This window comes from Grampus griseus, assembly GCF_964374135.1.
Source record: "Grampus griseus genome assembly, chromosome: 6".
In the NCBI taxonomy this organism is placed as follows: domain Eukaryota; kingdom Metazoa; phylum Chordata; class Mammalia; order Artiodactyla; family Delphinidae; genus Grampus; species Grampus griseus.
The window spans coordinates 44486821-44598273 of NC_139000.1; the positions used below are offsets into that span (position 1 = coordinate 44486821).

Sequence of the window (111453 nt, forward strand, 5' to 3'; positions counted from 1 at the left end):
TTCACCCCCCTGGTGAAGACGGAAATAGGCGGAAATCTGATATGCTTTCCGTTTAAAAAAAAAAAGAAAAGAAGAGAAAAAAAAACAAACACTTACTAAACGTGTACATAAATGTTTATGGCTTTTCAAAATTGCCAAAAACTGGAAACAACCCAAATGTTCAGCAACAAACTGTTACATTCATGAAGTGGAATATTGCCTAGCAATTTTTAAAAAAGGAACTGTTGATACATGCAACAGATTTGGATAATCTCAAAGGCATTATGCTGAGTGAAAGAAGTTTGTCTCAAAAGATTATATATACTGTATGACTCCATTTACATGACATCCTGGAAAAGACAAAACAGGGATGGAGACCAGATCAGGAATTGACAGTAGATGGAGTGATTGGGGTGGAGTAGGGGGGAAGGGTGTGACTAAAAAGAGATAGCACATAAAGTTATCTGGGGTGATGGAACTGTTCTGTATCCTGATTATGGTGGTTATACAAATATATACACGTGTTGAAATTCATAGAACTCTACATAGAAAAGGGGAAAAAATCAATTTTACAGTATAACTTTTTTTTTAAAGCACACTTACTCTATGCCAGGCGCTATGTTATCTGAGGCAAAAACAATGAGCTCAATGAGATAAGGAGTGAATATAAACACAAAGTAACTATGGCACAAAAATATTTGATATATGATAACTGAAAAGTAAAAACAGCAAATGTTACAGGAAATTAAAGGAGAAAGAGATAATTTCCAGCTTAACTGAACAGAAAATGCTTCAGAGCAGAGGTTGCCTTGGATTTCAGTTTCAAGAGCAAGAGAGGACAGAGGATCATTCCCTATGGAAAATAGTCAATTAAATAATTATGTCAATAGTGTGCAGGAAGGAACGGAACAGAAAGTGCCTGAGTGCAGAAAGTGAGTCTGGTTAGATGGCAAGGAATTTGGGGAGAGCCTGAGCTGGGAAAGTGCCTGAGTGCAGAAAGTATGCCTGGTTAGATGGTAAGGCATTTGGGGAGGGCCTGAGCTGGGGTGCTGGCCATATAGCACAGCAAGCCTTTCTAGGCAGCTAGACCCACACCTGCAAGGTACCCTGGAGACCATGTATAAGGTTCGCCTGGTCCACATCTTAATTTTATTCCCACCAGTTGAGTTTTTTGCCTCATTTACAAATGTGGGGCACATCTTCATCTTCCTTGCTGCAACTTTGGCTCTTCCTAATTATACTGTCTCTTAACTGCAGTTTGTCCTCAAATCCCCAAGGACATCCCTTTCCAGCTTATTTTATTTACCAGCAACCTCTACTCAGATGCTACCCCCAAAACAGGGTCACAAACTCCTCCTTGAGAATCCAGGCAGTAGTAGTGGAAATGGAAAGGAAAGCACAGATTGAGAGACATCATTTTGGAGTTAGGATTGACAAGGGTTGTAAATTGGATGTAAGGGATAAAGGAACAGGGAAGAAAGAACAAATACAGGTTTTAAAGTTCTAAAAGGAGGAAATGTAGATAGTGATAATTTTATTATTATCCAACAATTGCATTTAAATATTAGTTTGCTTTAATCAATATTTTAAAATGAAACCAATTTTTCTTCATTAAAAAAATACATGCAGGGCAATAAAAACATGTTCGAGAACAGGCCATTCCGACTTCAAATTAAAACCTTAAAAGTATTTTAAGCAACAGCATGATGTAATCCAATTTTTTAAAAAATCAAATAATAGACAATTCCTCAGATCACAATTAAAAACTCCTTACTGGTGTGGAGATGAGAGAATTTTCATGGATTTTATAAAATACAGAACAAGAAAATAGTATATAATCAAAGTATTCTTTAAAAATAAGTATTGGTGACTTTTCTCACAATAAAGAAATTATGTTGAAAGAGAAATAAAAATGACATATAGAGAATAAAGTTTGTTACAAAACTTGCAGTAAAAAGGAAAATTTGATAGTACTGGATGTATATTGTTACGGTTTTAGTACTAAACCACAATTGTATGCAGCAGAAGGGATCCACAAACTAATTTGAACACAATGAGATTTTTCCTATTGGTATGAATTTATGTGAAATCATTACTAACACAACAATAAAAAATACAGGCAGGCCATTAAAATAAGCAAGGCACATCAGTGAAAACTGAGGAAGTGAAACTGGCCTTTTATTCTTACTCACTTGAAGTCATTACAAAGTTTACTGGGCTCTTGGTTCAAAGGAAACATAATAGACACAAATATTTACCTTTTTACCATGGTTTCATTCTTAGGATTCCTAGGTGGGTCTAATGACAATGCTGTTAGACAAGTACTAAGTAAAACCATTCAACATATTTAGTTATTCTTCAGCTTAAAAAGGAATTCCTTAAATGCAGAAGTGTTATCAATATTTGCTGAATATTCAGCAATATTCATTGCTGATAGATGAAACAGAGAGAAAACACAATGAACACTGATATTCTGTGATTGGACATACTCTATGGAATTGAGTCATCTTATTGTAGTAACTCAATAAGTAAAATTAGGACACAAGAGTTTCAACTCCTTTTCATCTAGGATAGGTAATAGGGGCCAGCCACAAAACACAGATGATAAATTCAATCCTTTCAGATTTCACTTTGGCTAGCATTTCCATTTCTTCTCATACTAACCTTTTATCAGGAGATAAAATTTTAAAAAAAATTGATTCAATTAGGCCCTTCCCATTCCCCCCGTGTGTGGCTAAAATGTAGTTAGAGAAAAAGAAAAGAGGACGGCAAGTCAGAGCTGAAGATAAAGAACATGGAAAATCGTCTAGAGGAAAAAAACGCCTGAAGTAGGAAAACAGTCTCTCACACAGCAACATGATTTAGAAAGAAACACCCATGGCAGCTATTTCGAATCCTCTGCATCTGACTCCTCCTTGGTGATCAGCTCTGCCATTAATTTACTGTTTCTAATTAAGACGTCACTTCTGGGCCTCAAGCTCCAGCTTTTAAAAAGTGGAGAGGGGCCAGAAATTAGAACGAATAAATAACATCTGAGGAATGTTCAAGGATGCAATTTAAGAACAATTCTCGTACAAAAAGTTTTCTTGCTGAAATTTCCCAGTGGGGAATAAATGCTAAATAATCAGATGTAGTGGTAGTAACTGAATTCACGTAACAGTACAGAAGAAACCATTACTAACTAAAAATGAAAAATGGAGAGAGAAGGCAGAGTTTCCATTTTGAAGAGGGAGAAGAAAGGCATTCACAAATTTGATACAGTATCTGTAAGTAGTGACCAAGTGGTTAAAAACGTGGAAATCGACACAAGAGGGAGGAGATATGGGAATATATGTATATGTATAGCTGATTGACTTCGTTATACAGCAGAAACTAACACACCATTGTAAAGCAATTATATACTCCAATAAAGATGTTAAAAAAAAAACAAAACGTGGAAATCACATGACTCATAGAAAAGCAGTATCCCCAGCACTGATGAATGCAGACCTAAAGATAAGCAAAAACCTCCCACTACACCACAGCACACTCATACTCAGCTGGGTTGAAGACCTCCAAGTGCCCTTTCATCCTGAGATCCACCATCTGAACCCCATTTCTGAGATTAAGTGCAGGGGTTCTTCATGTGTCCTGCTGCAGATCAGGGGGTATCACATGATGGAAAACTGACACAGCAACCACAGTGACTTATGCTGTAATCTGAGATTCTCAAAAATCAGATCCTTGATCGAGGTCCTCTAAAAAATTGCAGCAATGACACTTGGCATTCATACAAGGAGCCAATGTCACCTGATCCTCATTACATGGGCATCAAGGGGCCTGGCTAGTGTCACAGCGCTCAGAAATGACAGGGCAAGGGCTACAGGCCAGGTTTCCCTGAGTCCTGGTGTCATGGTGACAAATCCTCTCTACCTGAGAGCTTTTCGGAGCTGTGGACTTCCCTGCAGCTATTTCTAGTTTCAGTCAATGACTGGCTTTGGCTGATTCTCCACACCACCCAGTACCCAAACAGGCCTCACTTCTACATCTGAAACTTCCTCTTGGAATAAGAAGGCATTTTCCTGGTGGCCCCAACAGTTCCCCTCCTGGAGGGGCAAATGATGAAATACCCAATTTAGTTCTTATACTATCGCCTTCTTGTTCAAAGTTAGTGAGGATTCTATGATACTTTACTTCCAGGTGTCTTAGATTCTCTACTGTATGTCATTGACACTGGGAGACCAAATTCTTGAAGCTTAGACCTGACGGGGGAAACATACAAAGCTGAAAAGCTTATCCATTTAAATAGACACATTGTTCCCATTTTGAAGGCGTATGTAAGAGCAAGATGCTAACACCAAATTAGAAATCATCCAATTCCAATTAGAAATCACCACATACCAAACATTGGACCTATGGTCTTTCTAAGCCCATCAAACCACTCCAAAGCAACAATATAAAGCTGAAGCGGTGGTAGAGACATTCTCCTCACTTGACGTTTGAATTATTTTAATAATAACAACAGTAATAACCAGGTCTTTTCAAGTTACACATCTCTTCCTGTAACTCACAGAAAGTATATTTATCTTGAAAAATGCTACTATCACAAGTAAACACATCTAAATGACTGTAAGGAAATATCATTGTCCTCCACCCATTTTAAAAGCATTTTAGGGAATCCCACTCTTCACAATAATGGTGCCTTTGAAAAACATTGTTAATACATTCTTCATCTGTACACATCTATTTGTTTTTCATGAAAACTTCCTCATCCAAGCTTATGAGTATAGCCAACATTTATTTAGCCGTTACTCTGCCAGGTACTCTCCTAAGTCATTTACATAGATCATTTTATTTAATCCTCTTAACTTTAAGCAGTAGGTACTATTACATCCCCCATTTTACAGTTAAGGAGTCTGAGTGTTTTAGGTAACCTGTCCAGGTCACTCAGCAACAGGCAACAGAACCAGACTTGAATCCAGAGAATTCTACTCCAAAGGCCATACGCTTCGCCACTTCTTGAAGCATTCTTATGATTTCATATCAGAACTATGGGTAATTTAGGAAAGGTCACCATTCCTCCTTTGCTGTTTAGCCTCTTTCCTCCTTGTCTCTTCTTCCATCTTCCTTCCTGCTTCCTCTCAGTCTCTCTAACTCGCACCTTTAGATTCCTCAGTTTTCTTTTCCAGCCACAGCCAGGAACCTGGCCTCACTCCAGCTCCTAGCTGGCAACAGTGCAAGTTTAGGTGGGAGCCTGTTGGGAACGATGAGCAGATGGCCATTGGCAGAAGACACAGCGGAACTGCCTCGGAAGCGTGAGGTTACCTGCATGTCCATGATGACCTCCCACGCTTGGGTAAGAAACATTCTCCGACCCTTCCCAGGGACGCATTTATTTTCATGGTGAGGTGGAAATATGTGAGGAGCCCTCAGACTCTCAGGGAAATGTTGAATTTAGCAATGCAAACTCAGAGCAAGATGAACAGCTGCTATTCTAGACTTTCCTTCTTTCATACTCTGTCTGCTATGCATTGAGTTGGAAATTTTGGAAACTTAGGGGTACGACCTGCTTCATTAAATCATATTTCTTCAGGGTTACTGGGAACCAAAAAGTTTTGCCAAAATTTTTCTGGGGAAAAAAAAAGGAGATCCTTTATTAAAAAAAAAAATGTTTTTTTAGAGGGTTGGTTTAAATAACATTCAATTACATTAGCTCAATTTATTAGATACTACATCCAAAGCTTGAGTTGGAAAAGGAGCTGGTCTCTGTCTACATATTTTTCTGGCAGCATGTGAATGGCGTCACCTGTCAGTTGCAGTAGGCAGCAGATGCATGAGCTCAGGAGTCGGCCAGACCTGCGTTTCCACCTTCCAGCAGTGTAACCTTGAGCCACTTACTTAACTTCTTCAAACCTCAGCTTCTCTGTAAAAAGGTAGGGGCGTTAATGTTCGCCGCCCCAGGGTTGCTGTAAGGATCAAGTGACATCAAGTCTATGAAAGTACCTAGCACAGAACTAGCAGAGTAGGCATTTAATAAATGGTTGTTTTATTTAATTTTATGTCATTTTACGGGAGAAGATGTACAGACTTGTTATTAAGAAATAAGGAGACAGAAACCGTAAATTTGTGGTCTGTAATTTTTCCTTCATTTAAGAAAACTGTTCACCAAAGCTATATTTTCAGTTAAAAAGAGAGAGCAAAATCTTTTGCAATACCTCTCCCACCAAAACCTCAACTTTTAGTAATCAGACACTTCGAAGTTTGACTGCACAATGTATGGCTATCTGTGTATTACTGCTACACACATATTTACAACATAAAATTCACGAGAACAAACACAAAAAAGTCAACAGGGAAATGCTGATGGTCAGATGTAAATGTTAGGCTCTTGTGGCCTATCAGAAATCATCATTTACAAAGAAAAGATGAAAAATACGTGATTCACAAAAGAAAAAATATCAGTAAATCAGAAATTCTACACAATAAAGAACAGTTATGAGGAAAGTTTATATGGAAACATTATGTTTTCAACTCTGCCTAAAATTATCTCAGATTTCAGTTTTAGCATTATTTCCAGTTTGATTTTTAAGATAAAAAAAATACGGTCACCACTGCTTTGCTCAACATTTCCCTTTGGGTAACAACATACCCAATTCTATTTTAAAAAGCAGCCAATGGGGGTGCTCACTGAAAAAACAGAAACTGACAACTGTAATGCATGCCAATCTAGCAACAAATAATTTGCAAGACACCAGTCCCAGAAAGAAACTAAAATGGGAAACTATGATTAAAAACTGTTCTTTGCATGAGGTTACTGGGCCTATAGCTGGACAAGTCTCTCACTGCCCAAGGGGCTGAAAGGCATTTTCTATGTAAAGGATGCAGTGTCTGGGAAGGAGTTCAGGCCACAGTGACTGTCAGAAAGCTCGGGTTACAGCAAAACCTTCAAAGTCATTTCTAGAATATAATCAAAGCTCTCCTCTGCACAGAGTCAGAGTGGTGGCAAGTTCCTGGAACTGAATTTTTTTGCTGAGTTCAGCATTAAACAATCTCTGCAAAAGCTCAGATAAGCTAGACTGAATAAACAAGCAGCAAAGTAAATTTTCCCATGGAGTTTCAACCACAGCCAAATGCATTGTGCTGTTTCAACCAAAAAAACTGTGCATATACCTAAGTCTACCCTCCACTGCCAAAAAAACTATACATAGTTGGCCAACTTTCTAGAATTCTCTTAGTTTTGATAATGTTAAAAGCAATGACAGTGAGGCTTCTTTTCCTCAAATACATTATAAGTCTACAACAAGCACGTAGTATTTTCATAAAAATTATCTATATTCCTACAAACTGTGTTCTCTCTACTGATGTTAAAAAAAATTGAGTGGGGCTTCCCTGGTGGCGCAGTGGTTGAGAGTCCGCCTGCCGATGCAGGGAACACGGGTTCGTGCCCCGGTCCGGGAAGATCCCACATGCCGCAGAGCGGCTGGGCCCGTGAGCCATGGCCGCTGAGCCTGCACGTCCGGAGCCTGTGCTCCGCAACGGGAGAGGCCGCAACAGTGAGAGGCCCACGTAATTGAAAAAAAAAAAAAATTGAGTGTTTAGTTGGCATCTATCCTGATTACCCCCGGTCCAAAGTATACAAGAGTAAAAAGTGAGAGATTTCCAAAAGCTTTTTGTTAAGGCACAAGCCCTATTTTAAAAAACAAATCCTTAAAAGGTTCTGTGGGAACAGAATTTCAATGAGAATTTCATATATTCAAGTTTATGCTTATGAAGCAATAAAAATGTTTAATTAAAATTTACACATTTGTTTTGAAAATAAAATACTAATTTTAGATTTTGTGCTTATCTTTCGCTGTTACTACTTGTACAGATGTCCTTCTACTAAAATGTATTTGGGGTATTTGATAGACCTCTACCAGGCTTCTCAGGGTATCCTTTCTCAAAGCACCCACAGAGAGAAAAGCCAAAGTCACAGACAGAGGAAACTCCTCTAAAGGCAGTTATTCATTTCCTGAGCTAACCCACTTCCTTCTTCAGACATTTTCTTCTCTTCATCAATGTGTGTTTTTGAAATTAGCATCAAAGGCTTCTTGCAAAATATACTTCTGGGTCTGGGGCCTGGAATCCGGGCAAATGCCAATGGCTGTGTCATTTCTAATATCATCACTGCAGTGATACAAGATTAGAATCTCAAATGAAGTGTCACTTCAGTAGTACAGAAGGCTCCCTGCAATGTTAAACTGATGTTTTAGCAAAAGAATCCAGATCATTACGAGGTAGAGCCATGTTTAGAGAAAATAATTGTCACCAAAGTGAAAAACTGAACGCTACTCCACTATGAAAAATTATAGCAGCTTCCATAATAAGGAAATCAATTTTTTAATCTTTTAAACCTTAAGCAAACTTTAATGAGTTGCTGGGTTTCTTCATATTAAGGCCAACATTGGAGAGAAAATTGAAAGTCTCATAATTATTAAAGTTTATATATTTTATTAGAAATGTGTCTCCTCAATGACTGTTGTCTTCACTTTAATCAAAGCAGATATAGAAGGCTGAACAGAAGTTTGGCTACTATGCCAACTGGATCCCCCAAGACACTGAGAATCTCCCGACCTCCACACGATTTCCATCCCAGACCCCCTAAAGAAGGGGAGGGGCTTAGGGAGCCCTACTTTGTCATGTACCATCAACAAAATACACTGTATCCAGAAAAAAAAAAAAAAAGAAAGAAAGAAAATTTGGCTACTATGATTCTTCTGTGCTAATAATACAAAATGTTATTTAAAAAATCAAATCAGTCTTTACCTAAATATAAATATAAAAAGGTTTATTTATTTACCAGCAAAGAGTGATACCACAAAACAAAGGAAATAAAGTCTCTTAAAATGTTTATTTTTGTCAGAATAGCTGACGATTTTCTATTAAGTCTTTCAGTTTATTATTATAATAAGCATTCCCCCCTTGAAAAATCCATTCAAAATATCTCAATCCTTGAGGTAAAGAACTTTAAAAAAAAAAATCCCGATTTTTTTTAAAGAAAAAATTTCTTAAAATTCTTTTAAGCTTGATAAATAGAAATAATCTCTTCTTGTTCTACTCTGGTGAACAAAAATGTACTTTATACAGCAAAATATCCAGTCACTTATTGGCAAACTGAAGGTGAGACCTATTCATTTACATGTTTTATTCAAACAGTGCAATACTGCCACGTTCATATAGACTTTTTTTTTCTTTTCTTACAGTTACCAACACTCTTCTGGCAAAGACAAGGTTTTGAAATGGCAAAAGCAACACAAGTTTTAGATCTCAAAGCTCTGGAAAGGAATTAATCTGAGTCTTCATCATCAAGATAGTCCTCGGCATTGCTTAATGTTCGGACTGCATCTAAAAGGAATGGGGGAAAAGCAAAACAGAGAAATTACAAATGGCTCAGATTTTGTTTTCATTTTCAAAGCTCCTGACAATTCAAAACACTGTAATCTTCCCTCAGACCTACGGGTTGTATTTTCTCCAAGGATATTTTTCTACTTTTGCTTTCCAGTCTAACTGATTAGTTTCTGTTGCCACAGAGGCTGACAAATACATATGTCTGCATGTTACCTAGACATGCAGAAAAGTAAAGCACATGGTGCTGAGGTACCATTAGTCTATCTTAAACAAAATACGACAGCCACATGCACCATGACCAATGTGGAACACACCAGAAGCCCGTCCACCCTGACAACTGTGCATCCAACCTCCTTTCCCAATGACAAGTGCACAGGTGGCTTCAGTCAGTCGACAACCTGTGGCCTTACCTGAGGGCAAGGTCACTGGGTAGAAAGATAACTAATGAGGGGGGGAAAAGGAAAAGAAAAAGAAAGAGAATGAAAACACAAAAGCTTCAGTTTCATTTTAGAAAACATTGATAAAGTATACTCAGAAGCAAAAGAAACTGAATTGAAAAATAAAAGTTTTAAAATAGAAAGAGCTGAACCCCATCAAATGTTAAGTCAACCTTAAACAGAGTTCAAAAGGAAGACATCTGATCTTTAACTGTTCACCTGTCCAGTCAAATTCAAACTGTCTCATCAAATTCCTATAGCAACAGGTTACACGAGGTATAGTTTTAAGGGGAAAACTGAAATGCAGTATAAGCACATTGTTAGAGCTCAATAAATGTATGTTATATATAGCACCCAGAACATGGTCTCTAAATACTATAAGCCCATGCTCATTGGAGATATGACTGATTCCAAGTCTGGGGAAGAAACTGTAAAAGAGAGACCTGAAACCTCTTGTTATGCCATAAAACAAGGATCCTAGCAAAGACAGCATCATTTTAAAAGGGTTCAGGATCCAACCAGAAGAGGCCTCCACTAGCCAAAGATAGGCTACCAGTAAGGAAACTATGCTGGATTAAAACACAGCAAATATTTCAACACACACCAAAGAGAATTCATTGGCCCCCTTCGAAAAATAACAGGGAACCAGCAGGTTATTTTGAAAACTCTTAAAAGGTAAATAAAAATCAAGGCTTTATTCTGCCCCTGATATACAAACTACTGCTCGAGTAACCAAAGAGTTGATAAGGGGAAATTTTTCTTTATAGAATGTTCCAACTAATAACCAAGAAAGGAGTGACAAAATTAGAATATCACCATTTTGCAACCATTAGTGAAATAATGAATCTAGACAATGATCATCTATGGATGCTAACATTGCAGGACAAGTGACAAACAGATACTATGCGCCTCTGATAGAAGAACACAATTTTCTTTATGAAGTATTCTTCCCTCTATCCCTAAAATAGATAGATAGATACATAGGTAGATAGATAGATCGATAGATGATAGATAGAATCCAAATCTAATCAAACCTCTAGATGTAACACCAATTGACAAAAATACAGAGGACAGAGGAGCATGACAACACCATGGGAATGCATGCATGCAATGTCTACACTGGGAAATTCAGGGAAATTGGTCCAGTTTCTTTAACAAATAAACTGCAAGGCTAAACAAAGAGGAAAAGGAGAGGGAAAGGAAACATTAATTGAAAAACAAAGAAACAAGAGACATAGCTATCAGTTTGGACCCTACTTAAAAAAACATAAATAAATAAGCAAAGAATAAAAAACATGTAAGAGAAAATGGTAAATTTAGACCATCACAAGACGTTTGATGATACTGTAGTTTTTTTTAAGTCTTCATAGGTTTAGAAAAATGATTAATGAAAAAAAAAGGAAGGGGCAGGGGAGAGGGCAGGGATATAGAAACCGATTTATCTTATACAAGAGAGAAAGAAAGGTAAAAGAACAAGTGGCTTTACGCAGAACAGAGGTGGCCTTCAACGACTTCAGCTTCCAAACTATTAGAAGTCTCCGGGTTGACTGTACTCTTCTCCATTCTCCTTAAGAGGAGTTCTGGAGACCTGGGAGGAAGGTATTTTGTTCTGTTCCATACACACCCACAAACTTCAGGACTGGCCATGAACTTGGTAAAAGTAGCCTTTTAAGCTAAAGACAAAAAGACAAATAGCAAAGCTCTTCCCCTTTCTACTTTGCTACTACAAACCTGTGTTTTTCAATATTGGAGATATTCCTTGTCCTTCAATGGTTACTTTGGCACTTTGCTTTAAGCAAGAGGAAGATGACTGGCCACGGTGCAAATTCTGACCAAATAAAGTGAGAGCCAGGCAAATAAACTTCTCCTTCCTTCCTTCTGTGGACTGCTCTGAAGCACAGTTTCTCTGGAAACTTCTCATATGGCCAAGTGCTGATAATGAGCGGTATCTTCATAGCCCGTCTTGGGGCATGACTATCATGGTAATGTATCCCCTAGCAGTGCTTCTCAGCCTCCCCTACCTCACTTCCATATTTTTTCTCATTCTCACTGCCCTGGATTTACATGTTCCAAAGCACCAGAACTTAGATAGACAAACAAACAAATAAATAAACAAACGGTGGAGGGATAAACACAATAACATGTAAAATCTCATAGACGTGTTACGTGAAAGAAGTTAGACACCAAAAAGCACACACTGTTTGATTCCATTTATATCAAGTTTGAAAACAGGCAAAACTAATCTATGGTGAGAGAAGGAGAGGATTCTGAGGGAGGCTTCTGTTGTGTGGGAAATGTCCTCTATCATCTGGGTTATGGTTAATAAGTTTAAGCACAGTGGGAATCCCCTGGCGGTCTAGTGGTTAGGACCCTGCACTTCCACTGCAGGGGGCCCAGGTTCAATCCCTGGTTGGGGAACTAAGATCCTGCATGCCGTGTGGCACGGCCGGAAAAAAAGGTTAATTTCATTGTGGATTAAATCAGGTTAATGAATTTAAAAAAAAGTGTAAGCACAGTAAAAAAAAAAATCATCAAGATGTACACTTAAGATTTATGTACTTTACTTAATGTAAATTATACCCTAGTTTTTAAAAATTGGAAAAAGAACTGAAAGGTTCAATCCTCAAGTATGCCTTGACCCCACCCTATATCCTAAAGTTACCCTTCATGGTAACTGTAACATGTAAATTATTTTGTCCTTATAAGAAATTCAAGATGTGTTTTTTTTTGTTTTTTTTGTTGTTGTTGTTTGTTTGTTTGTTTTTTTGCTGTACGCGGGCCTCTCACCGTTGTGGCCTCTCCGGCTGCGGAGCACAGGCTCCGGACGCGCAGGCTCAGCGGCCATGGCTCACGGGCCCAGCCGCTCCGCGGCATGTGGGATCTTCCCGGACCGGGGCACGAACCCACGTCCCCTGCATCAGCAGGCGGACCCTCAACCACTGCGCCACCAGGGAAGCCCTCAAGATGTGCTTTTAAAAGTGGACCACGATGTCAGAATATACCTCCTCTGGCTTAGAGCTCATGCTGGCAATTTGCTATATGGCCAAATATTCAAACTCTCATTCCAACGAGGATCAAAATACAAATTAAAATTTTTTAAACTGGATAATTGGGCAAATGAAGAAAAAGAAAACAGAGAAAAAGGTAACATGAAAAATGAAATACGAAGATGCATTTCTTGGCTCTGTGTGCCAGGCCCCAAGATTAATTACCTCATTACTGAAATCAGTAGAGCACAAATTTAGGAAGGTAAACTAAAGAAACTTGGAGTAAACAGAGAAACAGAACACCAACGTCCCTGCCCTTTTCTACAAAGACTACAGAAAAATGAGGAGAAAAAGAGAAAAGTTTGCCACCTGCCTCTTCCAGCTCCAGTTGTTCATGTGGAGGCTTCTGGGTGTAGCTCTCTGGGGTCTGAGCAGGTGTGATATTTTCATTGTCTGTCACCATCAAACTCATAGTGTGCATGAGACCCTGATAACCGTTAGCTCATAAGAAACCTTACTCCTCAGTCAGGATGTTTTGGAGGTGCCCATATAGCGGCAGGAAGTCAGTGGCAGAGAAAGGAAATTAGGTCATAGTCCTTCTTCCTGACCCAACCAAGGCAGCAGGGCGTGAGAGGTCCACCTCAAGTAAAAGTGTTTCAACCACATGGCTGCAAATACGGCTTCTCAGTCAAAATGTAGCTAGGGAGCACCACTCAGCTGGTAAACACTTTCTCACTCATTTGGTAGACCCTATACACATCTATGCATGAGTAATTACTTTAAAGAAAGACTTGCTCTGCCAGCAAACATTCATGGCTTAAATAAGAAGTCCCTAACTGCTTAATAGTTTACATTATACCTGAACTGAGGTTAAATAAGAATCTGGAACAAACACTTATCTGAAATAAGGGACAAACGGAACAATGGATTTGTGAGAATTATGATGGGAATTTGATGATAGGTAAGGAAGATGATTCTGGGAAGTTCCCTTGGTAAGCCACAAAGAGAGGGGGGCTGTTTGCTTTCTTTAATTGACTAAAGCAGGAAACCAGGGGACTGATATACTTTGCTGCTTATGCTAGAAATGGAATATGGGACAGCATAATATTGACTCTTCTCATAAATCAAGGGATACCTGAGGGAGAAATAAGTTTTCCAAGGGTTCAAACATTAATGGGAATTTGATTCAAATGATAGAAACAGAAATGAGCATCTCATTACCCAAGTTGGAGAACTCTGAAAATAATAATACCCTAAGGATAAAATGAAAACACATGCACTTAGCCTCTATAATGGAAATTTCTAAAAAGGTGTCTTGGTGATTCTCCACCAACATGAACCAGTCTAAACTTCAGACTCTAAAGCGATACTAAAAGAGTCCAGAATGATGAGTAGCAATGCAAAGACTTGCAAAAGGTGAATCCTCCATTATACTAGTTCCTTTCTAGAAAACGGCAGTAAAAATGTATCCATTACAGGCTTATACTTCAAAGTGGAATTAAAGTGCCAAACAGGAGATAATTAAGTAGAATAAGGCTTGAGAAGTGAGAAAAAAGAGATCAAATGTTCCCTCCAACCAAGCATCTTCCACCTTTCTTTTTTTCTACCTCTCTGGGTTTCTCATGGGCCAGGAGACTGATGATAAATCAAAGAGGGACAGAGGAGAGGTGGCAGAGGAGAGGTGGCAGAGTTCACACCCCGCCACTCCCAGTACTCCTTTCTGGAATCACCATGTTAGAATGAATCTAGGGGAGCACATTCAGCAGGCTATATACTGAGAAGTCTAATCAACAGCCAATCTCTGAATAGTAATCACGAACAGTGCAAATGTGTTTAACACCTCTATTTCCTTTAACACCTTTTCAAAACCACCACACAAACTCTTCATTTTTATAGAATTGCATGTGAACTTTTCAAACCTCTTCTCCTACATCAATAGATATTATCTTTAAGAATATACACTCTATCTTCAGACTTCCCTGGTGGCGCAGTGGTTAAGAATCCACCTGCCAATGCAGGGGACACGGGTTCGATCCCCGGTCTGGGAAGATCCCACATGCCGCGGAGCGACGAAGCCCGTGCGCCACAACTACTGAGCCTGCGCTCTACAGCCCGCGAGCCACCAGCTACTGAGCCTGTGTACCACAACTACTGAAGCCCACGCATCTAGAGCCCGTGCTCCACAACAAGAGAAGCCACCGCAATGAGAAGCCCGTGCACCGCAACGAAGAGCAGCCCCCACTCGCCGCAACTAGAGAAAGCTTGTGCGCAGCAACAAAGACCCAACACAGCCAAAAATAAATTAATTTTTAAAAAAAGAATATACACTCTTATCTTTAAAAAACCACGCATAGAACTGTGAAGAGATACCGATACATTTACAAAGTCTAGAATAATTTTGATTACAAAATTTTGATTACAAATAATTTTGATACCCTCATTTAAAATAGAAACAAAATATAATCATAAAGCTCTTGAATGCATAATTAAAAAATATTTAGTGATAACCAGTCATAAAAACAAATCTGAAATGAGAATATGGAAACAATGGTTCTCTGATAAGGACTGTAATGGAAAGCAAAGTAATTAGAACTTGATTGCAAGGAATAAAAGAAACATACTAATCATAGCAAAAAATCGATGTCTCTTCAAATTTGTTTGCATAAAGGTATTCTTCCATGTTGAAGTTCTGATTCAGACCAAGGATGTAAAATCTAACTTCAGAATCACCTGAAGAATTTACCAAGAAAAAATCTTCCCTAATATTAAATCGATAACTCTTAGTCATGATGGCATCAGGAGGAAGAAGGATTAAAATCAAGTACCTGTTCCCTGTTTCTTTTTCAGGAGAGACGCACAGGCAGCATTAGTAGCCATGTCCAGGGCCAGCTTCTTCTCATTGTTTCTTAAGTCTGTTCTAGCACCTTCCCCAACACAAGAAAGTAAATTAGGTGTTTTGAAGACTCTATAGTAGCAGCCAAACCTTTTTTTTTTTTTTTAGTTTCTTTTTTCTCTTTTTCTTTTCTTTCTTCCAGTTATATTGAGATATAATTGACACACAACACTGTATAAGTTTAAGGTGTACAGATAATGATTTGACTTACGAACATCATGAAATGATTATCACAGTAAGTTTAGTAAACATCCATCATCCCATATAGATACAAAATTAAAAGAATATAAAATTTTTTTTTCCTTGTAATGAGAACTCTTAGGATTTACTCTCTTAACAACTTTCTTATATAACAAACAGTAGTGTTAATTATATAGCAGCCAATCCTCTTTCCATCAAAACTAATCACTTTTGGCAGAACTAACTAGAGAACCATTCTGGCCCCGAACTAGGCTCTTTCCAAACAGTAAAACTTTCTCAAAACAGTAATAACATATTTGGCAGCTTTAATCAGGGAGCTTATTGCTGCACCTGTAATAATTATACACAATTAAAATATAGCCTTCCTTTCGAGTCCCTATAGAATTGCATGTGAACTTTTCAGTGAGGAGTTGACTGTCCCTGTGGACAGTAAATCAGTTAGACTCAACGTGCCTTGGCACGCGTTTTTGGAGATTAAATTCAATACACCCTTTGCCTCTTCTTTTCAAGAAGGTCTTTAGAAAAGACCATGTAAGTTGAGCTTGAGGAGATTAATATTTATCTTAAGTATACTCTCATGCTTATTAGCAGAATTAGTAACACTAAAATCTAGAGGCAATCCATTGTTCCCACAGCCCATCTTCTACTCCCTTTTTTCCTTGTCTTTATTATGTGATAAATTACATCAGAATTCATAAATCTTTCTCATTGTCAAAGATTCAAAAATACAGATGTATGCTGAACAAAAGCTTATGTCTCATTTCAGCCTGCAACTAACCCCTTCCTTCCCCATCTTCTACCTTCCCCAGAGGTGACCATTCCCAACAAGTGGGCATCAGTTCCCATCTCCCTTATGTGCAAGAATGCATTCACAGACATATGTGGACATATACACAAAATCATACTCCATGTATTAGTCTGTAATTTGATTTTTTTTTTGCCAATGATATTTTCCTTTTTTTTAGTTGATGTACAATATTTATAAGTTTCAGGTATATAACATAGGGGTTCACAATTTTTAAAGGTTATATTTCATTTATAATTGTCACAAAATATTGGCTATATTCCCTGTGTTGTACCATGTATCCTTGTAGCTTATTTATTTTATACACAGTAGTTTGTACCTCTTAATCCCCTACCCCTATCTTACCCCTTTCCCTCCCTCTCCTCCCTGGTAACCACCAGTTTTGATTTTTTTAACTTAATAATATATTATCGTATTCATTCCTTAGTAGTACACATACGTATAACCCAATCTATTTAAATATTTATAATTATTCCATTTTGTGGGTATTCCAAAATTTATTTAACCACTCCTCTATTGAGGGGTGTTTAGGCTTTTCCTAATTTTCATTATCACAAACAATGCTGCCGTGAACCTCCTTGAACAACATCTTTGTTTATATGCATTTCTGAAGGATGGTTTCCTAGAAGTGGTGCTGAAATGTAAGGATATGTATGTTTTCATTCTGCTAGCTACTGTTAGACTGCCTGCCAAGAAGGCTTACCAATTTACACTCTCTGCCACAGTGTTTGAGAGTGCCATTTTCTCTACAACCACATCCTCGTCAGTAAACAAAATATAAATGTCCTAAAACTCAAAGGCACAAAAATACTGTCAAGAAAAGAATAGTATGTTTAATTAGGAATACGGTGACCATGTGTGAAAATCTCTCATGAACAGATTTAGATATCCACAGCTGGGGTTATAGGGAAAACCTCATTCTCTCGCTGTACTACAGGTCAAACATCCTGCAGGTTCATAGTTCTGTGACTGATCATACCTTACTTTACACTTGAGAACTCACATACATGATTTCTGTCAGGATGGGAAATGTTCAGAGACAGGATGCTAGAGAAGAAACTCAACCATTTCCTGTGTCCCTCTCAACCAGCGCTGCCCAGAAGAAAATTATGTGAGCCATAGACGTAATTTAAATTTTTCTAGTGGCTACGTTTTCAAAATGTGAAATTCATTTTAAGAATATATTTCATTTCACCCAGTATATCCAAAGTGTTATCACTTCATCATGTAACCAATATGAAAATTACTGTGCTACTTCACTCTTTTTGTTTCTACTAAGTATTCAAAATCTGGTATTCATCTTACACTTACAGCACATCTCAATTCAGACTAGCCTCCTTTCAAGGGCTCAGTAGCACGTGTGGTTAGTGGCTGCCATAGCAGACAGTGCAGATGTTGGCATACCTCTGGGGGGCACTACAGTGGTCCTCAAGGTGTCTGATCTTTTGCACCTGGAGTTTACATCATCAACATCCTTTAAATCAAAAACATTTCCTCTCATATAACCCACAACATTGCTCCAAGGATCCCTAATGATACTGCATCCATGTGACATGTAGGCTGGGGATTCAAGCATCCTATATTACAGCCTTCTAGACCAGGGTGCAGTACGGGGTGATATCCCTGGCCTTCTATAAGGGTTAACTAATATTTGTGGGACAAACAGATGAATGGATGGTAAGTCCATAATTTCACTGGTGCTTCTGACTTGTGTAAAAACAGGGAATCAACGTATCTTCTTGTTTTCTGTACATCTAGCATCTGCTCAGCTCAAAGCAGGACATCGCAGCCACAGCATTCCTTCTTATCTATCAAGCTTTCCTGTGAGAACAGGGGCCTCAGCAACTTCATCCATACAGCTTTCTTAGAGAGCTCTCCTCTGTATGTGTGCATGCACATGTGTGCGCATGCGCACACACACACACACACACACACACACACACACACACACACACACACACACCTTCTTTCTGAGGCCCTTTAATCCTGCAGAAATGTACAATAAATTCTTACTGAGGGTAATATATGTGATTTTAAAGCTTACCAAGCTTTTGAGTTAAAATTAAAAGCTTACACAAATCACCTCAATTTTATCTTATGATAACAACTCCGTGATGCAGACAGAGTAGAGACCACAATTCCAGTTTTAAAATAAGAATCCTATTGTTTTCCCTACTATTTCAAGTGGTAAAAGTGGACGTAGCCTATTTTTCAGGGTAAGCAAAGACCAGAAAAACTAAGCACACTTTACCTTTTGCCAGAAGCAACTGGACAATATCTGCATAACCCTTCCAGGCAGCAGCATGCAAAGCTGTGTCTCCCAACTTGTTCTATGGTGATATAACAAGAGAAAGCAGCATTTTAAAAAGAGAGTGTGGATTGAAACCGTGCATGAATTTAGGTTTACTCTAACCTAAGTAAATCTAAAATGAGAACGAAGTTATAAAATCATATAAAATTCCAAAGAGGGAAAGGAGACTCAAAAGATGAGAGGTGAGTCATTTGGGGAAAGGGAATGGGATGGAAGAGGAGAAGTGGAAGTGCACAAGTGGAAGTGCAGATGCCTGCAGAGGGAGACGCCAGGAGGAAACAAGCAGATTTGTCTCCGCAGAAACCAGCATGAATTAGGAACTGGAGATGCCTGGAGACACGAGAGCAGGAATGAGGCATGGGAGTGAAACCAAGAGTACTGGGTGAAAGTGTTTCTCCGGAGTAATTAGAACCCCAGAACCCCAGATCACCTTCCTTTCTCCCTGCTGCCAGATGACCCAGTACACATGGTAGAATTACCCTGTTGAGAAATTAACCAGATAGCTTCCAAGCTCATGGAACTTGCAGGCACAAGAGAAGGTGGCAATTAGGCTAGGAACTAAAAGCAGGGGGCTAGCTGAAAAACCTGCAAACTGAGCAGTAAGACCCCTCTCCCAGCTGCCTTTACCTACCCCAGTGCCCCAGTGTGTACAGTCTAGCATCTACGCCCAGGGAGGAGGCTGGAGAATACTTTTCTGGGAGAGCTGAACAGTCCCAATGCAGGGGAGGAAGGGAATATTTTAACTGGCATCTGGGTATAAGCCAGCAGAACATCCAGGACCTCACCACTTCACCCTACGGAGGAAACCACCAGTCAATAAGCCCCACAAGCACACAGTGCTTTCAGTCACACTCAAACATGAATGGACAGACAAAGGTACTGTATATTTGAGGACAGCCTCCAATATCCAAAGAAAGATCAAAACAAAGCTAATGGATCTCAGAGGAAAAAGACACAGTGTAGTGAATAGCAGAAAATGTTTTAAAATATGTATATAATTAATATATCAGAGATATAATATGACATTATGTTAGGAAATGACAAAAAGATGCTATGTAAAAGTAAAAATAAGAGTAAAAGGAGGAGCTTGTGGTAGAAAGAATTCTAAGACAGCCCTCAAGCTCCCTGCCCCCTGGGATACACCTCCCTGTATAATTTCCTCCCCTTGAGAGTGAGTGAGACCGGTGAATATAACAGGATATCATGCCCATATTTTCTAATCAGTTGATGTTTACCCTGGGTGGACCTGACCTAGTCAGGTGGGCCCTTATAAGGAAAGGCATAGCACCAGCAACACAATCTCCTGCTGGCCTTGAGGAAGAAAGCAAACAGCCATGTTGTGAACTGTCCATCAGGAGGGGTGGTCTCTAAAAGTTGAGGGCCTCAGTACCATAGGTGCAAGGAACACAATTCTCCCAGCAACATGAATGAACTTGGAATAGGACTCGAGCTCCACATGAGAACCCCACTCCAGACAATACCTTGATTCCCACTTGTGAGACCCTGAGCAGGAAACCCAGCTACGCCACCCAGAATTCTCACCTACAGAAAGCATAAGGTAAATGGGTATATTTTAAGTTGCTAAATACGTGGCAATTTGTCACACAGCAACAGAGATCTAATACAATGCTCTGGGGAATTAAAAAGGCGACCAAAATAAAACACAAAGATGAGAAAACCTCTGAGGAAAACTAAGAAAATTAGAGGCTCAATCTGAGAGGTCCCACATAGCTACTAATGGGCATTCCAGAACCAAAGAGCAAAGGAAACAGATAAAAATATATAAGAAATAATACAAGATATTTTTCCAGGCTGAAAGAGTTCACTACCATTTTCAGGCAAAGACCCATTCTAAAAGCACATCATTGTGAAAGTTTGGAATACCATGGATAGAGTAAAATTCTAATCATGAGAAAACGCAGGGAATTTCCTGGCTGCCCAGTGGTTAGGACTCTGCACTTTCACTGCTGAGGGCCCAGGGGCCTGGGTTCAATCCCTGGTCAGGGAACCAAGATCCTATAAGCCTCGCAGCACGGCCAAATAAAATAGGGAAAAAGCAGTTAATACACAAAGAATGGGACTCAAAAAGGCATCAAACCTCTCAAAAGCAACCCTGGAAACTAGAATACCATGGAGCCATGCCTGTAAAATTCTGAGGGAAGTCATTTTCAACCCAGAATTCTATCAGCCAAATAGTCAAGCCCAAGCTCCCCTTTCTCAGGAATTTACTTGAAGGTATTCTTCAACAAATGGAAGACAGAGGATCCAGAAAAGTGAGGACACAATACAGGAGAGAGGTGAAGCGTTTCCCAGGAAGACAGCAAAGGGCAGTAGAGACCAAGTTGCTCCGATCAGAGAATGAAGATGGAAGGCTTCAGTATGATTCCAGGAAGAAAAGAAAGAAAGCAATTATCTTATACAATTTAGAAAAGTATATCAAGAGAGTATAAAACAGTGTCGAGGTCTTTGTGAAATACAAAAAAAAAAAAAGCACTAAATAAAAGTCAATAAATACAGAAACAAAAAAGTTACACAAGCAGTGAATGATATTTAAATAGCCATAATACCATAAGCATTATATAGTAATATAAGCAAAAACTATGCTATGTATGAAACATTAGGAGGACCGGAGGAGGAAAGATTGGGCGCTGGGTGCTGGAAGATGACAGCTGGGCGGTTGACAAGCGTAAACCTTCACCTACCAGATAGGATACCAAAATACTTTATGAAGATGATGAATTATTAGACAGCTCCACAAGCATATTCCTTAGTAACATGAAGGTAAGAGGAAAGCACTAAAAGCTGAAAGTGATATACGAGGAGGAGTATGGCAGGAATTGGGGGCTTTATGCAATTTGGACTTTAATCATAATTTTTTAACTATGTGCTTGTTGTATTTTGATTAAAAGTTTTATGAAAAATAATAAATGGGAAAAGGTGAGTTCCAAGACACCAAGACAGGATTTTACACACACATAAGCTGTACCAGGAGAGCAAGGTAGGTGGGTTAAATGGCTTCTGCATAAGCAATCTCACCTGTTGGTTCAGTTCAATGTTTGGTTGAGTAAATAGCACTTCCACTATATCTGAAATTCAAATAGAAAAGATTTTTTAAAGAAGGAGACTAAAAGTCTGACAAAACTCAGCATAATAATTTTAAAAGAGAGGATTCTTTTTAGAAGAATCATCAAGAAAATCGTTATAACAAAGTTTTCAACATTTATGTAAATAGAAGACCTAAGACTATAAAAGGTAGAATTACTCAGGGAAAATTTTTTTCTAATATTTTGCCTTTTGTATTTTCACATGACATCTATGATAGGAATATTTTTACATTTGCTGGGGCACTTAATATTCATACCACTAATTTGTGTTTAAATTTTCCTTTGGCCACGCTATTTAATTTGTTGGATTCTTTGTTTCTCATTACTGTTGGGATCATTTTCTGTGTGTTGTAGAGAGAGGGAGAAAGAGAGTGGGTGTGGTAGATTCTCAGCCAGGCTGAAATACATCTAGAAATTCCATTTGTCATTATTATTGATTATAATAGAGGAAGTTATCAACTGAATCACCAACTCAAGCAAATGCTGTCTCTTTCCTAAATCTTAAGCTTAGAATGTAAATCATAAAAGCTTCCTGGGAGGGCTTCCCTGGTGGCGCAGTGGTTGAGAGTCCGCCTGCTGATGCAGGGGACACAGGTTCGTGCCCCAGTCTGGGAAGATCCCACATGCTGCGTAGTGGCTGCGCCTGTGAGCCATGGCTGCTGAGCCTGCGCGTCCAGAGCCTGTGCTCCGCAATGGGAGAGGCCACAACAGTGAGAGGCCCGCGTACCGAAAAAAAAAAAAAAAGCTTCCTGGGAAAAACTAAGTCAGAGGAATCAATTCTGGTCCTTTCTTCTGTGAGATTAGACAGTGGGGGTTGTTTTTATATTACTGTTGCTTTCCTGTTTTCTCAGACCTTTGCAAGTCTGAGAGAGGAAAGGAAGCTTCCACTCCTTCAAGTGAAAAGGTCTGTGTAGTGAGGCTGGCCAATCACATTCTACCTACTGTTTTACAGAGCTTCCAGGGACTGGGCTTTTGGCTGACATTCTGAAAAATTTGAAAAGAATACCAATTTTTTTTCATTTGTGTAACTCTGGCTCCCCTAGATGAAGCACATTTTCAGTAGCACAGATATTTATGATAACAAACAAAATGTAATACCTTTGTGACCCCCGTGACAAGCCCAGTACAAGGCGGTGCTTCCAGCTTTGTCCAAGCCATTAACACCTACTCGGTTGTCCAAACACTCTCTCAACCAACTCAAGTTGCCTGAAAACATTTTACATTTATAAAAACACATGAAAAAGGGTTTTAGTTTTTTTCGTTTTGCTTTTCAATCAATTTCATCCTGCATAAATTCGCATTTGCAAAGGATTAATCAGTAAGTCTGAAATTAAAACCTGCCCCATAACGCATTCTCTATGGTACAGTTTGACTTCCAGTTTATTAATGGAAAGCATTAACATCAATTTTTAATGGTAGGTTAATGGGAAGAGTTGCCTAAATGGGTCCATTTAAGGTATTTTTACTCTGTAAAAAAAGCTTTTTTTTCCTTTGTGAAATCCTGGAACTTCGGGAAAAAAATTCAAACCTAAGAACAAGCAGATACTACTCATATTCATATTTAAAATGCATTTTCAGTTCCTATAAGAAAAGAAAAACTAAATAACCTACTCAAAGCTGCTGCTCTTATATGTTAAAGTATAACTATTCATTTAATATCCTGTGGCTAATGCCCTAAATATCTAGTTTACAAAGAATTTTTTAAATGTCAATTTAGTAGTTCTACTTATGCACAATCCTAAACCAATAATTTCCTTTTGCACATTCAGATTTCAGAAATATCTACAATTAAATGAAAGAGAGCTTACTGTGGCCTTATAAAAAATTCCCCACGATCTACAGCAGGGTTTCTCAACAGTGGCCCTACTGACATCTGGCGCTGGAGGGTTCTTTGTTATGGGGGCTGTACTGCACGATGTTTAGCAACATCCCCAGCCTCTACGCAAAAGGTGCCAGCATCCCCCCAGTTATGACAGTCAAAATGCCTCCAGAGGACTTCCCTGGTGGCGCAGTGGTTGAGAGTCCGCCTGCCGATGCAGGGTACACGGGTTCGTGCCCCGGTCCGGGAAGATCCCACATGCCGCGGAGCGGCTGGGCCCGTAAGCCATGGCCCCTGAGCCTGTGCGTCCGGAGCCTGTGCTCCACAACCGGAGAGGCCACAACAGTGAGAGGCCCGCGTTCCGCAAAATAACAAACAAACAAACAAACAAACAAACAAATGCCTCCAGATACTGCCAAATGTCCCAGGGTTTGCAGAGAGGAATTACCCTCTGTGGAGAGCCACTGATCTATGGAACAAAGCCCCACGTACAAGCCCCATCCCTGGTGCTTCCTTCCTCCCCAACCCCAACCTCACCATTCATACTTGCAATATACTAACACTCTCCCAGGTGCTGGACCCCTGAGAAGCCCCCACCCTCTGCCCTCCTGTTACTCATTCTGGCCTCTATAGCCTGTTTAACTGAAACACACTTCAACCGCTATACTTATCACACCATCTTGTAATGATCTGCTACACACATCTCTCCCCTGCCAGACTTTGAGCTCTGCGAGTCACAGAGCATGACTTTCCACTTGCAACTAAGCACAGGGCAGGTAAGACTCAAAAGTTATCTGTTGACTGACATTTTAAAAATTAAAATCACACATTTCTATAGAGTGAAAGAAGGCCAGAACAGAGATTGCCTCTGGGGGAGGCAAGGATTTAACTGGGAAGGGAACTTTCTGGGATGATAGAAATGTTCTGGATCTTGATCTGGGTGTTGGTTACACAGGTAAATGCATTTGTTAAAAGTCATCAAACTACATAATTAATATGTCTGTGTTTTACTGTACTGTTTATCTCAATCAAAAAGAATCAGACCTACCTCTTTTTGCAGCTTCATGCAATGGATTGTCAATGGATTCTGCCTGCTCAGCCACTAGATGGAAAAAAAAAAGATGCAAATCAATGTTGAGAGGGCCACCCAAAGGATTCCCTGAAGCCAGTTCAGTGTCCCAGCTTCAGAAGTGCCAGGACCTTCCACCATACAGCTTCCCTTACTTAATGTGAGTTTTAAAAAATGGCAGAAAATCAAAAGTGATGTTTTGTGCTTTGAAAGAAGCTGAATTATGTGTCAAAAGAAGCCAAGCTAAGACAATAACACAGCAATTAACTGGGAGTATAAACAGAAACAAACATAGCCATTAACTGGAAGTATAAATAGAAACAAACAGATCCAAGGTCTGCCAACCAGTTTGCTCAAATATTTCACCAACAAATTTAGTCAGGAAAGTGCAAAAGAAAGCATTTGAGGTTCCTTTTTACATTCTATAAAAACACCCTAGGGCTTCCCTGGTGGCACAGTGGTTGAGAGCCCGCCTGATGATGCAGGGGACACGGGTTTGTGCCCTGGTCTGGGAGGATCCCACATGCCGTGGAGCGGCTGGGCCCGTGAGCCATGGCTGCTGAGCCTGCACGTCCGGAGCCTGTGCTCCGCAACGGGAGAGGCCACAACAGTGAGAGGCCCGCATACCACACACACAAAAACAAACAAACAAAAAAAACACCCTGCTTTGAAGATGGCTAAAAATAATTGTCTCCCTTGTGTGTGTGGATATGAAGGGTGAGGTAAAGGAGAAATATTTTGCTTTCTATATTCAGAATGGGCAATCAGCATACCTGCCTGACCCTAAGGAAGGTGTATTCACTGCTGTCCTAGAATCAGTAGGAGTGACCACATGAAGACTGTTGTTCAAATGAGACTTCACACCCACCCCTCCCACCACAAAGGGCTGTAACTAGATACTCCCTTGGCTACCAGGGATCTAGCAACTGAGAAACATTTTGCACCCTCAGTCTATGACCAGCTGGAGAAGTTGTTTATTTGGGATTTCAAAGGTTAGAGGAGTGTAGAAATGCTTAGTCTTTTAAAATCCAGAATGATATGGCCCTTAGACCAGGTAAGTGGGGCCCATGTGTTGAGCCCCAGGTCTCACTCATTTCCCTCCCCCCACTTTCTCTCCTCCCCTCCACCTCCTCCCCTCCGCTCCCCTAGGAGCTCTGAATTGCCTTCCTTGAAATTTCTAAGTCCCCTTCCAGTGTTTGGAACTGGTGCCTGATGTCAGCCCTATTGGTCTAAGGAAGTATCTAATGCTAAAGTCCAAAGGAACCTTAGAAGTGATTTAAATCAAACCCTCTTGTTATACAGATGGAGAAACGGTCCCAGGGGCAGCAGTTAAGTACCCTAACTAAGGTCCCTTGCTGTTAGAAGTGGAAGAAGGATTAAAACCCAGGACCCTTGTTTATCAATCCTGTGCGCTTTTTACTTTACTCTGCTGATTTCTACGAAAGTCTGCTTTGTCCCCCTTCCAACTAGAAGTGCGTCTCACTGCTCAAGTGCCTCAAACTGCCCTAATGTTCATTTAATGAACATCACTGCCCCAAACATTAATTAACATAACAAGGCAAGGTTACTTCATCACAAAAGAAAGGGGGGCTAGTCTAAAAAAAACAAAGAAGAAAGAAAAGAAAAAGAAAAATGTCTAAGCGTTGAATAAAGTAAAACTATAAGTATTTCCCTGGAAACCTTAGGTTCTTTCAAGAATGTTACAATGCATTTTCTTAAGCCAAGGAGTCAAGTTCAAGTACATCCAGCATCCATGACCACTCTATTAAGAGGAGGCTCAGAGTAGAACATGCCCTAGGCTGGCAATGACTCCATCGATTTCTCAGCCACAGCAGGAAGCAGAAAGGCCTCAGGAATCAGATAACTGAAAATACACAAAGTACAGCCCAAGTAAAGCCACCGCTGCCATACTTACCATAGTTGCTTGGGATTAGTCCCGTCCTGCCTTTGGAGGTGCCTTTCCACCAATTGGTATCACTCTGGTGAAAGAAGAGTTAAATTAAGTGGGACCGAATCCAGTTTACATTCAGTCATTTTTAAAACCATGTGGCGCATATTGGCCTCCTTTTGGCCTTTTCAAAGGGTAGAGCAGTTGACACTTTTTGTTTTATTTTAGATAAAATACAACATACTTCCAATTCAAATGCAGAGTTACTGCTTTACCAAATGTCCATCAGCCCTGGTCACACTGATCAAGCTTCCTCACTCCCTAGTTATGGATGTCCATTCCCCTTATCATTAAATTACAAATATACACACATCTGCCTGCAAAAAATCAAAGACACTTCATCATAGAGACTCCACATTCAAACAAATCAAACAGAGATAATATGAAAGAGAAGGGGAAAAATTATGTTTGGTTTAGACTATCTGTAGGATTTTTTGGTCCAGAGTCTAATTTCTCTTACTCTCAAGATATGCATATATTTGCTTTTCTAAAGATCTCTTTATTTCACCTTTGCTTTTTTGGTAACTTTTTATCATAGAAAAATTCAAACCTATACCAAAGTAGAAGGAACCATATAAGGAACCTACACATACCCATTTCCTAACTGCATGAACTATTTACTCATGGCCAATACTGTTTCATGCATATCCTCACGTACAACCTCCCTCCCCTTCAGATTATCCTGAAATAAATTCTAGACACCATATTCTTTTATCTGTAAATATTTTAATACGAATCTCTGAAAGATAAGAACTTTTCCATAATAATAACACCATTATCATGTGTTATTTTGTTTGCTAGCTTAAAATTTTTTCAACAATAATTCCTTAATATCATCAAATATCTACAATACTCAAAATTTCCAGTATGTCTTATAATAAAGTCCATACAGTATGATTGATTGATTTGCCTCTTAAGTCTCTTTCAGTGTATAGTTTCCCCATTCATTTTTTTTTCACTCCTTCACAATAGACTTTTCATAGAAACTAGTTTGTTCCGAAGAGTTTGGAAGAGTCTGGATTTTCCTTGTTGTATCCCTTGTTATAAAAAAATGTGTTCCTCTGCTCCCTGTATTGCCTATAAATCGGTCATTAGTTCTAGAGGCTTAATTAGATTCAGATTCAATTTTTTAGCAAGACTATTTCATGTGTAGCATTGATTCTTCCATCAGGAGACACACAATGTCTCTCTTTTTGTAACATTAGTAACCACTGATGAGCATTATTTGGATCCATTATTTCATAAGGGTTGCAAATGGTGACAGGCTAATTCTATCATTCCTTCTTCATTTAAATAACTAGAATATTACTTTAAAGACGAACTTTCCCTCATCAACTCTCAGGTTACCCAGAGATAAAGTTCACGGAGAAAGGCACAATAAATACTGATTCTTTTCCTTTAGAGTTGTCAGAATAAATACTGATTCTTTTCCTTAAGAGTCATCAGAATAAAAAGTTGGTTCCCTAGCATTCTCTCAGGCTGACCAATGATTTTTGTTTTTAAGTATCATTAGGAGCTCATGAATTTAAATAGAGTAGATTTGTTTCAATCCTTGGAATTGTTGCCCTAACTGATTGCTCAAATTGTCCTATCTTTGACCAGTGGCAGCCTCTTCAATTTAGTTCTGTGTCTTTCCAGTGGGACCCTAGTAGTCTTTGGGAGTTTCCTTGCTTTCTAAGAACAAGATGTCCTGGGATTATCTTGTACCTTTCCTGCCCCCAACCTGGTACCAGACATTTCTCAAAGGAACTTTGTTCCTTTTAATGGGAAATAACATATTATTATTATTGGTCTTTTTTTTTTTTTTTTGGCCTTTTCAAAGGACAGAGCAGAAATCCTTTTGTTTATTTTATTTTAGATAATATACAACATACTTCCAATTCAAATGCAGAGCGACTTAACTTCATTGATCTTACATCTATCTGTACATCCTTTCTTGCAGGCTGAAACTGCCAGTTTTCTACATCATTGACTTAATGACTCATTTGCTCTAAACTGCAGTACACATGCATCAATCTCAGAATAACAATACCAACACTTCTCCAACATCATGATTAAAAACTGTTTATAATTTGGGGGTAGAAGTTCTTTTTGTTCTTCATATTATTCTACTAGAGATATTCAGTTGAAATGCTGAGTTTTAAAGTCACTTGGAATAGTTCCTCTCTGTGTGTCATGCCAAATACCTGGGGTACAACTAAGTTCATTTGATTCATTCTGCTTTTAATTTTTAGGGATTGCTTTTTATCATTTAATTTAATTTTATAACTATGCAAAAGTTTACATGATTCCAAAGACAGATCTCCAAAACAAGGTGTAATTTTTAAAAAGTCTATATTCCATCTATGTTTCCTCTACCCTTTTCCCTTTCCTTTCAGAGAAGAAACTACTTTTTAAAACTTTATGACTCCTCCTTTGACTTTTAATTTTAAATTGAGGAAAATATGTATATGTATATCCTCTCACCCTTTCTTACTTACATTAGCAAAGGCACACTATCCACATTTTTTTCACCTTGCTTTTGTTCACTTAAATTACTCCATAATATCATATAGAGATATTCCTCACTCCTTTTTATAGCTGCATAATACTGTTTGTAGATACAGCAAAGTTTATTGAACTATTTTCCTATTGATGGAGTAAGGGCTACTTCCAATCTTACGTTATTACAAATTATGCTCAGTGAGTGAAGTTGGGTATATGTATTTCTATACAGATATACATGTAAATAATGTACAATATTACAGCTATACAAAATAGTCTTATACATCTTTAGTTCATGTGTGGTATGACAAAATATTGGCTGGGCTTACCATGTCAGTAATGTAGATAATATCACCTTCTTCAAAGTACAATTCATCTGGCTAAAAAAAAAAAAAAATTAAGTTTTACTCCGTGTGATTTTTTCATGAATTAGAATTCAATGATGATGATAATTATACAAATTCCACATTCTAAAATCCTTATAGACAGCGTAGTTTTTATATACTTAAATCTGCACATAAACCATATAACATTATTGACAAGCTAACACATGCACAGAAATGTGAATTTTCCCACGATAAACTTCAAAGAATATAAGAAATAAGAATTCCTCCCCACACACCCACACACCTTATTTTCTTCCCCAATGAAAGCAAGGCATTTTTATACCAAAATAGAATATTAATAAAACTTTTTCATTGTAAAAATTTCAAAAGGTGATATATATTTTTTCATAAAAGGATAAATGTCTAGAACTAAAACCATGAAAAATAGCTAGAAGCTTGGCTCTCTCCTAAACTATTAGCCTTCAATCCTTAAACACTTTCATATCAACATCGCTCTCTACTTATTTTGAGAAAACCATTATCTTAACTCTTCATGTTCAGAGAGAATGAATATCTTATATACGAGAACAGTTAATACATAATTCAACCATTAATAAGACTAAAGAGGGCTTCCCTGGTGGCACAGTGGTTGAGAATCCACCTGCCGATGCAGGGGACACGGGTTCGTGCCCCGGTCCGGGAAGATCCCAAATGCCGCAGAGCGGCTGGGCCCGTGAGCCATGGTCGCTGAGCCTGTGCGTCTGGAGCCTGCACTCCGCAACGGGAGAGGCCACAGCAATGAGAGGCCCGCGTGCCACAAAAAAAAAAAAAAAAAAGACTAAAGAGCCGAAAGATATGAAGCAGTAACTCGTTCTAGATCTTAAGCAAGCTCTAAGGGGTTAATTAATTACACAGACAATACATGCTCTTATACCAGCCAAATGTCCTACAAACTCCCTGAATAAAGCCAGGCACTTTAATTAAATATTTTTTTCCCATCAGTAGATAACACTTATCAGCATGACTGTATGAGTAAATAAAATGTCTAGGGAGTTCCCTGGTGGTCCAATGGTTAGGACTCAGCGCTTACAGTGCTGTGGCCTAGGTTCAATCCCTGGTCAGAGAACTAAGATCCTGTAAGCCGCCTGGCGTGGCCAGAATCTATATATATGTATATTTATGTCTACTGATGAGCAAGTTTCAGATATTGGGAAATGTTTACATTGTCATGCTAAGTGAAGAATGTAGGGCACAAAATTTTACATAGGATAAGATCATGAGCACATATTAGTTTCATAATGCTGGTTGGAAAAAAAAAATTTTTAAAGGCTTTGATATTTGATTCCAGTTACTGCTCCACACAAATAAAAATTATGCTAGTGAAACAAATTATTTCATTCTTTCATTTTCCTTTTGTTTATCTCTCTCAGCTGCAGACTACGGCAGTAAATGTGACTCTGCAACAGTCATTTACTGAGTTTCAAAGATGATCTCTATTATTTTTATAACTATTTCCCCGTGAATATAGATGAAGACTATATCAGCTATATCATGCTTTAAGCAACCATAATTCATATTTAGATGCAATATGCATTCAAATATAAAAATTAGCAAATGATGATTAATGAAACTAAAAAATGTGAGTTCCTCTAAAAAGCACTTTCTGAAGCATTTCTTAATTTACACTTCGATCTACAGAGACTAGACTTACACATAGCATATCTATACAAAATTAGTTGAGCCTGTGTAGATCAATGACATACATTTTAATATTATTGGAAATAGGCATTTGGAAGAAAAAAAGTAAAGCCTTCTAAGACTTTTCTCAATTTTTCCCTAAAATGTCCTGATGATCTATGATCAATATTACTACCAATATGTGATGGATATAGAAAGTGATTAGGGAAACAAATTGTTTACTTTAGCACTTCCCTGCCGTTAACTGGCTCACTTCTCAGAGGCCAGAAAGGTGACTCACTGCCACCATAGCATCCCAGCTGGTGGGATGGAGTAGCCATCCTTACAACAGTAAGGAATGGGTGGGGAGAATGAAGCAGGATGCAAGGAAGTAAAGAAAACAGAATATATGTGAAATCTTAGCATTTTTCTGGAGTGACTGAGTTTCTTGGAGTTTTGAAAGAGTTCAATGTCTTGAAGAGAAGCTAACCTTGCCCACTTACGTCTAACAATCAATCCTCCTCAATCAGTGCTTACGTTGAAGTGAAGGAGTCATGTCTAAAACCACAAAAGTCAAGTTTGCCTGAATTTCCACACTTAATAAGATCATTCACCCTTGAAACAAAAGGCACATTTTGAGAAAGTGCCAAACACATAACTTAAAAAACAAAGAACATACACAAGTCTCTGTAATTAGTCTTCCTCATAAAAAGGAATAAAGCCTGGAAGAATGGGAAGTCAGTGTTTAATGGGTACAGAGTTTTCTTTGGGGACAGTGAAAGTATTTTGGAACTAGACAGAGGTAATAGCTGTACAACATTGTGATTGTACTAAATGCTTCACTGTTCACTTTAAATACAAAAAATTGTTAATGTTGTGTTATGTGAATTTTACCTCAATTTTTAAAATCATATGGTATTTGTAAATAATTCTTTTCTTTTGTGGTTTGGTAAAAGGCATGATTTGGAAACTGTCACCAAGTACAGTCATTTCAAAACTTCTTGCGCTGTTTCGGATTTTAAATTAATGGCTGCTCTTCCATAGCAGTGCCTGCCTCAGCTACCCATTAGATCAGACTTGTTTTTCAACTAAGGGAGCAACAAACGGCAGTCGATTTCAGTTAGGTAAAAAAAGGTCTCGCTAAGTTTTCATCCTGAGAAAAGAGAGTGGAACGTTTATTTTCTTTTCAATCAATAGCTCCCAGACACACAATGCTACCCCCGCTAAAATATCTTCTTCCAAAGAAGCTAGGGGCGGTTTTTCCTAATGTAGCTGAGGAGGTCGTTTACCAAATTCTTCAGACTGCTGGTGGCAATATAAACGACAAGGTAATTTCATGATTTTAAAACTCAGATAGATTTGTACCTCCGATATTCACACTTTCCATTAAGAAACCACTTGCAGGACACAATGTAAATGTTCAGTGAGGATCGACTTTTAAATTCTTGGCATCGTATTCAGGGACTATGATGGGAAAAGAGTGACACAATCAAGTAAGCACTTGTCTATTTCTAGTCTGTTCTTTGGTTTTTAACCACATTCTTCTTTTCCTCTCTCCTTGAACAACCACAAGGTATCAGAACAAGTAAATTGTTGGCCACTGGGATGTTATAGGGATGAGTACCCACTTGGTAATGTATATCCTGTTCCATATATTCTTGGTAACATATAATTCTCAAGGCATTAATTTTGGTTGGTTTATGCAAATATGTATTTTATGAAAAATTTTGGAAAGACCGTGACGTCCTTTTGAAATTTTCCACATTTGTCAACCTGGAGCCCTGAGAATTAATAAAAAGAAAAAAAAAAATCAAATTCTCCACAGATGTTCTCATTTAGCACTTTATAGTATTATCATGTGCCTGGCACTGGTCTGGACACTTAGAATCTCACAGCAACACTGTGAGGTGGGTGCTATTCTTATCATCACATTATAGATGAGAAACTTGTCCAAGGCCATACAGCAGGTACATGGTAGACCCTAAACTTGAACCGTGACACTCAGATTCTGGAGTCCCTGCCCTTCATCACCACCTCTGCTTTCTCTCATACAGAAGGGTCATGCATAGCCATTACTGGTTGCCATGGTGTCATGATCAGGATAAAAGGCAATGGCTGTGGAAAATATCTGTTGTTTCTCTCTTCCCCACCCCAACATAATGCAATACAACAAAATCAACAGCAGTGCCTTATACTTGCAAAGCATACTTAACGTCATTTGATCCTACAACAGCCCATTAAGGCAGGGCTGGGTCATGGGTATAATCTCCATCTAACAGCCAGTCTCAGAGAGGTTGAAGAACTTGCCACAAACCACACAGTTAGTGAGTGGTAGGGCTGGGCTCCTACTTCAGCTTTTGGAATCCCATCCTAGGGCTCCTTCCCCTACATATAGTGCTATAAACCTAGAGGAGTCCAGCAAATGTTACATGATAGAGAGGAGGATCCTGCTGGTTTCCTTGCAGAAATCAATATACCTCCAGCACACAGGAAATGCTGTTCTCTCTCCATCAGTGCAACACTGGTCTATCCAGTCTTACCAGGCCTCTATATGACACTTTATTGGATTGGGGGTTGGGTAAGAAATAAGAACCAAACAGGGCTGGGTGATGTCAGGACTACCTTGCCTTCATGCACGACAGAGGAGAGAAATGCACTGACAGGAAGAACCAAGAGTGACAAGCTTCCCAGTGGATCACTGAGATGAGTTGGGTATTGCTGTCCCTATCTCCTGAGAGTAGTACAGTAGCTAAAAACTGGACCCAGGTATTTCTGGGGTGCTGTACATGTCAGTGATGGACTCACAGAGTCCAGCTCAGCCCTTCCAACTTCTTTGTCTCAATGACTTTTAGGTGAGTTTAGGATATCCTGGGGTACACCCATCCCACTAGAGAAGATGGCCACTGGGCCCAGGGGAGAAAGACCAAACCGAGCTTGTCCAAAAGAAATTCTCATTCAGAAAAGAATGTTAAGATGAACCTAGTTCTAGGGTGACATTCAAAATACTGAACAACTGGTACAGCATGGGCACTTAAGCAGTCAGGAAGACCCCTGGGACCTGATCAGCCAGACACCTCCCCTTCAACGTCTGTATTGAGGGGAGATGGAGAGGAGCAGAGTGTGGGAGCAGCAGGGCATGAGGTAGCCATTACTGACCATCCAGCACACACAGGACGAATTAGCGGCACTGCTCTACAGCCTAGGATGCTTGGGACCATGGATATTAAAAATAGCATTTTAAATGTGGAATATTCAAAAAAACCTAGTGAATTAAATGTCTGTTTTCTCCTGCGCATTCAATAATAACCAAGACTTTTAAAAAGCTGTAGAGGGACCTCCCTGGTGGTGCAGTGGTTAAGAATCTGCCTGCCAATGCAGGGGACATGGGTTTGATCCCTGGTCCAGGAAGATCCCACATGCCACGGAGCAACTAAGCCCGTGTGCCACAACTACTGGGCCTGTGCTCTAGAGCCCACGAGCCACAACTACTGAGCCCATGTGCCACAACTACTGAAGCCTGCGTGCCTAGAGCCCGTGCTCCCAAACAAGAGAAGCCATCGTGATGAAAAGCCCGCGCACCTCAACGAAGAGTAGCCCCAGCTCGCCGCAACTAGAGAAAGCCCTCACGCAGCAACGAAGACCTGATGCAGCCAAAAATAAATAAATAACAGTAGAGAGACTCCATCCTGGAAAAGAACTGGAGGTGAATTAAAGTAATCAATACATCAACCAATCAAAACTATGTGTTAAGAGTCTATGAATATAGCAACCACTACCCCTTCTAATAGTAACAATGACTCCTTAACAGTAACAGCAGCTTTACACAATCTCACTTAATTCTCACTAAAACCCTATGAGATTATTATTATTTTCACTTTACAGATGAGTACACTGAGGCACAGAGGTTAGGTAATTTCTGAATTTACCAGGTCACACAGCTGCTAAAAGAGGCAGAGCGGGTCCTAAACGCTACTGTAAGTTCTAAACCCCTGTGTTCTGCACCCTAGACACTGTGCTGGTGAGCAAGACTGCAATGCCAAGTGCAGAAATTCAGAGGCGGGAGAGACATCCCACTCCTCCATGGGGTGATCAGAAAGTCTTTATGGAAGAGGAAGTGTGTGATCAAAGCTTAGAGAGGTGCAGAGCCATGAGTCTACAAAGAGTTCAGACATGAGTTGTACTGTGCACCAGATCCAGACTGGAATGGTCCACGAAGGGGAAGGAGTGGAGGATGGCAGGACTAGAAAGGGGGCTGGACCACAGAGGACTCTGTCCTTAGTCAAATGAAGGGCTGAAGCAGCTGATGACCATTTAGGACAGAGGAAGTATCTAAATGAAATCACTTTTGGTTTTTATGTCAATTTGAAAGTGAAAAACTGAATACTTACAGTTCTGGGTTCAAACGTATAAAGAGCTCTGAACACTTTAACTTGCCCTGAAAGAAAGAAAAGAAAAAACACACGATCAATTCTTCCATTTCTAAATTTGCTGTAAACAGTATTTTCCTTTATATTCTTCAGAATTCCTTAACTAAAAGCCCCTATGAGAAATTTATTTTGGAATTAAGTGTTTTTTCTGCATAGGAGGTATTTTTAAAATATTTGTTAAATGAAAGTATGAATAAACACATACCTTCCCCCTCTCAAACAACAGGAGCTACCTAATTATTTGTACTTAGCTTCTGTCCTATGTAGAACCTCTCCAACCCTAAGATCTAAGTTTAAAAACAGAAAGATGAGAGTTTAACATAAAGAGATACTTAATGGGACAATCAACAGTAGTTGAATATTCTTAAATTAATGGCTTAGGATTTTATATTTTCCAAGAGAAAAGAAAATATCAGGGAGAAAAATTGTACCTGTTGGAGAAATCTGTGATTCCATTAAGTCCCACAACAGAGTTCAATAACTATCCAAAAATGAGTCATGTTCATGAGAGCTGTCCATTCTGCCAAACCATCTCTCTCTTTCTATGTCCCTTTGCTGCATTTCCATAACACCTGGTACCAGAATAACTGATTTGCTGGCCTGTCTCATTTGAGGGCAGGAACCCTGACTTGTTCAATCTCCTGGCATCTGCCTGACATATAGTACGAACTTAATAAATGCTTGCTAAATAAATATATAAGTATAAGAACAAATTCAAACAGTGTCGGAAAAAGCCTACACATATCAAAATAGAAGAACTACCTACTTAAAATGTGATAACAGTTCAGTTTCAGTACTGGAAGGACCTTTAGAGATGACCACCTAGTCCAAGGGCATTATTCAGAACTGTGGTCCCCAAGGTGGGACACAGGAAGACTACTTCAGAAATTATGTACATTTTTATCTTATTCATTTTCATTCCTATTTTAACATGTTTTAAAATATAACAGCATGATTGGGACTTCCCTAGTTGTCCAGTGGTTAAGAATCCACCTTCTAATTCAGGGGATGCAGGTTCTATCTCTGGTCGGGGAACTAAGATCCCACATATCGCGGGGCAACTATGCCCGCATGCCACAACTACTGAGCCCATGAGCTCTGGGGCCCGTGCGCCACAACTAGAGAGAAGCCCATGCACCGCAACGAAGAGCCTGAGTGCTGCAATGAAAAAAATCTTAGTTGCGTGCCGCAACTAAGACCTGATGCAACCATAAATAGATAAATAAATATTTAATAAATAAGTAAATAAAATATAACGGCATGATAGAATACATATACAACTTATAAATACATTTACTGGGAGTAGTCAAAACCTTTTGCTGATAGAATGTTAAGCATTATGAGGGTAGGTGTTTTGTTTTATGAATGATATATCCAAGTACCTAGCACAGTGCCTGACACATAGGAAGCGCTTAATAATTATTTATTGAATGAATGAAGAATGGATGAATTAAGGAATGGAAACATGTACTCAAAAAAAAAGTCTGAAAACCAGCAGTTTAGAACAGCACTGTCCAATACAACTTTATGCAATGATGGAAAAGCTCTACATCTGTGCTACTCACATATAGCTACTGAGCACTTGAAATATGGCTACTGACGAACTGATTTTTACACATTATTTAATTTGAACAAGGTTAAATTGCCACAAGTGGCTGGTGGCTAGCATACTGAATGACACAAATTTAGAACATCAGAAAATGAGAAATGACATGATGTCCATTAAGAAGGGACTATGTAAATCAACTCTGATTCAACCTTATGATAAAGTCATTTAAAAAGAATGCTGCAGACAGACCCACAGACACTGATGTAGCAAAAAGCCTGCAAAATATTCAGTGGAAAAAAACAAAACACGTTATAGAACAGTATGCCAAGTACCATCTATTTACGTTGACAGCACACAAACATCTTGAGTGGAAACACCAATTATGGGAATCTTCACATTCTACTTTACACGCATTGTTTAAATTTATTACACTGAGCGTGTATTACTTTTATTATCAATGAAAACAATAAAGATACTTTCACTGCGGGTATAGCGGGGTGGGAATCATTCTTTCTTCTAAATGCCCTAATATAGAAGAGCCGTTCAAATCCCCTGTTACTTAGTGTGGCTGCAAGAAAACATTATTTCTGCGATCTGAATTCTAGTGCAACTTCTAGAAGCAAAAGTGAAAACTCTTTTTTGTTTGGAGTTTGTTTTTTACCCCACACCCTTAGACCTAAGAAAGGAAACATTAAATGGAAGGAGGAGCTGCCAGGAGAAATATTTTCTGCTGACCTGTCTCTGAGAGGAGAGATTAACTATCTTGATTACTTCAAACTTTCCAAAGAGAAGTTACACAAGGAAGCATCCACTCGTGACCAAACTCAATAATGACAGAATTTTCTTGCTCCTTTGAGGGAAGGGCAGGGATGACACAGGCTATGTATGATTTTGGAAACAAGATCCAATGTCAACTTAACGAGCTTAGAGAAAATTCAGTATAAATTTTAAAACCTAGAAAAAGAAAACTTGGAGTGTGACTAAGCCGCTGAATTTTGTAACTGTATCTTTTGCGATTGTCTTACTTAAAATGTTCACAACTTAAGAGGAAGTTGGAGATTTATTTGCATCTTGATTTATACTAAACAGAGGACATCAGGCAACCCTCTAGGCCATTATATGAGGGAACGCTCTCTCTATGTAATGCTGTAGAAAACACTTTCACATACACGATCCTTTTTCTCAATTAATGTTGAGACATTAGCCCCTTGTGGGTCCCTTTTAACTCATATATTATAAAAGTTCTAGGCCTTAATTTATTCCATTCCCAAAGCTGAGTCAAGTAGAAATGAAAGAATACAAAGAAGCAGGCAGAGGTTATGAAATAGCATAAAGAAGCAAAACAGATGACTTTCAACCCTGGATATAGCCTCTCAAGAGAACAGCAATTAATAATACTTAATTCACTGATCATTTTTACATCATATTTAATTCAACTGTGTGCAAGATTCTATAGCACAGGTTTACACAGAGTACTAAAGGGGAAAAAATCAGGGTACTCTGTGTTTCCATAGTATTGTCCTTGCAGACATCCAAAACACAAACAAACAAAAAAACAATCTTAATAAGTCATCAAGAGCAGGCACTGATCAATTCCAAACATATTTAATGAAGGCAGATTCACAACGTAAAATAGTTGTGTTCTTGTATGTGCAGAGAGGCTAAATTAGATGCCTTCTTCAGATACCCTCCATCTTGACCATTTTCTCACAGAAGTTTGGTTACATACAACGAAGGGAGAAAGTGGAACTGAGAAGATGGAATGAATTACCTGAAGTCACCCTGGAATTCACCCTGAATTAAGACTGGAAACAGGCCCAATATTTTGCCTCATGCTTTACGTGACTCTCATAAACATGAACTAGCATGTGAATGGTGTTAAGGATTTCAGCAGGGCTGGCCTCCTAACATAAGCAAGATAAGCAAATTCCTATGACACCAACAGCTGCTGGCTCCTCACCTTGCCAGGCACACCCTTCTCTTTTCTTTGCAACCCCACCTAGACCCTGTAGTGAAAGGCTGAGTCCACTAGTCATCAGCCAAACACTATTTTCCTCTGGAGTCAGGCTGACCGCTTCCCCTACTACCACCTCCCAACCTCCCCTCACCCCCGACTTCAATAAACTAATCCTTGTCCATAGCAGTTGAGGCTGATAGAGGGAAGGGGATCTGGGATGGGGTCTCGAACAGGCAACGAGTAAGAGAATTTGCTGTTCCTGAGGTCTGCAAAAAGAATATGTATTGTTGCAGCACTAAGGCCCTGAAGTAGCACATAGAAGGACTTGGGGCTTCAAAACTCAAACATACAATTTCTAATCTACTTTATTCTCTGTTGGTGGAAGGGTGGAGGAAAAGCTTCTAGAGTGAGCCACTAGGACAGCATTAAAAGCAGACTGCTCACCACAATGGATAGACATACCATAAATGGCAAGAAGAATGACTATTCAAAACATCAGAACTTAGTCATCTGTAACAGACCGACTATTTCATTTACATTCTGCTGAAAAATGTTGGGAGGCATGAGACATTTTAGATGGACTTCATTTAAAATGGCTATGATAACTACTACACACCCACTATGATAGTTAAACCCCGAAACACTGACAACGCTAAGTGTTAAGAAGGATATGGAACAACTGGAATTCTCAGACATTACCAGTAGGTGTGTAAACTGGTACAACCACTATAGAAAATTACTTGGCAGTAGCATTAATTCATTTTTTATGTCTTAACATGTCTTTGAGATCTTAAATGCATTTCTGAGGAAGAAAACCATCCTTATTTTGCATACAAAAATGACCCCTCCCAGACAATGTCACTATCCCCAGAGTACAGTGAGTCTCAACATTTTTAAACTCTAGATCATGACATATTAGTAGATGGTAAAACTAATTTAGTGGCTTTTAAAAATATTAAATAAAACAGAAAAGACCAGAGTACTGTAAATAATAGAAATAATTATGGCTTTGTGAAACTTTTGTTTCACTAGGAGGACTGGACAGATGGATGCAGAAATGAATGTTTATTTTAGAAATTTACCAAATACACACTTTGGCATAATGCCAAATGGCCAAATATTAAAATCAACATTTGCCAAAGCTAAATGTTGCCTTTACAGAATGAACTACTGGGAAAGAAGAATAAATCTGAAATTTTATTCAAAAATTAATTATGATTACAATTTTATTATTAAAAATCCTGGCAGACCCATATTTAAAGTTTGATATAAAAGGGCAGGAACCATAATTCCTCAGCACTGTCAACTGCAGCCTGATAAAACTTCTGCAAAACTAGATAAATGTTCTCTTTAAAATGAGGTCTGTGTAAAAGCAAGATATTATGGTGCTACTTCTGCCAGTGTAGCTGTTTCTGATGATGATTTTGCCACCAAGTTAGTAAGCTGTCCTTCCTCCCTAATAGAAACTGACTGAAGTCAAGACTTACCTCCTCTTCATCTCCCGGGCTTGAAGATTTGCTCAATGCTGGTGATGCAATTTCATTGAAAGCAATCCCACAAAGGAGACAACTGTTTCCCCCAAATTATTAGGGACTGTATTCTCTCAACACTGTCAATCCACATCTATGATTTTTACTATTTATATAATAACATTTGGACATATAAAATTCATAGCCTCACAATCATCATTAATTATCACAATATTTTATTCTCCAATAAAAAATGTACATTTATACTTTCAGTTGACTGAGGGAATTTTCATATATAAAGTACAAAGAGGCCATTTGAATTAAGTTACATTTAGAGTATGCACCTATCTTTCAAAGTGAATATTAAGAGAACAGTAAATCCAAATGGCATGCCGTTTGCATCACTGGCATGGCATAAGGGATACCTATGCAATCTACAATCCTTGATCAAGTACAAGTCTTGGTGTGCCAAAACTGACACTGAAGTAGGCATTCCATCATTTGGTCAGTCATCCAAAGCTGAATGGCAGACTTTGGAAGAAATATGAGGGGAAGGTAAACTTCTGTGTACCCCTATGCTTGTGTGTGTGTGTGTGTGTGTGTGTGTGTATTTTTGAATGTACCAGGTCATGAAGTAAAACATATATATTTCTTATTGGAGGTCAAAGTCAAAAAAAGTTTGAAAGCCACTGCTCTAGACTATCTGACCAAGTTAGAAATTTGCTACAGGACTCTAAAGAACGGGTAATATTCTTCCACTTTATGAATCTCAAAATTCAGCCAGCATATAAACTATAATATTCTCCCATCACCCCCAAAAGAGGATATTATAACCAATTTTAGATAATTATAACCAATCAAAAAGATGAGGAAGGGAATTATCTGAACAAGGAAAAATTATAGAAAAATAAGAATTTACTATGTACATATATTTCTCACATTTATCTAAGCAAATGCAGGGAGTATTAATCTTAATTTATATCCTGTGGGTATAAAAAAATGTGTCTCAGGGTAAGTAAAAGTATTAATGTTATTTCTACGAGGCATATTTAAATTATTCTATTAAACAAGCATGATGAAACAGGATGTTTTCTGCTCAAAAACAAAAAAGAAGGAGTCTATGTGATAGTATCCAAGAGTCAAGGTCATCATTTCTATTGCTGGGGTGAAAGGAAACAGCTGTGCTGTTAGGCCAACACGGGGCTCCCCTGGGCTTTGTGGATTCCAACGCCCATAAATGAGGTGGTCAGTTCAGAACAGGCTTCAGGGTGACGATCTCTATTTGTCAGTCCACAAAAGCCCAGTGCTCTTGAAAAATAAATGTTTTTCTTGCAAAGAAAATCATCATGTGAGTAGAGCAATGTCCAAGAGTTTCCAATGTAAAGAATAAGTTTCTTCCCTCATACTTATATTCTTGGATGAATTAAATCAAATCCAACGAACTCTATTTGCATATACCTTTAAAGGCTATAACTAACAAAAAAGACTATGAACATCATGTTTTCATCTCTCCTTACTCCACTACCACCTCTTCCCTGCTTCCACCCTATGCAATCCAAAGGGGGGAAAAAAACGCTAAAGAATTTGAAACGTGTCTTGACTGCAGCTGCAGGAATGGCAGACTCATTAAAAACAGTAGCCAGTGTGTTTTCTGACAAGAGGGTTCTGTTTATTAACAGTGTGCCTTTCTTATCCATTTTTTCCTTTGCTTTATACTTTGCAGTGCCTTTCGGCAAAGCTGGTTACTTTCACATCTTGAGGGGCCATATCTGCTGGTTATTTTTATTTCTTCTCTGCGGTGTAACACAGAAGTCCGTAAGAGCAGGGTTCAAAATTTCAAAAGACAAGCTCACTGCCAACCATGTCTTGACTGGTTAAAAATTAGACAAAAGAGCAATGGCCTGTAAAACCCTTCATCCCTAGACACCGTGCTTCCAGCGTCAGTTTGACAAGGAGACCGGGGAGGAAGAATGGAAGAAAACTATTTATTTCAGTCCTTGGAATTTAAAGAAAAAAGGCCACAGCACCTTCTGCAAAAGGGCAAGATGAGTCTGAGGGCTGACTCATGACAGCAACGCCTGTTTCTGTACAACCTGTGAGCTAAGAATTAAGAATGGGGAAGTGTATGCATATGGCTGATTCACTTTGTTGTACAACAGAAACTAACACAGTATTTTGAAGCAATTATACTCCAATAAAGATTAAAAAGAATGGCTTTACATTTTTAAATGGTTGGGAGGGAGCGGGGGAGGGAGGATTGAAAAAATATTTCATGACATATGAAAATTATCTGAAATTCAAACTGCTGTGTCCATAAATAAAGGTTTTCTGGAACGGAGCCAATATTTGTGTATCCTCTACGGCTGCTTCCCCATTCCAATGGCAGGGTTGAGTGGTTATAACAGAGACCATCTGTGGCCCACAAAGCCTAAAATATTTACTATCTGTACCTTTACAGAAAAAGTCTGCTGCCCTCTATCCCATGGTCCCCCTTTTCCTGTGAAGGACAAGTCAGACCAAAGAAGCATATGTCACAGGCTGAGGAGCTGTTGGGCCTGCCTCTCACTGGCCCCGCAAGCAGTCTGGGGCTCGGCCTCGTCCTACGGGAAATGAGTGCATACATCCAAGATTGAAATAGAAAATTCCCTAACACTGGAACCTCTAATCTAAAAGGGAATGACCCATTTAAGCTCACATTTATGGGACACTTACCACGGACCAGACACCAGGCAAAGTGCTGACTTGCAGCAACTCTTTTAATCCTCAAAACAATCCTGGAACATAAATACTTTATTAAGACTATGTTACAGCTGAGGAAACTGAGGTTAGAAGGGGTAACTAGTCCAGGTCTACAGAGCTAGGAAGCAGCAGAGATGAGGTTTAAACCCATGCTGTCTGGCTCCAGGGTTCATGCTCTAAACACTCTGGATGTGGCTCCAAAAGATCTGAGCTGTTCATGCTGGCACACTGGGATTAAAGGGGTTTAAACAAACGTATACATGTAAAGTACTGAGTGCAGTTCCTGAGGTATTGCATGTGCCCATAAGTGTTAGCTTTTATTAATTACTATAAGTTTTTACCTTATTCCTTATTCCTTGAGTTTTTATCTTCACTGGCAAGATGGCCTTATCAAAACCCTATATATTACATATATCCTGTATATTCGATATATATATCCTATATTATATATATACCCTATGTATCCTGTATATTAGATAATTTATCATTCACAAGACTCCCACAGAGAAACTGAAATGCTTTTGTTAAGCAAACAAAGCATAACATCTAATATTATATCCCTTAGTGGCTATAAAAAAATTCAGTGGGGGGCTTCCCTGGTGGCGCAATGGTTGAGAGTCTGCCTGCCGATGCAGGGCACACAGGTTCATGCCCGGGTCCGGGAGGATCCCATATGCCGCGGAGCGGCTGGGCCCATGAGCCATGGCCGCTGAGCCTGCACGTCCGGAGCCTGTGCTCCGCAACGGGAGAGGCCACAACAGTGAAAGGCCCGCATACAGCAAAAAAAAAAAAAAAAAAAAAAAATTCAATGAGAGTTTTAAGTTGTCATTTTTGAAACCTATAGTCATTGTCCTCAGTCAGCTCAAGCTTCCTCAACAAAATACTATAGACTGGGTGCTTACGCAGCAAACATTTACTTCTCACAGTTCTAGAGGCTAGGAAGTCCAGGATCAAGGTGCTGGTCAATTTGGGTACTGGTGAGAGCACTCTTCCTGGCTGGCAGATGGCTGCCTTCTCACTGTGTGCTCACATGGCCTTTCCTCTGTACAGGCACAGATAAAGAGATCTCTCTTCCTCATCTTACAAAAACACTAATCCCATCATGTGGGCCCCACCCTCATGACCCAATCTAATCTTAATTACTTCCCCAAGGCCCCATCCCCATCACACTGGGGGTTAGGACTTCAATACATGAATTTTGGGGGGGGCATAAACATTCAGTCCATAACAGCAATGAATATAGAATTACAGAAATGCATGAACATGTAAATGCATACATATGTTGTTATACAGGTTACCACAATAATAATAAAAAAAGGATTTATGGGGGCTTCCCTGGTGGCGCATTGGTTGAGAGTCCGCCTGCCGATGCAGGGGACACGGGTTCGTGCCCCGGTCCGGGAAGATCCCACATGCCACGGAGCAGCTGGGCCCCTGAACCATGGCCGCTGAGCCTGTGCGTCCGGAGCCTGTGCTCCGCAACCGGAGTGGCCGCAGCAGTGAGAGGCCCGCGTACCGCAAAAAAAAAAAAAAAAGGATTTATCATGATCTTTAAAAAAATTAGCTTTGGGGGATATGCTTATGTTATGTAAATATCATATCACTGGTGGTAATTTATACATACAATCAGCTATGTAATATAAAGATATTCACAGAAGAAAAACTGGGAGGAAACAACACAATGTAATCTCTGGGTGGTAGAACTATGAGTCATGTTTATTTTCTTCTCTATTTTCTTAATTGTCTACAAAGAATACAAATCCCATACATAACCAGGAAAACATGGTCTCTTTTAATGCCCTATTGAAGGACAACCTAAAAATTACGTGTACTTTATTTATCGGCAGAGTATTTATTAACATGAGTCCTTTTCTTTTTTTTGGCCACACCGCACGGCTTGTGGGATTTTAGTTCCCCAACCAGGGATCGAACCTGGGCCCTCAGCAAGCAGAGCATGGAGTCCTAACCACTGGACCACCAGGGAATTCCCCTCCTTTGTCCTCTTTGACTCTCTGATCTCACTACTAAGAAAAAGAATTGGTGGAAAGACAAGCAACTGTAATGCCAAGTATGCTCACAAAAATGAGAATACAGGGATCATGTAAGCAACACAGACAGTGGGTAAACTCTTAGGTCAGTGCTGGCTGTATGGGAGAGGGCACACACTTTGTTTTTGGAAAAATGACAGGAGCGGCAAAGAGAGGCAGACGACAGGGTAGGGCAGACCTGGGAAACAGAGCAGTATACAGACAGAGGGGCTGGAGGCCAGAAAGGGTGGCCTAGGAATGTCACGTAGATCAATGTGCCTGAAGCCTGGCAGGAGAAATGGTGAGAGATTAGGCTGGGGACCAGAGCACAGATGGGCTAGAGATTTCTCAAATTTTTCTGATACCCACATTAAGAAATATTTTGCACATCAGGACCAAGGAAACACACACACACACACACACACACACACACAACAAAAATTTTTCACCAAAAATACTTATCCTTACCTTTACTGTATGGATGTGTGTAACCAGTGTTTAGAGACCATATGGAAATTTTTCAGATTTAGATATCTGGTACTCCTTGCAATAATAAAATATTCTCAGAATATATTAAAAAATGGCCTTGGAAATTATTTTATTTCAAGAGATTTTTTTTTAATTTGAGCAAATAATAAATGGACAAGCTTAAACTTCAGACTTCATGAATGACTAATTCCTTGGGAATTAGCACATGGGAAATAAAAATTTGCAAAAACAGCAACAAAAATGGTTTTAGCCCTCTATAAAGACACACGCTAGCAAGATAACATGATGATAAAAATGTTTCCTTTATTTCAAGCAGAACCCCTTTAAAACCTGATATAGGGACAAAGATATACACTGTATCTAAAGGAAGAATAAGAGAATCTCTAGAGATATAGAACAGAGCTTAAGTAAAGTACTCACTTCATGCTTACCGGATGGACACACAGGGGTCAAATCTGTAGTGAGAGCATTTTACTATTTCTAGTTAATCCTAGAACTCTTGTATAATAATACAAACTCTGGATGTGTGAAAAATATTATCAAACACAACAGGAAAAAGTAATTAGATGGCAAAGAATAAGCAATAACCTTGAAACTGAGCCCCTCTCAGTTCAGAAAAAGAATTAAAATTTTCTTCTGCAGCACATATGAGAGACTCTGAAAAAGTCCCTATCCACCACAAACAATAAATGCTGGAGTGGGTGTGGAGAGAAGGGAACCGTCTTGCACTGTTGGTGGGAATGTAAATTGATACAGCCACTATGGAGAACAGTATGGAGGTTCCTTAAAAAACTAAAAATAGAACTACCATACAACCCAGCAATCCCACTACTGGGCATATACCCTGAGAAAACCATAATTCAAAAAGAGTCATGTACCACAATGTCCATTGCAGCACTATTTATAATAGCCAGGACGTGGAAGCAACCAAAGTGTCCATCAACAGATGAATGGATAAAGAAGATGTGACACATATATACAATGGAACATTACTCAGCCATAAAAAGAAACTAAATTGAGTTATTTGCAGTGAGGTGGATGGTTACCTAGAGTCTGTCAGACAGAGTGAAGTAAGTCAGAAAGAGAAAAACAAATACCGTATGTTAACACATATATATGGAATCTAAAAAAAAAAATGGTTCTTAAGAACCTAGGGGCAGGACAGGAATAAAGACAGACGCAGATGTAGAGAATGGACTTGAGGATAAGGGGAGGGGAAAGGGTAAGCTGGGATGAAGTGAGAGAGTGGCATGGACTTATATACACTACCAAATGTAAAATAGATTGCTAGTGGGAAGCAGCCACATAGCACAGGGAGATCAGCTCGGTGCTTTGTGACCACCTAGAGGAGTGGGATAGGGAGGATGGGAGGGAGACCTAAGAAGGAGGAGATATGGGGATATATGTATATGTATAGCTGATTCACTTTGTTTTAAAGCAGAAACTAACACACCATTGTAAAGCAGTTATACTCCAATAAAGATGTTAAAAAAAAAAAGTCCCTATCCAAAATTATAACAGAACCAAAACCAGGAAAGTGAATTCAGAGAGGCCATCTATAGGAAACCAACAAGATGTCTAAGACATTCATTCCTTCTAAGATCATCTACTCACTAAGACAACAGCTTTTAAACTGGAAATTGTTTCCCTAATTGCATTCTTTCTCAAGTCACACAACAGTGCTCCTTCAAAAGGTTTATGAAGTATTCCAAAGGGTCACGTTCCTGGCATGAAAGTGGTGAGCCTTGCCCAGTGGCCCCAGAAACGTTGGACATGACACCTCTAGTGGAAGCTACGCCCATCGGCCATTCCAGGGCCAGACCTGGCATTGTTGAAGACTCAGCCCTGGCAAGGGGATGCCCTAGGTGATGAGTTCCTCTGCCCAACTCACCTGGTCCTGAAAGTCAAGATTGTCTATGGAAAGGAGGGGCTACAGCTGGAAGGTCTGGGAAGACCCAAAGAGACCAAGTGACTCCTGGAAAAGGTCAGGGGAGAATCTTAACCCCAAGAAATGTTCAGGTATTTTCCCAAACCAGATCAGCCGTTGGGAGGAGGAACAGAGGAAGAGAGAAGGGAGTCCTTAGGATTTCCCCTAGAGAAGGACAAGGCTACAGAGAGACAAACAAAAAGCTCTAGTTTTCTGGGGTTATAATTAACATAGGGTAATAATTACCGGACCATTCTTATGAAAATCTCCTTTCTACTCAAGGCCTTGGGCAGGAGCTGTGATAACATCCCTGAGGGTTCTACACTTGCTTTCAGTGACTAACCTCAGCCACTAGAAGGCCCAAGGCACCTTTCACACCGACTCCTGAGACTGCAAATTGCTCTGGACTTTTTCTTAACTCTTTTTCATTAATGGATGCCCAGAAGATCACGTCTCTTTTTTATTAACACACGGTCATGGGGGAAGGCAAAGTATTGAAACATTGGAATTTGTTCTTAAACTTCTAGGAGTACTGCTGGTCCCTTCCCTTGAGCTTGCAGAACTATTCGCTGTTTACAATGTGGATGGGTAGACAGTGAAAATAACCTCTCTGCCCACAGGGACAGAAGAGGGAAAACTCCACGCTCTCTAGGGCAGTGGCTTTCCACCAATATGCAATGGTCATCCAAATTGCAGGCTTTCATAATAATTACTAGGAATTTGCCCTCCTTCAGTACCCACCGTCCAGATGCAGAAGTACCCCGCCTTCTCTTGTCATCTGTCCTAACAAACTGAAGTTCTTTACCTATAGTCTTAAAGATGTTTAGTGGAAAATTAACACTCAAGAACACTATAATAATTTTTAACTATGAAACAAATTTTTTGTGTGTGAGTTCTAAAGTTATAGCAATAAAACTTATTCCCATCAGTACAATTCTATGTTATTAACACTCAAGAGCACTATAATAATTTTTAACTATGAAACAAATTTTTTGTGTGTGAGTTCTAAAGTTATAGCAATAAAACTTATTCTCATCAGTACAATTCTATGTTCTTAACACTGTCATTATATCAGAAGCCCTGTAAGCATGTAAATGTTATTTTCTTTAAAAAGTTGGTTTCTTGTGTCAGATCTACATAACTGACAGAGCGATGGGTGGGCTGAGAACCACTCTCTTAGAGGAAGACTGTCAATCCTCTTTTAGAGAGAAGCACTGAAAACCCTCCTTCCTGGAATGAAATGTGAGAATTTCTACACGGCGAGGTCTGAACTTGAATTCATGGCTTAAAACTATCACCTCCAATAAAGACAGGAACAAAAAAAACAAGGAGAAAAGGGGATTCTGAACAGTATTTTACACAGAGAATTAATTTCTAAAAACTAGCCAAAGGGCTTCCCTGGTGGTGCAGCGGTCAAGAATCGGCCTGCCAATGCAGGGGACATGGGTTCAAGCCCTGGTCCAGGAAGATCTCACATGCCGCAAAGCAAAGTAGTGCCACAACTACTGAGCCTGCCCTCTAGAGCCTGTGAGCCACAACTACTGAGGCTGCATGCCACAACTACTGAAGCCCGCGCACCTAGAGCCCGTGCTCTGCAACAAAAGAAGCCACCACAAGAAGCCCACGCACCACAACGAAGAGTAGGCCCCCCTCAGCACAACTAGACAAAGCCTGTGCGCAGCAATGAAGACCCAACGCAGCCCAAAAAAACAAAAAACAAAACTAGCCGAAGATATATTCTTAGATCTCAAATCTATGGAGCTGATATTTTTGAGTTATAATTAATGTCATACATTTTCCAAACACAAACGTCCACATGATGGCTACATTTTGCGAGGGTCTTACTGGAATCCGTGCATGCAGACCCCAGACACATTTCTGCAGAGCCATCCCAACGTTGCCTTCTAGGCAGCTGCAAAAAAAAAAAAAAAAAAACAAACCCAAAACTCCACTGCCCTGTGTAGCCAGAGACCTAAATGAAATCAGATCAGACCTAATTAAGAATACATTATGTCCCCACCCTAACCCACTTCCCATCCTTCTCTCTCTTTTCTCTCTCTCTCATAGAAATCTGGATTTATGAACTGCCTTTAAAAAGTATTTAATTCCTCCATGTTTGCATTCACGTGGCACTGAACACTGATAGTAGCAGGAAGATGGGTAGGGCTTATCGAAAATGTCCAGGGCCTCTATAAAAAGCACAGGATGAAATCATGTAGAAACTTGGGGAATTATCTGAAAAGTCAGCCTAAGGCAATAAAAATTCAGAATCAGATTTAGAATCAAATGAAAAACTGAGGCCCAGAGTAGTCTAGGGACTGCTTATCAAAGTGACCTAGCAAGTTAATTAAAAAAAAAAACTGGGACCAGAACTTCACCCCAAAACTAATGTCCATTTCCCATTACTATATACTGCATCCCTCTCCTCCAGATCACAGCTTGGTTCTAGAATATCTGCCCTAATTAGCCCATCTTTATGCTTAAATTCCTATTACTAAAGGCTAGTTCATTTGAAAAGCGAATTTCTGTCTCAGAAATCTTACTTATAGCTTATTTTTTAATGTAAGCACATTGGGGAAGGGGATTTTGATAAATCAATGATTGGTTTAATACTGCAGGTGAATTTACTCATCGGATGTGAAGCAGTGAGTTTATTCTCAGAGGCCCGTGGAACTAAGACAAGAGGAAACCAAGTTCCAGGTGATGTCAGCAACGAAAACCAGAATGGTCCTGAGTGGGATATTATAAGGCTCTCTGGGCATGTGGCCCTGGTCCCAGAGGTACCAAAATCAGAGCTCCAACAACAACTGGCTACGGCACTCAGGTGTGCCAAAGGTTAGGTCTGAAGGATGGGTGCCCCAGGGGAAATCCATCTAAGAGCAGACACAGACCGACGCCAATCCTAAGGTCACAGCATATTGGAAAGGCACGGGTGCGTTAGCCAAAGGGCCGTACAACATGGAGCACGTGTCCAAGCAAGCTAATGACAAGGGTTCAGGGCAGCAGATATCCCAGGGCCAGTTAATAAGAGAGTGCCTGGCTAGATGTCAAAACATCAGAGAGACCCAGTACCAACCACGAATCAGGAAATGGGCAGGAACCCATTATGGAGAACAGAGCTCCTACTAAACCAGTGTCAAGTCCTAGGGACCATTTAGAGACCCAATATTTAGGTATAGAATTGGCCCTCAAGAGTGGCAAGGTGTTAGGCAAGAACTAGAAGCAGCCCTATGGATGGGACAGACTCCCTGAAAGAGGAAGTGGGCAGTCACCCTAAGCAGTTGACTCCCACTTCACGGCTCTGCTTAACGTAGGCCCAGGCTGTGGTTAGCAGCTGCTTGGGTGTCTTAGATTTAGAACCTGAGTACAGACGAATAACAGAGAATGATTTACTCCTCAACAGAAAAACAACGTCGAAAACTATCTCCGGTTTGGTATACCGTTCAGAAACGAACTTTGGAGGGAATGGTGTCTGTTGCTATGTTTCCCAGCCAGTTTCTTTGCCTGAAAAACCAGTTTAGGTCCTCCCAGGGCTACTGTCAACAAACTTGCACTGACTCATCAAAACAATGGGCCCAAAAAGCAGCCCCCAAACCCTGGAAACATGGATAGGCAACATTTTAGAGATAGTCCTAAGAGTCTGGTTTCCAAGAAAGGAAATATGAGACTCTGGAATCTTCCAAATCTGGAGCCTTGAGATACCTGCCAACTGTGCCAAAAGCCTGGAGGAGCTCCTCTCAGCCTCTAGCTGCCCTCATCTAGGCTCAGAGATCTGGAATTGGAGGGGTCCTCCCCCTAAGCATGGATTGGGTCAAGCAATTCCAAGAAGATAACAGCCACTCCAGAACACTCTCCAGGTGGAAGTAATTTCCTTGTCTCATACAAGTGAGTTGAATCAAGCCTTTCCTCACAGATGAGAGAATCCTGAAATAGAACCCATGAGTTTCTCAGAACCTACCAAAATCCCTGGAGTGAGGGGATGCCAGAAAGACTCTCTAGGGCTGCTTTCAGATCATTGTGAGAGGCTGGAGGCAGACCCTCCAGCAAGAGAATCAACTTGGTCTAGAGACCCTAGATTCATCTCTAGGGTCTTCCTGAATTTGAATTTAAATTGCTTTTAGGTTCCCTGGGAAACAGGAGCACCAGACTGGGAAGGAACCCTCAGATCCCTCCCCCCAACCCCGGGACCCCCAGCCTCTCGCCATCCACTGTCCCCTCTGTGGCTTGCCCTCCTGCTACAGCCACCACCTCCACCTTTTGCCCGTCTTACCCAAGTGCCCTTCCCAAAACCCTGAGTGGCACCGCCCTCCCTCCCAAGCTTGTCTCTCAGTGGCTGAAGACCCCTGGGGTGGGGGGCTTCCTCACCGTCCTGCCCACCTAGCCGCAACTGGAGCCAGGCACCTACACTCTCCACACCCTCTCGAAGCTGCTGCTCTGCCGTCGGCCCTGACACTTGGAGGGTGAAGAACAGCCTGTCTGCTCGCCTGCTGACTCAGTGCTCTACTGGCTGTGCCCCCTCCGGCCTCCTGTCTTCTTGGCTTCAGGCTGGCAGGGCTGCCCATGCCCCCTGCCCCTTCCTCTCAACCTGCAACTTGTACCCACTCTGACCTGGCTCCTCTAATAAATTCATGTCCACAGGGGGTACAAAAAAAGAAAAGAATGGGTACATTCTTTCCTTCCAAGAATATAAAACCGAGGTAATTTATCAAATTCTAAGGAATGCTAACAAGTCGAACATGCTAATCAAAATGCACAAATACAAAACTCTCCCCTAACTCTTACCCTGAGAGTAAGTTGAGGGATTTGCCTTGTAACTTTCTAAAAATTCTACAGATACTCAAACAGTGAGTGGGAAACAACTGGCAAGAACTAATAAAAAGGAGGTGGCCTCAGCAGTCCCACCAGTAACTTGTGTAAGTGAGCTGAAGCTGTGGCCCTCTTTAACTCATTTCTGCAAACTACCACCCACAGCTCTTGTTAACACTCTAACAAACAGAGAAGCACATGAGTAGATGGCTCACGTGTGGACGTTCCAATGCTTGCTTTCTGTGTGGAGCGATACTGTTTTCCACAACCTGCTACGCTAGGCAAACGGCTTTCTCTTTAATTCAGAACAAATTTCTCTGGTTCACAGTTCCACACCAAATCCCCCGGCTTCTGTGAGAGAAGCTCAGCTCCTACGCAGTCAATCGAACGTGGGCAGGACGTCATGCCAAGTTATTTCATTTCTGTCCACGTCAAACGACTTTTCCCTCTTTTCTGCCTACCAAATTCTTACTCAGCATTCAAGACCCTGCTTAATTTTCCCCTCTTCTGTGACACCTTTTCGGCTTCCTCAAGCTCCTTGCCTTGTACTTCCTAGACCTCTGACCACACTTTGATAATATCTCCTATCACGTGCATTGTAATTTTTCCATGTAAGGCGTGCTCACACATTTTTTGGTAGGAAAGTATATTAGTACAGCCTCTTTGGAGAGCATTTTGGAAATGTCTGTGAATATGGCAATGCACATACCCTCTGACACAACAATGCCACTGCCAGGACTTTGTCCTGTGGATATACTCACGCAGGTAAGCAACAAGGTTGTTGTAACACTATTTGTTATAACAAAAGAGTGGAAACAATCGAAGCACATTTTAATATGGGTCTGGTTTAAATAAATACAATAGAGTACCATGCAGTAAGAATCAGAAATCTCTTTCCATACTGGTGTCTGAAACTCTTTTCCCAAAGTCCCTTAATTTATCTGATAGAGAATCTTTTTTCCCCAGCTTTATTGAAATATGAATGACAAGTCAATAGAGAATTTTGACTTAATAGTTCACATCAGCCCACTAAAAGGGTGTGTCTGCCCCCTCTCTCTCTTCCTCTCCTCACCCCCATGTATTTTGCTTCCCCCGGCCATTAAGCAAGTGAGGACAAATTTGGCGATGGTCTTCATTGGACGTGAAGTATGAGGTGAAGGGGATCAGAAAATATCAACCCAAAATATGCCACTTTGGCATAAGGATTATTTTGAGTTGAAGGCAATTGAGAAAAAGCAGACACAGGAAGAACTCTGAGCCCTCCCCCATCTGCCTGAAAGCAAGGCATAAATTCCCCATGAAGGTATCCTCCTCCTGTAGGTCTCCCATTAAAGACAGAGGAGAAGAACCCTTATCACCAGGGATAGAGATGGCACAGAGATGAGTCTGCATAAGCAAACCTTACTAAAATAACTCTTATTTTCCATTAGTTTCCCCATATCTCTACCTTCCCACAATTTACTCCCCCAGAAGTTCAACGTCTCTTTCCTTTTAGTCACTTCTCTACAATGTGTTGCCCTTTGTTAAAGTGGTATATAAACGTCCAAGTCTAACCACTTCTTTGGATTTTCCCTTCTTTTCTGTATAGCCCTTATACACATAAAATTAAAAACATCAATTCAACTTGTATGCCTTTTCCTCCTGTTAATCTGGTTTTTTGTTACTTTAATTCAGTTAATTCACAGTAACTAGATATCAAACCTAAGAGGGGTAGAGGAAAAGTTTTTTTCTCCCTTACAGAGGCATGTCAGAAAAGCTCATCACTTAGTCCCATTGAAGTCAAACCATGGGAATGCTGAAAACACAAGAGGGAGGGGACCCCACTACTTCCAGAAGTCGTGTTGATGGACACTGCCTCCAGCCTTTGCTATTTAATGTGAAGCTACAAGATATGCCCAATCACAGTCTCCCCTGCTTTCTTCTAGACAAAGACTTTATTATGTATCAAGACTTTTTATGTAACTGCCACACATACAAAGTTTAGTTGCTGTGCAGTTACAAAGAAACAAGAGACTATTCTACTCTCAAAAAGTGTCAAATATTGTTAATCAACTATGCTCCAATATAAAATTAAAAAACAATTTTAAGTGTCAAATAGTCTAATACAGATCCAATTAAAGAGGGGAGCTATACAAAGCAAATGCAAATAATACAACTGCGTAAGTTAATAAAGGTTGCTGCCCAAGTAAACCCGGTCCAACCTAATAGAACCCTCACAGGTTTCTCTGCCCAAAATGCATAGACTCCAGTTAAGGCTTTTGTTCCATTCCCAGGCCAAACCAACCACTTCCTAGCTTTGAGACCTTACAGAGTTTAGTTAACCTCACTAAGTCCTATTTCATCCATAAAATGGGGATATTAGGATCCACCTCATAGGGAAATTAGAACAATTAAATGAGACAGAGCATACAAAGTACTTGGCACAGTGCCTGACACTCAGGGCCAAATAAATGTTAACTATTACTATTATAATCATCATCATCATTCTGGAGTTTTCAAGATGTTTCTCAGACTTTATTCTGCCATCAGGTATTAACAGAGCATCAAGTTTATGAAGGAGAATTATTCATGTGCACACCTCGAGCCAACTCCGTATCTCACCTTTAACTAATTCATTTATTCAGAGAAGAAAAAATTATACAAAACTTCAGATCATTTTAGGTGAAAACCTTTTCCCTCTCAAAGGTGTTATATAAGCAACATATGTGTGACATCTTTGAAGTTTTATGGTGTTTTTACTGTAAATATGAAAGAACCCAAAACACTGACATATGCTTCTTCAAAGTCCCACTAATTTATTTTCCCAAGACAAGCGAAATATTTATGCCACTTTACTTCCACCACCAAAATCAATAAGCCATTTAAAAGAATTGGTCAAGGTCAGACATCAGGCTTCCAACTACAGAGGAAGGTTATCAAACGTGCTTAAAATGAGAGGATTCTAGTCCAAATCTCATTCAACATCTTTTGGCCCATCTTTACCTCAAGACTCAGAATAAAGTCTCTTTTTAAAAAGTCTTTGTGAGGGAGTTCCTCGGTGGCCTTATTGGTTAGTATTCCGGGCTTTCACGGCCATGGCCGTGTGATCCCTAAGCCACACCTCAGCAAACACACACAGACACATCACGTTGATGTCCCTCCTGCTACAGCACAGACATCACTTAACGTCTAGAGATGAAAAACCTCACGAACGGCTTTTCAGGACCTTCTTTGAAATAAAGTACTCTGTTTAGCTATCAAAGAACAACTCTTCTTTGTTGGTTACTTGAGGTCCTGATTTACATCTGAGTTTAGAAGGCTGCTGCGTCCTACAAACAGACTTAAAATGCAAATTCCTCATCAGACTCCATATCTAAAGAAGCACAGAGCCCACTTCCAGCCTTTCTCCACCATCGCTCACAGCGGAGGCAAAGTCCCAACAAAGTCACACCCAGCCCAGCAAAATTTAAGTCCTCAGTGAATGACTATGTCATATATGTGAGTATGTACATAATTTTCAAATAAAATGATTTGAAACTACCACTGTATGATGGTAAAGGAAGAAAACTGGATAATCATGAAAGTTGAAGTGCTTGACTAAAGTTTAGAAAAATCAAGAAAAAAATTAATCACTGAAATTACTCCTTCCTAATCAAGGTTACTTCGAAATTTGATGTAAATGGATAAATTTCAGCCTGTGCTATACTGAATGAAGTTGCATGAGATTGGAAGAAAAAAGTTCAGAGTATGTAAGAGCCACTTCTCTTCCATTTCCCACGTTTTCAGTAACTACCTACTCAATGAATGCACGAAAGAGTTTATTACAGTGTTGAACTGAAATACCTCAGTCGCTTTTAAATTCTCCTTTCTCCATGTCCCAGAAAATATTCCAAGGATCGAATAAAAAATGAACAAGGACTATCGGCCAAGAAAGCTGCTTGAGGAACTTAGTAAGCTCACCCTCTCCAGTTTAACTCGCCTAATTCACTGAGGGAGCGGAGGCAAACGGCTTGTACTGCATGATAAAGTGACACTTCCGAATAGTAATAGCTGAGATTACTCTGCCGCAGCCTAGATTCTTCTAGTCAGGAGCTCGAGTACAGCTTTCTAAAAGCTTTTCCCAAGATGTCGAGGTCAATTTGCGGACACTCATTCACCCATCCCACCCTACCAGCAGCGCACTTCCCGTTCGCTTTGGCCGGTCAAGAGCTCAAACTTGACAGCGACACACACAGAAAAAAAAAAAAAAAAAAAAAAAGAGGAAGTGGCTAAAAAACCATTTCAAGACATTTATTTAATTTTTTTTTCCTAAGGGAGATCAATGGCCCTGTCTTCCAGGAAATCTCAATGGGACGTAGCCATCACGTCGACTGGAAAGTTGCAGCGAATGACAATGCTGCAAAGCCGAGGGTGACTCCTCTTTAAAAATCAAATTTAAAAAATTCCTCGAAAATCTTCTTGCTATCCAAAACGATCCGTCCCCTGCAGCGAACACAGCAACGCTAACAACTCCCACCCTGGTGGATGGCATCGAAAGCGAGGCTCGGGGCCGGGTACGTGCCTGATCTGCCCTGCCAAGTGGCAGAGGGAGCGCAGGGCACGGCAGCGGCCAGGGGACCCAGCGAGCACCTTCCTTACCTGGTTTGACCGGTTTGGGTGGCGGCTTCGACATCTCTCTTCCTGGAGCGGCTGATTCTAAAGACCACGCACGAAAAGCCAACCGAATGCCCCTCCAGCCGGCACTCCGGGCGCCTCAGAGTTTCTTTATGTCTGGTTTGCAGTGGTGCGCCTTCAAGGACCTGCGTCCACCCCGGGAAGCCGGACGAGCAGAGGCAGGCAGAGCAGCTCGGCGAAGTGCCCCGCCCCGCCCCGCGGCCGACAGAGCTGTCCAGAGGGCGCAGCCGGGCAGACGAGGAAGTAGCCGCTGCCTCGCGGAGCGCTAATTGGCTCCCCGGCTGCCAGCTTCGCCGCTGCAGGAGCGCGGGCGGCGCGCACGGCGGCGCGCACGGCGGCGCGCGCGGCGGCCGAACCAGCGGGAGCCGAACGGGGGCGCCGCAAGCTCGCGCCGGGGCCGGCCTGGCTGCGCGCGCGCCCCGGACGGGAAAGGGCTGGACTGGGCAGGAGCGCGCGCGCGCAACCACGCTCGCCGGAATCCCGCCCCATCCAACGCCGGCCGGACCCGGGCGCCGCGTCCGCTCAGGGTTGGGCAGAACCCTAAGTGGCCACCTCTACCCTGCGTCGCCTCTCACCCGGGAGGGGCACGGGAGAAGGGGCCGTGGGCCTCTCGGTTAACGAGCTTCGGGGGTTGCGGCGGGTTAGTGACAGGCGCGCTTGGCAATAGCCTGTGCCGCTTTGCTTGGGACCACTCGAACTGGCGCCCGGTGAGTACCTGCCTGACGCCCCGCCGCGCAGACTCCCTGGGAACTGGAGGTGTTTCCAGAGTGTTACTGCGCTGGAGCCCGAGCCCCGTTGTGTCTTGCAAGCCCTTTTGGGACTCCTACCACCCTAAATGGGCTGATAAGTGGCCTGCCAAGGAGGACGTGCACTCGTGATGGTGTAGTGCCCTCACGCCCCCTTATAATCCTGAAAACGGGAGTCTGCCTTCTAGAGACCGGACAGGTGGTTGGGAGAAGTCACTGAGGTCAGGGTCAGGTCCCTGCCAGAGGAGACAGCTTGACTCCTCTAGCGTTGAGGTTGACTAACTGCGGCCCTCTTGCTGCCTGTTATTGTACAGCCTAAGAATGGTTTTCAAGTTTATTTTAATGGCTTAAAAGAAATCAAAAGAAGCAGATTTTGTGGCACGTGAAAATTATATGAAATTCAAATTTCAGTGTCCATAAAGTTTTATTAGAACAGAGCCACTGTCATTTGCTTATGTATTGTCTGCGGCCGCTTTCACTTCCTAACAGCAGAGTTGAGCAGCTGCCCGCAACACCAAAAACATTTACCATCTAGCACTTTGCAGAGCAAGTTTGCCGACCCCAGACCTAGCCAACTGAATTTCCACTGAGAGGTAAGGGCTGGAGCAGACAATAAATGCACCGTGTGTAAATTCAAAATAGCACAGGCAATATGATAAATCGCTTGTATGTTTGGGGGAAGAAAAATTGAAAAGAAAAACTTTACGTGAGAGTCTATGTAAAATGAAGCTTTGAAGTTTCTACTAGGGGTTAGTGACAGAGTGATTCCAAGAGAACTGGGCAAGGGTTGTGTATTCAAACACGCCAGCCTTGGCATTTACCAAAAAGGAGCAAAGTTTAGAAAATAGTAGAAAAAGACTACCCTGTCACATAGAAGATAATCAAAATATTGAATTAAATAAATGAGTGAGAAGTCCTGAAACATTTCACTCTTTTAGAATCCAAAATGTACCGTATTTAGTAGTGAAATAATTTAAATATAGTAAACACATACCAGTTATGAAAAAAGGACTCAACAACATATTTTACTTAGGGTTAAAAAAAGTATAAAAAAATTAAAAGTACTCATTTTGGATTTGCTGTTTGCCATCTTCATCTGTTCTCCTCCTCCTAAGCAAATTCACTCTGCTGTTGAGGAAAGCCTTGCACTTACTGGGAGAATAGAGTACAGTTGACCCTTAAACAACACAAGTTTTAACTGCATGTGTTTATTTATACTCGGATTTCTTTCACTAAATTCATACTGCAGTACTACACAATCCAAGGCTGTTTTAATCTGAGAACGCAGAATGGTGGATACAGAGGGCTGAGTAAAGTTATATGTGGATTTTTGATTGTGAGGAGGTTGACATATCCAACCCCTGAGTTGTTCACGGGTCAACTGTACATAAATATCCCACAAGAGTGGCAGTGGTATGTACTCCTAGTAATTGGCTGCCCTGGATTGAGGAGGTTAGAAAGTCCAAATGGTTGTCTCTCCGGAGACATCTAGTGATTTACAGTTTGTAGGGGATGGAGATTGTGTTTCATTCATTGAAGTCTACTTCTATGTATTTTTGGAGCCTGGCACCTCTGGAGTGCAAGCTTTTTAAATGTGATTTTAAAATAGTTCTTAAACGGGACAGCAGGCAGTGAAATAATAGAACATGGTGTGGAGATGGACAGTGCCAGGGCTGAGCTTGGAGTTCACCTGAAGCTGCCCTGTGCATCCAACACTGGTTTTGAAATACATGGCTTCTGGGATTGCTATACCCATCCCACACCCCAGCCACTCAGCCCAGCCGTAGGTCTTGCTTCTGCTTCTCTCAATTCCCTAACCTCCTACCACAGTGTCACCTGTTCATTGCTAATGGACTGTGCCCAATATTTACCCAAACACTGTCTTGGAAAGGCTAAAACTGCTAACTAATATAGAAGTGAGGGTTCCTATTTTGGTAAAAACTGGCATTTGACTGGGAGTTCTCTCCCGAGCCCAGGAGATTTCATAAGAAGATTCTTGACTCCCTTACTGTTAGTTTCAGAATTGTTAGATTTTCCACCCAAATAACCGCCTCAAGCCTATTTCAAGTGCTTCAGCCACACTTCCTTGTTATTTACATGCTATGTAATCAGTACAACATCCTCATGTGTACGCATAGATGTGGCAAGAAGCACAGGAGACTAGTAGTCCTTGCCATTCAGTGGATACAGAAAATACCCCATCAATAATACATCAATCAAAATAACATCTATTATACATAAGAGCCTCACAATTAAGCCAGCACCTGTGCAACATCCTTCCTTTGCTCTTGGTAATAAAGTGCTTTTTAGCAGCTTAGAAAGATGGAAAGAAGTTAACTCACTTGGTTTAGTTTTGTTTCTAGTTTTCTTTTTTGGCCACACCTCACAGCTTGTAGGATCTTAGTTCGCTGGCCAGAGATCGAACCCTCGCCCCAGCAGTGAAAGCACTGGGTCCTAACCACTGGACCACCAGGGAACTCTCTCTAGTTTTCCATTTACTATCTGTGTGATCTTGAACAAGTCACTCCATTGTCTGGGCCAGTTTCAACTTCTGCAAAATGAAGGGGTAGACTGTGTGATACCTAAGGCTATATTTCTCCAGGCTTGAGAATTTATGCTCTGATGAATTATCCAAAAATAGGTGACGTGGAAGCAAGGAATAACAAACTTTCATGAATTTTTTTTCTTATTTTGCCAACTGAGGACATCGATGTACTACTACCTAGCCAGCATGATTTCATAGGAGAAAGGACATTTAGCACCAAAAAATGTAAGCAAGCTACCATCTTGCTTGTAAAAGGGCAACCTTTCCTTTCCCAAAAAAGGATAGTTGGCAGCCTTACTCTGACATATTAAAGGTAATAATAAGGTAAAACATAATTCAAAAGCAGAAAAATTACAATATAAAAATTTATTTTACAATACTCATTATATGTAATTGTTCCCTTGATATACTGTGGCAATGTGGATGGAGATAAATATTCAACAATGCAGCTCCTGGTGAAACTCAGATGTCCAACTTGATATGTTATTTTATTTCTGTCACAATCACATTCTTGTCTCATGTAGTCTAGTAAATGAAAGTGGAACCAAACCTTACTAAATTGCACTCAATTTGGAATACAGCTGTTCCTTAGTAGGGGTGGTGGTGGTGATTGGACAACACCCCCCAACCCAGGAATACCAGAATCTGCAGATACCCAAGTTCTTTATATAAAATGGCAAAGTATTTGCATATAACCTATGCATGTCCTCCCACATACTTTGAATCATTTCTAGATTACAGATAATCCCTAATACAATGTAAATGCTATGGAAATAGTTGTAAATACAATGAAAATACTATGTAAATAGTTGCTGGTGCAGCAAATTCAAGTTTGGCTTCTTGGAACTTTCTGAAATTTTTTTCCCCTAAACACTTTCAAGCCACTGTTGGTTGGATCTGTGAATGTGGAACCGTCAGACATGGAGGGCCAACTGTGTTCTGAAAAAACTGAGGACAGGCCAAGGAACAACAGCCCTCTCTCCACCATGCTCTTCGCTACTACCTCCCCACAGGGGACACAGGATAGGAACTGGGAGGGTAGCTGAGAGCCTCCAGCGCAGCCACCACACACCCCGGGTGGCACAGCTTAGGTTCCTGGTCACCCCACCAGAGGAGTCAGGAATAAAGAGCAGCATCAGTCAGAGGCAACTTTCTAGAACCACTATGCTAAGGTTCCCTGCAGCTGAGCGTCATCTTTTCACTTAAAGAGATGACAGTGGTCCTTGGAATATCCACAGGACTGCTTTGATGAGCCTTAGGGGGCCATGCATGAAGCTGTCCTCCACCCCTCATACCAGGGGTCAATAAGCAATGGGCTGCAGCTAAAACCTGGCCCCCTAGGGACTTCCCTGGTGGCACAGTGATTAAGACTCCGCACCCGGAGACCTTCAAGATGGTGGAGGAGTAAGACGTGGAGACCACCTTCCTCCCCACAGTTACATCAAAAATACATCTACATGTGGAACAGCTCCTATAGATCACCTACTGAATGCTGGCAGAAGACCTCAGACTTCCCAAAAGGCAAGAAACTTCGCACATACTTGGGTAGGGCAAAAGAAAAAAAGAAAAAACAGAGACAAAAGAATAGGGACGGGACCTGCACGAGTGCGAGGGAGCTGTGAAGGAGGAAAGGTTTCCACACACTAGGAAGCCCCTTCACTGGTAGAGATAGGGGGGGTGGGGGGAAGCTTTGGAGCCATGGAGGAGAGCGCAGCAGCAGGGGTGCAGAGGGCAAAGCGGAGAGATTCCCGCACAGAGGATCGGTGCCGACTGGCACTCACCAGCCCGAGAGGCTTGTCTCCTCCCCCGCCAGGGCAGGTTGGGGCTGGGAGCTGAGGCTCAGGCTTTGGAGGTCAGACCCCAGTGAGAGGACTGGGATTGGCTGCGTGAACACAGCCTGAAGGGAGCTAGTGCACCACAGCTAGCCGGCAGGGAGTCCGGGAAAACGTCTGGAGCTGCTGAAGAGGCAAGAGACGACTGTTTCGGGGTGTGCAAGGAGAGGGAATTCAGAGCACCGCCTAAACAAGCTCCAGAGATGGGTGTGAGCCACGGCTATGAGCATCAGCGCGGACCCCAGAGACGGGTATGAGACGCTAAGGCTGCTGCTGCCGCCACCAAGAAGCCTGTGTGCGAGCACAGGTCACTATCCACAGCTCCCCTCCCAGGAGCCTGTGCAGCCCACCACCGCCAGGGTCCCGGGATCCAGGGACAACTTCCCTGGGAGAACACATGGCGCGCCTCAGGCTGTTGCAACGTCACACTGGCCTCTGCTGCGGCAGGCTCACCCTGCATCTGTACTCCTCCCACCCCCCGGCCTGAGTGAGCCAGAGCCCCCTAATCAGCTGCTACTTTAACCCCATCCTGTCTGAGCCAAGAACAGACACTCTCAGGTGACCTACATGCAGAGGCAGGGCCAAATCCAAAGCTGGACCCCAGGAGCTGTGCAAACGAAGAGAAAGGGAAATTTCTCCCAGCAGCCTCAGGAGCAGTGGATTAAATCTCCACATTAACTTGATATACCCTGCATCACTGGAATACCTGAATAGACAACGAATCATCCCAAAATTGAGGCGGTGGACTTTGGGAGCAACGGTAGACTTGGGGTTTCCTTTCTGCATCTAATTTGTTTCTGGTTTTATGTTTATCTTAGTTTAGTATTTAGAGTTTATTATCATTGGTAGATTTGTTTATTGATTTGGTTGCTCTCTTCCTCCTTTTTTTTTAATATATATAGATACATATATTTTTTTCCTTTTTCCCTTTTTGTGAGTGTGTATATGTATGCTTCTTTGTGTGATTTTGTCTGTATTGCTTTGTCCTAGGGTTTCTCCTAGGGTTCTGTCTGTCCATTTTTTGTTTGTTTGCTTGAGTATACTTTTTAGCACTTGTTATCATTGGTCGATTTGTTTTTTGGTTTGGTTGCTCTCTTCTTTCTTTCTTTATTTAATTACTTTTTAATTTTTTTATTTTTAATAATTTTTTTTATTTTAATAACTTTATTTTATTTATTTTTTTCTTTCTATCTTTTTTTCTCCCTTTTCTTCTGAGCGTGTGGCTGACAGGGTCGTGGTGCTCCAACTGGGTGTCAGGCCTCTGCCTCTGAGGTGGGAGAGCCAAGTTTAGGACACTGGTCCACCACACACCTCTCAGCTCCACATAATATCAAACACCGAAAGCTCTCCTAGACATCTCCATCTCAATGCTAAGACCCAGCCCCATTCAATGACCAGCAAGCTAGAGTGCTGGACACCCTAAGCCAAACAATGAGCAAGACAGGAACACAACCCCACCCATTAGCAGAGAGGCTGCCTAAAATCATAATAAAGTCACAGACACCCTAAAACACACTACCAGATGCAGTACTGCCCACCAAAAAGACAAGATCCAGCCTCATCCACCAGAACACAGGCACTAGTCCCCTCCACCAGGAAGCCTACACAACCCACTGAACCAACTTTAGCCACTGGGGGCAGACACCAAAAACAACAGGAACTATGAACCTGCAGCCTGAGAAAAAGAGACCCCAAACACAGTAAGTTACGCAAAATGAGAAGACAGAGAAACACACAGCAGATGAAGGAGCAAGGTAAAAACCCACAGGACGAAACAAATGAACAGGAAATAGGCAGTCTACCTGAAAAAGAATTCAGAGTAATGATAGTTAAGATGATCTAAAATCCTGGAAATAGAATGGAGAAAATACAAGAAACGTTTAACAGGGACCTAGAAGAACTACAGAGCAAACAATGATGAACAAAACAATAAATGAAATTTAAAATTCTCTAGAAGGAATCAATAGCAGAATAACTGAGGCAGAAGAACAGATAAGTGACCTGGAAGATAAAACAGTGGAAATAACTACCACAGAGCAGAATAAAGAAAAAAGAATGAAAAGAATTGAGGACAGTATCAGAGACCTCTGGGACAATATTAAACGCACCAACATTCAAATTATAGGGGTCCCAGAAGAAGAAGAGGAAAAGAAAGGGACTGAGAAAATATTTGAAGAGATTATAGTTGAAAACTTCCCTAATATGTGAAAGGAAGCAGTCAATCAAGTCCAGGAAGCACAGAGAGTCCCATACAGGATAAATCCAAGGAGAAACATGCCAAGACACATATTAATCAAATTATCAAAAATTAAATACAAAGCAAAAATATTAAAAGCAGCAGGGGAAAAACAAATAACATACAAGGGAATCCCCTTAAGATTAACAGCTGATCTTTCAGCAGAAACTCTGTAGGCCAGAAGGGAGTGGCAGACATATTTAAAGTGATGAAAGGGAAGAAACTACCACCAAAATTACTCTACCCAGCAATGATCTCATTCAGATTTGACAGAGAAATTAAAACCTTTACAGACAAGCATAACCTAAGAGAATTCAGCACCACCAAGCCAGCTTTACAACAAATGCTAAAGGAACTTCTTAAGGTACGAAACACAAGAGAAGGAAAAGACCTACAATAACAAACACAAAACAATTAAGAAAATGGTAATAGGAACATACATATCAATAACTACCTTAAATGTAAATGGATTAAATGGTCCAACCAAAAGACATAGACTGGCTGAATGGATACAAAAACAAGACCTGCATATATGCTGTCTACAAGAGACCCACTTCAGACCTAGGGACACATACAGACTGAAACTGAGGGGATGGAAAAAGATATTCCATGCAAATGGAAATCAAAAGAAAGCTGGAGTAGCAATTCTCATATCAGACAAAACAGACTTTAAAATAAAGACTATTGCAAGTGACAAAGAAGGAGACTACGTAATGATCAAGGGATCAACCCAGGAAGAAGGTATAACAATTGTAAATATTTATGCACCCAACATAGGAGCACCTCAATACATAAGGCAAATGCTAACAGCCATAAAAGGGGAAATCGACAATAACACAATCACAGTAGGGGAATTTAACACCCCACTTTCACCAATGGACAGATCATCCAAACTGAAAATCAATAAGGAAACACAAGCTTTAAATGATACATTAAACAACATGCAGTTAATTGATATTTATAGGACATTCAATCCAAAAACAAGAGAATACACTTTCTTCTCAAGTGCTGATGGACCATTCTCCAGGATAGATCATATCTTGGGTCACAAATCAAGCCTTGGTAAATTTAAGAAAATTGAAATCTTATCAACCACAATGCTATGAGACTAGATATCAATTACAGGAAAAAATCTGTAAAAAATACAAGCACATGGAGGCTAAACAATACACTAGTAAATAACCAAGAGATCACTGAAGAAATCAAAGAGGAAATCAAAAAATACCTAGAAACAAATGACAATGAAAACACGATGACCCAAAACCTATGGGATACAGCAAAAGCACTTCTAAGAGGGAAGTTTAGAGCAATACAATCCTACCTCAACAAGCAAGGAACATCTCAAATAAACAACATAACCTTATACCTAAAGCAGTTAGAGAAAGAAGAACAAAAAACCCCAAAGTTAGCAGAAGGAAAGGAATCATAAAGATCAGATCAGAAATAAATGAAAAAGAAATGAAGGAAACAATAGCAAAGATCAATAAAACTAAAAGATGATTCTTTGAGATGATAAGCAAAACAGATAAACCATTAGCCAGACTCATCAAGAAGAAAAGGGAGAAGACTCAAATCAATAGAATTAGAAATGAAAAAGGAGAAGTAGCAACTGACACTGCAGAAATACAAAGGATCATGAGAGATTACGATAAGCAACTCTATGCCAATAAAATGGACAACCTGTAAGAAATGGACAAATTCTTAGAAAAGCACAACCTTCCAAGACCGAACCAGGAAGAAATAGAAAATATTAAGCGACCCATCACAAGCACTGAAATTGAAACTGTGATTAAAAAGCTTCCAACAAAATAAAGCCCAGGACCAGATGGCTTCACAGGTGAATTCCATCAAATATTTAGAGAAGAGCTATCACCTATCCTTCTCAAACTCTTCCAAAATATAGCAGAGGGAGGAATACTCCCAAACTGATTCTACGAGGCCACCATCACCCTGATACCAACACCAGACAAAGATGTCACAAAGAAAGAAAACTACAGGCCAATATCACTGATGAACATAGATCCCAAAATCCTCAACAAAATACTAGCAAACAGAATCCAGCAGCACATTAAAAGGATCATACACCATGATCAAGTGGGGTCTATCCCAGGAATGCAAGGAGTCTTCAGTATATGCAAATCAATCAATGTGATAAACCATATTAACAAACTGAAGAATAAAAACCATATGATCATCTCAATAGGTGCAGCAAAAGTTTTTGACAAAATTCAACACCCATTTATGATAAAAACCCTCTAAAAAGTAGGCATAGAGGGAACTTACTTCAACATAATAAAAGCCATATATGACAAACCCACAGCCAACATCGTCCTTAGTGGTGAAAAACTGAAACCATTTCCACTAAGATCAAGAGCAAGACAAGGTTGCCCACTCTCACCACTATTATTCAACATAATTTTGGAAGTTTTAGCCACAACAATCAGAGAAGAAAAAGAAATAAAATGAATCCGAATCAGTAAAGAAGTAAAGCTGTCACTGTTTGCAGATGACATGATACTATACATAGAGAATCCTAAAGATGCTACCGGAAAACTACTAGAGCTAATCAACGAATCTGGTAAAGTAGCAGGATACAAAATTATTGCACAGAAATCTCTTTTTTTTTTTTTTTTTTTGGTGGTATGCAGGCCTCTCACTGATGTGGCCTCTACCGTTGCGGAGCACAAGCTCCGGACACGCAGGCCTAGCGGCCATGGCTCACGGGCCCATCCGCTGCGCGGCATATGGGATCTTCCCGGACCGGGGCACGAACCTGTGTCCCCTGCATCAGCAGGTGGACTCTCAACCACTGTGCCACCAGGGAAGCCCTGTGCAGAAATCTCTTGTATTCCTATATACTAATGATGAAAAATCTGAAAGAGAAATTAAGGAAACACTCCCATTTACCATTGCAACAAAAAGAATAAAATACCTAGGAATAAACCTACCTAAGGAGACAAAAGACCTGTATACAGAAAACAATAAGACTGATGAAAGTAATTAAAGATGATACAAGCAGATGGGGAGATATACCATATTCTTGGATTGGAAGAATCAATATTGTGAAAATGACTATACTACCCACAGCAATCTGCTGGTTCAGTGGAATCCCTATCAAACTACCACTGGCATTTTTCGCAGAACTTGAACAAAAAATTTCACAATTTGTATGGAAACACAAAAGACCCCAAATAGCCAAAGCAATCTTGAGAAAGAAAAGTGGAGCTGGAGGAATCAGACTCCCAGACCTCGGACTATACTACAGAGCTACAGTAATCAAGACAGTATGGTAGTGGCAGAAAAACAGAAATATAGATCAATGGAACAGGATAGAAAGCTCAGAGCTAAACCCACGCACATATAGTCACCTTATCTTTGATAAAGGAGGCAAGAATATACAATGGAGAAAAGATACCCTCTTCAGTAAGTGGTGCTGGGAAAACTGGACAGCTACATGTAAAAAAATGAAGCTAGAATGCTCCCTAACACCATACACAAAAATAAACTCAAAATGGATTAAAGACCTAAATGTAAGGCCAGACACTATAAAACTCTTAGAGGAAAACATAGGCAGAGCCCTCTATGATATAAATGACAGCAAGATCCTTTTTGATCCACCTCCTAGAGAAATGGAAATAAAAACTAAAATAAACAAATGGGACCTAATGAAACTTAAAAGCTTTTGCACAGCAAAGGAAACTGTAAACAAGATGAAAAGGCAGCTCTCAGAATGGGAGAAAATATTTGCAAATGAAGCAACTGACAAAGGATTAATCTCCAAAATTTACAAGCAGCTCATGCAGCTCATTATCAAATAAACATACAACCCAATCCAAAAGTGGGCAGAAGACCTAAACAGACATTTCTCCAAAGAAGATACACAAATTGCCAACAAACACATGAAAGGATGCTCAACATCACTAATCATTATAGAAATGCAAATCAAAACTACAACGAGATATCACCTCACACCAGTCAGAATGGCCATCATCAAAAAATCTACAAACAGGGGCTTCCCTGGTGGCGCAGTGGTTAAGAATTCAACTGCTAGAATCCACCTGCCGATGCAGGGGACTTGGGTTCTAGCCCTCCTCCGGGAAGATCCCACATGCTGCAACTAAGGCCGTGTGCCAGAACTACTGAGCCCGCGCGCCTAGAGCCCGTACTCTGCAACAGGAGAAGCCTGCACACCACAACAAAGAGTAGCCCCCCTAGTCGCAACTAGAGAACGCCCACGCACAGCAACAAAGACCCAACGCAGCCGAAAAATAAATAAATAAAATCTACAAAGAATAAATGCTGGAGAGGGTGTGGAGAAAAGGGAACCCTCCTGCACTGTTGGTGGGAATGTAAATTGACACAGCCACAGTATGGAGGTTCCTTAAAAACTAAAAATAGAACTATACCATACGACCCAGCAATCCCACTACTGGGCATATACCCTGAGAAAACCATAATTCAAAACGAGTCATGTACCACAATGTTCATTGCAGCTCTATTTACAATAGCCAGGACATGGAAGCAACCTAAGTGTCCATCAACAGATGAATGGATAAAGAAGATGTGACACATATATACAATGGAATATTACTCAGCCATAAAAAGAAACGAAATTAAGTTATTTGTAGTGAAGTAGATGGACCTAGATTCTGTCATACAGAGTGAAGTAAGTCAGAAAGAGAAAAACAAATACCGTATGCTAACACATATAAATGGAATCTTAAAAAAAAATGGTTCTGAAGAAGCTGTGGGCAGGACAGGAATAAAGACGCAGACGTAGAGAATGAACTTGAAGACACAGGGAGGGGGAAGGGTAAGCTGGGATGAAGTGAGAGAGCGTCATGAACATATATACACTACCAAATGTAAAATAGCTAGCTAGTGGGAAGCAGCTGCATAGCACAGGGAGGTCAGCTTGGTGCTTTGTGACCACCTAGAGGGGTGGGATAGGGAGGGTGGGAGGGAGATGGAAGAGGGAGGAGATATGGAGATATATGTATATGTAAAGCTGATTCACTTTATTATAAAGCAGAAACTAACACACCATCATAAAGCAATTATATTCCAATAAAGATGTTAAAAAAAAAAAAAAAGACTCTGCACTGCCAATGCAGTGGGCCTGAGTTCATTCCCTGGTCAGGGAACTAGATCTCATGTGCATGCCGCAACTAAGAAGCCCGCATTCCACAACTAAGACCTGGTGCAACCACATAATAAATAAATAAATATTAAAAGAAATTTTTTTCAATAAAAAAATTAAAAAAATAAAACCTGGCCTTCTGCCTGAACACCTGCAGTCCCTTTTTGTAATAGGAGACACTCACTCTGATATCCAATAAGGGAAATGTTATCCCAATAGAAAAGGAATTCTATTTTCATTTGTAGACGTGAATTACGAGGAAAAAAAAAATTGTACTCAATTATTATGTTTTGACCTCCATCAGAAAGTTTGTGGAAGTGTTTTCTCTCTTATTGTATAAGTACCTACATAATAATCTTGATTTTGTCTCTTGGCCCGTAAAGCCTCAAAGATTTACTAACTGGCTCATTTCTGAAAGTTTGTCTACCCCGGCCCTAGGGTGAGGAAATAGCATACTTAAAGGGAATTCACTTCCTCTTGCCTCTGGCCAGCAGTGACTGTCTCCTCATTTCAGAAGGAGAGAGAGGCCATCTCTGCCACTTCTCTGCCTTGGGGGTAATGGGTCATCCCTGGGTGACTGAGTCATGCAGGTGACAGGCCACCTGCCTGAGGGGAGCATGAAACTCTGTAGTGTGCCTTGTGGCTCAGCAACTCTTCCATGCCCTTGAAAACAGACCCTCAAGTATGTATGCTTGGCCGTGGGGGCCCCTTTAGTTCACCTGACTTGCTTACAGGCCCTGAGCACTTCCAGCTGTTGGCACGTAGCAGGAGACTGTGGCAGAGAGAAGCCAGTATAGTGTGAAACTTTCCCACAGAATGTGGGTAATCCTAGGGGGGTAACCCAAAGATCACTGACATCTTTCCCCCTCAGCTGGCCCTTGTAAGTTATGACTCTTATCTCTTTAGACACCTAAGTGATGTGCTTTCGATTTTTTTTTTTTTTAATTTTAGGAAGACGTGATTTTCAAAGCTAATTATGAAAACATTTGTCATTGGAATCGGTGGGTGAGTAATTTTGCTACAAACAGCTGATTGAGATACTCAGGATGTCCAAAGGGTGTTTCCATGTGGATGTGGTGGGGGAAGGAGAAGCAGTGAGAAGGATTCCTGAGTCCCAGAAAAGAGAACAGGACACTTGAATTTAAAACAGTGGAGCACTGGCTATGTAAATGCCAACAGGAGATGGGAGAGTTTCCTATAAACAGAAACAGGGGAGTCGGTACACAAAGTTTACCTGCTTTACTGTTTGTTTTCTAAAGCTGACACCAGAGGCAAGGCCTGATCTAATGCTACGTTGGTTCAGGGTGATTTATCGTTCTCCATACGGCTGCTCCTCCAGTGTGACATAGGAGAAAATCTATCATTTCTTGCCAGTTATGCCCAGCTTTGGACATGTGGAATAAGGAATCACCTCACCTCTACCCCTTTTCCCCATACTTTTCATCTTGAGGTAGTCCTTATTTCCCTGGCATGATTATTAATCATTCACCCCTCTCCGTCTCAGAAGTGTCCTAAATTTTATGGTCACCCTACCCATGGTACCAAGAAGTGGGCAATCAAATAAGACAACAGCAACTTAAAAGGACATTATTTGTTTTTTTGTTTTGCTAGTGTATTATGTTCGTCTTTCTTCTGAGTCCTTTCACATTATGTGTAGTCTAGTTAATAAAATATTTAAGACTATTGAAATTAAAGGTTTATAATTTGGGGGAGATCAATGTATTATTGCATTACATAACTACAATTAATCTAATTAATTAATTAATTAGACTAATTAGATTAATTACTTCTAATTAATCAATTAGAAGTAACATTGAATGAATTAAATGCCAGAACTCTGCCTTGACTTGCTCCCATCTAATCAGAACCAAGTTCAGTTTTTCTCTGCGTTGCTTCTCATCCCTCCTTTCCTTTCCACACTCACTGCCACCATCCTAATTCAAGCCCTCATTCCCTAATTCCAATCTCCTCCTCTCAATCTTCCCTGCATACCTGTGCCAGTTTAATCTTCATACAGAATTTTTAAATTTTCTCTCACCTGATGAACAATATTCAGTGGTTCCCAGTTATTTAAAATGCAGTCTAAATTTCCTGATATATGAAGACCATCCAAAAATAATAAAATGTATTAGCTTCGGGGTGGGTAGATAGGCAGGGTACAGGAAAGATTTGATACAGGAGCTTAGTGGTGTCACCAAAGACTCCGTTTCTCTCTGCCTCTTCTCTGTGTCTTCCTCCTTTTGGATTCATCCTAAAGTTGGCTGCATTTTTTGGTCTCAAGGGACTACTAGCAGCTCCTGGGACCTCATGCTTCTCCTTAGCCTGTCACTAGGGGGAAAAAAGTGCTTTGCTTCCCCTAGGTCAAGGGTCTTTGACAGGACCACCTGGGTCACATAGCCACAGTTACTGTGGCAAAAGCGAGGGGATTGCCTTGATTGGTTTAGGCCATTGGGGCCCTTGCTCTGGAGTTGAGAGCAGGATCAATCCCAACCAGACCTTGGAAACAGGGGTGGAACCTGGGGAGGCCACTACCAGGTCCACTACAGAATCCAATCCGACTTCTATTCTGCACGTGTGTGAATAAACTCCCCTCATCTCAATATTCCAGTATAATGCCCTCTGTCTAGAAACCTGTGTCATGCTTTCGTGCCACGTGCATTTGGTTCTATGCATAACTTCCTAAGAAAGCCTCTCTTCATTGTCTCTTCCTCAGCAAGTGTCAGGATTTCATTTTAGTGCTGCTGCTTCTGCAAAGCCCCTGCCACACTCAGCTGCAGTTCCTGCCTTCCTTCCTCCAAACTCACTGTGCTGTATCTCTCCCATGTACTTACCACTTGCTGCCCTATGAACGAAATATTCAGTTGAGACTGCAAGGAATAGTAAAGGTTCTAGAGGATTCAAGTGGCATCCATGAACCTCCTGAAAACTTAATGCATGTGTGAAGATGTTCATTTTTCTGGGGAAAGATTTTATAACTTTCATCAGATTCTCGCAAAGTTCCTTAATGTTAAAAAATGTAAACTCCATGGGTGTTAGAGTTGGACTTTGTATCTCATCTCCATTACTTGCTAGTTGTTACCTTGAGCAAGTTTTATGAGAATACAGCTTTTCAACCCTTAGTTTCCTCAACTGGACAATGGGAAAATTATTATCTACCTTGGGCAAATGGATTGCAGAATGGGTTCTCCACTTGTTGGAGTAATTACAGACAGCCTTTTTAACTACTTCCTTCCCAAATGCCATGTTCCAAATACAGTGACCTCTCTTCACCTGTCACATAAAAAACAAATGGACTAGGAGTTGTGCATTTATTTGGGTGTTATGAACAAAGGAGCAAGTGGGCCCAAGGAGTCCCCCATTTCCTTCCCTAGACCCTAGGATAGAACATGCTCCTGTCTGGACACTCTGGCCCCAGGGTTGGAGAGCACATGCATGAAGCTGTGAGCCTGCTGGTGCATGGTGGGTATGAGCATGCTGAAGGAGAAGGGTTGAGTCTTAAGGTGTCACCTGACTTGGATGGTGACAGTCTAATTACAGGTCCTAGGCTCAGACTTGTTACATGCTTTTCCCCCTCCCTCATCTTTCTGACCTGGACTGCCTTCTAGCTGGTCCATCTCTATCAAGTCTACAAAAATGGGGTGCTTTTTTCTCATTGGCTCTAGCTAAGTCAGTGAGAAGGGATCTAATTACTGTTGGTTCAATTGCATGATCTTAACTAAAGAGGTAAGTCTAGAAAATGATACATTTTCTAGCCAGGTTGCTCACACTGTAATAAAGTTTTCCCTGTTTACTATGTATTTTAAACCAAAATTCAATAATCGAACTATGGGCATTCAACATGGATTATAGACATTTTCTGTAAAGGGGGAAAAAAATTCTCATAACAGTATTTTCTCAATGCATAGGGTAATACCCACCCACTTTTCCATTTTTAAGGAGATTGCCCATATCCTACCCAATTGTGTGATCTAAGGTTAAACAGAAAAAAAAACAAAAAAACAAAAAAAGTGTGAATCAAGTTTCTTCTGTTAATACTTTGTAGGTGTAAGATATTTGGCTAATAATTGAATTATATCCAATAAACAATTTTGATGAATAAGTATTAGTTCCTTTCCCCTTTCTAGATTATAAACATACTGCAATTCATCTTACCTCGGAATAAGCACAATTCATGTGCAGTCAGAAGTTTTTTGTGCTGTAGGCATTTGGTGGTATGATGAAGTCTTGCTTTCTCTGAGTAGTGGTTTTAAATGCACTAAATAAAATACAGAAATACAAAGGAAACCAGTTATGATAATATAGTTATAAAAATATTTTTAAAAGAAAATTTGTAGCATTATGATACACATGCTTCTTTGTTAACTCACTAAATAACTGTGTCCTGTGGTGAGTCTAAAAGCTGCTGTAAATTTCAAGTAATAGAGTGTCAATGATACTTCCAGATGTCTGCCCCAAGTGCAACATGATATGAAAATACCTGTCTGTGATTTCTGTTGGTGAAAAAGCCACAGGTACTATTAATAATACTGTTGCTTGTGACATATTTTAATTAAAGGAAATGCCAAAATTCTGTTAGAATTTATTGAAAATAAAGATATAATATCTTTCAAGTTCACAAAGATCCTGAATCTGTCCATAGACTCTTTGGAAGTACATAAGCCCCAGGTTTTAAAAAAAAACTCTGAGTGACTGAGTGGAGAAGTGCTTCCCCCCCAGCTATGCATGGTTCTGGGTACTGGAAAATTGGATACATACACAGAGGAGTTGGTCAGGGTCGCCATTCTCCTTGATGTCACAGTCCAGCCAGAAGGGACAAGTAACTGACAGGATGTGATAAGCTATAGTGGACCTCCCAACCAGCGCCAAAGTGGAGAGAGATTGGGGAAAAGGAGGCATTCCAAAGGAGGTGAAAAGTCATGATAGGTGGGCTTGTAATAAGCCACTCCTCCATTTTTCTTCACTGTGCATTGAAACAAAATCACAGTGACGACGTGCAGTTTTATATACTTGCACTAAAATGTGCTACTCATATTCTCTGTGTGGCATGTGAACCTTATGAATGTTTCAGCATAGACAAAAATTTCTTTTTCTTCCAATGCAATAGCTGTAATTAAGTCTTAGTATTACGCAGTTCACTTGCCCAATATTAGTTACCTTTCTGCTCCATCCTTTCCAGCTTATTTCTTATCATTTGTTGCATCAGACCTGCTTGAGCCTATGATTTTTGCCAACAAAGTCCTATCTATGAAAGAAATATTTTTTCTTAGATATTACATATTGTTTTAAATATCCTTTTTCTAAGATCAATTTAAAATGTTTTATGTTCTTTTAATGCATCTTCCTTCTTGGTATTTTCTTACTTTGTTTTCTTTTTTTGTTGTTGTTCAGTGTGACAAATGGTGGGAAGACAACACTGGCTAAGAATTTGCAGAAACGCCTTCCAAACTGCAGTATCATATCTCAGGATAATTTCTTTAAGGTATCTATAAAACTTCTCAGATAATTTATTTAACCAAAAGAAGTCATAGTAGCAAAGTTAATTGAATTACATCCAAAAGCATTTGCTGAGTGATTGTGCTTTTGTAGTGAAGGGAGGCTCAATGCAGTAGTGTTAGTTCTCCACTAGATGGCACACTTATGGGAGCTAATCTTTGATTTTATTTATCCTCACCATCCAAAGCATTTGTTAAAATAAAGGTTTATCAACTCTTCATTCTATGATTGCATTATTTCTGCACTGCACAATTTTTATGGGTACTTTATTATTTTTCCAGCCAGAGTCTGAGATAGAGACAGATGAAAATGGATTTCTTCAGTATGATGGTAAGTAGATGAGCTTACAAAACATTATGCAGTAATGTTTGTTTCCTTTTTCAAACCCAAATAACTTTGCTATCTCTGAAGAGAGTCTCAAAATAAGTTTAAATTATGTTGCTGTACTTTAAGCATGCTTTTGTACGGGTTTCTGATTTATGTTCAGCTATTTAAATAAATGAAACCTTTTCCCCACTTTTATAGTTAAAACTGAAAACATTGGAAAATAAATTTTTCTTTTGAAGGTGGGGTAAGGTGGGTCTCTGTTAGTCTACTCCTCTTGCTTGTAGCGAACTTTAGGGCTCTTTATCTTCTGAGCTTACTTTCTCAGTGACCAAGGTACTGAGTCTTTTCACTGCTCAGAAAGAATAGTGAATATTTTTTAGATGGATTCACTTTACCCTCTTGCCCAGTCTAACACTGCTTTGAAGCCAGCGGAGTAAAGTCCATCAGAAAAACATCTATATAGACCTGCAAAGGAATGTCATACTAGTAAACTATATTTAATGGTCTTATCAACATTTATAATTAACAAGATGATCATTGAGTGCTTATGCAAACTAGCAATAGAGAGAGCTCTCTTAAAGAGCCATAAAATTTGTTCTTTATTTTTAACTTTGATAACCTTGGAGGAAAAATGTTGTGTAATCAGTTCTTACAGAAACATGATAGTTTTAAAAGAGGCAAAATCCTTGACTGGCTATCTATTCTTGTGTCTTGAGCTGCAGCTAGGATATTTTTTTCTTCTCTCCTCCTTTTCTAAACGTTATTAAGGAAGATTATTACAAAGTAAGAGTTAAACAAGGAAAAACGGTTTTCAACAATTGATGAAGAATATTCCTAATCTAAATAAGTTCTTACAAACTGATAAGAAAAACACTAATATCCCAATTGAAAAATGTCCAATGATGTGAATAGTTATTCACAGAAGCAAAAGGTTATATGATTAATGAATGTACAATAAAAAGTCAACCTCAAAAGTAGTCAAGGGGGGCTTCCCTGGTGGCGCAGTGGTTGAGAGTCCGCCTGCCGATTCAGGGGACACAGGTTCGTGCCCCGGTCCGGGAGGATCCCACGTGCTGCGGAGCAGCTGGGCCCGTGAGCCATGGCCGCTGAGCCTGCGCGTCCGGAGCCTGTGCTCCGCGGCGGGAGAGGCCACAACGGTGAGAGGCCTGCGTAACAGCAAAAAAAAAAGTAGTCAAGGAAATTCTCTGGCGGTCCGGTGATTAGGACTTGGTGCTTTCACTGCCAGCGCCCGGGTTCGATCCCTGGTTGGGGAACTAAGATCTTGCATACTGCACAGTGTGGCCAAATTTTTTTTAAAATTTGAAAAAGAAAACTAGTCAAAGAATTATAACTTATTTTTTCCTCACTTACCTAATAGACAGATTTTTAAAAGATTAATAATTAGTAATGGCATAGGCCAAATAAAACAAAAACCTTTTCTGGAAAGGAGGTTGAGCACATGTCCTAAAGACAGTAAAACATTCATGCCATGTGTTCAGGTGTCCCACTTCCAGGAATCTGTCTTAAGGAGAAACCTGAACTTTTAGGTAAATGTACAAATTTAAGGTAAGTCAAGGTAATGTTGAAATCTTTGTGATAACTACCAAAACAGTAGTTTTAAAGTATATAGCTATCAGTACTTCCCTGGTGGCACGGTGGTTAAGACCCCACACTTCCAACACAGGGGGCCCGGGTTCGTTCCCTGCTCAGGGAAATAGATCCCACATGCATGCCTCAACTAAGAGTTTGCACACCACAACTAAGGAGCTCACCTGCCGCAACTAAGGAGCCTGCCGCAAATAAATGAAATAAATATTTTTTAAAATAATAACAATAGTAATAAAATAGATAGCTATCACATTTATAAGTAGGTAGAATTATTAAAATATACCTGATAAATGCAAAAGAAGTAAAAAACAGAACTAAAATATCAAAGGATGGTGGAAAAATAGAAGATGATAGTAAAATGATAGCTTAAATCAAACATATCAGTAGCTATATTAAGTTAAATTAACTAAAATGAAATACTCAAAAGTTGTCAGACTGGATTTTTTTAAAAAGTCAACTATAAGCTCCTTATAAGAGATATATTTAAACATTAGGATATAGAAAAGTAAATAGTAAAAGGCTAGAAAAAGATATACCATGCAAATACCTACTGAAAGAAAATTAGTATAACTGTACTAATATCAGACAAAGTAAAATTTAAGGCAAAGAGTATTACTAGAGATAAAGAGAGCTCAATGAATCAATTCAACTGGAATATAAAAAATCTAAAATTTGTATGCACTTAATAATAATGACCTCAAAATACATTAAGCAAAAACTGACAAAACTAAGAGGACAAATAGACAAATCTATAAGTATTGTGGGAGACTTTAATACAATTTTCTCAGTAACTTATGGAACAAAGTCACAAAAATTATGAGTCTAACAGATTTGAACAACACAACAAACTTGACCAAACTGACATATATAGAACATGTACCCAACAACAGCAGAATACACATTTTTTTCTGCAAGAATGCATGGAACATTAACCAAAATGGAAGGCATATACAAGGACATGGAACAAGTCCTAATACATTTCAAGGTATTGAAGTAATATAGAGATATCTTCTAATCACAGAGAACTGAATTAGAAATCAATAGCAAAAGAGTAAATAGTAAATTCCCAAGCGTTTGAAAATTAATCAGTACCTTTTGTCTGATTCTTAAAAACTTTTTCTTATGCAAAATTTTAAACATATACAAAGAAAGGCGGAAAAGTATAATGAACTCTCATGAATTCACCATCCTGTTTTTAAAATGATGAACTCTTGGCCAATTATATTTCATCCATACCCTCACCCTCCTGCTCCTTCTATATTATTTTGAATCAAATTCCAGACATCATCACATTTGATCTGAAGCAAAACACTTCTGTATATCCCATGGGTCACAGAATAAATCACAATGAAAATTAGAAAATATTTTTAACTGAATGATAGTGGAAATACATTAAAACTGATGGTACGTCTGGTTCCAGCCAAGATGGCTTGGCCCCATTCCTTGCTATTCCTCCCTCTTATAACTAAAAACCACGGATGGAATACAACAAAAAGGAAAAACTCTGAAAGATGAAGAGAGAAGACTGACTGGGGGATTTGGATCTTGAGGAATGACATAGCTGTGAGTTTCCTGTTCGATTTTTGTTTTTTGTCTGTCTCTCATATATCTGGAAGGAGGTGACTAGTGATGGAGAAGTGTACAACATGGAACCATCAATAGGTACAACCCAAAATTCCCAAGAAACCTGTTCCCTATAGTCAAAGGACTAGAAAAAGGGTGGCCTAACAGAATAGAAAATTAATTTGTTAATATCCACCTTACTGTAGGCAAACAAAAGGAAAAACCAACTTCCCCTCATGGTGTTAGCAGGGCCTAGTGGAGGGCTAGACTTTTAGACCCATCAGCACCAGCAAGGTATGGTGAGTTGGCTTTCCACATCATCATAGGGATCATATCAGTGGTGCCAAACGGAGCTGAACTTCCACACCTACCTGGCAGCAAAGAGACTGAATAAGGCAGTGTGAGGTGGTGCTAGTTGGCACTCCACTTTCCTTAACCAGGCAGTGTCAGCTACTGTCAGCAGGACCCACTTGAGAGCGGAACTTCTATCCTCACTGAGCTGTAATGAAGCCACACCCGCATGCTTTCCTCTCTTCCCCCCACAGTCACCCCCCACCTCAGTATTGGTGAGGCCCAGCAGGCAGCTGAACATCCACCCCACCTGGACTTGCACACTACACCTAAACAGGGACACTGCCTACAAAAAAAAAGATTAACTAGGATCCAGAGCCTCATAGCAAAATTTCCAGGATGAGACTAAAAATCATTTGTCATATTAAGAACCAGGCAACTTTCAACTTGAATGAGAAAAGACAATTAGACACTAACACTGTGAGGACACAGATGCTGGAATTCTGACAAGGACTTTAAAGCAGTATTCATAAAAAGGCTTCAGTGAGCATTTGTGACCATTCTTTTTTTTTTTTTTTTTTTCTGGTACGCGGGCCTCTCACTGTTGTGGCCTCTCCCATTGCGGAGCACAGGCTCTGGACGCACAGGCTCAGCGGCCATGGTTCACGGGCCCAGCCGCTCCGCGGCATGTGGGATCTTCCCAGACCAGGTCACGAACCCGTGTCCCATGCATCGGCAGGTGGACTCTCAACCACTGCACCACCAGGGAAGCCCTGTGACCATTCTTGAATCAAGTGAAAAATTAGAAAGCCTTAACAAAGAGAGAGAAGATGTGAAAAAGAACCAAATAGAAATTTTAGAACTGAAAACTGATACAATAATTGAAATTTTAAAACTCACTGGATGGGTGTAACAGCAGTATAAATATGACAGAGGAAAGAATCAGTGAACTTCAAGACAGAACAATAGAAATTATTCAATCTGAACAAGCAAGAGAAAGTAGACTGAAAAGAAATGAACAGAGGGACTTCCCTGGTGGTGCAGTGGTTAAGAATCCACCTGCCAGTGCAGGTTACAAGGGTTCAATCCTTGGTTCGGGAAGGTCCCACATACCGTGGAGCAGCTAAGTCCGTGTACTACAACTACTGAGCCTGCTCTCTAGAGCCTGCGAGCCACAACTGTTGAGCCCACACGTCACAACTACTGAAGCCCACATGCCCTAGAACCCTCACACTGCAACTACTGAGCCCATGTGCCACAACTACTGAAGCTCACGTACTCTAGGGCCTGCATGCTGCAACTACTGAAGCCCATGCACCTAGAGCCTGTGCTTTGCAACAAGAGAAGCTACCACAATAAGAATCCTGTGTACCACAATGAATAGTAGCCCCCACTTGCCACAACCAGAGAAAGCCCACATGCAGCAATGAAGACACAAAGCAGGCAAAAAAAAAAAAAAAATGAACAGAAATGTGGGACAATAATGAAAGATCTAACATTTATATCATTGGAAGCTCAGAAGGAGAGGAGGAGTGGTACTGAAAAAGTATTCAGATAAGTAATGATGTAAAACATCTCAAATTTGGCATAAGACATAAACCTACAGATTGAAGAATCTGAGTGATCCTCAAAAAAATTAAATAAGACTGATCAATAAAAAAATAGAGAAGGCACAAATTACATATATCAAAACCAAAAAGGTTAATATCACTACAAATCCTGCAAACATTAAAAAGATGAGGATATTATGAAGAATTTTATGCAAATAAATTTGAAAACTTAAATGAAATTGACAGTCTTACCAAATGCAAATTAATCAAAACAAACACCAGAAAAAAAGAGAAAATCTTAATAGCTCTATATCTTTTAAATGAATTAATTCATAATTTTAAAACCTTCCACTAAAAAACCTTTAAGAACAGATGGCTCAGTTCAGTCATTCTGGAGTGGGGCTGAGAATTTGCATTTCTAATAAGTTCTCAGATGATGCTGATGCTGCTAGTGTAGATAACATGCTTTGAGAATCACTGTTATAGGGTACTTTTCTAGCATTAACAACTGTAAACTCTAAAAGTATGCACATTTTAGAATTTGAATGTGACATACTTGTATCCTTTGTAAATTCTTTTAATGATTTTCCTCCTCTTATTTATCTGTAAGAGCTCTTTATATATTAAAGATATCCATTCTTTGTCAAATACATTGCAGGTATTTTCACCAGTGTGTCATATCTTTCAAACTAATTTATAAATATTTTGTTATCCAAAAATGTTAAACTTTTATATAGTCAAGGGGGAATAGAAGTTATAAATAAAGCAATGAGTTTATAATTGTCAAAGCTGGTAATGGGGACATGGGAGTTCATTGTACTCTACGCTCTACTTTTGTATATGTTTAAAATTTTCCAGGAGTTTCCTGGTGGTGCAGTGGTTAAGAATCTGCCTGCCAATGCAGGGGACGCAGGTTTGAGCCCTGGTCCGGGAAGATCCCACATGCTGCGGAGCAACTAAGCCTGTGCGCCACAACTACTGAGCCTGCGCTCTAGAGCCCAAGAGCCACAACTACTGAAGCCTGCACGCCTAGAGCCCGTGCTCCGCAACAACAGAAGCCACTGTGATGAGACGCCCACGCACCACAACAGAGTAGTCCCTGCTCGCAGCAGCTAGTGAAAGCCCACGTGCAGCAACAAAGACCCAATGCAGCCAAAAATAAATAAACAGATAAATAAAATTTTCCAGAATGAAAATATATCAAGCATACCACTTTATCAATATTAGAGTTTATATTTTTTGTCTAAAGCATTTGTTAATTTGGTGTTTTTTTAGTCTTAGCTGCGGCGCACAGGCTCTTAGTTGCGGTGCACAGGCTCTGCATTGTGGTGCGTGGGCTTCTCTCTAGTTGTGGCATGTGGGCTCCTCTCTAGTTAGAGCACGTGGACTCAGTAGTTGCGGCACGTTAGCTGTCTGGTTGTGGCGCGCAGTCTCTAGAGCGCTCAGACTCAGTTGCCCCGCAGCATGTGGGATCTTAGTTCCCAGACCAGGGATCGAACCCGTGTCCCCTGCATTGGAAGGCAGATTCTTAACCACTGGACCACCAGGAAAGTCCCTAATTAGGTGTTTTGAAGGGTAAATAAAATAGTGTTATTTTATATATTTATAGACCACTGGCTGTACTCATCATAAAAAGCCACAGCGTAAAATTTTGTTGTATTGATTTCATATTTTTGTGTTTGTTTGAAGTGCTTGAAGCACTTAACATGGAGGAAATGATGTCCGCCATTTCCCACTGGATGGAAAGTGCAGCACACCCTCTGGCATCAAGAGACAGGGGAAACACTGAGGAAATTCCCATCTTAATTATCGAAGGTTTCCTTCTCTATAATTACAAGTAAGCATTCCCCACTCTAATATTAACTCTGAATGAATGGGAAAAAAAAAACTTTGTGCACTAAATATGCTGTTAATTTAGGCCCCTTGACACTATATGGAATAGAAGCTATTTTCTGACCATTCCGTATGAAGAATGTAAGAGGAGGAGGAGGTAAGTTTTCAAATTGCCTTTGTGGATTGTAATTCAAAAGACAAACTTTAGGAAAAACAAGGAAACAGCATTATTGAGCAATGTGTATGTCATTTTTCAAGCAAGAGAAGCCTCAATTCTTCATACAAAGAGCAAGACCTTTTTCCATAAATGGTCACCCACATGGAGTAATGCAAATTACTTTTCTAAGAAAAGGCTCTTGTACAAGCTCTTTGGCTTATCTTTCCTAAATCCTCATATGAAGCAATCCCATGTTGATTATGGTTTTAAATTAGGGGGCCTGTATTCTGCTACAGCCACAGAGAACACCGATTAGTTTAAAGCTTACGACAACATCTCAGTATCTCTATCATTATTTACATTAACATTTGTCTCTCAATTCTTTTATAAATCACTAGAGGGGGGAAATAATTATGAATGGTAGTGAATTAGAGTTCATTTTTTAGATGAGGGGACTAAATCCATTGGGTGTTGTCTTTGTAACTGGCATTGAGTCTAAAAAGTGTAGTCGTAATCCTGTTTAGACAGTCTCTGAGTGATTTCCCCGTTGTCCTGACCATTATTTTACTTTATCAATTGTGTTTATGTCAACGTAAAGTTTCCTACGTATTTTGATAGTACAAGGATCTACGAGCCTCCAGACACCCCAGGATACTTTGAGGGCCACGTGTGGCCCATGTATCTAAAGCACAGGAAAGAAATGGAGAACATCTCATGGGAAATCGGTAAGTGCCTTTTCTTCCCTCCGCGGAAGCCTTTTTACTTGTCATTGCCTCAAAGTACACAAAAGAAAGGACTTTAGAAGGCATTTTTCTCATATATTAGATTATAAAAGGACACTTTAAGCTAGAACGCTCTGGGCTCCCCCTTTTCCACACTGGCTCTCCTGCCTTCTGTTTCTCTATGGCTCTTGTGAAAGTTTGTCAACTTCTAGATGGTCATTCATTCAGCAAATATTGATTGAATGCCTTCCATGTACAAGGCACTACCCTGGTGATATCAAGGGAAATAAGGCAGACTCAGTCTCTACTCTTATGAACCAGCATTCTATCAGGAAAATGGATGTTAAATGGATGACGCACAAGATTATCCTTTTTAGCTGTGCTGAGTACTGGGACACTGAGCTTCAGGGGGACCGCCCAAGTCTCAGCAATCCGGGAAGGCTTCCTTGAGGAAGCCATATTTAAACCAGATGATAGATATAACTGGACAAAGGGAGGTAACTTGGGGAGATAGAAGGTCACCCCAGATGGTGGGTATGGTACATGAAAAGACCAAGGGGCACCAGAAGGAAGATTGTGGTAGAGAAAGCCAAGGCAAGAGGTGATGTTGCTGATACAGGAAGGGTCCAAACCCTGCAAGGCCATAGATCAGTTAAGGACTTAGGTCATTATCCTAAGGAAAGTGGGAAGCCCTGTACAGAGAGGCTTTATACAAGGATATGGTAGATATAAAATTTTTGTTTTAGTAAGATCCCTCTGGCTATGTGAAGGGTAGATGTAGAGGGTGCGATATTGGACATATGTACTCAGAAGAACTGCGTGATAGGATAGACATGGAGGGTCCAGGCCACTGAGGTGGCAAGGACAACAGCTCAGGAATTGGCAGGCATTATTTCAGAAAACAGGAAAAAGTGAAGGAGTCGCAGATTTGTAAGGAGGAATGCGAGTCTGTTTCGCACATAATGAAGTTGAGATGCCTGAGGGACTTAAAGCAGTGATTTAGAAATAAATATCTGGATCTATGGACCTGGGCCAAGAACAGATCCTTGGGATATAGAGTACCACATGGAGAAGATGCAGGAGGCTGGAGAGAGAAGGGTTTTGGATGGGGTAGAGCAATCAAAACTGACGTATCTTTTCAGAATAAAGGGAGTTGCGCATATTGTGAGAAGCCTCGTGGCCTCTTTGGTAGCTACAGAAAGCACACAGGGCCTCCCCATGATCTGGCAGCTGTTATGATCCCTTCTTCAGTCCAGTTCAACCCCTCTTCCCCATCCACAGAGCCTCTCATGACATTCTGGCCACACCACTCCCAACATGGACCATTGGTTGCAGGGATGTCTTCTTACTACCCCTCTCTCTCTCCATCTAAAATGCAAATCCAACCATGCTCCTACCTTGCTTAAATACCTTCAGAGAGTCTCCAGCCCTTCAGTATAAAATCCAAACAGCCAGACCTCAAGGCCACTAAAGACTAAGGCACAGCTCTAAAATCTCATCTCTATACTGTTCCTGCCTCCCCACATTCTAGCCTTTCCAAACTGAGCATCTTTTCCTTAACAGGCAAAGTTCCTCCTACCTCCCTAACCTCTGCAGTTTTCTGACTAGAAGGCCCTTTCTTTCCTTTAACCTACATAACTTCTACTTTTTATCCCAAACTGACTATGCCAGTTTTGTTAAAAATATGTATCTCATGGGCCTGGAGAATTCAGATTCAGTACACATGTGAACTCAGACCCCCTGCATGGTTTAAGAAGCCTCACAGGTGATCCTGATGTATAAGTAAGCTCAAGAACTACTCCCTTAAGTGGTTTCTTTTTCTTTCTTTCTTTCTTTTTTTTTTTTTTTTGCCATGCTGTGCAGCTTGTGGGAGCTTAGTTCCCGGACCAGGATTGAACCTGGAGTCCTAACCAGTGGACTGCCGGGGAATTCCATAAATGATTGTTTTGAGAAGGGACCTCTTCAGTGCTCCTAAAGTACCATATGCACAGTGCCACTTAACTCTGTTTCTTTCTTTTTAAATTTTCACATCAGCTAGTTTGAATTTTCTCTGCAATAAATCAAAATTTCTTACCCGTTGTACCTGGCTGTGATATACTTCTCTCTTTAATGGCTATTAATTTCTTTTTAAGTTATGTTCCTGGGTTCTTTGATTAAACCTATTGGTGTTCTCAAGAGATGCCAAGTGCCAGAGTAAGCATCCTGTATTAATAAGCCTGTTAGCATTTAAACTGCTCTCTTTTCCCCCTTCTCAGTTTACCTAGATGGAACAAAATCTGAAGAGGACCTCTTTTCACAAGTGTATGAAGACCTAATGCAAGAACTAGCAAAGCAAAATTGTAAGTATTGTCCAATCAAAGTGGATTGTTGAAGGAGCAGCCAGGAGAAATAGTTCATTACATACCCAAGAATGGTATACCAGACAGCTAATGTAGGAGTGATTGTATCTATTCATGCATTGCTTTGAAGATAGTACAGAATCAGACACTCTGAATGGGTCTAGGGACTTGATTACTTTGTGAGGTTTTTTTTAAGGGTGAAAATATTCACCCTTTGTTATATCTCTTAATGATATTTATGTTATTTAGTTTAAAATTTTTAGTAGATGGCTGTTATTTCAATGGGACTGAAATTATCCTTTGAGTCTAGTGAAGTTAAAATGCTGGTGATCTTCTTTTAATATGTATAAAGTTCCCTTTCTCATTTATTCCTCCTAAAGATTTTTCATAAATTCTATTCCCAAAATAAACAAAAATTTTTTTTAATTACTTACTGAGTGTTTCTTCAAGGTTTTCATATCAGGCAATACATTTTGCAAGTGACAGAAATCCTCCTAAATCTGGCTTAAGCAGAAATAAAGTACAGGAGTGGCAGTGGCTTCAGGCTCAGCTGTATTAAGGAGCTCATATGGGGTCCTCATGGTTTTGCCTCAATTTCATTTTCTGTTTGGGTATATTTTGAAGTCAGTCTGTCTCCACTGACAGGTATGATGTCTTTTGGCCACACCATCCTCCTAGGTCCAACAGCCCCAGTAAAAAGACAGTTTATTCTTTTTCAAGATTGTCTATGAGTTGATAAATGTTGAAGCTGGGTGTTGAGTACAGGGGGTCTATATATTATTCTCACTCGTTTTGCATATGTTTAAAATTCTTTATTTTGAACATTTTTTAAAGCAGTTTTCCATTTTAGCCCAGTGGAAAAGTCCCAGGAAAGATTTTGATTGGTCCTGCTTGGGTCACATGACTTTTGCTAAACCAGTCACTGTGCCTGAGGAGATGGTTTATTCTGATTGGCTAGGACTGGATCATGTACTCATCTTGTAATTGAGTACCTCTCCTAAGACCTCCTGACTTAAGGGGAGAAATTCCCCAAGGGAAAGCAGGACAGGAGGTAGAAACCAGAAGAAGAAAGATGACAAAGTGTGCTGGGAAAACAAAACTATAGATCTAGCTGTTTCATTGGAACTGTTTGAACTAAAAGGGTTTTCATGGCTAACATACAAAATGCAGTCATCAGCTGGCTCAAGAGATGACGTATGAGCCAGTTTGGCAGTGAAGAATATTACATGCTCTTTTGGTGAGAAACAAATCCCCCAGTCCAAATCTCAGAATCTCTCAATAAGAATTAGATTTCCTATGCCCTCAGTAAATTCCTATCTGACTAGCAGTCTAAGCCCAGCCAGGCAGCTCATTGATCCTGACACATTCCCAATTTCAGGATCAGCCCTTCCTGTAGACATGAACCTATTTAAAGAAATTTCAGGACCATATTAAAATTTCTTCCTTTAAGTGGAACTTAAAATCCTTGCCAGGAGCTGATTCACTTTGTTATAAAGCAAAAACTAACACACCATTGTAAAGCAATTATACTCCAATAAAGATGTTTAAAAAAAAAAAAAAATCCTTGCCTGCTCAGGTATGCCTGCTCACCCCTGCCATCTGTTACTCTGATAGGCCTCCCATGATGAAGCTCAGGCACCAGCATAAGTGGATACAGAGTGTAGGATGAAGACAGGGGCTCAGCCTTTGTAAACGATAGCACCTGAGCCAGAGCCACTTCTCTGAGAGTTATTGGCTTCCTTGCTGACCTTGATAAGATACTTATTGGGTGTTTCAGCAGTTGGACATCTGTACCTTTCCATCCTCTCAATAATGGCTAATGCTTGGGTCCAATTTTCCTTTAATGACCAAGTCACACGCTGAAGTTTGCCCTTATGATCCACCTGCTGATAAAAGTAAAGGAGCCTCGGGACTTCCCTGGTAGCACAGTGGTTAAGAATCCGCCTGCCAGTGCAGGGGTCGTGGGTTTGATCCCCGTTCTGGGAAGATCCCACATGCCGCGGAGCAACTAAGCCCGTGAGCCTCAACTAAGCCCCTGAGCCGCAAGTGAGCCTGCACTCTAGAGCCCTCGTGCCACAACTGCTGAAGACCGCGCGCCTAGGGCCCGTGCTGCGCGACAAGAGAAGCCACCGCAATAAGAAGCCCGCGCACCGCAACGAAGAGTAGCCCCCACTCGCCGCAACTAAATAAATTTATTTATTTATTTATTTATAAAAAAATGAAGGAGCCTTGATCGTGTAGCTCAGGCAAATTGCACCTAATTCCATACCAAGTACCAGCTTGTGCTATCTGGTCCAAGGCCCAAGAATAGCTGGCATGTTTTGATGAGGGCTGAAAGCCCACAGCAAAGTACATTTCTATGTGTGTGACACCCTCCTCTTTCCTTGCCTACATCCTAGAGGCTTGTAAGGAAGTATTCCTTTGTAAGGCTATCTTCCTTGTGTTCAAGATATTGCATAAAGCTTAAAAAGAAAAAAAAAATAATAGCAAAATGTTAGAAAAGACGTAAAATCCAAAGAAGATCAGCTTTTCCTACCTCCAAGATCTATGTTCATTTTTTCCAGTTGCATAAATAAGTTACTGCATTATTTATGACACATCACATTTCCCAGTTCTTTCAACCACAGCACGTGCCAAAGCCAGCCTGGAGGGATCCTCAGCATAGCCTGGTTTAACCCTCAGTACGGGTCTGAGCTAGCCAGGAGACCTTTCCAATGTTTCAGTCGACTACACCTCCAGCTTCTGATAGCATCTCATAAACTGTTTAACTAATTTTCTATTCTAAGCATATAGAATCATAATTGTGATTAAGTAATAATAATGAAAGGCAAACAACAAAGACTGAATTTAATTATTAATGAAACAAATAACCCAGGAGAGTAAGTTTATAAAGTTATATGTTTAATCCTTATTTAAATCCAGACTTTGAGGCAAAATCTAATCATTACCTATTCTCCCTATGACAAGGCAGCCCTAGCTACAAAGAACATTCAAACTCCCTTTAAATAAAATGTTTATTTTCATCTCATTATAAAAACATAATAATTTTTTTAAATTTTTAATCTTTTAGGGAGAAAATAATCACCTATATTCCCACCAATCATCACTGTTAACATTTTGATAAGTACATATCCCATGTTTTTGCTATTCCCATCAGTCTTTCATATGGTTACATGGTTTACATAGTTAATTGCCATGCTTACTTTTGTTTTTAAATTAGTCTTTAATATTTAATAAGCTTTATAGAGTCCATTATGTAATGAAACTGAATAAGACTGAATAGTTCTCCCAGTTGAAGGATTCAAGGCTGAGTTCTGTTTTGCTCGTTAAAAGTAAATTATAAGACCTGACAGTGACATCTTACTACAGAAGAAAGATGTCAAATCAAAGGAACAAACATTGTAAAATAAAAATTTAATAACATGAATTTGGGATATTTTTCTATATTGAATTTAAAATAGTTTCCAGTTACAAAGTAATAGTAGTATAATTATATAGTATAATATCCAAATTAACAAAATTATTGAACCATTTCCCAATTGTTGGATATTTTGTGTTGTTAGAAAGCTTTTTACATTGACAAATAACATGCGGTAAAAATATCTGCACAAATTACTGGTTTTCTTCTTCTTGAATTAAAATTTTTCAGAAGTAGCACTTGCTTGGTCAAAGAGTATCATCATTTTTATATTTTACATGCTTCAAAGATTAAATAGTATCCTAAAATAGGTGTGCTTTTCCAGCATGAGATATGTAATAAGAATGCGGTAGGCTTATCACTGAGTTTCTAAGCCAAAGTCACTAAGTATTCAGCAAGACTTCCTTACTTTAAATAAATAAAAAATATTAAAAAAATAAAGATTGACGGTAAGAATACTTCTTTCCTCAAACCAAGGATAACATTCCAAAACAAGAATTCTACTGTACCAGCCACCTTTTGTGTTTTTCTTCTAGTTCTCAAATTATTTCATTCTTTGAAGTCAAGGATTATTATATCAATTGCAGATGATATTGGATATCTGATAGCTGAAAATAGGCTTAAATTTAACACAAGGATTAAATGAATGAGACTTGGACTCTATTTAGTTCTTTACAGAAAACCAGCATTTCTTGCCCCACAATCCCTGTAATCTTAACATCCTTAGATGTTAGTGTGAAGATTTAATAAAATGACTATTGGAATTCTCCATTAATTTCTTTTCTATTTATCATTATTCCCCAGGTCTGCAAGTGACAGCGTAGAGTTGGAATGCACTGAATCCTTCCTGGAGTGAATTAGGACATTCAAAGGAAGCTATGCAAGAACCTTAACCAAGATACAATGTGTACTTTGGTATGATGACAGCCTGTTGTTTTGTTTATTTGTTTCTCTGTTTGTTCTATCACACATGATTTCCTTAACACATGGAAAAGTGAGTAGTTATCCATGACAATGGACAGGAATTTACTTTAACTTTGTTCTCACTCCAGGAAGTACAAGACACAGCATAGCTCACAAAGAGTGAGTTAGTTTCTCTAGACCAGTGATTGTCAAACTCTTCTGAATGGGACCCGGAGTAAGGAATAAGATATAGATCACAATCCAGTATATATGTAATCTATTGATGTGTGTGTTTGTGTGTATGTATCTATATGTGTTGCGTGTATCATATCAAGAATTATAAAATATTTACCTCACATACAATGTACTCTTGATATTTCTCTATTTTTAATTTTTTAAAAATATTGGTTACCATCCCATACCAATGCCCACCTCCTGCAAATAAAGGGATTACCAGGAGTAGTCATATTGGTAATCATATTGAATAATCAACAATTTGCCAACAGTATCTTTTTTGTGTTTTGTCCTTGTTGCCGCTGTTACTGTTTTTTTTATATGCGTCTGAAACCACTGAATCATTTGTGTCACTTATGTTGAGACTTTGTTACAAATAAGGTTTTTATGTGCATGTTTTATTTTGTTTTTGTCAAACCGTTGGTCTAAAATAGCAGAAATAAGTTACAGTTACTTCAGTGATATGTAATACAGGGGAGCTTTCATTGAAAAACACAACGGGAGATCTGTATAATCGTATCATTTCTTTGAGGCCTCATTCAATGCTGGAAGTTAAATTAGTGATCAACTTGTTATTTATTAATAATAGATAGATTGCTCACACCCTCTCAGTCCTTACAAATATAAAATATATTCTTACATTAACTTTAAACATTCTCTACAGACTCATCTGATCAGCACTCAGAACTTAGAAATTTGTAACTAGCTTACACTCACCCATGACTAGGGGGTTTTTTGGTCACACACACTGAAAAAAAAAAATCTGGGCCCAAATTAAGTTCATCCTTTTAATAGCTATATGTCTTTGATCAAACCATTTAAAGTCTATACTTCCTCTTTATAAGAAGGGCATATCAACAGTGCTTAGTGTGGGTTTAGTGGAGAGTAAGGATAAAGTTCACAATCCTTCATATGGCTCCCAAGACATTCCCTGATCTAGCTTATGAGTGCCTCTCTACCCTCATTTCCAGTCACTCAACCCACTGCTGTTCAGCCATTGGGACCTCCTCTCCTCAAACTTACCAGGACCCTTCCTGCTTCACAGCGGGCTCATGTGCTGCTCCCGATACTTAGAGCAAACTTCTGCAACCCTTCCCTCCAATTAGTCTGCTAACTCCTCCTCCTTCAGAAGATGCTGCTTCTCAGAGGATTCCCTCCTCCTTGCCCCGCCCTCATAGGTGCTCTCAAAGTTCTACTTTTCCTTCAAAGCGTTAATCACAATTGTAGTTATACTGCTGCTTACAGAATCACTCATTTAGTGGCTGTCTCTCCAGCTAGACTGCAAGCTGCTTGAAGGCAGGACCTACCTCTGTGACTTAATTACAAACACACCCCTGCTAACTAGCACAGTGTCTGGCACATAATGAACACAATAAACGTTAGGTACTTGTTATAAATTACTACTATGTCAGGAATGAGTTCACATGCAAGCAACGTGTTACTTGACTAATACTAGCTTATTGGGGTTTATTATTTTTACATAACCAAGAATTATGGGTTAGAGTTAGAGTTAGGGTTAGGGTTAGCATTGTCAGATTTAGGGGGAAAAAAACAAAAAGAAAATTAGAGGGCATACAGTTAAATTTGAATTTCAGATAAACTATAAATAACATTTTAGGGTAAGTCCCAAATATTACATATTGAAGACCTGTTTTTCTGAAATTTAGCAACTTGAAAGTGTTATGGAAAAGCCAGGGTCTTTCATCCTTGCCTTCGGAGCTACCCCAGGAGGTCACAGGAAGGCAGCAGAAGCTCCCCGCACAGTGTCAATTATAAAGGCAGGAAGCTGGGTAGAGGACGCACAGCCAGCCGCAGGCCTTCCAGAGTCACCCAGCAGTGACCCCAACAGCCAGAACTGCCTCCATGGCCACTTCTCACTGAAAGAGAGGCTGGGAAGAGGCGTTCTGAGAGGTTTGAGCTCATTGTGTTTCATTGTCTGGGGATGTTGCCACGGGAAAGAAAAAGCTTTTACTAAGGAAGGAGGAGAAAATAGGTAAGCAACACCAAGTATTAGCACAACCTTTTCTCTGCTTATCCTCCCTGGCTCTGATTTTAGCAAGCTTAGATAGATGTAATTTGTGTTATCAAAACAAGAGGTTGTTTTTTTTTTTTAGTGTAAAAGTCTAGATATGACTTTTCAAACTTTATTTTTTCCAAGAATTTCTGAAATACCATCCCCCACAGAGGGCGATTGTTGATTGAGAAGCATCATACTTGACGGTCATTTCCCCCCATTTCAGCATGTGAAAACAGGTCAGAGAAAGACTCTTTATCTTGAGAAAAAAAAAACACACTTTAACAAACATTAAAAATGTAAACGATCAGGGCTTCCCTGGTGGTACAGTGGTTGAGAGTCCGCCTGCCGCTTCAGGGGACACTGGTTCGTGCCCCGGTCCGGGAAGATCCCACATGCCGTGGAGCGGCTGGGCCCGTGAGCCATGGCTGCTGAGCCTGCGCGCCTGGAGCCTGTGCTCTGCAATGGGAGAGGCCACAACAGTGAGAGTCCCGCGTACTGGAAAAAAAAAAAAAAAAAAGTAAACGTTCAAACGGGGAAGAAGTAAACATTTTTGCTTACTACTATGAGTGAGAAATAAATCAGGAATTTGAAATAAAGAATACTAGTGCTTCATTTCCAGTGTATGCTTTCACATTTAGTTACTCTTATCAAAGCAGTTAATGGGATAGATATCTGTTTAGAAAGACACATGCTCTTTATTTATTGAAAAGGAGCAAATCTGCTGAAGACTTCACCTTCTATGTATAAATAACCCCAATCCCTTTAGGATGAATTTGCTGTAGGAAGGTTTCATTGTGCTTAGTGTTAAACCCAGAGGAGGGAATTTAGAAGAGGGCCTCATGCACAGACTGTTACAGTAAAGTGTGAGATTCAAGCCCACCAAGTTACCTTTTAAGGATACGCTTGTGGTAGTGCATAGAATCATAAAATGTTGGAGGAGTATCAGCTTGTCTAATGCTCTATATTTATGTGTAGAAATTAGAGCCAGAGTTGGTGACCTGCCCAACCCCATGCAGCTAGTTAGTGGCAGGACCAGGGACAGGACATAATCCCTACACCACACGAACACGCACACACATATTTTTCATTTTAAAGCGAAAAACGGCAGAAAAATATCTTGCTAGCATACATCTCACCATCTTTCCTTCAAAGGGAGCAAATTGGAAAGGCAAAGGCTATGTCAGGAAAATGAAGCTTTCTGTTCTGGGCTGTTGGAGCTTTGTCAAGGAGGCGAGCCAACTCATGAGGTTATCTGAGGGGCGAGGAGCAGTGGTGAGCTAATGTGAGCTCCATGCCACTGTCTGCTATGCTGACCTTAGGTTTGTGGCTCTAGCTCTTCTTCTAGTAACTGCAATCATGGTGGAGACCTAGGGAAAAGCAAGGGTATGGAAAATGTAGAATGGGCATTACTCTCCACTTCTGTGTACTCACAGAAACAGATGAAAATTGCAATAGCAGCTTTGGGGCCTGCATCAAGGTAGCCTGACCTGCAGATAAGAGAACATCAAAAACAGAATTTCTTACCAAAGTGAACATAGCTGATGCATTCATGCCCACGAGTCCAGAAACACATCATCAATGTAAAAGTAGAGATTAAAATATTATTTTCCATGCTAGCTTCCAGATCCCAGAGAAGTTAGGTTGTGTTCTTCAAGATTAAAAATTGAGACTAAGGACGTCCCTGGTGGCGCAGTGGTTAAGAATATGCCTGCCAGTGCAGGGGACACGGGTTCAAGCCGTGGTCCAGGAAGATCCCACATGCCGCGGAGCAACTAAGCTCATGTGCCACAACTACTGAAGCCCGCGTGCCTAGAGCCTATGCTCCACAGCAAAGAGAAGCCACTGCAATGAGAAGCCCGTGCACCGCAACAACAAGTAGCCCCCCCTCGCTGCAACTAGAGAAAGCCCGCACAGCAACGAAGACCCAAAGCAGCCAAATAAATAAATAAATAAATTGAGACTAAAACTCATACAGATAAATCCTTATTGACTCTCCTCTTTGTGCCTGCACAGCAAGTTCCTAGAACTTACTGTTATAACAGTGGTTCTCAAACCTTAGCATGCACCAGAATCCTTTGCAGGGCTTATTAAAAGAGATTGCTGGTCCCCAATCCCAGAGTTTCTGGTTCAGTTAATTTGGGGTAGGGTGCTAGAATCTGCATTTCTAACAAGGTCCCAGGTGATGTCGATATTGCCTACTCAGGGCCCAGGAGGAATTACTGCTCTATAGCGGGCAAATAAGCACCTTGCGGGCCCAGGAGGGCCCAAACTGGCTGTTATTCAGACACTACCAGACTGAAATTATCAGTATTGTCAGCTCCTAAAAATATTACAGAATAACTCTTGCATCAGTTATTGATTTTATTCACTCTTAGCTCCAAATGCTGCCTTTTTGCTTTTTCTGTGAAAATGAATCTGGGCCTTCTAGATAGTTTTCCTTTGCCGAGTGGAACAATGTTAAGCATTGTCAATAGAGGGCACTGGAGAGCCGTTGCAGGAAATGGATTTTGCTTTTAGGTTCCTGTGGGTTGGCAATGCAGCAGAGTGTCTCTGGTGAGACATCTGCTGGGGAACAGCTTTTCCATGGCACCCTAGAGGGTGGATTTCCCCAAAATTCCAGGGGATATATTTCCAGCAAGTTTTGCCAGCATTTCACCACACCTGCTTCCTTGACACTCAGTGAGCCATGGCAGTGCCTTCTCCAACAAGATCTGGCTGTCATTAATAAGGGGGGAAGGGGTTGGGGGGGGGAATAAAACCTCTTCCTTTGGACTCAGACTGATAGATACAACCACTGGATATACTTTTCAACTGATTTATACAAGACAAACTTGGGCAATTGCGTGGCTGCTTTTTCTTCTTTTTTTACCTTTGTCATGTATGGCATAAGGAATACAGTCAATAATATTGTAATAAATTTGTATGGTGACAGACGTAACTAGGCTTATTGTGGTTACCATTTTGTAATGTATATAAATATTGAATCACTATGTTGTACACCTGAATCTAATATACTATTGTACATCAATTATGCTTCAATTTTTAAAATGTCAAAAAAACCCAAAAAACACACATACACATTTTGGCCAATAAAAAGGGCCATGATCTGCAATTCTATGATCTTTACCTTAGTATCCTTTCTATAGCAGACTTTAAATGGACTTCCTAAGGATATCTTGGATATTCTCAATTTGACAATAAGTTTTTCATGCAGGAGGAGGGGCTGAGTTTTTTGAATGAGGCTTTCAGGAAAGTTTTTAAACATGACTTGTCTTTTTTAATAGATCTATCATCTGTAAGTCTGAAGGTTATATTGGAGGACTTTCTTAAAACTTCAAAGTGACCATGATGAAAAAATCCAACAGGGAAAAGATTTCCAACAATGACGATGCTTCTGTCAAAGTATGGTATTTATTTTACTGTATGGGCATTTGGACTTCTATCTAGTGGCCTATAAATTTATAGAAATAACTAACCTTTACTGAACACCTACCATGTTTCAGGTATGGTGTCAAGTATTGTCAAGAAAACTTTCCAAAACTGGGAAATAGGCAAAAGGGCTACTGCATGTCCTTTCAGAGTTATCTAAGCATTTTCTAGCCAACCCACCTTAGCCAGTTCTCTGGGAGTGTGTATCTTTGTTTGACTTGCTATTTTCTCTTGATTAGGATATTTTAAATTTCATAAGAGTAGATGTTAACTTGTAGAACTTGATACACAGGTTTCTCAACCTCAGCACTATTGGGATTGGAGGCTGGAAAATTATTTTTTGCGGGGGGGGGGGGAGGGCTGTCATGTACATTGAAGGATGTTTAGGACCATGCCTGTTCTCTACCCGCTAGATGCCAGTAGCACTCACACATACCCTCACCCCCCAGCTATAACAACCGAAAATGTCTTCAGCCATTGCCAAATGTCCCCTGGAAAGAGAAATTACCCCCACTTGAGAACAACTGCTGATTGTGATGAAAATGAAATTTGTTCACTAGAGATGCAAATTATTTATCTGGTAAAGAAGACAACCCCAAAAGTTACAGTTTTATTGCCCTGTACATTAACCAGTTTTGTATCTAAATTAGCCAGCTTTTTCAAGCCTTTTTCTTTAGCCACTGTAAATACTTTGCTCTCTCCAGTTTTCTTTAAACCATCTTGTCAGTTCTCTCATTAACATGTGAAATGAATCTTTGACGCGTGCTCACTTTATATTTGTATGAGAGTCATGTTTTTAACTTTTTGGGAAGTATGTTTTGACAGTACCTTACATGCATTACTTTATTTAATTCTCATAACAACTGTATAAATCTCAGGCTTTGAAAGATAAAGTAACTACCCAGAGTCACACTGCTAACATTTGTTGGAACCAGGTTTGGAACCCAAGACTTTATGACCCCAAATAGTGAATCACTGTGCTACTCTGTATTATGAGGCTAGTCCTGAAACTCTGGGACTCGGCTTGCTGTTGCCATTGTGCTTAGCTTGCAACTATACCTCTGCAGCTCTTGGCCACCCCATTTATACACTATGAAAGGCCTTCGTAGTTAAAAATCCAAGGACCAATCAGAGTAGCCTTCTAACTTTGGACCATTCCATGCTCACTTTATTATAATATCACAGATGTCAACAGAATAGGAGGCTGACAGAGGAGACCTGGAATCTGTAGCAACTCAACTCAAGACTCCATGTTCAACACACTTCTTGAACTTATCTTTGTGAGTGAGTTGCTATGCACCTTCTCCCTCTCTCTCCCTGCACCCCCCCTCTTTCTCCCCCAACCCTGTAAAAGACCCAGCAGGAGACTCTGTTGGAACTTGCTTCCCCTGGTAATCACTTTTTGTCCCTTTCGCTGTTTTAAAAATGGGGGATGTGGTAGAATAAGGCAGAAAGGCATCAGGGATTCATGACATCAACACTTAAAGCTACTTTGTTTAGGTCTATGCTGATCTTCATGTCTTCTCTGTCTAGTCCAATAATACTAATTACAGTAGGCAGCATATAAATGTTTATTTGACCCACTGGTTAAACAATCAGTTTCCTGAGTCTTCAAATTTTTAGGAGGTAACTTAGCTTTATGAAAAATACATGCAATAATAAAAATAGGTCTCACCTGTAGAGTGCTTACCATATACCTGGCATCATTCTAAACTCCCTACATATATGATCTCATTTAATATGCATTAAATCCTACTAGAAGATAGTATTGTTTTTCAGATGAAGAAACTGAGACACAAAGAGGTAAAATAACTTACTCAAGGCCGTACAAGTAGTGGCAGAGCCAAATCCAAATTTGATTTCCAATTTCATGCTCTTAACTACTGTACTCTACCATAATAACAGGAATGCTTGAGTACCCGACTGGTAGGACTGGAATGAGGGGGTTAAGGGATAAGACTTCATTGAAGATATGACTGGCTGAGTATCCTGTAGGCCAGGATATATAGGGTATGTAAGAGGAGAGAACCTGCAGACCTCTGTTTTGATGTGGTCCTTACTGAAGCAAAGGTTGTACAGAGCTCAGAAAAGGTGCTATGATTAGCCTGACAATATTGGATGGAGGCCATATTGCCTAGCTAGCCTACAGCTGCTAAAAATAGCAGATTTATTTGGTGGGAGACTTAACATCTATTTTGGATTATGTCAGGTCATACTATTGCACATTGCTTTTACTAAGCCACAAACAACATGGAGGTGTAACTGCATATTTATAAGTTAGAAGAACAGTTAGAAGTTTGAGGCCGTTAGTAATAGAGATGACGTTTACCTCTTGAAAATCATTTATTTCACTCAAACACGTGTAGGAACACAAAGTACATCTTATCTTTCATGCCACCTATCCTTCCACACCCATGAAAGTTAGGCCAACCTTAAGAAGTATTACCCAACTTGACAACAAGGGAAAATGAGATGCCAAGATGTTATTTGTGGCCACTCAGGTTGTCTGCTTTGGAGACAGATTTTTAATAAAAATCAAACAAAGGTAGACGTTCCTAGAGAATTGGATTTTTTCAGTATAAACTGCAAACTAGGTATCTTTTCTTGTTCAATATATTTTTTTCTCTGCCTTTCTTTTTTCATTCCAATAGGCTTGTAATGAAGTGGTCACCAAAATAACAAGGGAGAACAAAACCCAAAAAACACCATTCTTAGGGTACTATAAGTCTGGGCCTGCAATTTTTTTTTTTGAATTTAATTTAATTTATTTTTATACAGCAGGTTCTTATTAGTTATCCATTTTATACATATTAGTGTATATATGTCAATCCCAATCTCCCAATTCATCCCACCACCACCACCCCTGCACCAGCCTGTAATTATTGAGTCCTCTGTCTTTTGGGGAGTCCCATGCTACCATAAGATGAAGGTTAAGTCAAAGGTGTAGCATGTGGAGAAAGTAGCAGCAGCGGTTGTTATGCTGGAAAGGGAAGCAGCCAAGTGGAAAGCATGTAGGACTGTGAGAAGGAAAATCTGGGTTCCCCTTCTGGCTCCAATGCTCGGCTATGGGCATGTAATTTTTTTTTTTTTTTTTTTTTTTTTTTTTTGCTGTACGCGGGCCTCTCACTGTTGTGGCCTCTCCCGTTGTGGAGCACAGGCTCCGGACGCGCAGGCTCAGCGGCCATGGCTCATGGGCCCAACCGCTCCGCGGCATGTGGGATCTTCCCGGACTGGGGCACGAACCTGCGTCCCCTGCATCAGCAGGCGGACTCCCAACCACTGCGCCACCAGGGAAGCCCTGTGGGCATGTCATTTAACTTCTCTGAGCCCAAGGAAGCTAAGCCTCCTTCAAAATTGAAATTACTAATATTGACCTCATGGCATTTGGTTAAAAAGTTTATGAATATGAAGTATCTAGTCAAATGCCTGGCATCTGGTGGGTGTTCACTATTATTAGCTCTGTCTTTCAGTCCCAATCCTCCTGATGCCAGCCTACAAACCTAACATTGTTCTTAAGATCAAATAAGATGTTATGAAATCATCCGAGAAACTCTAAAGGGATCTGCAAATGTTAAAGGCTTATTGAGACAGATCTAAGTCTATTACCACAGTTAGAGGTGAGTCATAACCCTTGAGGTTTTTAAATTATTATACTTTCCCCTTCAAGCCTTCCCTTGATACTCATTTTAATCACTTTCACCCTATAAACAATGAATGGGTGTGTTGGAACATATGGTATGTTTGCTCTAGGATGGTCCTCAGTCTTTGCGACAATAGACATCCCACCTGTGATGATGCCCCTCTTCCTACTCAAAGACACCTTCATCCGAGCCATAAAATCGTATCAAGCTGCTTCAGCCTTGTTCTCTCGGATTGCTTGATCTGGGGAAAACCAGGCAATAAATTGTGAGAAGACTCAAGCAGCCCTGTGCAAAAAACCTGCGTGGCAAAATGGTTTGCCAGCCATGTAACGGAGCCACCTTGGAAGTGGGTCCTCCAACCCCAGTCAAGCCTTCGGATGACTGAAGCCCAGTTGACACCTTGATTTCAACTTCGTGGAAGACCCTGAGGCAGAACCCCCAGCTAGGCCAGCCCCCAAATCTTGATCAACAGAAACTGTACAAGGTGTGTTTTAAGCTGCTAAGGTTTGAGTTGGTTAATTTGTTATGCAGCCTTAGATAATAATTCACAACTCACTCCAAATTGTGGCTGAGGCTGATTTGAGTTGCTCTTTTGCTGTTTTCAGTCAAAGAAATTCTGAATAATATGCCTTCCGTACCAGAATCCCTTGGGATGGGTCTTGGGCATCTGTAGTTTTTTAAAGCTCTGCAGATAAACCTTATGTGCAGCTCAGTTAAAAACCTTATGTGCAGCCCAGTTAAAAACCTCTGTTTTATTGGGAAGTATGAATGTTTAACATGCAATTATAATCCATTGGCTTCAAATCAGCTAAACTCCCTTCTTCCCGCCATGATGCACTGTGAGGTCAGCTTTTAGGTCAGTGGAAGCTCAGGTAGGTTTCTCCAACATCAGGAAAATCCAAGGTTTCTTCCTCTCTTCTATCTCTAACATAGAAATGAGCAAGAAAGGTTAAACTCACTGCTTTCATCTTGAATTTCCATCTTGGCTTCACTGTTCCAGGTTAAGACCAGAGCCAGTTTATTTGAAATACTTCTGGCCATGAGACAATTTTCAGTGGCTTTCATCACATTCTGTTGTCTCCCTTGCCCCTGACTCAAACATACTAACTCTTTCATGCACTATTCCATAAATATTGTCAAGTATGTATGAAAAGTCCCTTTTACCCAGTGAAAATGAGGGCTGTGATGAGATGCTGACTTCTCTCTCACTCATAGATACAGAACAAAGACGCTGAATTTCCAAACCTGAAACTTGAAAACAGGAGTAAATAAATGGCCGAAGATCTCTTTCTTCCCCTCTTTCTGTATCTTTTTGTCAGAAACATGCAAACAACATCTTATTGCAGCCACACACCAGCATATTATTTTTTTAAAAAATCTTATTAGGGAATGTGAATTACAAAGATCTTGGCCACCAATTGATAATGGAGTCAACCATCTATCTGATATCCTAATATCCTAGTAATTATCCTCAGTTCCTCTGTCACCTCATTTCACTCATGGAAACAACTCCCCAGATCCTATTCATTTTACTTTGGGAATCTCATATTCAGACTTTCACCCCCATCCCTACAGCCACAGCCTTTGTTCAGACTACTTTCATACCCTGCCTATTCTATGACAACCGCCCCTTAATTGGTATCTTGACAACAACCTTCCTTCACTCCTGTTTACTCTGCACCTCACTGTCAGAGTTATCTTTCAAAATTGTAGATTTTATCAGGCCACTCCCTTGATTAAAAACATGCCATTTACATCATGTACTCCCCAACATGGTGCACTGGGAAGGGCTCATCACATCTGCGGTATTCTTGCCAAAAATGCAGAGCCTCAATCTAAACATGAGATAAGCCCAATTGAGGGCCATTTTACAAAAAAAATGATCAGTACTTTTCCAAAGTGTCAAGATGATGAAAGGCAAAGAAAGACTGAGGAGCTGTGACAAACTGGAGAAGACAACGGAGGCATGATGAGTAAATGCAATGCTACATCCTGGATTGGATTCTGGACCAGTGGAAGGACGTAAGTGGAAAAACTGATTAAATTCATATAAATTCTGTAGTTAATGCTACTGTACCAACTTCTTAGTTTTGATCATTGTACTATGATTGAGCAAGATGTTAACATGAGAGGAAGCTGGGTGGAGGGAATACGAAAACTCTCTGTACCACTCTTGTAACTTTTATAAAGTGAAAAATTATTTCAAAAGGTAGATAAAAAAGAGACCAGAGGGACTTCTCTGGTGGTGCAGTGGTTAAGACTGCACTCTCCTATTGCAGGGGACCAGGGTTCGATCCCTGGTCAGGGAACTAGATCCCACATGAATGCTGCAACTAAGAGTTCGCATGCCACAACTAAGGAGCCGGTGAGCCACAACTAAGGAGCCTGCCTGCTGCAACTAAGGAGCCCATGTGCCACAACTAAGACCCGGTGCAACCAAATAAATATTAAAAAAAAGAAAAAGAGACCAGAAGAAAAATCATATGCTATTACAACAAATTCCAAGTAACTATAGAAGCTTAGTAGAGAGGGAGAGAGGGATAGCTGGAAGGAGGAAAGGGAGAAAGAGAGGCAGAAAGACAGAAAATGAATGTATGTTGGCAGGTACCACGGGATAAGACATGAATTTATACGATTTCCCACTAGTGCCTCACATACACATATAGTATGAGCATCCCACAATGCTAAATGTGGTTCACTCTTTAGAAAATACACCCCCTAAATGCAAGCTAGTTACTTCATCTGGTGCTCAGCTGAAGAAACAGTGATCTGTTCCAACAGTAGAGGAAAAACTGTGCTGATTTATTGAATGTGGCAGAGAAAGCCTCCCAATTTCCCACTGCCCCTCCTTTAGCAATAAAAATCCTGGTTTTTCAGGCCAGAGCATTGTCACTGAGCTACAAGAAATCTAAGAGATTATTTATTTGGAAAAGAGTATAATGTGGCAGTGAAAACCAGGGCTTGGTGTCCATCACATAGAGCAGAATCAAATCTAGCTCTGTGACCTCAAGCAAGTTATTATCTATGTTGAGGCTTAGTTACCTTGTTCATAAAATAGAGATAATGATAATGATCAATTTACTTTATAAATTTGCTGTGAAGATTACATTTTTAACCCATGCAAATGCTTTACATTTAACATAGTAATCTGGCACAGAATGTGTGTTCATTAAATATTTGTTATTATTTAAATTTATTTTTATTCATTATTTAAATATTAGTTACTTAGAGAAAATGTCTAAAATTTGTAGCAGTGGAAGGTTAGTGACAAGACATTCAAGTATGACTCCAATTCATGCTCCATCAATCCAGTAATCAATATTTTTTAAATTAGGAGCTGTTACTCAGCTTTCTTTTTCCATTCTAGACTTTACTCCTTCAGTAATTCTCACAGTCTCTGTATTCTATCCACCAAATCATTGAATCTCTCTAGCTTCCTAAAATGAGGAATCCATCCTCTGATCTAGTGACCAGAGAAGGGAAGCTAGAAGGGAAGATGAATGTCTTTGCCTGAATGCTAATGTGAGTCCCATCCCCCATCAAGAGATAGCTTTACCTCATGTACTTTTCATCTTTCCTCTTCGCTCTTTTCTCTTCCCTGTGCCTATGTGTAATTAGTACTCCCAATTGAATAGTCCTAATTACTAAGATTATATAAATAAGCTTTTATTTTTTAAACAGCTGACAGTTATAAATAAGAATTTCAGAATTCTTATTTATATGTATATGTGTACCACATCTTCTTTATCCATTCATCGTTGAAGGACATTTAGGTAGTTTGCATGTCTTGGCAATTGTGAATAATGATGGTATGAACATGGGAATGCAGATATCTCTTCGATACCCTGTTTTCATTTCCTTTGGTGGGGGGGAAGTATTTCAGCTGTATTAGGGCACTGTTAAAAGTTGCTTAAAAAAAAAAAAAACTAGTCTAAAAATTTGTGTTTTCAACCTGAGGGTGAAAATAAGTACATAATTACTAACAAGTAGTGCTGGATTATATAAACTAAATGTGAATTAGGGTATCAATAAGTAAATTTCTTTTATTTTTAATTTAATTTTTAAAAATTTTTATTGGAGTATAGTTGCTTTACAATGTTGTGTTAGTTTCTACTGTACAGCAAAGTGAATCAGCTATATGTATTCATATATCACGTTTTTTGGATTTCATTCACATTTAGGTCATCAGTAAATTTCTAATGAGAAAATTTTGTGATTGTAAAAAAAAACATCATTTGACACATCATGACCGTTGGACTTCTTATGCTTATTTTACCATTTAATATTTTTATATGGAATCACATGATGGTGGAGTTAGGTACCATAATCTTTCAGTACTTAGACCCTTCAGCAGTCTATATCCAGGCTACTGAAAGAAATCGTAGGCTAAGAGAGTAGGTGGGAGCATTGGGAGAAAGGGAAACCCACTCTCCTTATAAATTCCTATTAGCAATAGTTTTGTAACTGTAGCTACGACCTTTGTCATCCCTTCTGATTCTTCTCTTCATCCCTGTATTCAATTTAGTCTTTTCTTCCTTGGAAAGTAATATCTAGATTTACCTTAATCTCTTCCCTTCACTATTACTGTCTAGCATAAATCTTTATCATGTCATTTCAGGATTATTTGAACAATCTCCTCATCTGGTCTTCCTGACAACAGCTTAGCTACTGGCTCTTGTCTGATTAATTGTTCTGTAATACTGCTTTTACCATATCACTCTATTGCTTCAGCATCTAAAATGAATCTCCACTGCTTAGTGAGTCATTCAGTCTCTTCAGTCTGACTTTTAAAGGTTCTAATAATTTTATACCACCTGAATTATCAAAATTTTCCTCTGTTTCTTAATATGGATTATACTCAGACAGGTCTTTGCTTTCCTTTCCACCTTGCTCATGCTGTTATTCCCACACCACGCCAAAGATTGTTATACTTTCCTGTCCAGAATTGATCTTACCTTTTGGTAACATCGTTCAGAATTTCCTTTGGGAATCATCAGACTCTTACCTTTGGTCCATAGGTTTGCATGGGGCTGACTCCACAGCCACCTCTAGGGTGGACATGTGACCCAAGCCCAGCTAATCAGAGGACCATGACCCCTTGGTCACAGCAATCAGTTCAATAAAGAACATATGACCTGGGGCTTCCCTGGTGGCACAGTGGTTAAGAATCCGCCTGCTAATGTAGGGGACGTGGGTTCGAGCCCTGGTCCGGGAAGATCCCACATGTCACGGAGCAACTAAGCCTGTGCACCACAACTACTGAGCCTGAGCTCTAGAGCCCTCAAGCCACAACTACTGAGCCTGCATGCCACAACTACTGAGCCTGTGCTCTAGAGCCCGTGAGCCACAACTACTGAAGTCCACACGCCTAGAGCCCATGCTTCGCAACAAGAGAAGCCACTGCAATGAGAAGCCTGTGCACTGCAACAAAGAGTAGCTCCAGCTCGCTGCAACTAGAGAAAGCCCGCGTGCAGCAACAAAGACCCAACTCAGCCAAAAATAAATAACTTTATTAAAAAAACAAAAAAAAAAAACACATGACCCAAGCTGGCCCAATGTGAGCCTTGCCTGTCAGCAGGAACTTTTAGAAAAAGTAGTGCTTGACAAAGCCAAGAAACAGCAACTGACAGATTCCTGATGATATAATTGAGCTTCTCGATCTACATATGACTGATCTCTTTGGTAATAAGAAACAATAAATATTTTTTTTCTGTTTTGACTTAAACCAATTTGAATTGGTTTGCAAAGAATACTCCCACCTCTTTGCCTCTTCAAGTTAAGTTTACCCTTTAAGATGTAGCTCTCATGCTACTTTCAAACCGTTCTTCCCTTTCCTTAACTCCCATTATACCTTACTTAATCTACTGCTTTAACACTAAATCATCTCAGTTGTTTAATATTTCCTAGTTTTACTTCCCCACTGTACCATAACCTTCTTGAATGCTTGGACCATGAATTACATTTCTCTTGTGTTCACAACACTTAAGAATTTTTTACACTTAAGATGCAGATTGACTGATAAACTATTGGATATGTTATTTTTCTTTAGAAATCAGTGGTTAGAATCTCAAGAATAAATGAAAACTGGGCAAATTGTTGCTAACCAGGGCCTAGCTCTTTGGGTAATTCTGTTCCCACCTTACTGATTTAAAAACAAATATGGCAAGAAAGAAGGGGAAATGATATCAATGAGTGTGTTTTAAAGACACGTTTTGTACCACCTCCTGAAGATATCTTTTGGGGCCTTTGGAGAAGCCTGATAGCAGCTCCCCATTTTAAAAAGTAGGTTTTATTATTATTCAGTATGGTGAGACCAGGAGATCAGGAGACAGATGCCACTGACAAGATAGTTTTTACTTACCGTCTTCAAGAAGAGGGGCATGCTTCACCACATAGGGCCATACAGGGAAGCATCAGGATCAATCAGGAGATGGGGGTGGTCAAGGGGAAGGCGTGGGCAAAAGTGTTTATTGTGGTTTCCACAGTAAAGGTAAGGCAGAGTAAGCATGCTTAGGATTGGCTAGTCTGAATAATTTCAGCAGGCTCTGGGATGTAGGGACTGTCTCCAGTTATCTAGTACCTGGCGCTGGGTTGATTAGGGCAGGGGAATATTGACTTGGTGTGTGAGAGTCTGATAAAGAAGGTGGTTGAAGGATGGATGTGGGTTCTGGATTGGTCCGTTTGTATATGAAAGGTTCAGGGGATTTGTTAGCTATTGGACAATTAGCTAGCCCTGAGAGGAGCAGTCTTTCCCCAGTCAGTGAGGCCCCAGGTGGCAGAGCCTCAAGAATATGGAAGATAAGGGGGGGACGAGGACCCACTGCACCCTAGACGGCCAGGGACCATGGGCAGTACCTGGGATCCCCACCTTGAAGGGAATTGTTCCTGAGTGGTGCCTTGGGCTTTGCCAGCCTGGATTTAGGGGGTGAGCTTCCCTCCTGGAGCCTTGTGAGGATTTAGCCCTCCTTTTTGATTGTGGTTACTTAAAAAACAAAATATTTCATTGCAACCACCTATAAATCGTATTTTACAAATTGCAGAAATGAAGATACAGAGGACTGCCACCCACTGAGCTAGGCATAGACACCAAATGTCTTGGTTCCCATTCTTTCATTTTAGAGGTGCGTGCCTACATGTTTAGGGGCGAAATAATGTGATATCTAGAATTTGCTTCAGAATAATGGAGAGTGGGAGGTACAAAGGAAACAAGATTGGCCATGAGTGATGACTGTTGAAGCTGTGTGGTAGTTCTCATTGCTATCCTCAGTACTTTGTACATGTTAGAAATTTTCCATAATAAAACTTAAAAAAAAAAGAATACAGAAAATAAAATATAGTTACTACACTCCCCTCTTTCCCACCTGGGTTCAGAATAATTGAGCAATAGGACAAAGCAGAGGCAGATGGTAGTCCAAATATCCCCTCTTTTACTGATAAAGCCTACCTTGGAGAATACATCTTTACACGAGAGTCAAATGGGCCTCCTAACTCCATGCGGAATTAGACTTACTCATATAGTCATAGCAGTATTGGACCAGGACAGCTTTTCCAGCTGGGAAGGATTTTATGGCATGAGTAACAGAGAAGAAATTGTGCTTACTGTAAGCAAGTTTACTCCCAAGAGGGACAAAATAAATAAGGCCTGGAGCTAAGTTGAGCACGCCCAGTTTATTCCTCCCAGATGTTCCAATCAGATGAGACACCCCACCTTCTCCAGGCAGAGGAGTAGAGAAAGTCAAGGGGTATTGCTTGACTGAACTCCCTTTTCATAGATGGACAGGTCAAGAGCGGGAAAGAAACATTACCTCCCACCAAAAAACATTGATTTTTCTGGAGATATTAGTGAGATAATGGAATTCTGCCACTTCCCTAGCCATGATTCCAGCTTGTAAGTTTTCATTTCTTCATCTTCATCTATTGGATGGCTCTAATTCTGCAAAAGAAATTCTTCTATCTTTAGAACTTCAGTTTTTTGCTGTATGACATCATACTCTTATTCTGCCTTTGGCTGAAGGTAAAAAGGCTTTTTTTTTTTTTTCCTCTCTGAAAAGACATTAAATCTGAACATGGACATCACATCCACCACAGATACTGCCTTCTTCTGCAGCCTGATGCCTCCTCCCACCAAGATTTTTTATGTCCATCCAAAATATTACAAGCTTGTTTACAACATATTTTTTATTAAGGCACACTTTTAGTAAAATGCTGATATAAAACTTTGGTATAAAATTTTGTAGAAAAATTAGAAAATTCGGTCATGCAAAATGAAGAAGATAAATGAGCTCATATTCTGCTGGGGAACCAGATATTTTAGCAACTAATTACAAAGGAGTGTGAGGCACCCAGTAACAGAGGAAGGAGAGCTCTGAGATCATAGGGGAAGGAGTGATTGTGGGTGATAAGGTGAGGGGATGGGTGGGGACTTATAGGACATAACTGGAAAGATTGCCTGTGGCCCACTGGGAAGGATGTTATATGTTATGTTAAAGAACTTAGACTTTATTCAATAGGCAGTGGAACGTCACTGCAGGATTTGAATCAGAAGAGCAACATAATCAATTCACTTAAAAAAAAAGTATTTATTTATTTACTTACTTATTTTTGGCTGCATCAGGTCTTAGTTGCGGCATGCGGGATCTTTCCTTGCGGCGCGCAGTCTCCAGAGCACGTGGGCTGTGTAGTTGTGGCACGTGGGCTCTCTAGTTGTGGCTTGTGTGCTCAGTAGCTGCGGTGCACAGGTTTAGTTGCCCTGCAGCATGTGGGATCTTAGTTCTCCAACCAGGGATTAAACCTGCGTCCCCTGCATTGGAAGGCGGCTTCTTAACCACTGGACCACCAGGGAAGTCCCTACTCAATTCACTTTTTTTTTTTTTCTAGTACGCGGGCCTCTCACTGCTGTGGCCTCTCCCGTTGCAGAGCACAGGCTCCGGACGCGCAGGCTCAGCGGCCATGGCTCACGGGCCCAGCCGCTCCGCGGCATGTGGGATCTTCCCGGACCGGGGCACAAACCCGTGCCCCCTGCATCGGCAGGCGGACTCTCAACCACTGTGCCACCAGGGAAGCCCCTCAATTCACTTTTGAAAAAAGAAAACTATTTATTGAGAAAAGAATCATTTGAAGTCTCTCATATACCTGGGGCACTCTCATATGTGAGGGAAATCTGGAGGCTAGCAGATAAGTTAGGAAGTGTTGCAATAGACCAGATTCTTGACCTCAGCCAAGCCCTGCCCCCAATAATTTTTATTTAAGCCTATTTATTAGCAAGTAAAGTACATACAAGGATTCATTTGGCATAGAGCATAGAGTACAATAAAAGAAACTAAAGCCAAACCTTAATTATATATACATATTAAGTTAGTTATGCTTATAGTGTGGGTATATATTAAATCAGAGAGGATTTGTTCTTTGAGAGGATTTCTGTCACTCCTACTTTCTTTTTTCTGTTTAAACATGAAGATAAAGGTACTGTTATTTGCCTTCTTAGCAGCAAACTCCCCCCATCCCCACCTAGCTTAGAGTGTTTAGTTTTCTTCTTGGTAAGACGGGCCTGATAAGTTTAGGCGAAAATAAAAATTCTGATTGTGGGCTTCCCTGGTGGCACAGTGGTTGAGAGTCCGCCTGCCGATGCAGGGGACACGGGTTCGTGCCCCGGTCTGGGAAGATCCCACGTGCCACGGAGCGGCTGGGCCCATGAGCCCTGGCCGCTGAGCCTGCGCATCCGGAGCCTGTGCTCCGCAACGGGAGAGGCCACAGCAGTGAGAGGCCCGCGTACTGCAAAAAAAAAAAAAAAATTATGATTGTATTTCAGGATTATGAAGATGATATTAATTAGTCTAAGCCTGTCCAGGTAATTCTATATCTGTTGTCTACTGTTAGTTTAGAAATGGGAATGTGAAGCACTATGGGAAGTCTGCTGGGTGGCTTCCAGGAAAAGTGTTCCTACTGAAGAGACCCATATAGGAGGAAACAGGCTTTCTTTGCTGAATTTGTTGTATCTGGGTGTGATGCCTTGAACTGTGGCAGCCATTTTACGATTGTGAGGGATTAAGCTAGCATGCTGAAAATAGCAGATTCCAAGGATGGGAAGGACTGGGTTGATAATCTGGAGCTGATGTAGCTTGGAACTTCATGGTTTTTTAGATAGTAAATGTCCTTATTATTTAAGCTAGTTTTAGTTGGGTGTTCTGTTCATATCACTGAGAGCAGTCTGCCTAATATAGGCTCTCAGAGAGAAAGATACTATGAGACATGTATCTATCATCAGTAAAGGGATTCATACGTGTATGTTCTGTGTTGTTTCTAAAGCAGTGCTTTTCAAATTTTAACGTACCTATCAAACACCTGGGCGTGTTGTTTAAATGCAAATTCAGTAGGTGCGGCCTGAAATACTCCATTTCTAAGAAGCTCCCAGGATTTGTCCATGGTGCTGGAATAGGGTCCACACCTTTGAGCAGCAAATGTAGACCACAGCTATAGCTCATTAAAGGTTAGATAGATGGGAAACCTCCAAGTGACTGACAGGATTTTTAAAGGGAGAGCCAGGAGTCAGGATGAGGTACAATAGTGACTGCTAATTCAAACAGATTAGCCCAATATTATTCCTTATTAATACTGATAATTTCAGAAAAGGTAAGGGGCAGATAGGTGCCAGGGGCAGACAGACACCAGGACAAGATCTTAGAGACTGCCTCTGCAGAGAAGAAGGAAGCAGAAAGTGTCTTTCTTACTTGTAGGAGGTGCTCAGACAAAGCACAAATTCTTGGTACTAGCAGGTCTTTTAGATGACTGTTATAGGCCTTTTGCCTGAAAATATTGCAGTACTCCCATCTTCACCACCATAGGTAATTTAAACCACCACCACCAAGATAACCTGTAAAATAAGTGTAAGGAAGTACAAATTTTGATTTTCCTCCACAATGACTACTCTGACACTTTTTTGGGGCAGCGGGGGGGGGGGGGGAGTAATAGATATGTTATGGTACATTTGCTTGACTGGTACCCTAAACATGTGTGGGTATATGCCAATAGGGTCGGTTGGCCCTGGATTTCTGGACAGGGAAGCATGGAATAATGTCAGTTCAAATGATTCTTTTAACTTGAAATGTTTCCCAACACCAACAAAAAAATGATTTAGAGCTTAGAGGATGGGAAAACTTATTTGCAGGGCTACTTTAGTGCTTCTGGAAAGAAGTAGTGACTCCTAGCAGTATGGTAAATAATCTATGACTTATTTTCCCAAGTTTGAGAATAACTATTGAGAGCATTAAAATAATGTGTACACAAAGATTGCAACTGGAAGTGGCTCCTGTGATTAAGAAGATAAAGATTCTCTAGAGGGAAAAAGAGATCATTACAGGAGTCATATCTTTAGTTCCACAGTGGAGAGTATGGTCGTTATTTAAAGACAAATTATGGTATTCTTAGCCTAAATCCAGGTATTAGAACAAAGAATACAAAGGCAAAACTAGCTAGTTCTCAGTCAAAGACAGTACTCATAAAGAGCAGACTTAATAGAGGAATTCCAAGAAGAAAAACTGTAAACCCCAGAATGATAATGATTATAAGGGGACCCTGATATTAAGCTGAAGAATTCCCTAGCTGCTGTCCCCTTTTTCCATGAGGTGCTTAGATCAATAGCAATTTGAATCTTTGTTGATATAAAAACAAGATATTTAAACATAAAGAGTAAGAAATAGTTTATCTTCATAAACATTTTCTTGAGCAATCTAGTCTCTTGCTTTTCGTAAGTAAAGTATACATACCTTTTCTCGCCCACCTAGAAGGTCAAATTACTGTAAATAACAATTATTTGCAAGGTTTCCAAAAGTAAAAGGACTTCATGAAACTGATGTAAGAATAAACAGGATCAACTTCAATAGAGGCAGTAGATCCAGTGGTTAATAGTATTTTGGGCTTTGTCCACTTGCTTTCAAATCTGGGCTTTACCATGTAGGAGCTGTATGCTTTGATAGCATTACTT

At 40.3% G+C, this 111453-nt stretch overlaps 2 protein-coding genes across 3 annotated transcripts; one reads left to right on the forward strand and one right to left on the reverse strand.

Moving 5' to 3' along the window:
- Window positions 1-8770: 8770 nt before the first annotated feature.
- Window positions 8771-57639, reverse strand: OSTF1 (osteoclast stimulating factor 1). The gene is made up of 10 exons (XM_082657571.1): window positions 57414-57639; window positions 35795-35841; window positions 29733-29783; window positions 26887-26950; window positions 24951-25004; window positions 23182-23289; window positions 22016-22065; window positions 18920-18998; window positions 15595-15693; window positions 8771-9342 (listed from the first exon to the last, which is right to left on the reverse strand). The coding sequence occupies exons 1-10, from the start codon at window positions 57445-57447 to the stop codon at window positions 9284-9286; spliced, it is 645 nt and encodes a 214-aa protein (XP_082513697.1). The 5' UTR covers window positions 57448-57639; the 3' UTR covers window positions 8771-9283.
- A 377-nt stretch (window positions 57640-58016) lies between these two features.
- Window positions 58017-90637, forward strand: NMRK1 (nicotinamide riboside kinase 1). 2 transcript variants are annotated; one of them, XM_082657428.1, is made up of 10 exons: window positions 58110-58156; window positions 58685-58788; window positions 70900-70953; window positions 75337-75427; window positions 75723-75771; window positions 82470-82617; window positions 82699-82770; window positions 83389-83495; window positions 85748-85831; window positions 90054-90637. In XM_082657428.1, the coding sequence occupies exons 3-10, from the start codon at window positions 70925-70927 to the stop codon at window positions 90071-90073; spliced, it is 600 nt and encodes a 199-aa protein (XP_082513554.1). In that variant the 5' UTR covers window positions 58110-58156; window positions 58685-58788; window positions 70900-70924; the 3' UTR covers window positions 90074-90637. The 2 variants fall into 2 exon arrangements, with proteins under 2 accessions (XP_082513553.1, XP_082513554.1); XM_082657427.1 differs by lacking the exon at window positions 58685-58788 and having other exon boundaries at window positions 58017-58156.
- Window positions 90638-111453: the final 20816 nt, after the last annotated feature.

Bases quoted from the DNA above. Each gene is read 5' to 3' on its own strand.
- NMRK1 (XM_082657427.1), top strand. From the start codon at position 70,925: ATGAAAACATTTGTCATTGGAATCGGTGG. The intron at 75,772-82,469 runs GTAAGTAGATGA...GTTTGTTTGAAG, and splicing joins TGGATTTCTTCAGTATGATG to TGCTTGAAGCACTTAACATG. The intron at 82,618-82,698 runs GTAAGCATTCCC...CTGTTAATTTAG, and splicing joins TTCCTTCTCTATAATTACAA to GCCCCTTGACACTATATGGA.
- OSTF1 (XM_082657571.1), bottom strand. From the start codon at position 57,447: ATGTCGAAGCCGCCACCCAAACCGGTCAAACCAG. The intron at 29,784-35,794 runs GTAAGTATTCAG...TTTTTTTTTTAG, and splicing joins ATACGTTTGAACCCAGAACT to CCAGATGAATTGTACTTTGA. The intron at 15,694-18,919 runs GTAAAGTGTGCT...GTGTTGGGGAAG, and splicing joins CCAGTTGCTTCTGGCAAAAG to GTGCTAGAACAGACTTAAGA.